Source organism: Dysidea avara, chromosome 2, assembly GCF_963678975.1.
Source record: "Dysidea avara chromosome 2, odDysAvar1.4, whole genome shotgun sequence".
Classification (NCBI taxonomy): domain Eukaryota; kingdom Metazoa; phylum Porifera; class Demospongiae; order Dictyoceratida; family Dysideidae; genus Dysidea; species Dysidea avara.
Genome location: NC_089273.1, coordinates 12,395,905 through 12,540,083, shown reverse-complemented (window position 1 = coordinate 12,540,083; position 144,179 = coordinate 12,395,905). Strand labels below are relative to the sequence as shown.

Here is a 144,179-nt window from a genome sequence, read left to right as displayed (position 1 = left end):
CTATATTATTGTCCCTATTTTATTTTAAAATTCCAATTTTTTCTTATACTTGTTTGTGAACTTTTTTTTGCAAGTTTATGATAACTAAGCACCTTGTATTTCAGTTACCAGATTATTGAAAATATGGGTACTCAGCACATATTAAATTTTCAGACTATAACTTAAATATAGTAGCTGTAGCCCTGAAATTTTCATCAATTTATAAATTGATGAAATTTCAGGGCTACAGCTGCTTAGCTATATACGTATGTTGGTGCTGACTATTGACTAGATTTAAAGTCATTAGCTACTTTGTTCAATCTGTTTAAGTTATGAATCATCAAAGTTGGCAAATTGGATGTCCCTTTTCACAATATCACATTTAGTGCCAGTGTTAATCGCAGCTGCATATATAGTAGTGTAAGCTAAACCGAGCAAGTGTTGTAGGCCGGGTTTGATATGGCGACAGCATTCTCCCGGCAATGACATTACACTGACTTTATTGATCAAAGAAAAAACTAAGCCTTGTTGATGTGCCAGGTTAGTTGGTAAAAATTTAATTAGCTCCATTGACTCGTCTAACTTATCTTAACACGTCTGATAATCACACAGTACAACACACAATTATGAATAACGTACCGTGTGGTCGTACAACCGGCACAACCTTGAGCAACCCCCTGTCACTGAGTCCCTGTATAGCACGGATCGAAATCACTTCACTCGATTTCTTTCAGCTATAGATGAGAAAGATAAAATTCACCACTTTTAAATTATAGACACTCGCACGAAGAACAATCACCACAAGTAGGGAAAGTCCACAAGCGTGACTGCGGTGGTTTTTCAGTTGTACATGCGCTAAATTAGAAAATAACTTTAATACGCGTTTATTAGTGTCCATACAATACCGTATAGACCTATATAGCCTAAACATTTCGAAGGGCAAATATTTCGAGGTTGAGCAACGTAGCTAAAAATAAAATTTTCACGGATTCGCAAACACTCCCAAAATGTATTAGATTATATGGAGGTCTAAATATTTCAAGACTAAAATTTCTGCTGAAAGGCCACTCCGGTCCACCGCCCGCATCCGTTTTTAGGGAATGTGAAACTCAGAAATAGCTAGAAAATGCCTGCATCGGATTTTTAAAACGAAGTTGCTATTGTTCCAGCAGCCGGAAACATTTTGTCAGGGCTATTGTTCCGGCAGTCCACTAGCAAAAAAATATTAGGCTGTAACAAATGAAAGTTGCTAAATCAAACTGCTCAGGGGGGCAGCCAGCCAATACAATATTTGATGATCGGGCATAACATCAAATTAACTACACATAAGGGCGGATTTAGAGGGGGGCTTGGGGGGCTGAAGCACCCCCCTCCAAAATATTACAGTGAGCAAGCTTCTAGAAGCTGTAGTACAGGTGCAGTTGCATTTTATACACATGTATGGGCAATGAAAAGATGGAAAGAGCAAGGGGAATAGCTAATCTTATCCAAGAATTACTAAGAGGGGTTCGAAATTATACTTTTTCAGTAAGTCTTACCTTAGAAGCTGCTAAAATCGAAATACTCTAATAGAACAGTCAACTACTCTAATAGAACATCCAGCATTAAAACTATAATTTTCAAGAAGTTACCAGAGCATAAGACCTATTCTTCTAGACCTGTGCACTGCTACCCTCACCATTGTACCAAACATCCTGCCATATACCAATCGCTTTAGGTAAAATATTTATACCTTTAATGTACTAAATTGTATAAACATCATTAATTGAAAATCTATTCTGAAAACAACGTTATTCTATTTCAAATAGTTTAAGCTCTGCTACAAACTTAATTCTTGGGTTGAAATTCTTCTCTTGCATGTAAAACAATAGTCTTATATAATAGTGAATTTCTTAGCATTTATAACATTCACAAGGTTGCAACATCTGAGAGCTGTTTGTTTTTGTTTCCCAGCTTTCCCTTACTTGATTAAATCCCATGCTACATCTAGCAGCTTCTCGAGTTTGCACTATCAAATCCCTTAAAGCTCTGAAATGATATTGCAGCATTTTTGTTGTCATGGTTATTGTGTGCTAAAAGGGGTTAGTTGTGGCCAAAAACTGGTTGTATTTGTTGACTAGTTGTAAAACAATTATGGTGATGGATCAATGGCGGATCCAGGATAGGGAATTTGGGGCAAATCCCCCCCCCCCCCGCTCACCTTGTGGAACTGGGCGCACCAGCTGTGCTGACTGCCCAGTAATCATAAATAAATAAAAAATAAGAGCCAGCCACACTTGTGATTAAAATACTAAACTTTATGTCAGGCCAAGATCAGGTTAACTATAAAACTCATGAAAATATGTATTTTACTAGCACTTGTTACAATTTCACCTGAAACCGAAGCAAACCAATGTCGAACTAACTGTTAAATTGTTAACCAGCACCTTCGTGCGTACTAAGCGCCTCTAAAATTAATTATAGTGTTGCTGTTGTTTAAGACGCTTGGAGCCTTTAAACAGCTTTTAGACTTCACAACCATCTTCAAAGGCTAAAATGGCAAAAATCATTAGTGAGACACTACTAAGAGGTGATTATTAGCTGCTTCAAAACTGCAGCAACTAGCAAGAGAATCTGGATCTCCCCAACCACCTACAACTTAGCCTGTTTGTGCCCCTCCCCTTGCTGGATCCTGGACCCGCCCCTGTGGATGGATCCATCATTTTAAAAGTTAGATTGAAATAGTAGGCTGCACCACAGAACAGTACCTACTGTATATTGAATCTAATCCAAAACAGCCAAGCTGTAAAAAAAGTGTGCGGCCCTCAGAAAGGCTATGGTGAAAAAAGATGTGAAATCCAAGGTGGCGGCCAAGAAATGGCTGTGATGGTAGGTTAATGGTAAAAATTTTAATAATGACAATTCAGGTAAATTTTGTGAAGCGGCACAAAAATTCACCTGAATTGTCGTTATTAAAATTTTTACCATTAACCTACCATCACAGCCATTTCTTGGCCGCCACCTTGGATTTCACATCTTTTTTCACCATAGCCTTTCTGAGGGCCGCACACTTTTTTTACAGCTTGGCTGTTTTGGATTAGATTTCATTTCTTTTTGTATTTGTATACCCCAAAGCCGGCCTATGGCCAGCTTTGGGACTTTTTTAACCTATGTTTTTTTTCTTTACTACAGGAAGAAGAAAAGATGAAGTAGATGTACTTTAAATATTTTATCAGTAAATGTACAAATTATATATATAATACATATGTGACTGGATTTGCGAAAAGGGGCCTTCCACAAACAATTTGCCAACTTTCACAATTGATAACTTCAGATTGGAAAGAGCTATTGCCTTGAAATTTGGGCAGTGGTGATTTCTTTGCAGCTGAACTCTCTACATGATGGTTTCTTTGTAGCTGAACTGTCTACAAGGTAATTTCTTCTAGTAGATCTCTCTACAGAGAGATTTGTTTGTAGTTGAACTATCTACAAGGTAACTTTTTCTAGCTGATCTCTCTACAGGGTGATTTGTTTGTAGCTGAACTATCTACAAGGTAACTTCTTCTAGCTGATCTCTCTACGGGTGACTTGTTTGCAGCTGAGTTCTTTACAGAATGGTTTCTTTGTAGCTGAACTCTCTAAAAGGTAACTTCTTCTAACTGATCTTTCTACAGGGTAATTTGTTTGTGGCTGCATTTTCTACAGGGTGATTTCTTTGCAGCTGAACTCTCTACAAAGTAATTTCTTCTAGCTGATCTCTCTACAGGGTGATTTGTTCGTAGCTGAATTCTGTACAGGTGATTTGTTTCTTTGTAGCTGAACTCTCTACAAGGTAACTTCTTCTAACTGATCTTTCTACAGGGCAATTTATTTGTGGCAGAATTTTATACAGGGTGATTTCTTTGCAGCTGAACTCTCTACATGGTGGTTTCTTTGTAGCTGAACTCTCTACAAGGTAACTTCTTCTAGCTGATCTCTCTACAGGGTGATTTTGTTTGTAGCTGAATTCTGTACAGGTGATTTGTTTGCAGCTGAGCTCTTTACAGAATGGTTTCTTTGTAGCTGGCCTCTCAACAAGGTAATTTCTTCTAGCTGATCTCTCTACAGGGAGATCTGTTTGTAGCTGAACTATCTACAAGGTAACTTCTTCTAACTGATCTTTCTACAGGGCAATTTGTTTGTGGCAGAATTTTATACAGGGTGATTTCTTTGCAGCTGAACTCTCTACATGGTGGTTTCTTTGTAGCTGAACTCTCTACAAAGTAATTTCTTCTAGCTGATCTCTCTACAGGGTGATTTGTTTGTAGCTGAACGATCTACAAGGTAACTTCTTCTAGCTGATCTCTCTACAGGGTGATTTGTTTGTAGCTGAACTCTCTGCAAGGTAACTTCTTCTAGCTGATCTCTCTACAGTGTGATTTGTTTGTAGCTGAACGATCTACAAGGTAACTTCTTCTAGCCGATCTCTCTACTGGGTGATTTGTTTGTAGCTGAATTCTGTACAGGTGATTTGTTTGCAGCTAAGCTCTTTACAGAATGGTTTCTTTGTAGCTGAACTCTCTAAAAGGTAACTTCTTCTAACTGATCTTTCTACAGGGCAATTTGTTTGTGGCTGAATTTTCTACAGGGTGATTTCTTTGCAGCTGAACTCTCTACTTGGTGGTTTCTTTGTAGCTGAACTATGTACAAGGTAATTTCTTCTAGCTGATCTCTCTACAGGGTGATTTGTTTGTAGCTGAATTCTGTACAGGTGATTTGTTTGCAGCTGAGCTCTAAACAGAATGGTTTCGTTGTAGCTGAACTCTCTACAAGGTAACTTTTCTAGCTGATGTCTCTACAAGGTGACTAGTTTGTAGCTGAACTCTCTACATGGTGGTTTCTTTGTAACTGAACTTTCTACAAGGTGACTTCTTCTAGCTGATCTTTCTACAGGGTGATTTGTTTGTAGCTGAACTCTCTACAAGGTAACTTATTCTAGCTGATCTCTCTACAGGGAGATTTGTTTGTAGCTGAACTCTCTACAGGTAATTTGTTTGAAACTGAACACTCTAAATGATGGTTTCTTTGTAGCTGAACTCTCTACAAGTTAACTTCTTCTAGCTGATTTCTCTACAGGGTGATTTGCTTGTAGCTGAACTATCTACAAGATAACTTCTTCTAGCTGATCTCTCTACAGGGAGATTTGTTTGTAGCTGAACTCTCACAGGTGATTTGTTTGAAACTGAACTCTCTAAATTATGGTTTCTTTGTAGCTGAACTCTCTCAAGGTAACTTCTTCTAGCTGATGTCTTTACAGGGTCACTAGTTTGTAGCTGAATTCTCTACATGGTGGTTTCTTTGTAACTGAACTCTCTACAAAGTAACTTTTTCTAGCTCATCTTTCTACAGGGTGATTTATTCGTAGCTGAATTCTGTACAGGTGATTTGTTTGCAGCTGAGCTCTTTAAAGAATGGTTTCTTTGTAGCTGAACTTTCTACAAAGTAACTTCTTCTAGATGATGTCTCTACAAGGGCACTAGTTTGTAGCTGAGCTCTCTACATGGTGGTTTCTTTGTAACTGAACTCTCTACAAGGTGACCTCTTCTAGCTGATCTTTCTACAGGGTGATTTGTTTGAAGCTGAACTCTCTACATGATACGAGGTAACTTCTTCTAGCTGATCTCTCTATAGGGAGATTTGTTTGTAGCTGAACTCTCTACATGATGGTTTCTTTGTAGCTGAACTCTCTACAAGGTAACTTATTCTAGCTAATCTCTCTACAGGGAGATTTGTTTGTAGCTGAACTCTCTACATGATGGTTTCTTTGTAGCTGAACTCTCTACAAGGTAACTTATTCTAGCTAATCTCTCTACAGGGAGATTTGTTTGTAGCTGAACTCTCTACATGATGGTTTCTTTGTAGCTGAACTCTCTGCAAGGTAACTTCTTCTATTGATCTCTCCACAGGGCGATTTGTTTGTAGCTGAACTCTCTACATGGTGGTTTCTTTGTAGCTGAACTCTACAAGGTGATTTTTTCTAGCTGAACTATCTCTTTCCACAGTTGCGTGAACTCCCTACAAGGTAACTTCTTCTAGCTGATCTCTCTACTGGGTGACTTGTGCGTAGCTGATCTCTATACAGGTTTCTTATTTCTAGCTGATCTCTTGAATTCTCTTCAGGGTGACTGCTCTATTAGGATGACTGCTCTATTAGAGTATCTCGATCTCGCACTTGCTGCACCAAGTTGGATTTCGTGTTATAACTTCGTGGCTTTAAGTCTGATTCTTCTACACCATTGATGAGCCTTTCTAAGATGATTACTCCATCTGTACAACGATTTTCAAAGCATTATCCCAAGCGGTTTATCTGGTAGGCGTGGCAAGCAGTCGTTTTTTATTAGCTAATCTCGATTGCGTAATTGTTACACACTGTTGGTTTTTTTGTTGTATCTTCCTGTTTTTTAGCTCGATTTCTTTCAAACCGCAAAAGGTTTGAGGTTCAATAGTTAACCTATTCACCCACCGATTTTCAGCTTCTTCCCATACGCGGTTTACCCTGTAGGCGTGACAACATATTGGTGTTATTTTTCGTGAATAATCGCTCATAACTCTTTGCCTGTTTATCGTATTCCAGCCAAAGTTGGTACAGAAATGCGCCCTTATATCCCCCTTCTGTGTGCCAAATTTCAAGGCAATCGGATATGGCGTTCGAGTTTTATAGCAGTTTTTGTAAGTGTGCGACAAGAAAAAGAAAAATAAGAAGAAGAAAAAAACGAAGAAACTGAGCCAATTTGTGAAGTCGCATATCTCGGGAACGCGAAGCGATTTCGCTCAAATTTGGAATGTGGAGTGCTGCAGTTGGGGGGCATGTCCACAGCAAAAATCGTCTTGTTTCATCAAGGAAGCACAGAGCTACGGAGGTGCGAAAATTGCGTTTTCTTTCTTCCTGTCAATATACTCACGGGTGTTACGCGCCGGCTTCTTGGGCCGCACGACACACTACCGTGTGTCTTGATCCTGTGTTTGAAATATTCTCCATGACCTTACATACATTCAATTAACTAGACTCTATACACTATTTATTCTCTTTGACAAGCCACGTACTATTATATATTTTCTAAAAATCCAATATATAGCAAGAAACAGTGTATAGTTCTGTGTTTTTTTAAAAATTTAAAATTACTTCCAACTGAACTCATTCATCTTGTACCCACCTTTGGTTTAAAATACTGTAGCTTCTAGATTCAATCTTGTGATAGCAATTTTCCAAATATCTCCAGGGAAGTATGCCACCAGAGCCCCCTAGCTGAAGAATTCTATACATTCTGAGTGCATGTGCACTCCACATACTGGTGAATCTACTTGCCCTCTAGATCTCCGCTCACGTTTACCCTCTCTATTGTTTGGACAGCTAGTGTAGTTTGAGCCACGAGACTGTAAATCATGCTATACTTCAAAATACTAAATTTGATCATGTGCAGCTGATACCCATACGTTTCCACTACTAGTTCTTTAAGATGTTAGTCTAGATCTAAGATTGAATTTTAGTTAGCGGCTGTGCCCTTTAGGTATATTGACTAACTGTAGGGGAAGAGTGGTATCACATAAACAAAGTAACATTATTTTTCACTCAGATTACTACCAAATTCAATCTCAGTAGGCCAAATTAGCAAAATTTTTCCTGTGGGGGCATACTCCCAGACCCCCCTAGATAGAGCATGCTGAGTGTGCTTCACACACTAGTTGTATCAACTTTCTTGCCACATATATAAATGTCCATGCATGTTAGCACCCCCTTCTGAAATCCTAGATCTGCCCCTGTACACATACAAGAAACACGCTCACTTTCATGTGAGCATTATCAAAGAAAAATATGAAAAGTGCATGCACGCAAGGCCTACAGCTACCTATGCTATAACAAAAACAAATGCTAAAAAAAATCTATTGTGGGTTGGAGTAGTCTATGTGGATTATCTCTGTTGTTTTAGTGGAGTTTACAACACTAGAAAACGCTATAAACTGCTACTAGATGGCACTAAAACGTGACAAACCCGGAGGAGGAACTCTTCCCAGCAAAAAGACCAAAGACAAGGAAGGTACAAGTTGTATTCTATGTATTTCATGCAGTAAAAACGCGGATGAAGGCAGTATACAGTGCGAAAGTTGTTTTAAGTGGAAGCACCGTGAATGTGCTGGAGTAACAACAGAAGAATTTGCAGTAATTACTGGTTGCTCCCCAAATATCATGTTTTTCTGTAGTTCATGTAGACCAAAGGTCACAATGGCCCTAAACTATTTCAAAGATGTCCAAGAAAAGCAAGACTTGCTAGATAAAAGAATACAAGAAATAGACAAATTAAAGAATGAAAAAGCCAGTGCTCCTCAGTCTGCCTCTCCAGTACCATCACCTACAACTAGGTTACCTTCAGTAACCAGTCTTCCAGATAAAAAGTTTAACCTAGTTGTGTATGGCATTCCTGAGTCACCTCCAAATACTGACAGGCCATCTCGCCAAAAGCACGATGTAGAACATGTACTCAGGTCCTTATCAGACATTGATGATGAAATCAAATCCTCAGCTTTCAAAGACATCTATCGTCTTGGAAAATTTAGAGACAACAAAACTAAGCCAAGACCATTACTAGTTAAATTTATCTGCTCTATTGATGTCAGCAATGTACTTAGGAATAAATCAAAGCTCAAGTCAGGAATCTTTTTGAAACCCAATCTGTCTGCTGATGAATGAGCAAAAAAGTCACTATTATTGAAGGAGCGGTGGTCTCTAATCCAAAAGGGTGTTGAACGTAAGCGAATAAAATTGCGGAACTTTAGCATTTTTGTTGATAACCAGGCCCATTGCAAAGTAGATGGATCTCAGTTGGTATTCCAATCTCCTAGCTCCAATTGACTACCATGAACTACTAACTTTTATACCCAGAATAACTCTAACTTAATTTCCTTACATAATAACCCTGATTCTTCACACAATCTCAAAATTATTAGTCTTAACGGCTGTAGTATCAGAAGTGCATCAAAAAGAGTTAAACTTTTAGTCCTTTTAAACAAACACAAAGCCGACATTGTTATAGGATGTGAGTCTCATCTAGATGAAACCTTCAACTCCCCTGAAATATTATCATCAGCCTATAACATATTCAGAAGGGACAGAACCTTAGGTGGAGGAGGAGTATTCATTGGTTTAAAGAATCATCTCACTGCCATGGTTGAGAACTTACCAATTAACAGTGATGCTGAATTTATTTGGGTGAAACTACTAACACAGGAATCACAGCCTGTCTTCATATGTTCTTTTTATAGACCACCAATCTGTGAAATGGAGCCTTTACTATCATTAAATGAATCTTTAATGGTAATAGCTGAAAAAGAAGCTAATTATCCTGTTATAATCTTAGGAGGAGATTTAATCTACCTCATATTTCATGGGACAATGGATGTGGTCAGGTTAATCCCAGCCCAGCTTATGGCCTACAAGATAATAATACCTTACTAGATATAGTCAACGATTTTCACTTGGAACAATTAGTACATGAAAATACTTGTAATAATCACACTCTGGATCTGATTTTTTGTACTAATCCAGCTAGAGTTACATCTGTTTCTGTCATACCGGGGATATCTGATCATGAAGCTGTATTTTTTTTTGTTTTGATACAAAACCCCTCTGGTACCAAAACTCCAGTCACAGTGTCTATCTATATCACCGAGGAGATTTTGACGGAATAAGAAAGCGTATATCAATTTTTCAATAGAATTTCTTATCCTCAGAGCCATGTGCTAAATCTGTTGAAACAAACTGGACAGAATTCAAGAATACCATTAAGCAACTTATGGATGAATTTATTCCTCAAAAACAAGTACAATCATCTGATCACATTCCATGGTTAAATCGTCAAATCAAGCACAAAATTAAAGAACGCAAACGGCTTTACAATATTGCTAGAAGATCACAAACTCCCAGTGCCTGGGCATCTTATCGTAAAATTAAGAATGAGATAACTAAGGAAATCAGAACAGCCCACAGTAACTATCAATGCCAGCTATTTGAGAATGACTCCAACAATATCTCTAAAAAGTTTTGGAAATATATCAAGAGCTTAAGGAAAGATCATGTAGGGGTATCCACACTATCTTCTGGTGGTAAACAAGTAACCGATAGTTTCGACAAGGCCAAACTTTTAAACAACCAGTTTCACTCAGTATTTACAAATGAAAATCTCACCGCCATCCCAACTGCAGAATCTCCATATATATCCATCTTATGCCTGAAATATCATTTTCTACTGAAGGCATTTTAAAATTACTTTGCGAACTAGACACAAATAAATCACCTGGTCCAGATGAAATTCCATCAGTGGTACTTAAACAGTGTTCTGCAGAAATCGCACCAATACTCCAAGTCATCTTTACCCAATCTATGTCAACCGGAACTGTTCCTGGTGATTGGCTTACTGCAAATGTTACACCAGATTTTCAGAAAAAACGACAGAAGCAATCCTTCTAATAACCAACCTATCTCCCTCACTTCAATTGTTTGTAAAGTTATGGAGCATGTTATTTACCACTCAGTCATAGAACATCTTCAGCAGCATCAAATATTAAATCAATATCAATATGGATTGAGGTAGGGTTATCCTGTGAGGCCCAATTAGCATCAGTAGTAGAAGACATTTCACACAATTTAGACCAACAGATACAGATTGACCTTATATTCCTTGACTTTTGTAAAGCGTTTGATACAGTTCCCCATTGCCGTTTACTACTAAAACTGTCATCTTATGGCATTCAGAATGAGACACATTCTTGGATCAAGTCTTGGTTAACACAGAATACAAAGAGTTGTTGTAAATGGATCATGTTCTACATGGTTATCAGTAAAATCAGGAGTACCTCAAGGGACGACAGTCTTGGGACCACTTTTATTTCTTGTATATATTAACGATATTGCAAAAGGTTTATCTTCAAGTTTAAGACTGTTTGCTGATGATTGTCTATTGTATCGTGTGATCTCATGTGAAGAGGACATTGCCGAACTCCAACGTGATCTTAATACCATGTTCAAATGGTCACAATTGTGGCAAGTGAAATTTAATGTTTCAAAATGTGTTACCTTGAAGTGTTACAGGATACGGAATCCAATACTAACAGAATGTTTCATCAACACCCAAAAACTACAAAGTGTCGAGCAGCATCCATATCTGGGTATAGTATTTGACCAAACAATGTCTTTTGTTCCACATATTAACAGCATCACATCTGAAGCAACCAGAACTTTGAATTTTGTTAAACGGAACTTGTGTAATTGCTCCCAGCAAACTAAATCTAGAGCCTATACTAGCCTCGTCAGATCAACACTTGAATATGCTAGTTCTGTGTGGGATCCCCACCATAACAATCATATTGCCTCCATAGAAAAAATTCAAAGGAGAGTTCTTAGATGGATATTTAATGACTATAATTTCAGTCACAGTGTTACCACCATTCTACAAAGTCTCAATTGGCCTACATTATGATATGTATAAACTCACGTAACCAGGATAGTTGCAATATAAATCGTCGTCCTTCACTGGCTGCGGTACTTGTTATTCTACCCTTAAACGCTGTTGTACCATGGCACTTTTAGCGGTACCACTAAAGGCGAGTGTAACTACCATTGTTACAGTTGTTTGTAGCTTTTTTCGTAATATAGGTGGGCACTAACTGAAATGCCGTTCAAGAGACCAATAGTACGCCAGAGAAATTGTCAGATAAGTTGGCTAAAGTAGATGTACGTGTTAAATGTAATGAAACGGTGGTTGATGATTGTATTTCCTGTGATTGGTGCTCTGAATGGGAGCATAGATCCTGTGTCTCGATTCAAGAAAGGGACTTTGAGGTATGTAATTATGAAAATGTTGCATTTTTTTTGCTATCGTTGCTTGCCAGATGTCTCAAAAACCCTCTCACTTCACAACACCTATTCCAACCTTGATGCTGAGTTCGAAAAGAGATTTCAGTATGTGGAAGATAAGTTTCACAAAGGGATCAGTCACCATCTTACTAAATGCTTTGAGGCAGCTAATTTAGCAGCGTTGAAGGACACTTGCAAAAAGCTACAAACATCATTTAAAGACTTATCAACAAAAATGAATGACCTGTCCACCTCTAGCAGTAACCTTCAGATGGAAATTGAAAGTACCTCAGTATCTTTAAACCTAGTGCTGCAGCTGCGCCCCCTCCTGGCTCTGTTTAAGTATAATTGATGAGCTTACTGACCGTGACAGAGGAAAAAAGAACATGATTGTTTATAACCTACCTGAACCTGCTCCAAACAAAAGTGATAGTGATTCATTTACTGCTATGTGTTCTTCTGTTTTCAATGGTTCATATGCTATCACAAAATCAGTACGATTGGGGAAAAAGCTGCCTAACAAACACAGGCCTCTGTTATTGAGCTTAGAACACGAAGAGGACAAACTTATATTACTTTCTCGCTCTTACCTTCTACGCCATAATGATTCCTACAAGGACGTGTTCACAACCCCGGACAGAATCAGGTTTGAGAGAGAAAAACATAAGAAACTGCTTTCTGAATTTAAACACAGACGCTGAGATTGACCTAATAATGCGTAATGGAGCTATAATCACTAAACCTGCTAGAGGTAACACAGCTGCTCACAACTCTGTACCTACTACAAACCAACATTCCTGACAACTTTCAAAATGGCCTGATTAACTGTTCCATGTCTTATACATATAATTTAAGCTATAGCAGCCAATTTGATTCTTCTCTTGGCCCCTGTACTTTTGATAACTCTGATTCCCCTGAAATTAGTTTTAAACTACCACGGCTTGCCATTGCTAATTTTTGTAGTGTTAGAAACAAACAAGCTGAATTGGAATTGTTTCTAGATAATCAAGATATTCACTTATTAATAGGAAGTGAATTGCACTTAAACGATACAATTTTTGATTCAGAAGTTTTCCCCAGAAACTATTCTGTATTCAGGAAGGATAGAAATATTCATGGAGGTGGAGTATTTATCCTAGTTGAAAAATCCATACCATCATCAATTCTAGAGATAGACTCAACTTGTGAAGTTATCTGGGTCCTTTTACATCTCCAACATTCTCATGACATCATCCTGGGAGCTTTTTATACTCCTCCAAATTCTTTATCTGTATGGGATGAGCTCTCTGAAAGCTTAACACAAGTAAGGCAAAAATTTCCAACCACAATGATCATATGGAGAAGTGATTACTCCTTAGTCTGCCAACCGACAAGATGATGCCAGAGCTGATATTAACGATCGTGGATTTGGGGCAGCGGCAAAGTGCCTTTTTGATACAAGCCTTTGTGTAGTGACCACACCATCATGCTCTATTCCATCAAGTAGAGTCCTGTCATCTTCATCACACCTAGCAATATGCAAATTAAAATTTGACACATTGTACAATACCTGTCAAAATAACATATACCGTACCTCTGTGTAGTGACCACACCATCACACTCTATTCCATCAAGTAGATGCATATTCAAGCACTGGCCTGACCATACTTCTGTAGCAGTTACATTTTACGATGCTTGGACAGTGGCACAGGTTTCAGTAAATAAAGGCATTGATTTGGTTACCTTTATTGGTGATTGTATTTCGGAGGTTCCGGATACAAGGTACAGTGTTAACTAGTAGTATTGCCCTTAATTCCTGTTACTCACAGCACTTCAAAGCTAAATCTATAAGTAGAATCTTATACTTCCGGTGGCGCTCTTTTCTGTCGCTCACACGAGCAAAAGTTGTCAAATTTGTTTCTCTTTGCCGATTGACTTTCTGGTGGATGATTCATCCCTTCGAGCTTTGTTCCAGAAGATTTCCCCGGATGATACACTACGCAGGTCTCTCCTAGAGGCGCCACAACCGGCCCCTGAAGGTGATAATGAGGAAGATGAGTCCGTGGCAGCTGGAGGTGACACTACGGCCGTCAACAGGCCCCAGCCAGATGTCGAGGATGGGTCTGAAGATACCCCATTGGTAGCCGATGTGCACCAGATGGGAAGAGATGCCTCGCTGGTGGTCGATGCGCGCCAGTCGAGAGGGATCGAGGGGTCACCAACTGCTTCGAAATCTCGTACACCTTCAGTGAAATCCTGCCTGAAATACGAAATCTTATGTTGTTATCGTGATTCTGATTCTATACTCGTTCTGGTACCGTAGCTCACACTCAACTGCTCCTGCACAAAAGTAAGAATGAAATCCTATGTTCCGCTCAGCTTCGGATTTGTATAATCAAGTTGTGGAAGCCGCACAAAACCAGAAGCTGTGGGGGAAGAAGCCGCACAAAACCAGGAAAGAATCGAATTAAGAATGATATCCGATGTTCCACTCCGTTTCGGATTTGTATTAAGCGAGTTGTGGAAGCCAAACAAAACCAGGAGAAAATCCATGCAAACTGTTCAAAACTAAGAATAAAATGCGGTGTTCGCTCCGTTTTGGATTTGTATTAAGCGAGTTGTGGAAGCCAAACGAAACCAGGAGCTGTGGGAAAGAAGCCATACAAACCAGGAGAATCCATGCAAACTGCTCCTGCACAAACGTAAGAATGAAATCCGATGTTCCGCTCCGCTTCGGATTTGTATTAAGCGAGTTGTGGAAGCCAAACAAAACCAGGAGCTGTGGGAAAGGAGCCACACAAAACCATGCAAACTGCTCCTGCACAAACGTAAGAATGAAATCCGATGTTCCGCTCCGCTTCGGATTCACTTAGCTAGCAAACTACAAACTTAGCAAAACTTCATAAACTTAGCAACACACCAACTACAAAAGTAACTTAAGCATACAGATGCTCCTGGTTTTGTGGGATCTCACACCAGATAGAGCTTTGACAGTTGCTCCTGGTTTTGAGGGGTTTCGCATGGGATTTCCCCTGAATGATTGGTCTTGTTTCCTGGGCTTCAGCTGCGAGTTGCTCCTGGTTTTGTAGGGTTTCGTTTAATAGTTATGTCTTGGCTTTACTCCTGGCTTTATATGGCTTCGAAATTCCTCTCAATTTCGTGAGGCTTTGCTCCTACATGCCTGCTGAACTCCTGTTTCTTTCTCCCACTATTTTTTGGTGATTTCAGAACTGATCACTCTACACCAACCTGTAATTTTAAAATCAGATTTTGCATCTCTTGTTCGATTTTGTGAAATCTTTTGAAACGCGTGAAATCTTGAGAATTTTGTTCAAGATTTTAAAATCCGTACCCCTTTTTCGTGAGTTGGTGACCCCTTGAGAGGGATTGGCTGGCAGGAAGCCGATGAGCTCCTCATGTCATCGTCCAATCCTCCCGGGAGCCAGGGTGACAACTCTGAGGATAATAATCGCCACCCTCCACTGTTCAACCCAGTTCTCTTCGACCCAAGCTCAGTTACTTCAGAGAGTGAGTTCATCTTTGATACGCTTGAAATAATTACTGAATATTTGTAAAAACATTTCCGGACGACTCTCACAAAGCAGGTGCGAAACCACATCCATAAAACACACCAGGTCCCACATACACCTGTTATGAAGGTGCCTAAGGTAGACCGTTTATGCTAGATCATCCGAAACAAAACTACCCAAAGTCACGTGATGCTGATCTGGGCACTATACAATCAGCACTGCTGTCCGCCACAGGCCCTCTCACGTGCCTATGGTATGACATCATCGACAGTCACCTACACACCAATGAAGAAGGGGTAGCAATGGCAGATCCAGGATGGGGAATTTGGGGCAAATGCCCCCCTCCCTTCAAGAAATTGCATACAAGATCGAGATACTCTAATAGAGCAGTCGATTACTCTAATAAAGTAGTCACAATGTTCATGAGGCAGTGTATAGCTTACCTATGAAGCTATAAATAGGATTTTATTTTACATAACAGACGTGATATATTTGATAAATAACTAGCTATTATTGTTGTGACCTTTTTTCGGTCTTCAACTGTTTTTCAGCAAGGTGCCCCCCCCTCTTTCCAAACTCTGGATCCGCCCCTGGGTAGTAAATGTGCACGATGTTCTGGATAGCGTACAGCGTACCTTAGTATTATTGGGTAACGCCAATGACCTAATATCCCGAGCACGACGTAGCAATATTCTTCATTGTGTTGATGGTTCACTAGAAAAGTACGCTAACGACTCGCGACCGAATAGCAGAGAGTTTCTTTTTGGCGAAGGTTTCTGTACACACGTCAAGAGCAAGGTGGAGTCTGATACAACCCTTGCTCAGGTAGCTTCGCTTTCGAAGCGCTATCACCCATATGGCGAGCGACCACGTGACTCCCGTCGTCCAACGCTAGGACGCAGTAAACAGTTTTTTCGAAAAGGCCGGGCTGGAGGAGTTGGGCACCGGCAGGGCCAATCGTCCAAATTCCAGCACAGACGAAGATCAAGTGCCTATCACCGCCCCCAAGCCCCACCCACATTCAACAGCTCGGCCAAATCGGGGAAACCCTAGTCAGTCTTCCTCCATCTCACCCCTTTTTTGGACCTACAGCTAGATTTCTGGGTTGTCACAGTATGCAACAAAGCCAGTGGCAGGCAGAACTTCTTTCTTCACAGAAAACTGGGCTAAGTTAACACAGGATCAATGGATCCTGTCCACTATCCAGGGATATCATCTCCCTCTAGTGCACTGACCCCACCGTTGACTATCAGATGACGACAAACCCTCCGCCTTACAAGCAGAGGTCCAGAAGTTAGTAGAAAAAGAGGCCACAGTGCAAGTACAGCCATCACAGGTCCATGTCTCAAGCCCTATGTTAGGGTCCGTAACGTGAAATTTCGACCTCCGAAAATCAACTACTAAACCACCCACAAATGCTAGCACTTAGAAAATGCCAGATTGGCGTTATTTTTCATTAACGTCTTGTCGTGCAAATCGGCGAATATGCTTACAAATTACGAGATTTTTTGCTATATCTTCAAGGAAATATCTTTTAAAGCTACAATACGCACTCTCAACCTTTCTTATTAACTGTACTCTAAACTAAAACCATCGGTGGCTGCATTGTCTGGAGCAATTTCCAGCCGCAGCATCGCGAAAATGAAATTTCGGACTCGAAAAAAGTTTCGATGCCACAGGAGCACACAGTAGCGATGCCAAAGTAACCCTCCCAGGTCAAACTGGTCTGTCATGGGTCCAACTACTACCACACCAAATATCATCGAATTCCAAAATTGTTTGTCATCTGGCTGAGCTCGACGGCTGTCAAAAATTCCGATTTATTCACTGATGGGAACTTTTACTAGTCAAATGTGCTAGTTTACTTCTCAAAAGCTTGCTAGACCCATAGCCAGTAGCTTTCATTCATAGGGTTGGTCTGGCAGCTCTTCTAGCGACCTAAAATTCCACCAAATGCCGATATCCACGAATTTTTGCCGATATTGACCAATTTACAACCCGATAAAGAAATCTTACACAGCAAACGTGATGCTTTACCTCTCTAAAGTCATGCTGCATCATTGTTTAGTTATATTCGTCCATAGGGTGGCACTGGCGGCTCTCTTATCGAGGTCAAAATCCATCGAAATGCCCATCTCACCATTTGTCATCAGTTTTCGGAAGTTTTACATGTCAAACATGCTGGTTTAACTCTACATCCTTGCTGGACCATTCAATCACCTTCGTCTGTGTAGGCAGCTTTCTTCAGTCTCTTGAAAATGTCAGAGCACGCCAATTGGGCCGAGCCGAATTGGGCGCAACCATCAATACCAGTTAATGCTTATTTTGTTTCATTGGTTCCACGCAAGAATGACAGGAAATCCAGCAGAAATGTAATAGAGCGAAAAGGGAGTTAGTCTAGCTCTAAATATTGTACTCTACATATTTATACAAATGATTACCGAAATGCAAATGCCAGTTATCAAAAACCACAATCGAAATTTCCATTCGTGTAGAGTTCCGAAGGTGGATATTTAGAACTAGACTAACTCCAGTTGGGTTATGTAAAATTTCTGTTGGATTTTCGTGGAAAGAATGAAACAAAATAAGCAGTAAGTGGTGTTGATGGTTGCACCCAATTGGCGTGCTCTGACATTTTCAAGAGACTGAAGAGATACAAGTTTCTTTTCAAGAAACTGTTCTGAGATACCTGAATCACAGAACAGTTCCAGTACTAAGTTTTTTGTAACTTAGTACTGGAACTGTTCTGTGATTCAGGTATCTCACAAATGGTATCCTTTCCCACTAGGGGAAATAACACTCTGGATATTTTTGCTACAAACAGGCCAAATCTTATAAATAAATGTATCCCCATCCCAGCAATCAGTGATCACGATGCAGTTTATGTTGAATCATTCATTACGGCAAAGTGCAGGTTTCCAGCTAAAAGAAAACTTTATCAGTGGGCAAAAGCTGACTTCCAACTATTGTCACAAGTTATTACAGAATTTACTTCAAGTTTCACTAGCTCTAATACAACCACTTCATGTGTACAGAAGATGTGGAATGACTTCAAAGCAATGTGTATGGATTGTATGGAGCTTGTGCCTTACACATATCCTAGTTCTAGATTCAACCAACCATGGGTCACCACCAGAACCAAACGTATCTGTAGGAAAAAGAAAAGGTTATATAATAAAGCCCATTCTGCTGGGTTAGCAAGTGATTGGTCCAACTACAAAAACATAAAAAAAAGTTATCTCAGCATAAGTTATCTCAGCATGAATGCCGCAGAGCATACTACATGTGTCAAGAATATCTGACCCTAGAGTGAACAACAAAAAGTTTTGGTCTTTCATTAAAAATTGTCGTAACGATACTACTGGAATCACAACCCTGACAGTTGAAAGGAACACAATCACAGATGATACAGATAAGGCTAATGCTCTTAATGATCAATTCAAGTCTGTGTTTACAATAGAAGATACTTCAGTAACACCAGAAGTACCAGGCCCACCTTTTCCAGATATGGACTGTGTTGAAGTTAATGTTGAAGGCGTGACACAATTACAGTCTAACTTGGATGCTCAAAAAGCTGGTGGCCCTGACAATATTCCAACCAAATTTTTGAAAGAATTCTCTTCAGAACTAGCACCTTGCCTTACAATATTATTCCAAGGATCCTTAGAACAAGGAATTATCCCTGATGATTGGAGGAAAGCTTTTGTGGTACCTGTTTTTAAGAGAGGGGATCGCTGTTTACCAGCAAATTATAGACCAATTTCGCTTACCAGTGTTGTGTGCAAAACCCTAGAACATATAATATCTTCAAATATCTACTCTCATTTAAATAAACACAATGTTCTTGCTGACCAATTGCAACAACATGGCTTTAGATCCAGAAGATCTTGTGAAACCCAGTTAATTGAAACAATTGATGACTTTGCCACTACTCTCAACTTATCAGGACAAATTGATGCAATTTTCTTAGATATGTCCAAAGCCTTTGATACCGTACCTATAAACAGACTCTGCAGCAAACTTAGTCACTATGGTATTTGTGGAAATATATTAAGATGGATTAAAAGCTTCCTGACAAACAGATCCCAACAAGTTGTTGTGAATGGTGAATATAGCCAACTGTGTAAAGTAACTTCAGGAGTGCCACAGGGGTCAGTGTAGGGACCACTCTTGTTTCTATGTTACATTAACGATATTGCACACAATATTTCATCAAAAATTTGGTTGTATGCAGATGATACTTCACTCTACAGAAGTATTCATTCTGAACAAGATGTGGTAGCCCTTCAGAATGATTTGGATACTTTATCACAATGGGCTGATGTTTGGCAGATGTCATTTAATCCTTCAAAGACTGAATTTTTGAGAATTACCAATAAAATGAATTATGTTCAATCATCCTATTACCTATCTAATACCTTAATACCATCAGTAAGTCATACAAAGCATCTGGGTGTCATTATCGACAAAAATCTTAAATGGACACAACATGTTAACATGATCACTGCAAAAGCAAACTCAGTAAGAAGTCTTTTACAACGGAATCTAGCAAAGTGTCCTGCAACAGTTAAATGCTACTGCTATAATACATTTGTTCGCCCCATTCTAGAATATGCCAGTACAGTGTGGTCCCCGTACCATGAACATAACATCTATAAATTAGAAATGGTACAGAAAAGAGCAGCAAGGTTTGTGATGAATAGCTATAATAGAACAGCTAGTGTGACAGAAATGTTGAACAGTTTACAATGGTACACATTGGAGAAACGAAGAAATAATTTGAGAGCCTCAATAATGTATAAAATAATTAATGACATGGTAGATATTAATGTGTACCAACAGTTTAGACCAAGCAACACCACAACTAGAGGTCACCATCAAAGATTTCTGCAGTTGCCAATAAGGGTAGATGCTTATATGAACTCCTTCTTTCCTTTTACAATAAAATTATGGAACCAACTAGATGATCATATTATCCAAGCTCCATCTCTTGATTTATTTAACAATTACCGTAAGAGACGAAAGTTTGGAGGGACTAAAGTTTGGCGAATTTGGCGAATTCGTAAAATTCGCCAAACTTTAATTCGCCAATTTTAGCCAAGTGCCAGCTGCGGGTGTGAACACGTGTTAGCCGGCTAGTTGAGGTGTCAGCGATGTCTATTCTGAATTACTTTAAGCTTAAAGAGAAGCTCAAAACTATTGATGATCAATTACCTCGTCCAGATGGACCCTTGAATAAGGAAGTTGGGATTCCTCGGTTAACTATTGTTTCTGCCAATGTCGCGGTTCGTTCAGCGATCGCCTCTCAAGGCAGTTCAAGAGGGCCGTATCTCCATTTAACTCCAGCCCAGAAGTTCCAAATTGGAAAGAGAGCTAGTGAGCATGGAACTACTAACGCACTGCATTATTACAAGGCGACTTTTTCAGACCTACCCGAGTTAAAGGAAACCTCGGTAAGGAGGTTTAAAGATGCCTATAGAGAAAACCTGAAAAAACGGGTGCGATGTGATAATGCTGATGAACTAAAGGAGCTACCTAATAAAAAAATGGGAAGACCACTGCTGGTTGGTGAAGACATCGATCAACAAGTGAAAGAATATTTGAAGTTCTTGCGAAAGAAGGGGTCGGTAGTTAACACTGTTGTTGCAATAGCTGCAGCAGAAGGAGTCATAAAAAGTATAGATGCAAACTTGTTGGCATATGATGAAAATGGGATTCGTGTCAATGAAACAGGTATTGAGCTAACCAAATCATGGGCAAAGAGCTTGCTACATCGTATGGGGATGGTGAAAAGAAGAGTCAGTAGCAAGGCCAAAGTTGACGTTGAGAATTTTGATCGCATAAAAGAAGGATTCCTGTTGGATATACAAAATGTTGTGTCCATGGATGAAATTCCTCCTGCCCTAGTGATTAATTGGGACCAAACAGCAATTCAATATGTGCCCACTTCATCATGGACCATGGAGGAGGAGGGAGCTAGAAGAGTCGAGATAGCAGGGAAAGATGATAAGAGGCAAATTACCGCTGTTTTAGCTGGCACTATGAGTGGCGAGTTCCTACCTCCTCAGTTAGTTTATGAGGGCAAAACACGTCGCTGTATCCCAAAAGTAAGCTTTCCAAGTGGTTGGGATGTTACTTACACTGATAACCATTGGTGTAACGAGTCTACAATGAAGGATTACATACATAAGATAATCTTACCATATGTGCAGAAAAAAAGACAAGAGCTGAAGCTATCCTGTGACTATCCTGCTCTAGTTCTATTTGACAATTTTAAAGGCCAGTGTACAACCAACATTCTTACCACCTTAGATAACAACAACATCAACGTTCTTTTGATCCCTGCTAATTGTACTGATCGTCTGCAGCCCCTTGATATAAGTATCAACAAGCCTGTCAAAGAATTTTTACGAGGTAGATTTCAAGAATGGTACTCGAAGCAGGTGTGTAACCAGTTGAAAGGAGAGGAAGAAAGAAGTCCTATTGATTTACGTCTGAGTATACTAAAGCCATTGGGAGCAACATGGATGATAGCTGCGCATGAATACATCGCTAGAAAACCAGACATTGTCAGTAATGGCTTCAAATTTATGAAGGACATTTTAGATGTATGTTAGTAACAAAACTATAATCCCACTTTCATGAGCTATTAATCTGTTTGTTAAATTAGTGTAATATATTATCAACAATGGTGATTACAAATAAAGTTAAAAGTATATGAAATACATTGTTCAGTTATTTGCATGGGAACAAAGAAAAGTGCTCATTTTTAAAGCAGGTTACAAGGTGTGATCTCATCACATCTTGCTTCAGATTTTGCCTGCTTGGGTTATGGCCCATTGCTAGAGCTACACCAAAGGCTACAGCATAAACACCGCAATCTTTAGTACCTTCCTGTTTCCTGCATTGCATCATCTTCACTGTTGGCACCTCACCATTGTATGTAAAGCATTTCTCAACAGTGATCAGGGAATTCTTATCAAGATAGCGGAACATGGAATCGTAGACTTTAACAGTATCACAATTTGAGTTTATAGTGGTTGCCACTATCCAATGCCTGCGACTTGGACAATAGATGATCTGTATCCTGTTTGATAGCGTAGTGGTGGTAAGATTATAAGGCCTATCTTTATCTTGTAACAAAGTGGAACAAAGCCCATTGATATGACCAAACTGCTGCTTTAGAAGTTGCTGCGCAAAATTTATTTCACGATCACTCAATTCTTCTCCCATCAATAGTCGCTCCTCATCAAAGCGGGCTTGTTTTTTTGGAGGAGAGCAGACAACTTCTTCTGGAACAATAACCTCTTCAACATGAGAATCTTGACATATTCTATTAGACATTGCTGAAGTATTAGATGTATCTTCAGGCTCAATTTTGATTAAGGTAGTTTTCTCTCCAGAGCTTGTCGGTTCATTGGTGTCTACAATCTCATCTATTCTTGTCTCTATTGCTTCGACCACATCTGTTGATGGGCTTTCATCATGGCATGTTCTCGACAAAGAGTCAATAATGCGCTTATGCAGTTGATCACACTTTTTGGCATCATTAACACTGAAAGTATACCAACATGGCACCTCCAATCCTCCTTGAGGTAAATCCGATGAGTAACGCTTCGTTCCAGTAACAACACATTTTATGTTCCCACCACCCCTTATGAACGACGAAGACAATGGAGATATTCTTCTTGGTACATGGCCGACAATCTTCCTCTCTCCTGTTATAAGCTTCTTGACAGCCACTGCTGACGGATCGTGCGTATTTCCAATCTCTCTTTCGCAGGGTAATTCTTCTCCAATGATAGGGTTTGGCCATATTTCTTTATACACGTGGTAACCATGCACCTTTGAATCAACAACAAAGTAGTAGCGTATAGCCATTTCACGAGACAAGTCACTTCTACCGCACGTGTTACCACGTTACCCGCTAGACATAGCGTATACTATATTTTCCAAGGTAAGGTGAGTATACGATATATGTGTTGGCGCGCGCCGCTATAGAGATGAATTCGCCAAACTTTCTTTCGCCAAAATGTTTAAGGGCCTGATTCGCCAAACTTTAGTCCCTCCAAACTTTCGTCTCTTACGGTATATAAACTTGTAAATAAGTAGCTAACTACATATATATGTACGAATATACTCGTGATTGAGTTTGTATATTAACAGACATATATATAAGAAAGGTGCCTACACAGACGAAGGTGATTGAAACGTCCAGTAAAGATTTAGAGAGGCAAACCAGCATGTTTGACTTGTAAAACTTCCTAAAACTGATGACAAATGGTGAGATGGGAATTTCGATGGATTTTAGCCTGGATAAGAGAGCCGCCATTGCCACTCTATGGACGAATATAACTAAACAAGACTGCAGCATGAATTTAGCATCACGTTTGCTGTGCAAGATTTCTTTAACGGGTTACAAATTGGTCGATATCGGCTAAATTCGTCGATATCGGCTAAATTCCTGGATATAGGCATTTGGCGAATTTTGAGGTCGCTAGAAGAGCTGTCAGACCAACCCTATGAATGAAAGCTACTGTCTATGGGTCTAGCAAGCTTTTGATAAATAAACTAGCACATCTGGCTAGTAAAAGTTACCGTCAGTAAAAGTTCCCGTCAGTGAATAAAATCGGCATTTTTGACGAATTTTTGACAGCCGTCGAGCTCAGCCAGATGACAAACAATTTTGGAATTAGATGATATTTGGTGTGGTAGTAGTTGGATCCATGCCAGACCAGTTTGACCTGGGAGGGTTACTTTGGCATCGATACTGTGTGCTCCAGTGGCATCGAAACCTTTTTCGAGTCCGAAATTTCATTTTCGCGATGCTGCGGCTGGAAATTGCTCCAGACAATGCGGCCACTGATGGTTTTAGTTTAGAGTACGGTTAATAAGAAAGGTTGAGAGTGCGTATTGCAGCTTGAAAATACATTTCCTTAAAGATATAGCAAAAAATCTCGTAATTTGTAAGCATATTCGCCGATTTGCACGACAAGACGTTAATGAAAAATAACGCCAATCTGGAATTTCCTAAGTGGTACCAAGCCTAGCATTTGTGGGTGGTATAGTAGTTGATTCTCGGAGGTAGAAATTTCACGTTGCAGACCCTACCTATGTTCGTAGCCCCAAAAAGTGGCGGAGGCTGGATGCCGATCATAGACTTAAGGTTCTTGAACACGTACCTGGAGCCCCCACACTTCAAGATGGAAGGGTTGTACATGCTACCCTTCATCCTGAAGAAGGATTGGTTGATGGCAAAGATAGACCTCAAAGATGCCTACCTAACCATCCCAGTGGCAGCTGTGCACCACTCCCTTTTGTCTTTCCAGGTACAAGCAGGAGAGTGGATGCAATTTCAGTGCCTACCATTCGGGCTTTGCTCCGCTCCCTTTGTTTTTTCGAAGGTAACGAAGCCCCTTGTCCAGTTTCTACGCCAGCTGGGAATCTACCTAATCATCTATTTAGACGATCTGCTAATAGCATCCCCAAGCAAACCACAGTTATTAGAGGACCTGTCAACAGTTCTCTGGCTGTTCATATCTCTGGGGTTCCTGATCAACCTGCCCAAGAGCGTAATCCAACCAACCCAGAGCATCTAGTTCCTTGGGTTTGTAATAGACTCAGCTCAGATGACAGTGGCCCTCCCATCCCACAAGGTGAAGCAATCCAGAAGGAAGCATCCCAGCTTCTGACACTGGAAACAGTACAAATCAAGACATTGGCACATCTGATTGGAACACTGGTGGCCACCAAGCCAGCAATACCACTAGCCCCACTCCACTTTCGAGGTCTTCAGGATTTGAAGATTCAGACCCTGCGTTGCCACCAGGCTTCCTACAACACCTCGGTCCACCTGTCCCAGGAGGTGCAGAGAGATCTCCAGTGGTGGGCAACACAGTTGCCCACCACTGGAGATCAACACAGTGGTGGGAAACACAGTTGCCCACCACACAGTGGGCAACACAGTGTTGGGCCTGTGTTGCCCCTTGTGTTGCCCATATTGGAGATCAATGGGTGGGCAACACAGTTGCCCACCCATTGCTCCACCAATATTGTGAAGACAGAGGCCTCCATCATGATAGAAACGGATACATCGAAATCAGGTTGGGGAGCTAGATCTCAGGGAGTGAGCACCGGGGGAAAGTGGACCCCAGTGGAGGCAGAATCTCATATCAATTATCTAGAGCTAATGGCAGCTTTCCTGGCACTAGTTTTTCACCAAAGATCTGAGCAATGTTGGAGTGCTGGTACAGATGGACAATCGGACAGCGATAGCCCATATGAACAAGATGGGAGGACCAACCCTGTCCCCACTGTGTCGCCTAGCTTTAGAAATCTGGGAATGGTGCCAGGTCCACAACATCACTCCACATGCAGAGTATTTACCTGGGGCGGACAATGTCAGTGCAGATTAGGAATCTCACTACTATGTGGACAGCAGCGATTGGCAGCTCTTGCCCTCTGTGTTTCAGTTGCTGAACAATCTGTTGGGTCCATTCAGCATAGACCTTTTTGCCAGCAGGACCAACACTCAGTTGCCATGATATTACAGCTGGAAACTGGACCCAGCAGCCATAGCAGTGGACGTCTTCTCGGTACAATGGACTCCAGATCAGCCATATCTTTTCCCACCATTCAATCTGATTGGTGGAGTACTGAGCAAAATCCAGCTAGAGGAAGTGACAAATGCATGCCTTGTCGCCCCAGCATGGCCAGCACAAGCCTGGTATCCCCAGCTGTTGAGTATGTTGATGAGCAACCCAATACTCCTACCATTGACTCAGGATCTCCTCATGAGTCCAACAGACCAGTGGCCTCACCCTCTTGTGATGGAGGGGTGAATGCCCTTAGCCGCATGGCTTGTCTCAGGCAGGGATTCGCCATGCAGGGATTTTCAGAAAGGGTTACCAACATGCTGCTCCAATCTTGGAGAGTCAACACTCACACATCATATAGCTCAGCCTGGAAAAAGTGGTGTTGCTGGTGTAATACAAGGCAGATTAATCCACTTTCAGCCCCTTTAGCAGACATCTTAGAATTTCTTATTGAAAATTTTGAGTTAGGGCTTCAGTATCGCACATTAAACACTCTCCGTTCAGCCATATCAATGACACATGCAAAGGTAGACAATTATCAAGTGGGAACTCATCCAGTAGTAGTTAGACTACTAAAAGGAATGTATAATGCTAGGCCACCTCTTCCTCGTTTCTCCAACTCTTGGGATGTAACACCAGTAGTAGAATCCCTGAGAAGCTCCTCCACTGAATACACCCTTCTTCAGCTAGCAAAGAAGGTTGCAACATTAATGGCTTTGAGTAATGCTGATCGTTGTTGAGACCTGGCAGCCTTAGACAGGGACTATATGAGATGGACCACTAGTAGTGTGCACTTCACAGTAGTGCAGCTTACTAAGACAAGGTCATCAGGACCACCTAGGTCAGTAGTTTACTCGGCCTTACCTGATGATCAAGATAACTGCCCAGTTGCTAACCTTCGTCAGTATATAGAGAGGACTACCTCTTTTGTCGCTGCTATGGTTCCAAAGCCAGTCTTTATCACCTCCAAGAAACCGTTTCGAAGGGCTCGTCCTGCTACTTTGGGACATTGGATTAAGGATACCCTTAAGGCAGCAGGGGTAGATACTGAAAGATACACAGTGTACTCAACAAGAAGTGCCAGTACTTCCCAAGCTAGAAGGAAGGGAGTGCTTGTTTCTGATATATATCCTGAAAGTAGCTAACTGGTCGTCGGGAAGCACCTTTGAAAGATTTTATCATAAGCCAAGTGAGCCTTCAGCATTTACAAGAGCTATCCTTCAATCAAGGCAGAATCACAGGTACATTGTGTGCTTTGAATGTACCACTAGTTAACACTACCTTGTATCCGGAACCTCTGAAATACAATTCATAGATTCCCCGAAGACAACGTCCGGAAGGGGAAGATGGATTGTATGAGGAGATGAAGGATACAAGATACAGTGGAGTCCCACCCATAGGCATTTATTTAACATGTCACCCTCCCCTCTAGTTGTGAGGAAGAAGAGGAGGCGGATCATCAGTAGAGGGAAAAGAACATGATTATATGCAAACAACATTATTAGTATGATTACTTGATTCATTATAGATACAGGTAGTTCTATGAATACAATTGATTTCATATTTTGGTCATGTATTTATATACGTGTGCATCTTCATGTATGATGTATGATAGAGTTGACATGAACACAGCAGCAAGGCAAACCTTGCTGCCTGAGTGAATATGTCCTTTGATCAACAGTGCTACTTGTTCGCTACAGCAAAGAGCGCCACCGGAAGTATAAAATTCTATTTATAGATTTAGCTTTGAAGTGAGGGCAATACCACTAGTTAACACTGTACCTAGCATCCTTCACCTCCTCATACAATCCATCCTCCCCTTACGGACGTTGTCCTCGGCGAATCTGTGAATTGTTTGGATATGGTCATAAAAAGTAAATTTGTTGTCGATGGTAATCCCTAGATATTTGGCAGATGTAACGTCCTTAATGGGAGAGTTTTCAATATAATACATGTGCAAGATAGGATTGTGTTGGTTTGTTACTCTCAGGAACTCACATTTTAGGATATTGAATGTCATCTTCCATCTATTGGCCCATTGAACAAGTAGGTCTAAGTCCTGTTGTAAGCAGTCAGCAATTGATGTTATTTGAGAATACAACAATATGTCATCTGCATACAGTTTGATCTTATTGTGGATGGAAAGAGGTAGGTCATTAATATAAATCAAAAACAGTAGAGGTGCAAGAACCATGCCTTGAGGTACACTAGAAAGGACCTGGGTGGTATCACTTTTGTGGTTATCCAGAATAATGTATTGTGATCTGTGGGTCAGAAATGATTTTAGCCAAGATAGTAGTGACCCATGTACTCTGTAATGTGATAACTTGTGATACAGGAGCGAGTGAGAAACTTTATCAAAAGCCTTACTGAAATCTTATAGAAGGATGTTGCATTGTCCCCTTTGATTCAAACATTTGGCAAAATCATTCACTGTGGAAATCAATTGAGTTTCACAACTTCTTCTCTTATGAAATCCATGCTGTTCATCACAAAGTGTTTGGTGGTGTTCTCTAAGTGTTGGGATATGGCAGAATAAACAATGTGTTCTAGAATTTTGAACAAATACAAGTAGGGATATTGATCTGTAATTGCGTGGCTCAGTTTTACTTCCTTTTTTATATATCAGAATGACTGCAGCAGTTTGCCAAATGTTTGGCGAGTGACCTTGATCTAACAATGCTTGGAAAACAATTATTAAAACAGGAGCAATCTCATTAGCAACTTCCTTGAGGAAATGAACAGGTAAATTGTCTATTCCACTAGCTTTGTGTGGTTGGATGTTAGTTAATAATTGGGCCACTCCTTCAACATGGACTGTTAAGGGTGATATGCTAGGCAAAGAGGTGTCATGTACTTCAGGTAAGATGGAAGTGTTGTTGCATGTGAAAACAGATGAAAAGTAATCAGCCAACACATTAGCTTTGTCCTTAGAATCAGTAAACTTAGTTCCTTGGTGGATAATAGGACCAATTTCAGTATTGTCTTGTTTTCTACTTTTGATGAATGATGATAATCTTTTGGTAACTTTGTTGCTACTAGGGTCTATCAGGGAAGGGATGTATTTATTGAACGCTTGATGACATTCTCTTTGGCATAGTCTTTTAAGGTCATGATATTTGGACCAGTCTAAAGGGGAGTCAGAAGTACGTGCACGATCGTAGGCATGTTGTTTCTTCCTACTTAAGCGTTTGACATTGTTGTTTATCCAGGACTGCTTAGGTTGTGTGTAAGTGGACTTAGTGGGAACCATGCATGGCCAGACCAGCATTGCATATCACAAGAAAATTATTCCATAGGACATCTACAGGTGTAGAGGACAAGTAGGTGGTGATGAACTCATCAAAGAAAGATTGTATTTCTTGTCTTATATGATCAAAATTAGTTTGAGACCATAGATAAATAGATCTTTTTATGGGAGGTCCTAATGGAGGACATAAGATGTCACAAGGATGGCTTCGTGGTCACTAATATTATCAATTATGTTACAAGATTCAACTATAATGATTCACAAAGGTCTGTCAGTAATAAAAACATCTATTATTTCTGAGCCTTTGGTTGGTTGCACTGTTTCACCGGATATTTTGCCAGTAGTGGAGGCTACTGAGAAGTTACGTGCATTAAAAAGAACTTGGACAAAGAAAACCTAAAAAAGCGAAAAAAAAGTTGCTTCAGCTGTGGCTCATACTAGGGATGCGGCGATCATGCCGGCATAATTTCAGGCATAATAGGTATGTGTGGGAATCAGAAATTATGCTAGCATTTTGAGGTGATTATAAAGCTTTAACAGTAGGGAAATCTGCAGATTGTACAATTCCGTTAAAAAAAGATCGAGATACTCTAATAGGGCAGTCAGAAACTCTAATAGAACAGTCACCCAAGATTATTTACTCTAATAAAGCAGTCACGTTGAAATGAAATACTCTAATACAGCTATATAGCAGTTAAGACCATTTGAAGCTTAAACATCAATGAAAATGGTCTGATACAGCAATAAACTGGCATTATTAACCAATTATGGTGGCATAATTAATTTTTGGGAATAATGGGCAATTCTCAAAAGCATAATAGGTGATTTTTTTAGCACTGCTCAAAAGCATAATGCTCAATTTTAGGAGCATAATAGCCTCACGTCTAGCTCGAACCCTGGAATCCGTACTCATGGTCCATACTTGTAACCATTGTAACACTGGTGCTGTAGATACCTATCTGCATTAGAGTCTGCCATATAAATGTCCAACTAAAGTGAAGGACCCTAACCCTCACAGTGCAAAAAGTGGGATATAAGATGGTATTTCCAGTGGCTTATTGAATACAAATAAGCCTTAATATAAATCCTGTATTATACTAATTTTATACTTTAGTATAATCCATACTATACTATTGCATATATGGTTTCAGTTTACTTATCACATTACCTGAAATAGCTTATATCTAATATAATGTCCACACTATACCATCGCATATATGGTTTTAGTATATTTAACACATTAACTGAAGTCTTACAAGAGATTGTTAGTATAATACAGGTTATACCAAGCTTTTTTGTATTCAATAAGCCACTGGAAATACCATCTTATATCCCTTTTTTTTTCACAGTGCCTAATGCTAATATCGTTTGCCCTAACGCCCCTAAGTACAAGACTCGAGGCAAACTATTGGTTGTGTGCCCTAAAGTCAAACACTTGTTGCATACTACTGTGCCGGCACAATTGCTGTCTGTACTTGTTAACCAGTACCAGCACAATATCCCCACACTATGTAATTTAAAATCTTGAAAATCATCCAAATATGCTGGCATAATGCTTGATGCTTTTGCTGGACTATTGTACAAGCCTACTCATTCAGACTGATTCAGTAATTCTGAATTGTTTGGAAGGCATAATTATGGTGTTGGGAAAACCTCAGATAAGTACATTTTTTGCTCCACTGTGGTTGGGAAAATATCTATTGCATTGCCATAGTTTTGCATGATGGCTTGGAATACTGTAGCTTTCCAGTCAGACTAAATAGTCACTAAGAATTATGCAAAGTTTGATGCTGAACCTTTACATTTTTGGACGTTGGAAAGATAAGTAGCATGGTAGAACATGTAGATGAAGCCAGCTGCAGGATGGAATTATTGTGTTGTTGAGAAAATAAATCAATGGAAATTATTTTACCAACTTCAAATGCCTCATTGCAGCATACCAAAAGAATTTCTTATTAAGCTATGTTTTGGGCTAATAGTCCAGCTTGCAACACAAAAGGCTGGCCTATGCCAGCTAAGGTGATGGAAATCAGATGAACAAAATAAAAATGGATTCCTACTGTATTACCAAGTCAAAAGTTTCAAGTGCATTCATGGAAATAGCGAAGTGCTGTTGAATGTAAAGTTAAAAGGGTGTGGCACAACATCTAGTTGCAAAAAGCCAGTTTATCATGTACTAACCATTTGTCAAAGTTGCAATTTTTGATTCTTTACTATATCTACTTAGAATAATACATTTGCAGCACGACATAATTGTTTCAAAACATGCAATGACACTGAAAATGAATTAAAATAGTACAGTCATCAGCAATTAATTGTCAGTAACTTTGGTGTTAGTATTAATTTGGATCCTATACCATTTAACAGTTACTCAAAATCCTTGATGCTTTTATCCAGCCTGTGTCCCCATGTATGTTTTGGATTTTTGTTTCCTAAAATCTGCCCCTACACAAGCAAAGTCTAGATTTTTAGCTTTAATGGTTTGTGAGATAATACTATTTTAAAATTTATTAAATTAGTATAGACATGGTTATTAATCTTATTTTGCTATAAGAGTTGAGATATGCTTTCCTAGATTAAGTGCATGCAACAGGACATCTATATGTATACTATAATTTATTCTTTTAAAATTTACATTAGTAATATTACATAGTATTATTAACAGCAATGTATGCATCAGTTACAAACCACCATTTAAAGCTAGTTTTTGCACAAGGTTAGGAATAATCTCTTGCAGTTTTATGAAATGATTATGCTTTATCAGTTGATGCTCTTCATAAAAGTTTCCAGATATAAAGTAATGATGAACAGTTTCTACATGAGGTGACCCTGTCTCTAATGATGTGTAAATTTTTTGAAGTTGTTTTGTGTATAACTTGAATAAAGGCAATGCCATTAGGGTGATTTGATTGTATTCATTTGTAAATTGTCGAAATCCACTAAATTCGCGTACAAAATATTCATGGTTTGCAGCTGGTAGTTTCCTGAAAAGGGTAATGGCTTGTTGTGCTACCCTTGCAATAGGACATTCATTGTTAAATGTATTAATTGTTTGGATTATATGGAGATAGTTCCTTTGAGGAATACACCGTTGAACATCTTTATTTAATCTTCCACATAATATGTTAATATCATTTAATATTTTGCGACAGTCACTGATCAGTAAATTAAATTCCCTGTCTAAATCTGGTAGTAATTTATCAACATTTGGTAAGGTTTTTAAAGCATATCGTATTCTTTGTAATGCTATTATGATATAATGAGGTTCAGCTATTGCATGCTTGTTAATCAAACTGAGGTAGAACGGTAGTCTAAAAAATTCTATGTCACTTATTGTATTCTTCAAATAATCTCTAGCAGATAGTGATGTGTCATTTACACCAGAGCACCTTCGCAATTGTTTGAATTCATCAATAATTGATAAATAGGTAGATGATTTACCAACTAATGACAGAATGCGAACTTCAATACTTCCCATATGTTCAATGATATAATGGCTGATGATAGCATGAACCTCTACACAATGTAATGTATTGTTATGTGGAGGTATTGTAGTATTGGTAAATTGGACTAAACCATAGGCCCATAGTATATCAATGATGTCTGTTGTTTCGTGTTTAGTAACATTCCATAGCTTGTGCAATACTGCTGTTGGTAGTGATGTGCCAATACCAGTCCATAATATTAATGTTTTTATTTTATCTGATAATGATTTTGTTAGTAACTCCAAGGTCACCTCAACACAAACCTTCACAGCGTGTTTACGGCTTCTCCCTATGTTATTCTTATCAAAAGCTGTTATTCCTTTATTGTGTAATTTAGCATTTACAGACTGAATAGCTTCATGATGACAAAGCTTATGCTGTTTCAGACTATGAGACAATTGTCCTCTTATAAGGGAGAGAAGAAGTGGCCACAGGTGGACATCTTGAGCTAGTTCATCAAGTAAGCTCATATCCTGTTGTGACAGTTGACTGATATCAATCATTCTACAGGTCAGCAGAGAACGAGCTTCACTTTGCTCCATTGGACCTACACTAACTACATGTTTGGTAGTTATGTGTTGTTCAATGTCATTCATCCTGGTAGTGAGGACTATTTTACACTTACTAAATGCCTTCACTATTGGCTCAGCATCTTCAACATGCCATACATCGTCAATAATGACAAGAAGTTTACGACAATAAAGACTTGTAAGTTGATTAATTTCCTGTTCAGCATGATTGATGTCACCTTGTTTCAAGTAATCACCAGTTAGTAAGTGATACAATTCGCTCAGTTTAATACTGGGATCAGTAGCTTGTGGTCCAAGTTCTATAAATGCAACACCATCTGTAAATTTTTCCTTTATCACAGGATGATGACATAAAGCAGTAACAAGGGATGTCTTGCCAAATCCACCAGCTCCAGTGACTGTTAAGCTTGTTCCATACCTATTAGGGTCAATGGTGGATTGACATAATTTACTGACCATTTCATTTAGTAACTGTTGTCGACACACATGGTTGGGTAGCAGTGGTGGAGGGGGTGGACAGTTTATACCTGCAGTGGAACATGATTTAATTATCAGTAACAATACATAAATGATGATCTGAGAAATGAAGGCCATAATATGGTACAGGTATGTAGGTCCATAGGTTTCACTTTGCAGCAGTATACTCATGCTAGCACCTTTCACAATCAAAAAACAAACAAAGATGGTATATCTAGCCTCATAGGCCACCTGGATGAGTAAATTCCGATGAGAGGGTCATTGTAGCAAGTGGAATAGGGCAGAAATCTCATGGCCAAAAAAAAGTTTATTGACAATGTACTATATGTTGATCGATAAAAGATTCCAGTGGTTGATGAGCAAAATGGTTGATAATTGTGTGCCCTACATACATGTAAGCTGCCTTTACCTGATACCATTCACTTGGATCCCTACTTCATTTTAAATTTATAATTGTTAATATTCTAGTTTGTTTAGTTTTTTTTTGTTAAAGTATATTAGTTGCTATAAACGTGTGACTGTTTTATTAGGGTGACTGCTGTATTGCAGTATCTTGAGTCAGCCTACAAATGTGTTTGCTTGCCTTAAAAGGGTGGTGGTCATCATGGTCTCAATTGATAGATCAAATAATGGGTTTATAGAATGAGCGTGATCTTGTGACCTATCATGAAACAGTTTAGTCTGACCTATCGTGAAATACAGGTATCTAGTAAGCCTACCTCCATACAGTAGCATAGTCTAAGCTCCATCAATAATTTTGTGGCATCTATTATGCTGCTCAAAGAAAGCGTTGATACAAAAAATGAATGCCTCGATATGGTTTTGTTGCATGAGAAAGACAGAGGAACAGTTTGATTGAAGATAAAAAGAAAGACAAGGTACAGAGGGCACACACTTGTTGGAACCCCAAAAAGCATATCCCACTTGTGAGTTTGTTATTGTGGCATAAAATTGTGGCTGCGTGCTGCTTTGTTTGGCCTCTAAGCTTGCGACCATGGTGAGTGAGGCAAAGTTTTGGTGATTTAAAAAAATTCTTTGTCTGGCTACCTGTAAGTGTTTTATGGGATGTTAGATAGACTAATATTATTCCATAGAGATGATTTTGTCATGTAAGATGTTTCTAGAGTGGTTTTCAAAAGGCAGAATTTTGGCGACATGTGTCATTTTGGGTGATTCTTACCTACTGTACTGTTTGATATGTACAAAGTTTTTGAGGGATGTAATTTTCGCAGATCTTAAGCATATTCAGGCATCATTGTGAGCATAGTAGGCTTAATTTTTGAGCACTAATCAAGGTAAAATTTGAGCATAATAGGCTGTAGCCTATCAGTGAAGAAAAATTTATTACATACCATTGTTTCGACATGACACAAACAAACAAATGCGCATAACATACTATAAGTTCTCATCAGTCTATTGCAATGAAACAAAGATTTTCAAACTCTTCTGAATAAGATAATACCTAGATTTGTACCTTTAGCCCTTTTCTTTGCAAAGAACAAACATTCAAATAATTATGATTGTTTTAATAATACTACTGTGGTCAGTAGTGGTCAGTACTAATAATTACTCAATTAAAACAATCACCACTAACACTTAACAACCACTACAGATTAACCTCTGACATACTGTATGTAGACAAGTTCAGGCTCCACATTACATTTCAGGACTCTATTGTAGCTACTAATATTCTAAATCAAGGTATACCACTGATACAAGTATTTTGTATACAATGTACCCATTTCAATTTTCAATCAATGCAATATTAGGTATTAGGCTTTTGTGATAATGTCAGGTTCTTACAAATCTAGTCACAAATGCATTGCAACACAAATGTTTTGGAAGAAGGTAAACTTTTGTGTACAGCCTTGGAACAAGGTACAGACTATTGAATAAGATTAATAAACTAACCTTTTTCCACACGTATCTGCTGACGATTTAAACCTTCAATTATCTCCAACACATTACCTGAAAATGAGAACAATATTTTTCAATAAAAACACATGATATTGTGTCATGTATATAGCCAAGAAAATCTGGCATGACAGATACATAAGTACATATATGTATTTACAGGAAACAACAAAGCATTGTTTTCATTCATTTGTAACTCAGAAGTGTCTAAATGGAAAATACAGTAACTGTCTTTTGATGGAAACCTGCAAGATGAGACACTGCCTATTCCAAATTAGGGATCATAGAGTTTTGATTGAGTTTTCTTTCCTTCAATATTAACCAGAGAATAGCCTCAGCTTCATGTCAAAATGGCTTGGTGTAGTATTAGATAAGCCCAAAAATGCATTCAGAGCAATTAACTAGTTTCTAAGGCTAATTTAAAAAATTCACACGTGAATTTTTATTAACTGATTAACGAACCAATTCCTTCAGCCAAGCACAACTCAATAATTAATAAGGCTATGGTATTGGTTTTTTCACTGTTTAGTTTTGCTTCATCCTGAGATTGCTTTTTCACCAACTGCAGTACATACAGTACATACATCACGGACTTAGCTTTGTCATTTGTGTCCCAGTTATTTTCGCTGACTACTTAAGGTGTCCATTCATGAAATGGCATGGTATGGCTTCCCTGTGGTTTTGGTGGTAGCTCCTACATTTACATATCACCTGTATTCAGTGATTGCAGATGCACTTTTTGTACTGTTGATCATTTGCATCACTGTGTAACAGGTGGAACATAGCTGAGGATGAAGCGCGATGGCCACTGCACTTTTCAGTAATTGATTGTTGGGGAGTGTTCATTTTATGGCATGCCTGGAGTTATTCTTTCTTTTTATGAGGTATCTGTTGGTTGATTAATCACAAAATTTACTATAGTCTGTTCGCGTTCACCTGAGTTCTCGTTTCTTGTTAATAACTCTTGTTACATGGGCCAGCTGCCCAAACATTTAGTAGTGCTGTGAAGCCCTTTTAACGCCGGAACTGTTAATCAAAAAAGTGCTTTGATAATGCCAAGAACCCATGAGTTATGAGGCTTTAAAAATATCCCATACATTTAGTATGGACGATTCAGGAGTGCAAACGTGTTTACAACATGAAAACATGCTTGTTCCAGTACAAAACAATTGGGAGTGAACACATATTTACCTATTTGATATTACTATATTTGGCGGGGGCTCAGGTGAACGCGTACCGACTTTATGTTATAGAACAGTAAACAAACAAATAAAAGGAAAATCAGAAAATTTAAGATTACCTACTTTTTATCTTTGATCCTTATTCCAACTTAAAAACTATAGTTTTTTCTTTTTATTTGTTTAATGAAACAAAGCCTGGGATTTGACTGTGCTATTGTTATGTAGCAATGGAACACTACATACCTCATTAGCATTGTGAGTATACGGGATCGAAATACTTTTATAGAGCAAACACCTAACTACTCTATTAGGATTATATAGCTGAAATATGATAGTTTTGCATTGCAATATATAACTAAATTCAAAATGCACTTAATATTAAGTACATGGGTCTACTTCAAAGACCTTTCCTTACTGATGTACTACTTTACCTGTGCAATAGTCATCAAGGGCAGAGGAGACACCTTTATTGGCTGGGTGTTTCTAGCTTAGTGGCCTAGCTGTACGACGAAGACCAAAACAAAAAGGTCACGACCTGCTGGCAATAGTTGTTCTCCACAAACCACAACTCCTTATTTATAACTACATACAACACAACTTGCTACACTGCTCCTCTGAAAATACTGTGACCGCTCTATTAGAGTAACTCAAATTATTGATGTTATTGAGCTATGCTCTCAATGACAGCTACTGTATAGATAATTTTAGGAGGACTAAGCCCCTCCATAATCTTTTTTACAGTGGCTACAGCCCTACTTTCCCATCCCTGCACCCCCTCCCCCCTTCTCTGCTGCTCTTGATAGTCACTATTCCAGTACACTCTCTTAGATTTAGTGCTGCCACCATATAGAAAACTCTATATCATGTATCACCAAGGTTTATGTCACGATATGAACATATATCATGATACAGAACTAACTACAACACTTGCAAGATAAACATGTACATATTCTTCATTGTAAGTTTAAATTTAAGGTGGATGTATACCACAACCAAAAGCTACTCTTGTTTATCAGTTTTAAATGCATTTTGCTACTGCTTTACAGTTGGGATGAGTGGCTGGCACTACAAAGACACTTCAAAACCTCCCTGTTTACTTTGGGGTTGGCTTGTTTACCACACTACGCCATCAACACATAACTTAATTAAATGCCAAATACCATATGTCTGGCCTCCCCCACATCATTATACTAAGCAGCACCACTATTGTGCAACCATCGATATAACTGATTGGCTATATCATATCACCACCCTGTTATATCAATACTATCGATGTATCAATATAATAATCATGGCAACACTACTTAGATTTAATCTTAAAAGTGGGGTTCATTCCCTGATACATAACTGTCTCAGTTAAAACATCCCTAGTTTGGAAAATTTCCAAAACACCGCAGCAGTATTGACAGTGTCCAATGAATGGGTTACCAAAATTTCAGCCTTTTGTGGTCCTTCCATTCGTCAGCTGGGCCTTCCCTGCCAATATACCATGGAGGAGACTTAAACATTTCAGGTTGTATGTCTCTTTTTTTGTTACAATACAAATTACTGTAACTTAAGCTACTTACCTACTATTGTTTGGCTACAATTGATTATAGCTACTACAGTATCAGATTGAAAAGGTGGTGGCACTTCAATAATATCCTGTACTCTGATCTTTATCCTCAGTCAAAACGAAAGTCAAATTTCGAGCAAGAAATTGGTATTAAGTCAAAAGACAAGCTTTGGAAAGTCAGGGCTAGGGGAAGCTAAATATTCTTGGTCAGGCACACTATCTAGGATATTTCTAAGGGGAGCACACAGAAAGGAGTAACTGTACAGTGTGCAAAGCACACTTAGCAAAATGTGAAGCATGAGCCTTCTATATAGGTGGGTCTGGGGGCATGCCCCCACCCCACCCCCCAGACATGTTTTCTTTTTTTAATAACCTCATGAGATTAAATTTGGTGACAATTTTGGCTGAAAATTGGCATACAAATTATTAGTACAGATAAAAGAAGTTTTGTTTGCCTTAAGCATGTGGCACTTGATTTATAATACTAGTACAGTAGATACCACTTAGCTGGATAAGGCCTAGTAGCTATAGGCTGTATAAAATACAAAAACTGAACCCATATGTATAGGTTAATTAACAAACTCTCAGTTTTGCTGTACACTATATGAAAATACAAACACAGCCTGCATGTTAAGTGACATATACATGTACAACAATAAAATTAATATAATTTAAATGTTTCTTTTATGTAGGTAGTATCATTGTAATGAATTCTAGATCATTATGGTACAAAGATGTATACAAAGATCACAGTTACAACTGTTGAGAGTGTAGTGAAGATGAAAGGAAAGAATACTGGATACTGATGCAAATAATATAGTAAAGTTACATGTACATAGCTATCAAATGTTTTCCAGTTCATAGCTGCCAAACACTTTTCTTCCTTCTTCATTGGCAGTCGAAAACTCACTTAGTATTGATATAACATCTATGGTATTGGTTAGAGATTTATGTATATGTACTACTGTTCAAGCACACTTGTGTCATTGAAGACCTCACCTTGTGTCATTTAACATGGCAGAGTGCTGATGCGCTTCTCTCTGAAACAGCATCGGTGGGTGGCATCAAAGCAATCAGCTTTACAAGCAAAGATACTTGTGATAACAGAGAGAGATAGCTGTGCTAGAGACAAAGATTGAAAACATTTATGAATGTCACAGAATTGTAGGTGACAACCGCTAACTGCAATTTTCATTTGTCCAAGTAGCTCAAATTGAGTTTAAAGTTTAGATTTACTAAAATCTGATGCATAAAAAGACACCAATTCATTGAGCTCCTGCAAATAGTCTTTCTTAGTTGCAGCCTTAATAATAAGCTGCTCTAATGTTGAGTATGTTTTATAATCCTTTTACTGAAAACGATTTTCAATGGTATCGATGACTACTAAATCATGCTTGTAATGCTCTTTGACATCAGGAGGGTGGTAAGGTTTAGCAGAGCCATCTTCATAACTCCTAGGATGTTTGTGAGCTTGAGGTAAGGCTGGATCTTTGACTTCCAATGAGTTTTGGGTTGGTTTTGCAAGTTCCCAAAACAACTCAAAGTCGCCATCTGCTGAATATTCTTGAAAACGTCTATGCATAGTTTGGCCACACTATATGCCTTTACTGCTGACATGGTGTAGCTTGCAAAGTTTTGCTTAAATTCAAGGTGTGCTTTAGAATTTGTTCACCTAACAAAATATAAAAACAAAAAATCAAAATAATATTTTCATTTTTGATCAAACTCTATTTATTCTTGCCTTTACTTCTGACTGTGAGCAAAATTTCTAATGCTTCATCCCAAGTTGCTTCTAAAGCAGAATAGTTGCTCTTATGGGTTATAAAGTACTCACAGTCCAACGGGTTGGAAAAAGGTTTTGTATGCTTGGGGCTTGTGGTGTGAATTCTTGATGGAGCTTGTGAAAAATGGAATCTCTCCAAATATTTCAAAAGCTTGCATATTTCAAGCACTAGCATCACACATGCATTTAATATTATATTTTTTCAAAGTGTTGGACACAGCAAGATTTAAACTATGGTCATAGCAACACAAAAAAGTGCTTGTGGCTCAACGTTTTGAATGTTAGATGCCACTCGCTTCTTGTTGGAAGCCCCATCATAACACTGGGCTCTACACATTGACATTGAAAGAGTCATGCGGTGCACAGTATCAGTGACAACATGAACAATGGTAGCAGCAGCTATATCATCAACTTTATGGAGGCCTACAAATCCTTATGTGCTTTAAACTTGTCATCGACCCATCTTACACACACAACAACAACTTGCTCTTTATATGAAGAATCTGTAACTTCATCTGCCTCCACTGCAAAATAACATGCTGCCTTTACGTATGTCCGCAGCAATTCTATGCAAGTGACTGTGAGCTTAATCAGCTCATCCTGTATGTGGTGATCTGTGTAGTACTTGTTTGTTTTATGTTTCATTATCCCCTGATCAGCATTTGCAAGCAGCAACATTCATTGGTATATGTTGGATTCTTTCTCACAGCCACCACTGCTATCTTCTGATGGAATCCAATTGCCTCTGAATGGTAGGCCTCGTCTGGCAAGAAAGATTACATATTGATGCAAGTAAGCTCTGTTGATTGTCCTTTGGTTGGTACCAGCAGCAACAAAATGCTCACCAATATCTTTGTATTTGTCCATGACTAAACCAACTGCCCACTGGCGCATCTGAATTAGAAAATAGAGAAATGAATGTAGTAATGCTCAAACTAGTGCACTATTAAACAAAGCAGTTTGTTATGATAATATACCTATGAACAACAAATCTCTTACATGGGAGCATTCGTGAAGAGGATATCCTCCATGCTCTCCAGTGGCATCCTTCCATTTAGTATAGCCGTGGGTGAGAAACACATCTAATGTTTTTCTGGTAAGTGAGCAATTCCTGACTCTTTCTTATTGCACTGTTCCAATACAGACAAAGCAATACGCTTTATCCTATGTCTCATTGTACGTGATCCATGCCACTTATCAAACTACAAAGATTGAAGGAACTATAAGTCGGCTTTTTGTCCCCAAACCTTTGCTTTGGAAATGTAAAAGTTTTCGGGTGATTACTCAACACTGGAAAAGGGAAGTCTTCATTACGATCAACTTCCATGGGCACCTGTTCCTAACTGCAGCCTTCCACATGCATGCCAAAACCTTAATTCTATTTGATTGTGGGTTTGCCCTTTCAAATAGAAGAGCACCACAAAATAAAAATATTTCCCTGGCTCTTGCCAGTGCTGCTGAGGCAGTTCCGCCGGCCCTGAAAATACGCATACCACAACTGATACTTTAGCATTATAACATATAGTGACCATATTCTTACAAACATATACAAGTATTTGTCCAAGAGTCAAGCACAATTTTAGTATAAGTCAAGGGTCATGCTTACGTTTTTACTTTTACCAAGGATAAAGATATGATTCAAAGGGTAGATTGGAGTGCTACCACTTAGATTTAGCTAAAACCAGCCATCTACTAGACTGACCACATTTTAAGAAACTATTTCAGTTACACCCATGTAATCTGGTACAGCACTTATTGGCAGTCGTGTGTACTGTTGAGAAGACTTACATAGCATTGATCCAGGTTGCATTTAGAGTTTGAACTGTTAGTGTGGGATGTACCATATGTGTACTTACCCAGTTCACAGAATAGAAACTTTGTGAACAAGCTAAGCTTTGATCTCAAGTAGTGGTTAGTGTATTATACAAAGATAGTATTGTACACTATAGAAAACCAATTGAACTATAGCTACAGTATTATCATGGAGAGCTTTATTGGCCTAAAACATTGTTGCAGCCGATTTGTTGTGCAGTATACCAGTGTTAGTTTCAAGCTAACCTGCATATTATGATTTAAATTTAGCAGTGATACAGTAGTTATCCATACATACGTAAGTAGATACTGTTGCATACTTCTTCAGTAGAGCATTGCATTAGGCTTGAGTCAATTATGCTTTGAAAACAGCTTATTATGCTATTGAAATATTCAGTATTATGCTAAAAATTATTATTTTAAATTAAGATTACGCTATAGTGTTGTCTGTTTTATTAGAGTATATCAGCCTAACCTGACTGCTGTATTAGAGTAAGTTACCTCTCGATTAGAGTATTTCAGTCTAATTTCCATGAAATGCGAATAATCAGCAAAGGAACAATAAGAATAATAAATGATTGTAGATTTTCTTGATATGAAATGCAGTATTATATTTTAATTAAAAACCTCTTTTACTGTATGGTATCAAATACAGTACACACACAAGTATACACAAGATGGCTGCATACAAAAATACATACATAATGGTCAAGTGTTAGTAAGATGTTACTGAAGGAGTTGGTGAAGGGCAGACCATCTCTCAGTAACACCTCTTTCCCTCAAAGTCAATGGAACGGTGGCCCAAATAGAAGGAATCATGCCCAGAAAACTGCTAATAAATAAGTCCAATGAATTATATTTGACGAGTCGCTGCACTAGAAACTATCATCGACAACATGGTGGAAGGAGTAATCATGGGTAATGGAAGTAATGATAGGACAAAATTTCTGAAGAGGTCCCTGACATAGTAAATCTAACAATTTACACAACAGGCCAATAGAGCTGGCATTATGATGAGAAACCAGAGATGAAAAGTGGTACCACACAACCTCTCAGCCATCCTCTGAATTGAATCCAATTTATGTAGATGAGTGGCAGAAGCTCCCATAAAAACAATGTTACTGTACTCACATACTGGCTGAACAAAAGATTTAAAAGCAAAGTAAGACCCTTCTGAACACCCAATCTTTGGCGAGAATGCGCAGACAACTGATCTATCACACAGTTCCAAGTAAGTTTACGGTAAAAATAAATCTCCTGGGTTTTAATAGATCCACTTCCACGATAGAAAGGGCATCCATGAACAGTGGTGGGTGCAAATCAACATTAAGTGACACACAAATTGAATGACACTGATCCAGCTCAAAATTAATATTCCACTGCCATCCCCATGAATAAATTCTTCCCAAATCAGCACTCAATTCATCAGCTGCAGCAATCCTATCATCCTTTAAAGGTATCACTTTTATAAGAGTTTAATCATCAGCATATGAAAACAAATCACAATAAAGAACTTGATCTTAAAGGTAATGTATATACAAATTAAACAATATAGTGGACCAAATGCAACCCTGAGGAATGCCTGCTGTGACTGATCTCCGGGATGAGGTGTCACCATGCGCAACAACAAAGTCCTGTCACATAGATATGAGCACATTAAAGAGTAAGTGTTACTCCACATCCCCACACTCCAGAAATGTTGTAGCAGTCCACTGCACCACACACTATCAAAGGCACGACAGATGTCTAGAGAAACAATTCTACATTCCATTTGATGTTCTAAAGTATGAATAGCAGTAAATACTAAAGCAGTACCACAATCTTGAGCCCCAGTTCCTTTAATAAACCTAAATTGGGTAGGTGAAATATAAGGGGAAATTTGTCGATAGTGTTGTGAGTAAATGACACGTTCAAACAACATAGCCAATGTAGGAAGTACAGCTATTTGACGATAGAAACCATGGGCCAGTAGCAGAATCTTTGCGTTTATAAACAGGAGTGACATGAGACACTTTCCTTTACAGTAGAAACTCCCCAGATTTACACACATGATGAAACAGCATACAAACTGGGTGAAAAGTTCAACACAACAGTACTTTAATGTGTAAGAACTATCACCATCTGGGCCAACAGCCTTCATCACATCAAGAGAACGCATCATACTACAAACTCTAAAGAACTTTACTCCCAGGTTTTTTGTAGATGACATCAGACTCCAGGTGGACAGTAGACAAACTAAGTAGAATCAAAATCAGGAGACAGTGATAATTTATTAGTAAAATAAGAAGCAAGACTGTCAACATCAGAGTTTTAGATAATCACTGATGTTCTTGGTGACATTCCATCACAAACGATCTGGAGGTTCTGACTGCAGCTTGGCACGAAATGATCTTTGATAAGCACAAAAAGCTATAGGCTGAGTCTTTTTAGTAGCAAATACAAAATCACTGTAGGATGGCCAGTTGTGATTATGCCAAGTTTGTAGTATTGAAAATTGTCTTATTATACTGACATAATACTTGATGCTTTTGCTAGCTTGCAGTATTGAAAATCGTCTTATTATACTGACATATTGCTTGATGCTTTTGCTAGCCTATTATGCTTGTCAAAACTATGCTAGCATAATTCGCGCAACCACATTGTATCACAGGTTAATAAGTATACCATGACAATGTGTTTGTGAAAGTGTGGCAGTGGTTTCCTGTTGCAAGGTGTGAGTTTTGGTGTACTCACACATGTCATTTGTATTTACCCACTCATAAAATGCCATGCATGTGTGAAGTTGTAAGTGGATGGTACTGTATTGATTTGTACAGTGACTAAACCCAAAACAAAACTACTAAATTATTTTGTATTCTCAGTCATAACTTTCATTTGCATTGGTCTACAGTTGAAATCTAGCTTAACACACACACACACACACACACACACACACACACACACACACACACACCATAAATTAACTAATCAACTAGTATAGCTTTGTACTGTGCCAGTATGAAGGATTTACGACAACAAGCTTGTTTATTCCCTAACACATTGCAAATATGTAAATGCAAAATCTTGGGGCTATGAAACAAAGATAAGTATTTGAACTCTCTACAAGCAGACAAATATGATAGTGCATAGATTTTTTAACAGATCTGAGACTTACATATGTACAGTATGTACTTCACTTATGAATGGTTTGACTAAAATATGCATACTTTTCCTTTGAATCATGCATGAAGTCATTTTGAAGTTTGTGTATTTAAATAGTAGCAGCATTACTGAGATGGCCACACATAGACACAATATTCAACATACGTAGTGGTGGTGGGAATACAAGGAATTTTTCGTAATAAATAACCCATTGCATTTATTTAAACAAGTAACAGTTTAACAATATGTGACTGGGCCTGAGAAAATAGGGCATGTCGGCATATAAAATTTTCCTACTTTTTCAAACTTATGGTGCCCATACCTTTATGCGCCATTGCATTATTATAGCTTTGACATTTTAAGCAGGTATTAAGCAATTAATTAGCTTTACAATAAAAGTCACAGAATGCAAATGCTTTATTCCAATACTGAGATATAACCTGTTATGTGAAGGGGTGTAGTTTGTGCCCACATACCCTATTTTCGTAGGCCCAGTCACATAATTATGTTGTAACATTATACAACTTCATATAAGTACATATGGTATATCATCACACCCACCTTCTTGTACTTGTTGTGGTCTGACTATTGGGGTTGATTCTGCAGAACAGAGAATCTCGAAAAATTCTGTGGTAGGAGAAATGAATCTGTCAAATCTATTGTTCTCTTTAAACTAATGCAATTAAAAATTAATAATCAATCATTACATTACAAAAATGAAACAGGGTTCCAGTAATAATAGTGAAAACAAAAGATATGAATGGTGGTAGCTATTACAAACAGCTATATGTGCTCAACAGCATAATACACTTTTAAAGGCATAATAGACCTTATCCGTAGTGACGTCACAATGTAAAAATGGCAGTGATAGTGTGGGCAGGGTTGTATTGGAAGAGACGGCATTTTGTTATGATAATGTTACATAGTAGGAAGGAGCAAGGTAAGGCTTGCATTACATATAACAAAAATCCACATCGTTTATCCGTATCAAAACTTAGGTCTGGTTTCGTCTGGTGGGATTATTTCACATCGCTGCATTGCACTAACTAGCCTCTTACCTTCATTATCCAATGTTCCCCTGTTGTTAAAGCCGCAAACAAGGCTAATGTTTTTTAGTTACTATGAATAAAAATGTTACAAAGTCCTCACACTAACACAGCCATTTTGTCAATTATAACGTCACTGCAGATAAGGTCCATTGGCTCAAATCTAGTAAAAAAAAGAAACGAAACACAAGTGAGGACAAAGGTAAATACATGATGCATGCATTACATGTACTGTGGTATATCAAAAGGCACATGTCTATGTCTATAGCTGTGAGCCTGTAGCATTAGCAATTATCTAGTTATGCTTGTCTGAGTAAGTAAGTAATTAGACAAGCAAGCAAGCAAAGCAAGTGCAAACAGATTAGTGAGTACACTGTATGTAGGTGGTCAGTCAACAGAAAGTTCAACTACATAAAACTTTGAAAAGGTTTTGTAGCAGCTTAATGGAAAAGGTTTTGTAGCAGCTTAATGAAGCATTTTGGGTTGCATTAAGGAACTTTGGGGCTTTGGTTATACTGCACATAACCAATACTGGCCAAGGTATTGTGATGCTGGTTTCTGGTTATTATCATTTCCATAATTGCGAGAGGTTGATGTTTAAGTACAGGTTGAATGCACAGAAAATCACAGATCCTGGTTGTTGTGGCTCCTTTGGCACATGCCTAGACTGCATGTTGCAGGGGATCAAGTCACCGCTGGGTCTGGGATTTTTTCTGCATTCTTCAATGTTTCAGTTACATGTTTCTAACTCCCTGTATTCACAGGCTTTAGCCTTCTCACAGGTCTCTAGTGAGATAGCATTGACATTCACAGACAGATAATCCCTCCGTACTGTAGTTTTTGTACACACTTCATTCATTTTATATATCTCTATTTAAATACAAGCAATACATACCATTTCTTAAACCTTCAATGGTATTCCTTGCCGAAACATCATCACACAACTTCTCCATTATATCACAGATAGTAAATATGCCTTGATCCCCACAGATTGAAACAATAAGATTCTCTATAATGATTTCATTAAATATTTGAATTGATGGAAATGATCCCAGCTTATCAACAGACAATCCAGGAAACTTCAGTTGCTTTATTTTATTAAGAGTTTTCACAGAATCTTGTGGTAGACAACGCCACAATCTTGTATAGTTCTTCTTGAGTACTGGTATAACTATCAATAAAGGTTAGAACACCATTTTAAAATTTGAAATATATACATACATTTAAACATACAGTATCATTAATATAGATAATAGATGCCCTTTAAACCATCTAAAATTAGACTTCAACAAGCTTGATACTGAAATTGGAGTACGTAGCTTAAAATGTAGTCTCTAAATCCTACAGTGCCATACTCATGTGCTATAGAATAGAGACCATGTTGTGAGGTAATACAAAATACAGCAATTACATATGTACCTGCTGTATGGTTAACCTTTAAACCCACATAGTCCAGAAAACTGGATTTGATAAAAACGAATTGAAAACGCACAATACTTTTGCCAAATGGCAGTTACAAACAAACATATCTCATGAAGCATTCATCAGGTTGCTTCGAAAAACAGATTTTATTAATTGGCAAAAATAAGCTATCTGCCTGTACAGTATATAAACTTTCAATATACAAACAAAGAACTCACCTACTACGACACGCTGAATCATTTTGCGTCCTTCCACATTCGTATCATCATTGTGCTCGTTCAACAGTGACGTTATCACGTGATATCTATATATCAACTGAATTGCCATCATGTGAGGAGTAACATGACACCAAGCAAAAGTTGATACAACAACGTACGGCCGAGTTAAGGTCTTTTGTACATTGTTATGTGAAGAAGGAAGATAGAGGGACAGTTCTTTTACTCTTTCAAAGTGAAGTGAGTATCTCTGGGTTGGATGGATGCAACAAAGAATGGGACCATTCAAACCAAAATTTAATGGTTAGTAGGATGGTGTTTGGTGTTTTTAGATAACTTTAACAGTTTTTGTGTTATGGAGTTTAGCTTTACTAGGCATGCATGCAATTCAGTTTACTGGATTGTGCTTTTTCAGTGCATGTGTTTTATAAAACAGCTGTGGGCTTAAGGGTTAATTGTTCACAATGCATGGGCATTTAAATGAATTGCAACCACCAACTTGAATCACAGGGAGGTGTAGTGGGTCGTTATAATCAATACCAAATTTTTCTAGTGTTGCACCGATATGAGATTTTGCTGATATTCCGATAACCGATATTGGTTAATTTTCAAGCCAATAAACGTAGCTGATCCGATATAACACAGCATGTCCATTTTGTGGCAAATTTTACTAGAAATTTGATTTTAAAGGACCAATGTAACTTGTTTATAGTGGTAGAATTGCTACAACAACAGCTGACAGTACACTGAAGCAGTAATAACAACATTGTAATAGAGGAAATACAAGTCATTGCATTTGTAAAAATCATTTGGTGCACACGAGTATGTATTTCTAAATAAATGTATATATCTGTATCTGCTGCATTTTTCATCTTGGTGCCAATCCGATACCGATATGCAAAAAACACAGCCGATATATGGTTTTTCCGATAACCGATCCGATTATTGGTGCGACACTACATTTTTCAATTACAAGCAGCTGTCTAATGAGTTAAACGTAGTCAGATTTCAAAATACAGGACGCGTTATTTAGTACCCCCCAGACCTTCTAGTAGCACACTCTTAGTAACTCATGTGCCTTTTTGGCTGTACTAACACAAATCAATGATTTTCTTAATCTCCATAAACTGGCATTCATTGGAGCTTGTTATGGTGTGTATATATACCAAAGCAACAACGTGTATAAATGTGTAGCACATGCATTTTGACGTACCAAAAGTTTTGCAAAATTTTGGAGTCTGTGAAATGTTTACGGCAAATTGGTTCTACATACATAGATGTATATTAAAAATGGCAAAGCGACTAACATTAATTCGAAGCAATCAGACATTTAGTTTAATCAGCATGTACTCATGTATTTAAATGGCAATTCATGCATGGCATCAGTAAAGCGGTTCCTACTGAGTCCTAGTTCCTACCCCTATATTTCCCATTTGAGATTACTCTTCCAAGTTTCAACAAACTTAGAACAGAAATGAACCCTTCAAATTCACCTACACTTGACAAAATACCTTCATAACAAATTAATGGTGGTAGATTTACCTTCAAAAAGGGCACTAGATTTACATAAACATTTTTGTCTTGATATTTCTGTGTCTTTACATCAGGGAATTCTCTTACTTGCATGTATAGCAAATATTATGATAAAATGTGACCGGGCCTGCAAAAATAGGGCATGTGGGCACATGATTTTTGCCTACTTTTTCAAACTTCCATCACACATAAGTTTTTATACCATGCTGCTGTTGCAATGCAATTTTCAGGTAATAATAAGCATTTAATTGGCTTTATAATGCAAGTTACAGAATGCAAATATTTTGGTCCAATACTGATATTGTAACCTGTAGTGTGACAGGGTGTAGTTTGTGCCCACATGCCTTGTTTTTGCAGGCTCGGTCACAATATGCTATTAAAACAAAAAAAAAACAGTGACTGTAGCAGTCTCACTGAAATATATTCCATAGCATCAAGGATAATGACATCACTGGAATTTCGTTGGATTATTACACCTGATACTTGTTGGGAAGAAAACATAAAATAGGTGGGCTTTACATTTTTAATCCTTAAAGGTGCATAAACCACATGGATTGTAGCCATGTAAGCCACTATAGTAGCTTTTGATATTCATCGATCAATAATTCATGTTCGATAGATCACACAGACTTGCAATTTGGATTTTCGGACTGTTAACATCACTAAAACTTAAACAGTGCACAATTTTCACCAATTGCAATGTTTCTTCATCAAATTACGACAATTTAAACATAGGGGATTAAGTCATGTAATGTTTTAAGGAAGAAAGTATCCTTAAGGTTGGTAAATTCTGTAAATGATTGTAAATTGATCTACAAGTTGTGATTCAAGCAATGTTCAACATGGTGAGTTTTTGCTTAGTGGGTAATGAGCTGCCTAACCTTAGGAATTGGTCTTGACTCTTGTTCAAGAGCAATTCTTGTATTATAGAGAGGGATTCTGTGGATAGCCTTATTATTTGTAATTACCAGACCTGACTCTGACAAACTTTTACAACAAACACAAAGACTTTTTCTAAATAAAACTCCCAACATACAACCATATTTTACCTTTTGAAGAAGGGTCCAACTGAATTCTAGCAAATGTGTCGTCATATATTGGACTGTTCACTTCTTTTGAAGAGTCTTCCAGTTGCATTCTAGCGAAGGTCTCATCATGTGTTGTACTGCTCACACCTAAAACAATTGTAGAAGCAGTGCAATGAGTGACATGTGATTCACTTACCAGGTAATGTTAAATGATGTTGTTGAACACTTGATAATGACTGAATATCAGCAGTGGATGTTGTATTAGTTATACTTTGTTGAGCATCTGATGGAAATATTAGAAAACAATGACAGCATTTAGCTATTGTAATCGGGTACATAACACATTTAACAGACGTAACAGCGGTACTATAGTACCAGGAACAGAAGTTACTATGAAAGAAGTAATAAAAACTACTACGTATACTAGGAATGCACCTACAGGTACATGTGCAAGTATTTTATAACATTCATAGGATATGTATTTTAGTAATTCTACAAAATTACACCCACCAGATCTTAATTCACTGATTACCACCATCAACTGATGTGATGTAGTAATAGCATCCAGTTGATCACACAGATCAAGTAATTCTTCTCTACAGCTCATTCTCTCAATCAAACAATCCAATATTATCTTATTAGCAGTAATGCAGTTACTACTATTCAATATCATACAAATCTGATCATCACTGATATGATTTATGAGCATATTAGCAGTCTGTTGATAGTTATCAGGCATCCATTGTAGTATAGCGTGGTAGTGTTTCTTGAGTGAAGTAAAATCTAGAAAATAAAATAATGTCATTTCAATACGTGACCGAATTTTGGAAAACCGTCGATATACGCACAATAGTACTTTTGTTATAAAACGCATTTAAAAACTATGGGTAAAAAATGCAAGCTCCAGAAAAAACAATTACAAAAGTTTTTATCGCCTCACTGGTGGGCAAATTAAGCCTCCAATGTATAAATCCTGGACATCATTGTGTTCGCCTGTTCATAGGGTGTACAAAAATCTTTGTTTCATCTCCATACACAAGAGGATTTCAAAGTTACAGATGTTTGTTTATGTTGTGGTGACGGAAGAATTTACTAACGATCATTTTTCAGTGAATTTGCCTTCCTTCTCGAACACAGAAGCATGCCTGGGGAAAAAACTATGCCTTGGTGGATGCACAAATGCATGGTGAACATAATGAGTGATGATTCAATTCTGTACGCTGTTGTATCAGTAAGTTATGATGGTTTATGTAAGTGCCTGTAGATTTTTTTCTTGATAGCGTCTGTGCATATCAATTTATTTGCTCGTCCGGTAGTCTAGTGCTGTATTTCCAATGCTGCTTAACTTAGGAAGCTGAAACTTAGCTAGTCCATTCCTCTGTCCCTGTAGAAGACATAGAACAAATAAAATCCATTTTGAAAATTATGCGGATATTGACGGTTTTCTAAAATTAGGTCACATATTTAATGCAACTTTGGTGCATGTGTTTTATGACATACATACTTATGTACAGTATGTAGGATAAAGAATAACAAAATCATATGTACCTTTATTAACAGCAATATTTCTTGGTGGTTGTACTTCTTCCACTACCACTATTTGCAAACAAATTTACGTTTAAATATCACAATGTATTTGCTAATATTGCATATTTTATATAGCACAAATACAAAATCTGTTTACATGATCATTAACTTTGTATGGACAAGTTATTTTAAATGCTGTAACAATTATGCATCAATTGAAGCTTTACTCCATGCTAAAGTACAGACCTTCAGTACTTGTGCTGTAATATCTTAACAAATAAATAAAAACACAACATGTTTGCATGCAAATGTGAAATTGGCTAATATACAACCACAGAGAAAGCAAGGTGTCTGCTGCTTGTGATCCATATAAGCTTTCTTGTACCTGCACAATAACTCCACATCGGTTCCAGAAAAAGTTTCCTTGAGATAATTGATTTCATTATATAAAGACACAATATCTGACCGGATTTGACAAATCAGGTTTCCACACACATACAGGTTTGTGACTTGAAAGGACTATAACACAATGTACGTATAAGTAAACTATCATTTTCAAATTTTGACCTGTTGCATAATGCAATGAAAGAACTATATGAAACAAATAGCATACTGAGTGGTCAAGTTACAAGTGGTTAAAGTCAAAGAACTAAATGGGTGTGGAAGCCTGGTTTTGTCAAATCCAGTCACATACTTTTGAACCTAGGCATTTGTCACGCCAACATAAAAATAATAGTAAGAAAAGTTCCACGGGTGACAGCAAAGATTAAAACTGTGTTTATGTGTATTCTTACATGCCTTTAACTCACAAGATGGTGGTATAGAGGAAATCTGGGAACTATTTAGACAAAATCAGTAAGTAATTATGTTTATGCTGTTTATCTAAATGTAATGGTGGATCCAGCATTGTAAAATTTGAGGAACTGCTCCTTCTAAATTTAAAAGTCCAGGTCTTTTAAGCACTATAACGTTTGTGTGAAAAAATTCTACAGAGAAATTCTTTATACTGGTTGAACACAGGCATCATCCTCATAGCCTACTCCAATTTAACCAGATAACTATGAAAACACTCTATAAACAATTCAGACTCTCTAATAGAGCAGTCAATAACTCTAATGGTGCATTCAATACTATCAATCACACCATGAGAGTCAGTTAGTGGTAAACGATATAGAATCAATTACCATTGTCATGACCTATCATAAGTAATCATTTATTGACTGACATCTATTATCGGCCAACACAACATCTAGTATCGTTCTTTAGAATCCAGATTCAAACATGGAACTTTGTATAACTAAGATGCATTGTGTAGCTTTGCTTTGCTGCCCTGCTAGTTTAAATCACCTAGTATTGTGCTGACCTTTGTAACATCTTTGATGAAACAAATAGACTGTAATGTGTTTGAAATATAACTAATTAAAGTTTTGATTTGAGTATATTTGAAAAATACACTTGAGAAATTTTGGTGTGATTGTAACTAGTACTGGTATATTGTTTTGTAGTACCAGCAAAATCTTGTATTGAATTCTGCATGGATGCCAGATGAAGTATGTATAGTATATCAAACTGGGTGATATTGATACTCACATGCTGAATGAATAATGATGTTGACTGACAAAAATTAATGCTTTACACTGCTCTCTTTGTCACAATGGTGCTGAGTAACATTTAGGCTTGCACCAATTATGCCGGGATAATTTCGAGCATAATGGGCTAGCAAAAGCATCAAGCATTATGTCAACATAATAGGACAATTTTCAAGAATTTTGATTAAAATATGTAATGAGCGTGCCAATAATACTGCACAACATAAACATACCGCAATTTATTACTGCATTTCATATCAAAGAACCTTTCAATGTTATTATTTTTACTATTTCTTGACTGATTATTCACACTTGATGAAAATTAGATCGAGATACCCTATTAAAGCAGTCACTTACTCTAATACAGTTGTCAGTGAAATGCAGATATACGCTAATAAAACAGTTGATTTTGAGAGCATAATTTTGAGCACACAGCTGGAGTTTTGAGCACTGCTTAAAAGCATAATAGGGGCTCAAGCCTAGTAACATTATGGCTACAGGTTGGCACACAATCAGGCTGATAGTTCAATGCTTATGCAACACAGTCCATTTCCAGTATGACCAGTCTCACTAGAGCAATAATGACATTGGAATATATACATATCTCATTTTTGAATACAATAATGACACTACAACTAGAAAACATTTCTCCCACATCTCCTGGATCTGCAAAAAATTTTTGTTAATGTGAACAATATTTTATTGTATATGTAGTCAGTACTAAGTAATACTCTTTCAACATAAGGTTTTTTGGTGCACAAGTCAGACATAAAAACAAAAAAACACACACATTTCTCAGAAAACAATTTCAGGAAACCAGTCACTAGTCTCGCTAATAGTATTTGCACAATTAAATTTTAACTCATGATAATATCCTATCTAATCCAAAACAGCCAAGCTTTAAAAAAAGAGTGCGGCCCTCAAAAAGGCTATGGTGAAAAAAAATGTGAAATCCAAGGTGGCGGCCAAGAAATGGCTGTGATGGTAGGTTAATGGTAAAAAATTTAATAACAACAATTCAGGTGAATTTTGTGCCAAGACCAAGCAGCACAAAAATGCACCTGAATTGTCGTTATGAAAATTTTTACCATTAGCCTACCATCACAGCCATTTCTTGGCCGCCAACTTGGATTTCACACTTTCACACCTTTTTTCACCATAGCCTTTTTGAGGGCCGCACTTTTTTTTTACAGCTTGGCTGGTTTGGATTAGATTTCACTTCTTTTTGTATACCCTGGGGCCGGCTTTGGGACGTTTTTAACCTATCTTTTTTTCTTTATCACAGGAAGAAGAAAAGTTGAAGCAGATTTTAAATATTTCTGATTTTATCAGTAAATGTACAAATTATAATATAATACATATATTTATTACATAACTCTCCATGGTGGTTTCTTTGTAACTGAACACTCTACAAGGTGACTTCTTCTAGCTACAGGGTGAATTGTTTGTAGCTGAACGATCTACAAGGTAACTTCTTTTAGCTGATCTCTCTACAGGGTGTTTGTTTGTAGCTGAACTATCTACAAGATAACTTCTTTTAGCTGATCTCTCTACAGGCTGATTTGTTTGTAGCTGAACTATCTACAAGGTAACTTCTTCTAGCTGAACCTCTACAGGTGATTTGTTTGTAGCTGAACTCTCTACATGATGGTTTCTTTGTAGCTGAACTTTCTACAAGGTTAATTCTTCTAGCTGATCTTTCTACAGGGTGATTTGTTTGTAGCTGAACTCTCTACAGGTGATTTGTTTGCAGCTGAACTCTCTACATGATGGTTTCTTTGTAGCTGAACTCTCTATAAGGTAACTTCTTCTAGCTGATCTCTCTACAGTGCGATTTGTTCGTAGCTGAACTCTCTACATGATGGTTTCTTTGTAGCTGAACTCTCTACAAGGTAACTTCTTCTAGCTGATCTCTCTACAGGGCGATTTGTTTGTAGCTGAACTCTCTACATGGTGGTTTCTTTGTAGCTGAACTGTACAAGGTGATTCTTCTAGCTGAACTATCTCTGTCTGCAGTTGAACTCCCTACAAGGTAACTCCTTCTAGCTGATCTTTCTACAGGGTGGATTGTTTGTAGCTGAACTCTATACAGGTTACTTGTTTCTAGCTGATCTCTTGAATTCTCTTCCGGTGACTGCTCTATTAGGATGACTGCTCTATTAGAGTATCTCGATCTCGCACTTGCTACACCAAGTTGGATTTCGTGCTATAACTCCGTGGCTTTAAGTCTGACTCTTCTACACCATTGAAGAGCCTTTCTAAGATGATTACTCCATCTGTACAGTCATTTTCAAAGCATTACTCCAAGCGGTTTATCTGGTAGGCGTGACAAGTAGTCGTTTTTGATTAGTTAATCTCGATTGCATAATTGTTACACACTGTTGGTTTTTTCATTGTATCTTCCTGGTTTTTAGCTCGATTTCTTTCAAACCACAAAAGGTTTGAGGTTCAATAGTTAACCTATTCACCCACCGATTTTCAGCTTCTTCCCATAAGCGGCTGTAGGCGTGACAACATATTGATTCATTTTTTGTGAATAATCGCTCATAACTCTTTGGCTGTTTATCTTATTCCAGCCAAAGTTGGTACCGAGATGCGCCTTTATACCCCCTTCTGTGTGCTAAATTTCAAGGCAATCGGATATGGCGTTCGCGTTTTATAGCAGTTTTTGTAAGTGTACGAAAAGAGGAAGAAAAATAAGAAGAAAAAATGAAGAAACTAAGCCAATTTTTGAAGTCGCATATCTCGGGAACGCTTGAAGCGATTTTGCTCAATGTTGGAATGTGAAGTGCTAAAGTTGGAGGGCGCGCCCACAGCAAAAATCGTCTTGTTTCATCAAGGCAGCACAGAGTTATGGAGGTGCGAAATTGCATTTTCTTTTTTCTTGTCAATATACTCACGGGTGTTGCGTGCTGGCTTCTTGGGCTGCACGACACACTACCGTGTGTCTTGATACATATACAGCATCTATAATCAGTTCACACCCACCTGAGCCCTCTTCTTTATTTGTGACCGGGCCTGCGAAAATAGGGCATGTGGGCCAGCATTGAAACCGGGTCGGGTCATCCGGGTCAACCGGGTCACATTTTCTCCAGGTCATCCGGGTCTGACCCAGTTTACAAATTATTCGGCTCTGACCTGGATTGGATCACGTGAGAAACGAAATTGTTGGTTTGACGACGTGGAAATTATAAACGCTATCGCGAAGCTCTTTCGGGAGCCACGCCCACTTATCGTGTTACAAACATACGCTCAGCCATGCCCATTTATTAGTAAGTGCAGTATGTAGCATGAAACTGAGGGTATTTGTGGTGAGGGTATTTATTGTTAGTAGGTGATGACCTTTTTTTTTTGGTCTTCAACCTACAGCTAGGCTGAAGTTGCAATTCTAAAAGTCTGGATCCGCCCCTGTTTACTCAACACGAATCGAACGCTCAAAACGTAGTCTCGCTCGTTCGAGACTAGCCGAAACATAGTGGCTCTTATCGCATGCCTCGGCTTTAATTAATCCGGGTCACATCCGGGTCAAATCCGGGTCAGTGGGTCATCCGGGTTAGCAGTAGTGACCCGGTTTCAACGCTGATGTAGGCACAAACTACATCCCATCACATAACATGTCATATCTCAGTATTGGGATAGCATATTATCATTCTGTAACTTGTATTGTAAAGCCAACTGAATGTTTAACATGTGCTAAAAAATTCATAGCCACAGAGTCACGGAATGCAAAGTTATGACACATCAACGTTTGAAAATGTAGACAATTTTCGTGTGCCCACATGCCCTATTTTTACAGGCCCAGTCACATTTCAGCTTTTGTTATATGAGCCAGCCACACAAACATTTAGCAATGCTGTGAAGCCCTTTATACACCAGAACTGTTTATCAAAAAAATACTTTGATATGGGAAAGAACAAGTGAGTTACGAAGGTTTAAAATATCCTACACTTAGTATAGATACAGTAATTCAGGTGTGCAAACATGTTAACTGAAAACTTCCCTGTTCTGGTACAAAACCATTCGAAGTGAACACATGTTCACAACTGAAGTGGAAAAAGGTATGCTCTTGCATGGCTCTGATAGATAGACACTGTGGTTTAGTTTATGTAATTTACTTAACTATGTGTTAATTAGAATGAGCCAACAAGATTTCTATGTTATTTAGAGACCTGAGGATGATGTGGGCAAGGCTACCCGTAAACTTAATTACCAAAGACATAGGCTGAGGTAATTAATTGTGGAGAGCCAAGCCCACGTTTGAGGGGTGTCTAAATAGCCGATGCTGACCCGCTTTAAGGGATTTAGATTTTAGCTGAATGAAGTAGGTAAAGAAAGAGTGAGAAGTGGCAAACTGTGATTGCTAGCATTGGGATTTATCCTTAAGTCGAGTTGATCATGTCAGTGCTACTGCACCGATGTGACATTCATAACATGATGTGAGATTATGTGACAATACTGCCAGTATCAAGTAGTTACCATGCTGGGCTAGAAAGACACTTGGCTATTAAGAAGAAAAGTGTGGGTGTTAGCATTGAGCTTTATCCTTTGTGCTTGTCAGCGCCTACAGTGGCCTTTGTGTATTGGACAGACACCAAACTATGAAGAACCAAAGAAGTACAAGTGGTTCCTAACCAACTTTCTAGATCAGAAATGTAGAAACCTTTTACAGTGGAACCTCTCTTATCCGGGCAGTCTGGTACATACTACTGTCCGTATCTCAGAAATGTCTGTAACTAAGAATAACATGCTATTATGCTAAAGTGGCTAATTTAAATACAAGTAATGTTGTTATTGCTATCAGTTAGTGCTATGCAGTTTAGTGGGCAGAGGGGGAAGTCACTACAGAGCATTCATGGTCACTCCCCCGGGCTGTAAAAATGCATTATCACCTAGCAACCAAGTGGTAGTTATTAGTAGTAGAATAAACAAGCCACCAAACAGGTAAACAGCAACCTTTAGGCTCCCTCCTTGTGTTTTCATCTAAACCAAACTTCATTATGGTCAATAAACTACAAGCCACATTACCAATTTGGGCTGTCCAGACAATGGAGGTGCCCGGATAATAGAGGTCCAGATAAGGGAGGTTCACTGTACCAGGTTTCTGGGATACTAGAAACTTCATTAATGTGAAAGATAATAAGCTTTTATGTAGTGAGGTTGTGTACAACTGACCAGTGGACATTTAATCCCTAACTAATTCAGTCACGAACAAGAGCGAATTAGGTCCATTATTATTATTATTGTTATGGTCCTTTCTGAACACTAACGATGCTTGTCTTGTCCCTAACAGTAAGGACATTTTTTTTGACTTTGCCGATTTTTGTTAGATGAATTTAGTAAACAACCACCGGGGACCACAGGTACTAAATAATTAGTAACCATGCCACAGGTACTGTTTGTATACATTAATTTACCAAATGCTGTAACCTTCCCATACTTTTTCTTATTACTAAATGTCAATTAGAAAAACACAGGCCTGCTGTACAATTTGTTGGTGATTTTCAGCATCTTAACCGCTAGGACAATAGAGTTATGAGTCCGTTTGAAAAGGGCATACAGTGTACATTAAGGGAATTTTAGGAAGTTGGAGAAATTTAAAGAAATTTTATGACACTAAGTATTGATAATGCTATTTATGAAGTACAAAAGCCTGTGAATTCACTATCATAGACATGTACATACAGTATTTCAATAACATTACATGTTCATCAATAAGCAAACCTTGATTGTGTTGTGATACTGTTGGTATACTACTGACCACTGGAGTTGATACAACCCTCACTGATGAATTATTTGATGTCTGTTGGAGTGTTGTTGAATAACATGATCCAGATGATGGGGTAATACCAGTATTAGGTAGTGATGTAATAGCAGTAGTTGTAGTGGATGGTGGTAAATTGAGAGCTTCCATAAACTCTATAGTGCATACATAGGAGAAACCCATGGTTATACATAAGAATATGTACAATAATCATGTATATAGTGTCTAAACTGTTGCATTTTACAAATAATTATGTTGAAGATATGTGGAATTAAAATAATATTTAAGAATAAGTTGCTACTTCTAAAGCAGAGCCCAAGCAGTAATTACTATCATTTTTGCTAACTATAGGCAATAAATCAACATTGTATATTTTACATCCTGTATGGTAATGGTATGCTGATGTTAATTAAGTTATCTAATCAGATTTTGGTTTTTAAACATTGTGACATGTGACTGGATTTGTGAAAAAAGGTACCTTTACCACACATTTTACATACCGGCAAAGAATATGGTGCACCACTTGACTCCTTATCTGATTAACTTGCTATTAGTATCAAAATGCAGCCAGTTACAGTACTGTAGGTACACTCATGGAAAATTTCAGGCAATTATATATCATGATCAAAAAATGGGTCAAAATCTGTGTGTGAAAAAGGTACCTTTTTGCTAATCTGGTCACATGTAATATATGTGACCTACTGAGTAGCTTTTGAGTAAATTGCCAATCTTACACCTGCTTTAATGTCACTATAACTCCAATTAAAGTATTGGTTCTGTTCATGTGCAAGAGACACATCCCCTCTTTTGACTAGAAGTGATACCCAGGTTTTGTTAGCCTATAAGGCCAGTGCTGTTGTTTTTCGGTTGTTGTTGCAAAATCTGTAGCTATACAGCCTAAATGAAAAGTTGTTAACACCAAATTCAGTTCATCCATATTTAAAGTAACAGCCGATATGACATACTTTTGCAAATATTGGTATTGGTAGCGAAACGGAAATAGTTAGCCAATAAACAATCAACCAATAAAGACAGCAATAAACATGTGACAGTAAATAAGGTGGCAAACACAGTGGTCAGTGGTGAAAATGTAACTCTGTTTAGACTTGTTTGCCTGGAAAAATATGGTTGCAAGGCTATAGCAGACTGTGTATACTTATTGGCCACCTGAGCAATTAGTTGATCACCCTTCGCAAAAGGTCTGGAAACACTGTTTGAGAAGCAGGATTAGCTGTTTTACAACTGTTTGGCTTCCTTTTCCATGAAAGGGGTTAGTGGCAAAGCTGTAGCACACATTGTACATGTAGTTAGGTGAGCTACTTTCCTGAAAAAGTGAAGTATGGACAGAGAAAAATGCAATCTTCCAAAAACTGGCTGCACTGTATGTGGATGTGAACTATGTTTAAAAAAACATATACACATTGGAACTGTTTATCTAGCATTGATCACTTTAAAATTCAAAGTGAAGGTTAGAATATATATTCCATTTATATTCACAGCCTTAATTGCCGCCGTCACCTTCACCCTTGGGTTGATATAACTGTGACAGCTTGTTTGTTGTAGGGCTTTACGACATAATGCATTGTTTTTAATAATTAAAATACAGTATTATATAACATTATTTACCACTTCTTAAGCAATTAATAAATCTCCTTGAAGCATCATCACTACACAGCAAAACCATAATATCACAGAATGGAATTACGCCTTCATCTTTCAAAATTGCACCAATAATGGAAGAAAGGATTGATTTATTAATTATTTCAATAGTAGGAAGCCTCATTAACTGATGCTCATAATCAGGTGGTACTCCAGGTAGCTGTTGTTTCATTATATTAACAGTTTTCACATAGTCTTGTGGTAGACATTGATACAATCTTGTAAAATTATTCATCAGTATGGGTAAAACTGTAAAGAAACATCGATGAGCATACACTATAATTATTAACACTTGCATCAATATTGTATTTACTTGGTTAAATACCGCACCTTCAATAGTAGCAGCACTAGAGTGTTGCCACAATTAATTTTCAAATAAGAAATTCAATCTTGTTTTTGACATCAAATGATGAATAGTCACAGCATTGACTTCATTAACTAAACAAATAAGCGCCATGGCGTTTAACCATAGATACAGTATACCAACAGGGATTGGAAACGGAGACTCGCGCACAAACATATCCGTGTCTCGCATGACGTAAACTTTCATCCGTAACTCAGTAGTAATGGCGAGTGGAATTGTCCGTAGCTTTATAGGTGAGTTTTGTGATCTTCCCGGATGGAGAGTGGTAGAAAGTTTGTTGAAGCAATTTTGCACCATATACGAACGGAGACGCTTCAATGGATGCTTTTGACGAATTCAGCGAAGAGCTAGTAAGGAAATATTCGAAAATTTGAGGGAGTACTACAAGTCTACCTCCACAAAGAAAGAGAAACTCTGGTGTGAATTCCACTGTAAAAGACTCCACACGTTGCCTGATATTTGGAAGCGTTTTTGCAAGGGTTTAGAAATCCCATACAGCCAGCTGGTAGCACAGTTAATCCAAAGGCTGCAGCACATGTTGCTGTCAGACCTTTAATAATAACGACTCCGGTTTCATACAACCCACATGCACCCTTCATGCCAGCTTGTCTACACAACACACTCAACAGAGCTGGTACCAGCTATATATAACACAATTTAAAGCTATAGTGACCAACTGATAATGTGCATGCTCATTGCTATAATAGTACAACAAATACTGAATAACTAACATTAATTTTGCAACACTACACAAGATAACAAAACGTAAAGGAAGAAAAGCAAACAAACAAATATAACCAGTTACCAAGTCACATTCAGCAACAATTATATTCCAGTATATGTATGTGCAGAACAATCCAAGTGTTCAGATAGTGAACTTGAAGACATGTCGTCAATACATTAACACGGAAGTATCATTTACCAGAAGATATTGGTAGTGAATCTATTTATTTTATTTATTATTTATTTATTATTACTGAGCAGCCAGCACTGCTGATGCTCTCAGGAAAAAAAAAAATCACACATGTACATTACTACAATAATTAGAAACGTTAACTGAGAAAGAGTCAGAGTCATTTAAATCAATTACGAGTTGTGGCAACGAGTTCCAGTCTTGAGCTGTTCTGGAGAAAAACTTTTTGGTAAGCTGTAGTAGATGTTGTAGGGAGTATGAAATGGTACTGGTGATATTGCCTGGTTTCTCTGGTCATTGGGAGATAATTGGATGGAATAGATAAGGGAATTTGGTTATGAAGTACATTGTAAAATGTCTGCAGTCTGGATATCTTGCGTCGAGTTTTAAGTTCAGGCCAGGAGAGATGTTGGAGCATGGAAGTAACTGAACTGGATCTACTGTAATCTTTCAATACCCACCTTGCTGCTCTTCTTTGAATATTTTCAAGTTTATGTACATCACTGATATAAATAGGGTCCCACACTACTGAAGCATATTCCAGTTGTGGTCTTACCATTGCTAAATATGCTGCTGCTTTCACTTGTGTATAATAAATGCTTAGGTTTCTCTTAAGAAAGTTTAATGTTCTGGATGCTTTTCCTGATATTTTGGATACATGAGGTGACCAAGATAAATGTTTGTCCAAGAGTACTCTGAGGTATGTATGTCTATCAGTAATTGTTAAGGTATGGTTGTTCAGTTCATAGTTGTGAATGATAGGTGACTGAGATCTGGTGCATCTTATTACAAAACATTTGGATACATTAAACCTAAGTTGCCATATGTGTACCCATTCTGATAGTCTGTCAAGATCTTGCTGAAGGATGGAAGCATCATTCTGGGAATCAATTACTCTATAAAACAAGCAGTCATTAACAAACAGCCGTAGTGGGGATAAAATACTTCTGGTAATGTCATTAATATACAACAAGAACATCAGAGGACCAATACTGTTCCTTGTGGTACCCCTGATGTAACTGTTACTGGGGTTGAGGATTTGCCATTAAGAAGTACACATTGTGTCCGATCAGTTAACCATGTTTTGATCCAGTTATATGTATTGTTCCTAATGCCATATAGTATTGTAATTTCGTAAGTAATCGCTGGTGTGGAACTGTGTCAAAAGCTTTAGCAAATTTAAATCAAGCAATATGATGCCAACTTGTTTCTGATGGTCTTGAGCTGTGCTTCACACATTGGTGCACTGTTCTTCTTTGTCCTTATGGTAAACAACTCTCAGATTCTTCAGTGCTAACAGTGGTTATTCAACAATATTGTGTATAGGTATGGATTCCATCTTTGTACCTCCCATTTCCTGTAGGATTGGTTTCAGAACAATCTAATATTCACGTTACACTCTACTAATGTACTAGTAACTAATGACATGGTATATTGGTACACAAAGTTACTGATGTGTCCTCCAAAACAACACAAGTGTAAACTGTAAAATTATTAAAATGTCCAGTATGGTAACACGAATAGTAATTTCAATAAGCTATTTACACGGCACTGACGATGTAAACACCAGAAAACATAACACTTTTCTAACTGCTCTTACTGGTAGGCTTGCAAAATAACACAACTGCTAGAAGCACTGCTGGGTTACATTAAGCTTACCACAGAAGTGAGCGTCAATAATTGTTTCAAATCACTCGTGTACTAGAACACGTGCAGGTAATTTCGCCCTCGAGTAGAACAATAATTAGTCCAATTGTCGCAACGCTTAGGCTGTAATTCTTCTACAACGTGCACAAAAGTGGCTTCTAACGAATTCGCGCTGCACTGGTATCTATGGTGACGGTTACTCGCGCTCAAGACACGGATGGTATTTCACGTCTGTTACGTCATATTGAGAGTTTGTACAGAGATATCACGTGAGTTACTTCCGTTTCCAATCCCTGTTGGTATACTGTACCTATGGTTTAACCAAATAAACATCAAATTTTCTTATACCTGTACTATGTAATATGATAAAAATATATTTTGGAAACATGGTCAAACTAAAATCAAGATGTAATCCAAATAATGTGTGATGTAATGACAAACAGAATGAAAGTCTTAAAATGTTTTGTCTTAATTCAAATTTCATCTACAAATCAGAATGGAAAAGAACTACAGTATATCAGTTGACAAGGTTTCTATCCTTGAGGATGATGTGGGTGAGGCTACCCACAAACTTGATTACCAAGATCGCATGCTGAGTTAACTAGCAAGTCAATATTGTTTGAAAGGCTCTAAATAATATAGAAATTGATGTTGACCCATTCTAAGTGATATAGAAATTTTTGTAAATGAAGTAAGTAAGAAAGAGTGAGAGAAAGTGGAAAATTTTGCATGATAGCATTGGGGTTTATTTCTAAGTCAAGTTGATTGTGTCAGTGGTACTGCACTGGTGTGACTTTCACCCATAAAATTATATGACAATAGTGCCGGTATCAAGTAGTTACTATGCTGGGCTAGAAGGATGCTTTTCTTGTCCAGAAAGTAAGCTATTAGTAAGCAAACTGTGGGTGCTACCATCAAGATTCATCATCTGAGTATATTGTCAGCATCACACTGTGACCTTGGTGTATTGAACCGTAATGCCTACATCTGAACACTAATGATACGTGTCTTGTCCAGAAAGTGAACTAACAGTTAAGACATTAATGTTTGTTCTTTGCTTTGCCTCACCCGCAAAATAGCGAAACACCAGTTTCTTCTCCATTCAACCTGAGATGTGAAAGAGATTTTATACCAGTCAAACTGACTGATTTTTGTTCTACTATGGTCAGCCAATGGTTGCTATACTGCCAGTAAAATAAAAAAAGCATAGTATGGTCATACTGATAAGTAGGGTTCCCGTAAAGTGACATATTCCGTTATAATAGCAGCATCTTAAAATCATCATGGAAATATCATATGCAGTGAAAATCACCTTTACGGATCTTACTCCATTTAGCAGCATTAAATACAAGAAAACACTTACAGACACACTGATATTGAATGTTTTTTAATAGCCATAACTTGCCTGTCTACCTGTTTGCCTGACTAATGTCGCAAGGCTAGAGGCCTAATGAATTAGCACAGTGCCATCATTTACACCACTGCAACAAACTCACTTTTGTAATTTCAACGAATGTCTGCCTTCTGCGCTTTGCCATTCCTTTTAAATGGTTATCTTATTCTTCTTCTTCATGGAAACTACACCAAGACATTAATTTTCCCTATTGACACTTTCCTTGAAAATGCCACCAAACAAGAGATGACTGAAGGTATTACAGCATAGTTCATTAGGAAAATCCCTACATTGGCATTTTATAACAATTATTTTGTTCAATGCCAAAGTAGGGATTTTCCCACTGAGCTATGCTGTAATACCATCATTCATCTCTTGTTTCACTACTTTTATTGCTTGAATCCTTATTTCACTTTTAAATTATACTAATTTGTTTGGTTTTATGTTATAGCATACAACTATATACATGCATGACTGTTCTATTAGGGTAACTGTTGTATTAGAGTATATTGTGCTAACATTATGAATACAACTAGACCATAATAACAGGGTGTGACATTATGATCGAGTAAATAGATTGTTAAGAGGTGAGGTCTCAGGTGGTGCTTGATCGTTAATAATCAACTTAGGTCATGTTATTAGGTGTAGTCAAGCGGGTTCGGTATTGAATCTGTCATGAAGCTACTAGTATCTATTGAGTGTCCGCACTTAAAGAAGTCTAAACATGCTGCTCAAGGAAAGATTGATAAGGAAAATTAACAGCTCAAAATGGTTTCATTGTAGGACAAAGAATGAAGACAGCTTGATTAACGATAAAGGAAAGACAAGGCACAGAGGACACACTCCCTTCAGAACCCCAAAGGATCATCTCACTGGTGAGTTTCTTATTGTAAATGGTGGTCATGCACTGCTATGTTTGACATTCAGCCTTACGATTATGGTCAGGCAGGCAAGTAGTCAAACAAAAACCAAGTTTCAAAGATTTATTATTTTTAAATTTATATACGGCTGCATGTAAGTCTTGCTTTTAATGCTGCGTTTGATGTCAGATGAACTACACTCTTTCATAAAAGTGATTATCTTTATGTAAGATGTTTCTAGGATGATTTTAAAGGCAGAATTATAGGTGGTGTGTGTCATTTTTGGGGATTTATATTTGAAGAGTACTACCATACTGTTTGATAATTGCATACCTATATTACCTTACAAACACTTTGCAGAACTTATATATCGTTAACGGTATCTGTCTTTAAGGAGCCTGTTGTAAATGGTACAGTACCACTCAAACACAATGTTGCTTCACAAGAGTGCAAGTGATTTTAAAACTTGCTAATTAAAAGGTGGGGAACCCATTTTGCTTGCAAGTACTCATCCCAAACGAAACAAGACGAATGCTTGTGATTGAAATGGGTGCCATGTCCTGTAATTACCGAGTTTTTTTAATTGCTCAGACTCATGTTGAATTTTAGCAGTACTGTAGATATAGCATCCCAAAAGGCTTATTACAGTTTTTTCATAACATGCTGGCTTAGCATTTAATATTCCAGAGCTCGCTTTGATGTCTGGAGTCTGAAATTGGGAAACAGATATATTATCACAAAGTGATTAGTGACTATCTATGAAATTAACAAACCACATGTATCACTTTGTCTAAATCAGTAAAAGAAATTAAAATATCCTTAATGTATGTACAGTTTAAACCACCTAGTACACTACATATATAGAAACCAGGACAGAGATGTCACCAAATGTCTTCATTACATTACAAATGATGTCTTCATTACAAATGTAATCTATGTTAATTGTATCTTTGCCCATTTCACACAGGCTGCATGGTGGCTAGTAGAAGGTTTGATAGTGGTGGCAACGTGCAGTACACTCAGTTTCTGTTGATACATTCTAAGACCTCCAATTTAGCTATAGATTCCAGTGATATCAAAGTAATAGTATTACTTTACCTTTTGAAGATGAATCCAATTTGATAGGAGTGGAATCATCATAAAATTGATTATACATGCCTAAAGTGATTTAACATACTAACAATGTAAAATGTACATATGATTCACTTTGCTGAGCACTTGATAACTGAACATTGGTAGTGGATGTTGGAGAGTGGATACTTTGTTGAACAGCTACTTGGACATCTAAATGAAAACAATTACTTTAGAAACACATTTTCATAGCATGCAACCGTACATACACCTAGCCTACAGTACATGCACAAATGATTTTAATCAACTTGAACATGAAATTTGTGGTCACATTTGTGAACACAATCTAATCATAACACTTCATTTATCGTACACATGTTTCTCTGTTGGATATGAATTATATCAGCAAATCTAAATGTATTTTACATGATATTTTTGAGCATTGATTCTGATTCGTATTGGGCACATGATGAATATCACACAAGTGGTTGACAGGCTTCAATATGACTTTATCTATGATTTATGTGACTGTTCAGTTTCATTGGCCATGTACATGGAACAAATATGCAGTGAATTTAAGGCAAACATATTTATGAGTTTTGTGCAATAAAAATTGAAGCACTGGAGTATAAGATGGTCTTTAGTAGATAAATTTGTCCTGGTCTGGGAAAACTGGTCTTATTCCCCGTGACAGCAGATTTGATTCTTTTACCAAGAACACAAAGCTACATGAAATAATTATCAAATAAAGTAAGCTGGACTTGAGTGGTCTGCTTTTGCTATGGCTGCACAGTGACAATCTGTACGAGCAGCCTGGGGCCATAATGGAGCTCTGGTCAGCCTGTGGATGGCTGTATGTAGTCACAGTGTATAGCTCCGAGTTTTGAGTGATGTAAATGTACTATCATTTTAGTCAGTTTTGAGACCTGGATGGCCCTAATTCATCCCTATTCCTTCCTCTTCAAAATTTTAAAACAGTCTCTTGCCTGTCTCCAGCCCCGCTTCCCAACCTTTTGAAGCTCACCTGGTACAGTCAACATCAAGTTAAACACTATCTAAAATGGCAATACTTAAATGTTTGCTACTTCTACTGTGGATGCTCTTGAAGGAAGTGGTATAAAATGTGTGAAAATTTGACACATGTATGTAGTTTCAAACATTGGTGAGCTACAACACACTGAATACTTAAAACCTGTATTTCTTGATACTTTTAAATATGTGATAAGACCAGTTTCCCAGACTGGGTCACAAATGCAGAGCATATGCATATGAATTTGTGTTACAAACATACTAAAACCTCTTTATTATCTGATGAAATATGATAAATATGTGACATTGGTGCAATAATCCTCACTGATTAGCACATTAATTTTTAATTTGTACTTCTTACAATAAGTGAAATCTTACACCAGTCCACAGATTCTGTAATGTCTTTGATTACGAGTGAATCGTGTTTAGTGTATTCTGCAAGACAGTACATATGTAGTAGTGTGCACCCTATTTGGAGATCATATTGAGACTAGAACGATGTGTGAAGAGGGAATTCTTATATGATGATATGAATGATAATAACAATTGGCCACCATAAAGATGGTTAGAGATGAGTATCACAGTCATGATTCAATGCTTCTTCCTCCTATAATCTAAAAGTAACTGATTAAATTTCCAACCTTCTCTGGTATAAACGTACGTAGGTACCTTTATCTTAGCAGGGTCTACACTCTAATTTACTAGACACTTAATGCACTAGTGAGATTGTGAGAAAGGCTAAACACATGTACTATGCTTATACTCCATCGTATAACCTTGCATAGGAGGATAAAAGTTAGAAACGATTCTATAAAGGCCATGCAGAATGCAACTGTTCTATATTGGGAAGTCATAATAGAACACTTTGATCGACCCACAGTTTTATATGAGGTACAGTATATGGCTATAATTATTTGGTTTGACCTCTACAGCATGTATAATAGATCAGCTGTGAGATCCTTCACATCTTTGTGGCACATTCATTACAGGGCATGGCTTATAGTAAAGCTGATGCCACATGTACAGTGTGAAGATGTATGGGAGGGCATCCAACTATATCTAAAAGCAAGATTTAGGGCATTTCAAAAGGCAGTATTCTGCATGGAAAGCTGTATTCTTGCACATGAATTGCAGTAAGCCAGCTAGATACATCTATTAAACTAACAGCATTTTGAAAATTAAGAGTGAGCTTAGACAGTATTTCCTTTAAGATGGTAGACAAATTACAGTTTTTGATTGTAGGAGCACTGACTACATCAAATATCCTCAGTGTAGTTGAAATTGTGCAACAGGGTGGGTGATCATAATGGTGCTGTGACATATTGGGAAACAGAAATCTCAACTGTTGGTAGAGAATAGAGCATCACCATCAATAAAGATGCATGCTGGGTGCTCATAGGTACTACTAGAATGCTAGAAGATGAGCAAAGTTTCTCCAACCATGAGTATCAATGCCAAAAGATTAAGAAGCACCTGAAGTTTGCAGTGCAGCAGCTCTTATGACAGAATCATCCAACATCTATAATATAACAGAGTGAACTGGAGTTTTAGTATTATGAGGCAATAAAACTTCTGAAAGCAGTGGAGGAACAGCAGCTGGATGTTATGACTTAAGAACATAAACTAAACTACATGCAAGTTTGGTGTAAATGTGACTGGTCCTGTGAAAATAGGGCATGTGGGCACACGATTTTTGTCTACTTTTTCAAACTTCCATCACTCATAACATTTTATACCATTACGCTTTTGCAGTGCAATTTTGAGCTGTTGGTTAGCATGTACTTGGCTTTATGATGCAAGTTACAGAATGCAGATATTCTGTTCCAGCACTGAGATACAACCTGTTGTGTGATGGGGTATAGTTTGTGCCCACATTCCCGGTTTTTGCAGGCCCAGTCACAAATGGAGAATGCCTCCTGTCCCTGCAGGATCAGACAATAAACGTGACTGCATTTGACAAAAGCAGGCTTCCACACACATCCAGATTTGTAACTTTAAAGGACCATAACTCAATGCAGGAGTATGTTTCAAAGAAAGTTTGTACCTGTTATTGTATAATGCAATGAAAGCATTGTGTGAAAATTGTAGGTCAATAGTATACTGAGTTGACAAGTTACAAGTAATTTTCAGTCAAAAATTGGAAGTGTGTGGAAGCCTAGTTTTGTCTAATATATGCAGCATAATAGCACATTTCCAAATTCTGCATTGTTCTAGGTTACTTAGAGCCAAATGTATGTATGCTCTGGCAAAGCTTCACCCTTGTATGCCAATAACTTTTGTTTAAGGCTTCGCAGCACTTGCATAAAACGTCTGAGCCTATTTAAAGATGTTACACGAAGTGTGTTTAAAAAGGTGGAGAAAAGAGAAAAAGGAGGAACAGCAATACAAAGTAGCAACAACAGGATGACTGATTTTCCAGAGAAAATAAAATACAGGCACTTACAAAAGCAGTTGTAAGACTTGTAACTTACAATTGCAATGTTTTAGGTATAGAATGTAGTTGCAACTTGCACCATTGTGTTTACCATGAATAGAGTAATTTATTGCTGGATAAGTTTATCCTCTTGTACAATCTTTTTTTCACTATGCACAGAGATGAAATCAGTGAAAGCTAATAACGTACAATCATTTTGACGTGATAGTGTACACAAATCCCCATAACCATTGGTCTACTGCAATGAAACAAAGATTTACAAACTTCTGCAAATCAAGACACACGGTAGTGTGTCGTGCGGCCCAAGAAGCCGGCGCGTAACACCCGTGAGTACATTGACAGGAAGAAAGAAAACGCAATTTTCGCACCTCCGTAGCTCTGTGCTTCCTTGATGAAACAAGACGATTTTTGCTGTGAACATTCCCTCCAACTGCAGCACTCCACATTCCAAATTTGAGCAAAATCGCCTCGCGCGTTCCCGAGATATGCGACTTCAAAAATTGGCTCAGTTTCTTCGTTTTTTTTTTCCTCTTCTTATTTTTCTTTTTCTTGTCGCACACTTACAAAAACTGCTATAAAACTCGAACGCCATATCCGACTGCCTTGAAATTTGGCACACAGAAGGGGGATATAAAGGCGCATCTCGGTACCAACTTTGGCTGGAATATTGTAATTGTAATTGTAATTGTAATATTTAAACAGGGATTCCACTCAGTGAAAAACACTGATTTTCAGTGGAGCCCTGCGAAACAAGCATACATACATACATACACAAATACATATATACATACATACATACATACATACATAAACATACAACACAAAAGGGTATACAAAGAACAGTACACAAAACTACACAGATACAATCAACTAAATTTATCATGATATAACCGTACAAATTTAGATAAGTTGGTTGCTTCAGTAACAGTTGATGGTAAACTGTTCCATATCATAGCTCCCCTGTAATAAAAACTTCTTTTCCCATAATTGTTCTTTACTCTAGGAACAAAGAGTCTATTAATGTTTCGACCAATATGACCTGTGATATCTCTGGAATAGTGAAATATATTGTGGAGATACGAAGGTAGCTTCTGGTGAATAGATTTAAAGATCTGTATAGCTGTATGAAACTTACGACGTTCCACCAAAGTAAAGGAAAACTTGCTCTGGTACAATGCTGGCAATTTTTTCATAAACTTAGAGTGAGTTCTTTCAATCAGTGCAGTAAACTTAGCGGTGGTGGGGCACCACACAACATCACAGTAATCAAACAATGGTAGGACAAAAGCTGAATAAAGCAAACATAGCACTGCAGGTGTCAAAGTTCCATACCGAAAGATTGATGAGAGTCTTGATCTAGCTCTAGAGGCTATATTAGTGATATGTAAGGACCACGATAATGTGGGATCAATTATAACACCCAAATATCGAACAGAGTCAACTTGGCTTAAAGCCATACCCCCAATTGAGACATTAAAACTTTTGCCCGAAATTCTTTGCCGACTTCCAATGAGCATGGCAGTTGACTTCACAACATTAAGACATAAATGAGAACTACTGATCCACCGAGCTACCTTGTCCAAATCAGATTGAACTTGTGCTTCCACAACACCCAAGTCTGAATGGCTATAATGTAACTCAGCATCATCAGCGTACAGGTCCATAGTAGAGTAATCAACGACAGATGGCAAATCATTGATGTATAAAGCAAAAAGCAATGGACCTAAAACAGATCCTTGGGGCACACCAATTGTAACAGTGCCCCAGTCTGATGTGTTACCATTAAACACCAGACATTGTTGTCGATTTAACAGATAGTCACATAACAGGGCATAAGACGCTCCGTGAAAACCATAACACTGCAACTTAGAGCACAGAATCGCATGATCAACAGTATCAAAGGCCTTAGCCAGATCCAAAAACACAGCTCCAGTGTATTCACCTCTATCAATAGCCCTAATCCTTTTATCTGTTACATACAGCAGCACATCATGAGTGGAATAACCAGAACGAAATCCTGACTGATGAGGTGTCAGTAGATTGTACTTGTTCAGATGTGAAACCATTTGATCATACAGGATACGCTCAAGTATCTTAGATAAAGTAGGCAACACAGAAATTGGACGAAAGTGAGACATACTAGTACAGTGCTTCACCTTAGGCACTGGGGTCACAATAGCCTGCTTCCACTGATTGGGAACAGTGGAGCTTTCAATACATCGATTAATCAACACAGTAATCACCCTCACCATAAAAGGAGAAGCTTTAACAAACCGAGCAGAGACCCCATCAGCTCCAGTAGCTTTATGAACATTTAGGTTAGTAACAACAGATGACACCGTCCCAACATCAACACAAGAGAACCGCATCTGAGGCACAGACTTATTCTCCAGAAATTTTTCTAGAAACTCACAAGCTGGCACACTACCAGTCACGTTAGCAATTGTTTTGTGTGGAATTGAAAGAAAGTACTCATTGAACACATCTGCAGAAACAGAAAGTTGTATACCATTTGAAGGCTTGCAGCTCCTTGACAATGATCGAAAATGTCTCCAAAACTTGGTAGGAGTACTCTTAAGTGAAGATGATAGATTTTCAAAATATTTAGCCTTGGCAGACCGCAGCATGGAATTCACCCTATTACGAAGAGATTTATATGATGACCAGTCCGACAGAGAGCCAGATTTCAAGGCTTTTCTATGAGCAATATCACGCAGACGACGCGCCTTAGTAAGAGAAGCATTCGATAGCCAAGGGCAATCCCGCTGACGAACTCTCAAATTCTTAAGAGGTACCAGTTTATATAGCAACCCATTAATAATTAAATTGAAACATTCCAAACAGTCAGAGAGATTGTCAAACTTCGATAAGACATCATCCCAGATATCATCACACATAAAAATTTCATCTAACTTATCTTTATCAAGCTTTTGATAGTTTCTAACAGAAATAATCCGGTGAGATGGAGAGTCAGCACGAAACCCCCTGGAATAAAAGTGACTAACAATCAAACAATGATCGCTGCCACTAAAAGGATATACCCTTGTAGCATCAAAACAATGTACATCAGTAGTGAGAAGAACATCAATCTGTGAAGAACTGTTAATGGTAACTCTAGTTGGCACACACACAAGATCAGTAAGTTGTAGCTGTTTCATGATGGACAAGAACAATTTAGTCAGTGAACAAGACGACTTCAAGAGATCAACATTAACATCACCAAGTACTGACAGCCGAGGACAATGCATTTGAGTTGCCTCACACTCAGATAAAAACTTATCGAAAAAAGCATGTTGGGATGGAGGACGATATACACAACAGATCAGCATGTTCCTTTTAGTTCCAGGGAAAAGTTCCAACCAAACCGACTCAATTTGACCATCAGATAATTCATCTCTCACAACAAATTTAACTCTAGGTGAAAGAAGAAAAGCGACTCCTCCACCATGACGATTCCTGTCTCTACGAACAATACTAATACCTGAAGAGTAAGGAAAGATCTCACAATCACCAATACAAGAGTCCAGCCATGTTTCAGTCATGGCAAATATATCAATATGATTTTGAGTTAAAAGATCAAACACTTCATCAGCGACTGACAACAAACTGCGGCAATTCAAATTGGCTATTCTCAGCCCAGCAGGCGAAGATAAGGGTAACTCAACAAAGCTGCTGTTGTCAGCAATTTCAGATACATCACTAGTAAAAGAAGAGCTCAGCACCGAACAGTCATGAAACGGTAAAGCATCAGCAATACACTTTGGACAAGTCCAATTAAAAGTCTTAGTATTCTGTAAAACTTTATAAGATCGAGCATCCACGCCACAACAAACACAATGGCACCAGTAGGCACAAACATCACACTGTAAAGCCCGCTGGTTAACACGAACAGGCTTGTAACATACCGAGCATGAATAACGCACAGGTCCAGGATTTAACTCCACATCATATGACAACAATATCACAAGACAAAACGTCCATAAAACAGGCCAGAGTCCTTTGAAAAAGTAGTTCAACGAAGAGGCAATGAACCTCGCAACCATCTTGGATCACGTGAATACGATAAACAGGCAAAGAGTTATGAGCGATTATTCACGAAAAATAACACCAATATGTTGTCACGCCTACAGGGTAAACCGCGTATGGGAAGAAGCTGAAAATCGGTGGGTGAATAGGTTAACTATTGAACCTCAAACCTTTTGTGGTTTGAAAGAAATCGAGCTAAAAACCAGGAAGATACAACAAAAAAAACCAACAGTGTGTAACAATTACGCAATCGAGATCAGCTAATAAAAAACGACTGCTTGCCACGCCTACCAGATAAACCACTTAGGGTAATGCTTTGAAAATCGTTGTACAGATGGAGTAATCATCTTAGAAAGGCTCAGCAATGGTGTAGAAGAATCAGACTTAAAGCCACGGAGTTATAACACGAAATCCAACTTGGTGCGGCAAGTGCGAGATCGAGATACTCTAATAGAGCAGTCACCCTGAAGAGAATTCAAGAGCTCAGCTAGAAATAAGAAACCTGTATAGAGATCAGCTACACACAAGTCACCCTGTAGAGAGATCAGCTAGAAGAAGTTACCTTGTAGGGAGTTCATGCAACTATGGAAAGAGATAGTTCAGCTAGAAAAAATCACCTTGTAGAGTTCAGCTACAAAGAAACCACCATGTAGAGAGTTCAGCTACAAACAAATCGCCCTGTGGAGAGATCAATAGAAGAAGTTAACTTGCAAAGAGTTCAGCTACAAAGAAACCATCATGTAGAGAGTTCAGCTACAAACAAATCTCCCTGTAGAGAGATTAGCTAGAAGAAGTTACCTTGTAGAGAGTTCAGCTACAAAGAAACCATCATGTAGAGAGTTCAGCTACAAACAAATCTCCCTGTAGAGAGATCAGCTAGAAGAAGTTATCTTGTAGAGAGTTCGGCTTCAAACAAATCACACTGTAGAAAGATCAGCTAGAAGAGGTCACCTTGTAGAGAGTTCAGTTACAAAAAAACCAACATGTAGAGAGCTCAGCTACAAACTAGTGACCTTGTAGAGACATCAGCTAGAAGAAGGTACCTTGTAGAGAGTTCAGCTACAAAGAAACCATTCTTTAAAGAGCTCAGCTGCAAACAAATCACCTGTAAAGAATTCAGCTACAAATAAATCACCCTGTAGAAAGATGAGCTAGAAAAAGTTACCTTGTAGAGAGTTCAGTTACAAAGAAACCACCATGTAGAGAATTCAGCTACAAACTAGTGACCCTGTAAAGACATCAGCTAGAAGAAGTTACCTTGAGAGAGTTCAGCTACAAAGAAAACATTATTTAAAGAGCTCAGCTGCAAACAAATCACCTATACAGAATTCAGCTACAAACAAATCACCATGTAGAGAGATCAGCTAGAAGAAGTTAACTTGTAGAGAGTTCAGCTACAAAGAAACCATCATTTAGAGAGTTCAGCTTCAAACAAATCACCTGTAGAGAGTTCAGCTACAAACAAATCTCCCTGTAGAGAGATCAGCTAGAAGAAGTTACCTTGTAGATCGTTCAGCTACAAACAAATCACCCTGTAGAGAGATCAGCTAGAAGAAGTTACCTTGTAGAGAGTTCAGCTACAAAGAAACCACCATGTAGAGAGTTCAGCTGCAAAGAAATCACCCTGTAGAAAATACAGCCACAAACAAATTTCCCTGTAGAAAGATCAGTTAGAAGAAGTTACCTTTTAGAGAGTTCAGCTACAAAGAAACCATTCTGTAAAGAGCTCAGCTGCAAACAAATCAGCTGTACAGAATTCAGCTACAAACAAATCACCCTGTAGAGAGATCAGCTAGAAGAAATTACTTTGTAGAGAGTTCAGCTACAAAGAAACCACCATGTAGAGAGTTCAGCTGCAAACAAATCACCCTGTAGAAAATACAGCCACAAACAAATTGCCCTGTAGAAAGATCAGTTAGAAGAAGTTGCCTTTTAGAGAGTTCAGCTACAAAGAAACCACCCTGTAGAGAGATCAGCTAGAAGAAGTTACCTTGTAGATCGTTCAGCTACAAACAAATCACCCTGTAGAGAAATCAGCTAGAAGAAGTTACCTTGTAGAGAGTTCAGCTACAAAGAAGCCACCATGTAGAGAGTTCAGCTGCAAAGAAATCACACTGTAGAAAATTCTGCCAGAAACAAATTGCCCTGTAGAAAGATCAGTTAGAAGAAGTTACCTTTTAGAGAGTTCAGCTACAAAGAAACCATTCTGTAAAGAGCTCAACTGCAAACAAATCACCTGTACAGAATTCATCTACAAACAAATCACCCTGTAGAGAGATCAGCTAGAAGAAGTTAACTTTTAGAGAGTTCAGCTACAAAGAAACCATCATTTAGAAAGTTCAGCTTCAAACAAATCACCTGTAGAGAGTTCAGTTACAAACAAATCTCCCTGTAGAGAGATCAGCTAGAAGAAGTTACCTTGTAGAGAGTGAAGCTACAAACAAATCACCCTATTGAAAGATCAGCTAGAAGAAGTCAACTTGTAGAAAGTGCAGTTACAAAGAAACCACCATGTGGAGAGTTCAGCTACAAACTAGCCACCTTGTAGAGACATCAGCTAGAAAAGTTACCTTGTAGAGAGTTCAGCTACAAAGAAACCATTCTGTAAAGAGCTCAGCTGCAAACAAATCACCTGTACAGAATTCAGCTACAAACAAATCACCCTGTAGAGAGATCAGCTAGAAGATATTACCTTGTAGATAGTTCAGCTACAAACAAATCACCCTGTAGAAAGATTAGTTAGAAGAAGTTACCTTTTAGAGAGTTCAGCTACAAAGAAACCATTTTGTAAAGAGCTCAACTGCAAACAAATCACCTGTACAGAATTCAGCTACGAACAAATCACCCTGTAGAGAGATCAGCTAGAAGAAGTTACCTTGTAGATAGTTCAGCTACAAACAAATCTCCCTGTAGAGAGATCAGCTAGAAGAAATTATCTTGTAGAGAGTTCAGCCACAAAGAAACCATTCTGTAAAGAGCTCAGCTGCAAACAAATCACCTGTACAGAATTCAGCTACAAACAAATCACCCTGTAGAGAGATCAGCTAGAAGATATTACCTTGTAGATAGTTCAGCTACAAACAAATCACCCTGTAGAAAGATTAGTTAGAAGAAGTTACTTTGTAGAGAGTTCAGCTACAAAGAAACCATTTTGTAAAGACCTCAGCTGCAAACAAATCACCTGTACAGAATTCAGCTACGAACAAATCAACCTGTAGAGAGATCAGCTAGAAGAAGTTACCTTGTAGATAGTTCAGCTACAAACAAATCTCCCTGTAGAGAGATCAGCTAGAAGAAATTACCTTGTAGAGAGTTCAGCTACAAAGAAACCATTCTGTAAAGAGCTCAGCTGCAAACAAATCATCTGTACAGAATTCAGCTACAAACAAATCACCCTGTAGAGAGATCAGCTAGAAGATATTACCTTGTAGATAGTTCAGCTACAAACAAATCACCCTGTAGAAAGATCAGTTAGAAGAAGTTACCTTTTAGAGAGTTCAGCTACTAAGAAACCGTTTTGTAAAGAGCTCAGCTGCAAACAAATCACCTGTACAGAATTCAACTACGAACAAATCACCCTGTAGAGAGATCAGCTAGAAGAGGTCACCTTGGAGAGAGTTCAGCTACAAAGAAATCACCACCTAAAGAGTTCAGCTACAAACAAATCTCCCTGTAGAGAGATCAGCTAGAAGAAATTGCCTTGTAGAGAGTTCAGCTACAAAGAAACCATCATGTGGAGAGTTCAGCTGCAAAGAAATCACCACTGCCCAAATTTCAAGGCAATAGCTCTTTCCAATCTGAAGTTATCAATTGTCAAAGTTGGCAAATTGGATGTGTGTGGAAGGCCCCTTTTTGCAAATCCGGTCACATATGTATTATATATATATAATTTGTACATTTACTGATAAAATATTTAAAGTATATCTACTTCATCTTTACTTCATCTTTACTTCTTCCTGTAGTAAAGAAAAAAAACATAGGTTAAAAAAGTCCCAAAGCTGGCCATAGGCCGGCTTTGGGGTATACAAATACAAAAAGAAATGAAATCTAATCCAAAACAGCCAAGCTGTAAAAAAAGTGTGCGGCCCTCAGAAAGGCTATGGTGAAAAAAGATGTGAAATCCAAGGTGGCAGCCAAGAAATGGCTGTGATGGTAGATTAATGGTAAAAATTTTAATAACGACAATTCAGGTGAATTTTTGTGCCGCTTCACAAAATTTACCTGAATTGTCATTATTAAACTTTTTACCATTAACCTACCTACCATCACAGCCATTTCTTGGCCGCCACCTTGGATTTCACATCTTTTTTCACCATACCCTTTCTGAGGGCCGCACACTTTTTTTACAGCTTGGCTGTTTTGGATTAGATATTATTATGAACTCTTGGTAGCACCAATAGTAGTCTCATGCAATTTAATAAAATTTGATAAAAGACTTATACAACAGCGAATTGATGATTTTAAGTTTCTAGAAGCAAATTTACTAATGTAGTGCTTAAATTCACAAGGCATGAAAATCTTTCCACCAAATGTGGGCATGACAACAAGTCGATCTTTTTTTATACAAATAATCAGTCATAACTCCAAAAGTAGTCGGGTTTGCATCTAGAATTCAATATTGGACCTCCTCCCCCATGTGTGCCTATTTGTGTGCCTATTTGTGCCTACTTGATCAGATAAATGTGTTTGAATTCATAGCAATTCTGAAAAGATGAAGAAGAATAAAACCCATAAAAACTTTGGTCGTGAATGGCTAGTATTATTCCTTAAAATTTGCTATGTGGATAACTTTAATAAACAGGCAAGTACACCATAGCATTCATTCCTTTTGGATAAGGGATCATGGGAGCTACAAATGTACATTTAATATTATTTCCTTTCTTCCAGTTAATGTACACATTGTGTGGCATACTGGCTATCTTGGCCACATAACATGCTATCATGCGTCTGGGTGTATGAAAAACAGAATACACACACTGTGTTCCTTACCCATTGTTAACTCATTAATAATTGTAACTAATAAACTTGTTTCAGGTAGTAGTGAAGTGATCTTTTCCATCTGAATACAAAATTCAAAAACATTATCGGAACATTTCACATTCTTCATCAGACAATTCAGTATAGTTTTATTAGCAATAGTGTAGTTGGGACTAGTGAGCACACCACAAATCTGATCATCAGTTAAATTATCCTGTACAACTTGTAGTGTTTTCTCATAGTCACTAGGTAGTGATTGAACTATATCATCATACTTTGACCTCACCAGTTGAAGAACTGAAATTGGAAATATTTAATACCATTTACAGAGAATTTGTTGTGGGACAACAGACAACACAACCAATAGCAGAATGTTAATTCCATGCAACAGTATACTAACTGGCATATGCTTTTTGCTTACAATGTGAAGTATAATCAGTTACAGGTGATGTAGACTCAGTCACACTCAAAGTCACATCAGCTGATACTGGAGTAGAAGTAGTGTGGAAATGATGACCATCACTAGTTACTGCATTGTTACTACTTGTTGTGTCTGTACTTGTGGTAGCTGTGGATGGAATACATTGATACACACATATGGAAAAAAGACAAATGAGTACAGTCTGTAGATATTCATCTTAGAAATGGATCCTTACTGAAACAGATACATGGCTTGGAAAGAGTGGGTGCACCACAATTGTAACTGAATCTGAGAAAACTAGTCTTATCACCCATAACAGCATGCAGGTTTGATTTGTCATCACGAACACAAAGCTACATGAATAAATTAATTTCACGGTCAAAATCAGCCAGGCTTGAGTGATCTGCTTTCGCTGATGCTTTACTGAAGCCTAGTGGCAAGCCGTATGTGCAGATGACTGTATGTGGCATAAATTTCCTTTCATTTTAGCTACTTTTACAACATGAATGGTAGGCTTAATTCATCCCTGCACATTAGTCTTTAATTTTCTCTTGCCTTCCCTCTCCTTCACCTCATCCATCAACCCTATTGGAGCTCGCCTTATACAGTAAATCTCAAGTTAAAACTATACATACTAGTTAAAAAATTAGCTACTTTTAGAGTGAATGCTCTGGAAGGTAAGGAATTGGTATAAAGCATGCGAAAGTTGGTCCATGTACGGTAGCTTCAACCATTGTTGAGATTCTGTATGTTAAATATATAGGCATTAAGACTAGTTTCCAAGAGACAGTCACAGTTATGTTTTCTGAGTAGTCTTCAGAGTTGTATAGAATATTTGACAGTGTAGGTGATTCTATTACATTGTAAATTTGGAAATATGAATATCATACAAAATTGCTGCAGGAGTCATACAAAATGACTAATTTGTACCGTATAGTAAAAATCTTTGGTGGTAAAAAGGAGTGACGAAACCCCTCTGTTGAAAAAATTGGCGGAAAAAACCTTGGCGAGTGAAATAATAATATTCACCAAACTTTTTACTGTACAGTACGTAAGGATCTCGGTAAGGATAAAACGACAAGGTAAACTCATCGGTTAAGTAGAGTAGTAAGTCTATAGGTAGCTAGCATTGTTGTTGTAGCAGTACTTTTGTAACTACTGATCTAGCGACGTGCTGGCAAAGGCCAGCGTGCTTCTCTATCTCCTGCGATGCCGAGAGTGACCGTATTTGCTTCTCAGTGAACTCCAGTAGCAGATATATCAAAGTATTTGGCCAAATCCATCACGAGACGACGAACTAACTGATGTGCAAACGGGAAGCCATGCTATCCCAAGGAGTGCTTACAACTGTGGGACACATTCCTAGGAAGATCAAGATCTCCAAAGTAAGGGCTCGATCTTTATTGCATGGTTGTACGAGCTGACCTTCATCTCGAGTTCTAGTTACTCAATGTGAGTCTTAATTTGCTCATGTGATCATATAAAATGATTTGCGAAAAAACTTTGGCAGATTGAATGCTACTCACCAAATTCGTCAAAGTTTTCACCGCCAAAGTTTTTTACTATACGGTATGTCTCCTGTGTCAATTTTATATGACATTGGTATTTCTGAAATTACAGTGTAGTAGTCTACAATATGACTCTACAGTGTGTTAAGTTGTGAAGGAACAGTTAATGAATGCCTTGTACTGTATAAAAACTAATATTTACAGTATCATGTCATGGGCAGACTTTGCCTCCTAGTAAACACTTATAGGATATGCACGGCATGACTGTTTTATTAGACTATTAATTTTGGATGTTTCATTAGACCTTGTAAGAAATTTTCTTTCATCTGAAGCTATGTATAGGCAGAGTGGACACATTGTCTCCATCCATAACTCATTGCTTTGATTGAATATTATTAAGTTCAAGTATGAAAATGGCTCTGATATGTGCTCTACGGTAAAAAGTGGGAGGAAGGGTGCATTTGCTCACTGTGCATATCCGTACTCACTTTTGCATTGGTTATCAGAATCTTTCTTTTCTAGAAAAGTGTTTAGATAAGTGAAATTGCCTCGACAATTTGCTTAGACCATTGAAACCCACTGAGATTTTACAATAGCTATGTTCATGTTACTCTAACTGAATATAAAATTAATATGCTGCACTATATACATGTAGGATGCATGCTGGTGATGAAATCTAAACCAAAACAGCCAAGCTGTAAAAAAAGAGTGCGGCCCCCAAAAAGGCCAGGGTGAAAAAAGATGTGAAATCCAAGGTGGCGGCCAGGAAATGGCTGTGATGGTAGGTTAATGGCAAAAATTTTAATTACGACAATTCAGGTGAATTTGCGTTCCCTCCTCCACTTCACATCTTTTTTTCATACTGGCCTTTTTGAGGGCCACACTCTTTTTTTTACAGCTTGGCTGTTTTGGTTTAGATATCACTTCTTTTTGTATTCAAAGCCACAAAGCCGGCCATAAACTGGCTTTGGTGCTTCCTTTTAACTTTTTTTTTCTGCAGGAATTGTGGAACAAAAGAAGAAATTTTGTGTACAGCTTTTTGTCTGATTAAAAATATTTCTATATTTAACAATACATGATAATCACATACTGTAGGTAATAAGGTGACTTCTTATACATAACTGAACTGTAGCTGAAACTCTCATTGTTTGTAGCTGAACTCTTTTCAGAGTGACTTGTTACTAGTTGAATTCTCTACACGGTGAATTGTTTCCAACACATATTTATACAGGGTGATTTGTTTGTAGCTGATCCCTATAGGGTAACTTGTATCTAGGTGATATCTCTACAGTTTATAGTTGAATTCTCTGCAGGGTGATTTGTTTGCCGCTGAACTCTCTACATGGTGGTTTCTTTGTAGCTGAACTCTCTACAAGGTGACTTCTTCTAGTTGAACTCTCTACAGGGTGATCTTTTCGTAGCTGAGCTCTCTACAGGGTGACTTGTTTGTAGCTGAATTATCTATAAGATTAACTGTTTGTAGCTGAACTCCCTACAGAATAACTTGCAATGCAATATAATTCTATAATGGATTAAATTATAAACGTAGCTGAATGCTCTATTAGGGTGACTGTTCTATTAGAGTATATCGATCTCGCATTTGCTACACGTAGTTGGCTTTCGAATCATAACTCAGTGGTTTGTAATCCGATTCTTCTGTACTACTGCAACGATTTTCTATGATGATTATTTCAGCTACACACCGATTTTCAGTTCATTACTCTAAGCAGTTTGCCTGGTAGGAGTGAAAACTAAAGGTTGGTGGGATGGCTGACCAAGCAATTGTTTTTTTAGCTTCCCTCCTTTCAGAGAAGAGGAATGAACATTATACTGTTGTTATGGGCTGGATCAGATGTTGCCTGTCATTTTCTCTTTTACGGTCAGCCATCCGATGTCTACGTGGTTCTCGCTCTTCTTCCAGTAGATTTTCTCATGAGAACCCATTAGCTGCAGTTGCCTTGGTAGAAGCAGAGACCGGGCTTTCCCCATTACATGACTAATTATTATGTCATTATTTGTATGCAGATCAATAGCAATGTATCTCTGTAAAATGTTATTAATTTTATGTTTATCAAAAAAGGGTTTATTTATTCATAAAAATTGATCACGTAATTGTGACACAAGTTGGGTTTTGTGTCATATCTTGATGGCCTTTACCTCGATTCTTTTCAAACCACAAAAAGGCACTCCTACGATGACTACTCCATTTACACAGCAATTTTCAGCTCATTCCTTCAAGGGGTTCACCCTGTAGGCGTGACAGACCTTCGACCTTTTTTTAAGCGAATAATCGGCCATAACTCAGCGAATGTTTATCGGATTCCTACCAAAGTTGGTACTGAGATCCGCCTTACTGGGCACTTGAAGTGTGCCAAAATTTCAGCCCAATTGGAGCACGTATTCGTGTTTTATGGCGGATTTTGCAAAGTGTGCAAAAAGAAGTAGAAGAAAAAAAACCGAAATTTGGCTGCTCGTATCTCGGAAATGGCCAAAATGATTTTCTTCAAATTTGGAATGTAGACTCCCTTACCGCGTGGGCACTTGTGCAGCAAATTTGGTTTCAATCAGATAAGGGATCACGGAGCTACAAAGGTGTGAAAATCACATTTATTTTCTTCCTGTTAATATACTCACGGTATGGCATGCTGGCTTCTCGGGCCACACGACACACTACTGTATGTCTTGATACTTTAATCAAGCAGTCGTGCTCATATTTCATATTTCTGCATATGTATCTACAGTTGAGATAACTGCACTTCAACTTGAATAGCATTATTAATAGGATTTTCTGTGCTATCATAATATACTGTAGTTACAACATGACTAATGTGTGATGAATCAAAGCAAAGCTGCCAAATCTATTTAGCTATTTTATAATTGTTCGCTATTGGCTGCATGGTAAATTCACCACAATTTATCCACCATTTGTCTCGCATGCTGATCTCCTAACATTGAAAGCTCCACCATGAATTTGAAGTTCCTTCTTGTCTATGTACACTTTTGAGTACTAAATCAATGTTTTTATTAACACAGTCAAAAGTACATACTTGTCCATACATAGATGTCAAATAACACAAGAAATTATACATATACATACGTAGTTACAATCACAGGATAATATAAAATATCCATTTTTGAGGATATGCATGTGACAAAAGCTTTCTGAAAATTCATATATGTACATAATATGGTAAGACATACTTGTAGTAGTTACAGATTGAGAACATGTTAGTAGTTGAGTAGTTGTACTAGTAACCACATAATTGTTAGTATTAGACTGAGTTACAACCATACTGGAGCTGGTTGATATAACCTGTGGTGTGCTGGTTAGACTAAGTGACCTCACAACTAAACCAACTGATGATCCTTGAAAAGATGAATTGAAAGGTAATGTTGAAATTCCAGAAGTTGAACTAGGGAGAGCTAGATGCATAAAATTCCCATTATGACTTTGAAACAAGAATAAATGAGAATACACAGTACATGATGTTTGCAAACTTGTATTTACATATATGTACATTAATTTCTGATTAAAGAGGCATTCCACACACAAGGAACAGCATTGAGATATATGTATTTAACCATAAACTTATGGTTTAATATCTGCTACAATTCAACATTGGTTGACAGTATGTGTACAGAATATTATAGAGTAATTCTAGCCATCCAATAACAGCTACAAGATGCTCTGCCATTTTGGATATCCTTTTTGTGAGGGTAGATTATGTATTAGGCACTCACATAGAAGTGGTTTATGACACGAAGTGTGAAGACAAACAGGAGTACACCAAAATGAAAGAGTAAGTCTTAGAATTTGTTTTGTCGCAAGATAACAAAAAACCTCTGTATAACAACAAGGCTGGTACTTCTGTCAATAGTGTTTAATGACAAAACAGCTTGTAAACTCAATTACAGTACCTTGCATTAAAAAGTCTGTAATCTCATCACCCTATATTCCCAAATGTTCATGTACTTTTTTAGTACACGATACAATTGTGAATAGTTTCATGCAAAGGTGAGGCAAACGGTCTACATAGGTATGCGAGTAGTATTTGAATGTTAAAACTGAACCCCTACAAGTTTGTGTAGGCAAATGGTATGTAAGAAAATCTTGCAACTCTACAAGTTCACGAAGGTAGCCATACATATTTGCAAAGGTACTGTAGACCTGTAAACTCATGAAAAATGTTATAGCTATGTAAACTTTGCCCAACCTTCATGATTATGGTTTCAGGAAGGTATAGTGAATCCTCATGACAAATTCGCAAACTTTTTTATGCAAAGTGCTGTATCTGAACTTTTACATACCCAATACATGTACCCTAGGACTTGTCGATTTATAAATTTAAAACACAGCTGCAATGTTACCATCTGCCAATCTGTAATTATAATACTTGTGACTGGATCTGGGAAAACTGGTCTTATTACCTATGACAGCATAATTGAATTACACCAAGAACACAAAGCTACATCAATAAACTATCAAACTTTATAATCAAAAATAGCTAGACTTGAGTGTTCTGCCTTGCTGGCTGCTTTTTCCAAACACAGTGACAAACGTAATGGTCTTAGGACTTATTGAAGCTCTGGCCAGCCATGATGGCTGGCCAGGCTGACGATGGCTGTATGTGGCTAAACAACAACCTGTGCCATAAATATCCTTCGTTTTAGTCAGTTTTGATATCTGAATGTTTGCCTAATTCATTGCTACTCTAAATTTCATTTTGTAAAAAAAGGAACTTTTTGCCCTTTCCTCCACTCCCTGCCCACCACCCTTTTGGAGTTTTCCTGATACAATCAACAATGAGTTAAAAATTATCTAAAATTCTGGAAACTTTTTAGCTGTTGGCTACTTGTAGGAATTAGTGAAAAATTGGTGTACAATACATACTTTAGCTTCAACAACAACACACTAAAACACTTAATACCAGAATTTCTCGATACATTTATAAAAAGTAATAAGATCAGTTTTCCCAAACTAGTTCACATTTTAGGCACTTATATCAGTGGTTGTACTTGTAAGTATATTTGAAAATGTTGCATATTAGCTTAACATGGACGCTCTGGACTTATGCTTATGCTACAACTAGTACATGTCACTAAAACACACTGTTAAATCCATACCCATGTAAAATAGAATAGCATAAATGCATACTGTACAGTATATACATGCGTACCATATCTACCTTGTTGTATAGCACTAGCTGATTTATCAGATACAACCAAATCCTCACGCAATCCTACTAGACTATCACTACTTCCATTAAAACATAATTTTACTACAAGAAAAGTGACAATCTTCTCATTGACCAGTTGGGCTTCACATGATGATGATATCATAGTTCTCAGTTGTTGGTGATCATCATTTGATAATTGGGGTAACTTCTTCAACTTAACTAGTGTAGACTGGTAATCATCAGGTAAACAATTACAAAAGTGTTCATCCAGTATCATCCAGTCTACATAGTATTTAATTGACAATTCACAAACATGAACATAATGTGACCAGATTTGCAAAAATCCAACATAATAGTGCAAGCCTAAATTTTCAGCATAAGCCACTGATTGCAATGGGTAAAATATTTGTGTAATCGTAAATTTTTTAAATGCTTTGTTCCTTGTGAAGAAAGGGTCCAATGATAAAAAAATTATATCATCTTATTCGCCTCCTCAAGAGGAGTTTGAAATTCTGTTTCAGTGCAGCAGATTAAAGGATACGTGAGTTATGGGCATTTGTTTACATCATGTCAAAACGATCATATGCAATCAATCTTTTCCTTCACTGATTTCGTCTCTGTATGTAGTGAAGAAAGGTGATATAAGGGAAACTTACCCAGTAATGGATCACCCTATTCATGGCGAGCATAATGGTGAAAGTCTGCATCTACTGCATTATGTTTGTACGTAAGTTACAGCCATTTTTGTAATCGCCTGTACTTTATTTTCCCTGTACAATTTGATTTTCTGTTGTTGGTACTTTGTACGGGTGTAATCCCAACACTTGTTGGCATACAAGGCTAAAACTTGGCCAGAGCACACACTTGGCTAAGTAGATTATAAATGTTCAATAACAAAGAATTTAAAAAATGCATCACTATGTGGATTTTCACAGATCCAGTCACACATCAAAGCCACTTGTGGAAGTGGAAAAATCCATACATTGGCGTGTTATACATATTTACATATATAACAATTACTTTGTTCAATACCAAAGTAGAGATTTTCCCTAAGGGAGAGCTATGTTTTATACTATCATTCATCTCTTGTTTCAAATCTTTCTATCAACTGAATCCCTATATTTTTAAAATACACTACGTATATTTGTTTAGTTTTTGTTGCAGAATAATTGTATGTATACATAACTGTGATATACAGATCGTGTGACTGAATCCTAAACATAGCTGTGGACCTATATATATGTGATATTATCAAGTAGTGTGGTGTTTTTATGTCTCCTTTTCACTGTGCTGTTAGTAAGAAACGCAGTCAATATGATTGATCGCAATGAGTATGCACTGCTAGATCATTAAGTGATGTGTCATGGTGCTTGATCACTGCTAATCATAAAGGGGCATACTAATCTAATCGTGAAACTACAGGTATGGTATCTACTAGCTAATAATACATACCTCTTAGGCTCTTACGTACACGAGTGCTTTAAACGGTATTGTGACATCTATAACACAGAAAGTACTGTTGATAATGGTTCCATTATTGAAGATGACAACCAGAGATTACAGGAAAGGCAAGGCACAGAGGGCAAACACTCATGGGAACTCCACGACCACATTTCTAGATACGGATAGTGCATGTTTGTATTCATGGCTTCATGCACATGCTCTACAAGTGTACAATATTATTACCTGATGGATTCATGAGACATGACAGATCCGCACTTGATCTGATTCTAGTAGTTCTCATCATGTTCACTGGATGACCTGTGGAATATGTAATGTTAAATGATGAGTTTGCAAGGTGGAACTATGTATGCATACATACTGTATTCTATACAAGTTTAAGGAAAAATAGAAATTTTAAGTTCTATTAGGGATCTTAGAAAAAGGAGGGAAACAAGAGAGGTCACTTACACCTGCAGATATACTGTGAACATTTAATCCCTAATCCAGTTATACCAAGACCAAGACTGAATTAGGGATTAAACGTTCACTAGCATATCTGCAGGTGTAGGCGACCTCCCTTGTTTCCCTACTTTTTAAAACCAGGCTTGCACCCACAGCCAGCCAAAGGTCGACTGTGGGCACATGCCTGGTTTACTGAAATTGTTTTCGTAAAAGTGTGTGTGTGTATGTGTGTGTGTATTGTATGTGTGTGTGTGTGTGTGTGTTTGTGTGTGTGTGTGTGTGTATGTGTGTGTGTGTGTATGTGTGTGTATCTCTATCTATGTTTGTCCGTACGCACCCACGTGAGCAAAATTTTTAAATGGTAAAAGCAGCTTTTACATAAGAAATGAAAGCAAAATGAAGGTTGTACTAAACTTCTACACAGGTAAACTTTGCTCTGAGGTGGCTTCTTTTCGGGGTCTGAAATATGGGTGTGGCGAGTCTCCTCAGATTTTGTGATTACCTTCCCTTTGGGTTTTACAGGCATTTAACAATTGAGAAACAACAGTGCTATCCTTGTAGACTAACAGGAATAGCCTATCCTTTCGAGTTTGGGAAAGGGGCATATTCCCTACATATGTATGCAAATGAAAATGAAGAGCAGCTCTGAGGCTTTGTCAAGGGAATGTGTGGGAAAAAAATACAATAGTCAAACGATAAAACAGTTTAGAAGATCTCCTGTGCGTAATATGCTGTTAAAAGCGGTTTGTTTAACAAGCGCTACCTTAGCAGTGCATAGCAATATAATTGAAGAATTACAAAAATTTCATGAATTAAAAAATCCAAGAATTCTACTAAATTATTAAATGCTATCCCACTAGGGACATGTGAGAAGGCTAAAACCTGTGAATACAGAGAATCTAAAACATGTAGCTAAAATGTTGAAGAACGCAGGAAAAATCCCAGACCCAGTGGTGACTTGATCCCATGCAACATGCAGTCTAGGCATGTGCCAGAGGAGACAAAGCAGTCTGGATCTGTGATCTTCTCTGCATTCAACCTCTACTTAATCATTGACTTCTTGCCATCAAGGGTTTTTTTATTAAATGCTATCCCACTTAGGACCCGTGAGAAGGCTAAAGCCTGTCAATACAGGGAGTCTGAAACATGTAACTGAAACGTTGAAGAATGCAGAAAAAAATCCCAGACCCAGCAATTACTTTAGTAATATTGCACAACCAAAAACCTATTGGTTAATTCCAGATGAGTTAGCTAGCTGCATGGCACTTGGTTTTCAGAAGTACTGTAGCACAAAACTAACTTGTTTTCTATGATCACTAATCGAACTTAAAATGTCTAATCTTTACTTAAACTTGATTGGTTACTTTTTTGTAACATTATTATGACTGGTGAACCCACGCATGCTACATAAAAAAAAAGGATGGCGCCAGACCAGAATTAATGTTTTCGTCTGAATGCATGCCCCAGCTATCAAAAACTACTTCAAAAGTGCAGTGGCCATTACGCTTTGCTTTCAGCTATGTTTAGCCTGTTACACAGCATTACAAATGAAGAACAGTGTTAGAATTGCTTCTGCTATCAATCCAGTCACCACGGAAAATACGAACAATTGTTTACAAATGTACTGCAGGGAAGCCACACATCACACTACCATGAATCGGCACCTAGGGCTGTCAGCAAAAAGAAATGAGACACAAAGGAGGACAAAGGTAAGTCCATAATGGATGCAAAGTATGTACTGTGGTATCCCACAAGGCACGTCTCGGGATGAAGTGACATAGAACAGTTAAAAAATCAAGCCCATAGTGTTAGCTGTTATCGAGTTACGCTTGCCTGAAGGCATCAGGCATTCAGTTTGTCAGAAGAAAATTCTATTGAATATATTTTATAAAAAAAATAAATAAAAAAAGTGTAACATTTTATTGGAAGCCTTTAGGATTGTATTGAGGGAACTTTTGGGCTTGGTTATACCTAACCAATACCACCAAGGTGCCAGGATGTTGTTGTGAAGCTGGTTTTTGGGTGAATATTTTGGCTAGGAAAACCCAAATCTCCATGATCCCTAATATACAGTATGGCATAGTACGGTTGGAACGCAAGTTAAAATTTACCCTCCAAAGCTTCTTGCAAGAAAGTCACCAAAGCTTCGAAACTTTGTTGATTATGTCATGTTAGTAATTAATGATCATAATTGATAGGTGTATACCCATATGGTCTCACACTTTGTTGCAGCTGTAGCACTACTACAGGCTCTAGTACAACTGTTTAGACTACAAATATGCCATGATCTTATCGGTGATACATGCATGCAAGGAGCACATGACTTTTTGAATGAATATACGTACGTAAATGGCAGTATCCACAGTTACAGAGCTTTAGAGGAGTAAATCCACTTTCAAAGGTTACAAAACCTACAAAAGTTTCAAAGCTTTTGAAACTTTGTTTCAGCCCTAACTGCTAGTAAAATTACTAAGTAAGAAATCATTGTTGTATACAGGTTTGTACATACATACATTAATATACTGAAAACTACATAGAGAACGTGCATACAAATGTGAATTGTCTAGTAAACTAAAGTTCAATCAAAATGGACATTTATCACTTACATTTTTTAGTTGTTGTAGTAGTAGTACTACTAGTTACAAGTCTACATTTTCTTCTACCAATAACCTGATGGTGACTACTAATGGAGTAGTTGTTTGCTCTGTCATCTGATGGTCTATCATCAACACATCGGATAATGATATTGTCTACTGCATAATTGTCTAACTGGTTAATACTACTTGTTGTGATCAGCCTTGATGGGCTAGTCTTGTGGGTGTGGTCTGCAAGTGAATAATTAACATTTTACATTTTATGGCATGTATTATATCATGTAAACAAAAGACTATTCCTACAAATCGTCATACAGGACTTTAACAACTGCTATGTAAATACTTACATACTCTAGATATTTTAGTGCAAAGGAATTTTGAAATTCAATATTTTATCCCCTTAATTATTAAGTCTTGTAACTGTACTGATTGCAAATGCACTTATCCATTATATAATTTTCCTTGTCTATAATGGTTGGCCAGAATGTGAATGAAAATATTACTAAATGGTCACTGTGCTTTGCTGTAATTGATAGTCGTTTAAACGACAAATAAGTGCTAGGATTTTTAAATTAGCTAAAGAGTATGGATTACGGAAATAGAATGTACAGCTGTTACTGTAGAAGATCACCTACTGTACACCTGAAGCTATATTAGCGGATATTTAAATCATCCTCACTTATTGCTATAAAATGACTGAAGTATACATACATCTTGTACCAGAAGGTGTAGGAAATCTCCCTAGAATATTTTATTCACTCCAATTGACTTTCCCTGTATATATAAACTAATAAAGCAACAACACAACTCCTGACTCTAGTATAATATGCAGTTTACTAGTACTGTGTAGTGTGAGTCATGGAGGGTTACATTTTTAAAAGTATCACCTAAAACTAACCTAACCTTCATGACAGCCAGGTAGTATTGGTTAGGTATATATAATCAAGCAAAAAGCGTCTTCTAAACAACCCTTAAGTAGTTTTGGATTCAACTATAGTTGGCTTTTATCACTGTTCTACGATGCTTATGTAGGTTCAAGGGATGCTACTTTTGCTCATAGCAGCTGTTGTAATGCATTTACCATTTGTATCAAATTTCTTTCTCCATTACCGTGTGTGTAGATGTTGATTTGTGGGTAGCACATCATGGCTTCTTGCTAACTTACAGGCCTATAAGTATGATTGTTGTTATGGTATCATACAAGGAGAATTAAGAAGTTTAAAATCGAGTAGTAAACTTAAGTAGTAGTAAGTAGTTAGCTAACTTGTAGCAACACTTGCAGCTACATAATGATTATATTAGTGCACATTATTTTTTTATTTTACTTATGTGCGTAGCTTGTTAATAGTAGAAGCAAATGTCTACTAGCATACATATATGTGGCTACTTGCAAGTGTAGGCAAGCCATCTTGTTACTTTACTTTTTATTATTATGATTTCTATTAAAATTTTACTTACATTTGTTTCCCTGATTTTATAATTATGTAATGACTGGTGAATTTTCACATACCACATCAAAGGAAAATATGGCACCAGGCGTATCAAAGAAACTTTTGAGTCTGAATGTGCACCCCAATTATTAGTACTGAAAGGTTTTGCCTGTCACGTGGAGTTGCAAACATAGACCAGCACAAAAAGTGTCTCTGTCAATATTCAGTCAATAAAGAAATTTACTGATGATTCTTATTTAGGCTATGTCACATATAGTATACGTATTTTGACGTGTGGTTGTTAGTACAGTAGTTTAAATCCAATAGATACACCTTCAAGCAAGACACAAGTGTGTAAACTGATTAGATACTGGTGACATTTTTTTGTCACTTGTGTTATGTGTTTTGTCTAATTTCAGTAACAGCATTCTTTAGAAATAATCACTAGTGTATATAAATCAAATCCAAAACAACAAAGTATGAAAAGGTATGGCCTACCGAAAAAACAGGCTAGTACAAAAAAGATGTGATATCAAAGGTGGCAGCCAAGAAATAGTATAAATATCATTGCGGTCATTTCTTGGCCACTGCATTTGATATCACATTATTTCATACTAGCTATTTTTGGAAGGCCGCACTCCTTTTTGGAACTAGCAGTTTTGGATTAGATATAATTTCATTTTGTGTTTCTATATTCTGATGTTTGTCCACCATTTTTATTTTTCAGGTAAAACAAGAACTGGCATTTAAAGGACTTTTGTGCTATTTCATTTATTACTTACTGAACATCACATAATATCAAGACACACGGTAGTGTGTCGTGCAGCCCAAGAAGCCGGAGCGTAACACCCGTAGTATATTGACAGGAAGAAAGAAAACTCACTTTTCGCACCTCCGTAGCTCTGTGCTGCCTTGATGAAACAAGACGATTTTTGCTGTGAACACTCCCTCCACCTTCAGGACTCCACATTCCAAATTAGAGCAAAATCGCCTCGCGCGTTCCCGAGATATGCGACTTCAAAAATTGGCTTAGTTTCTTCATTTTTTTTTCTTCTTATTTTTCTTCCTCTTTTCGCACACTTACAAAAACTGCTATAAAACGCGAACGCCATATCCGATTGCCTTGAAATTTAGCACATAGAAGGGGGGTATATAGGCGCATCTCTGTACCAACATTGGCTAGGATACGATAAACAGGAAAAGAGTTATGATCGATTATTCACGAAAAATAACACCAATATGTTGTCACGCCTACAGGGTAAACCGCGTATGGGAAGAAGCTGAAAATCGGTGGGTAATTAGGTTAACTATTGAACCTCAAACCTTTTGTGGTTTGAAAGAAATCGAGTTAACAACCAGGAAGATATAATGAAAAAACCAACAGTGTGTAACAATTACGCAATAGAGATTAGCTAATAAAAAACGACTACTTGCCACGCCTACCAGATAAACCGCTAAGGGGAATGCTTTGAAAATCGCTGTATAGATGGAGTAATCATCTTAGAAAGGCTCTTCAATGGTGTAGAAGAATCAGACTTAAAGCCACGGAGTTATAACACGAAATCCAACTTGGTGCAGCAAGTGCGAGATCGAGATACTCTAATAGAGCAGTCATCCTAATAGAGCAGTCACCCTGAACAGAATTCAAGAGATCAGTTAGAAATAAGTAACCTGTATAGAGATCAGCTACAAACAAGTCACTCTGTAGAGAGATCAGCTACAAACAATTCACCCTGTAGAAAGATCAGCTAGAAGAAGTCACCTTGCAGAGAGTTCAGTTACAAAGAAACCATCATGTAGAAAGTTCAGCTACAAACTAGTGACCTTGTAGAGACATCAGCTAAAAGAAGTTACCTTATAGAGAGTTCAGCTACAGAGAAACTATCATGTAGAGAGTTCAGCTGCAAACAAATCACATGTAGAGAGTTCAGCTACAAGCAAATCTCCCTGTAGAGAGATCAGCTAGACGAAGTTTCCTTGTAGAGAGTTCAGCTACAAACAAATCACCGTATAGAAAGATTAGCTAGAAGAAATTACCTTGTAGCGAGTTCAACTACAAAGAAACCATCATGTAGAGAGTCCAGCTGCAAACAAAACACCTGTAGAGAATTCAGCTAAAAGTAAATTTCCCTGTAGAGAGATCAGCTAGAAGAAGTTTCCTTGTAGAGAGTTCAGCTACAAACAAATCACCCTGTAGAAAGATCAGCTAGAAGAAGTCACCTTGTAGAGAGTTCAGTTACAAAGAAACCGTCATGTTGAGAGTTCAGCTGCAAACAAATCTCCCTGTAGAAAGATCAGCTAGAAGAAGTCACCTTGTAGAGAGTTCAGTTACAAAGAAACCATCATGTTGAGAGTTCAACTGCAAACAAATCTCCCTGTAGAAAGATCAGCTAGAAGAAGTCACCTTGTAGAGAGTTCAGCTACAAAGAACCATCATGTAGAGAGTTCAACTGCAAACAAATCACCTGTAGAGAGTTCAGCTACAAACAAATCTCCCTGTAGAGAGATCAACTAGAAGGAGTCACCTTGTAGAGAGTTCAGTTACAAAGAAATCATAATGTAGAGGTAGAGAGTTCAGCTACAAACTAGTGACCTTGTAGAGACATCAGCTAAAAGAAATTACCTTGTAGAGAGTTCAGCTACAAAGAACCATCATGTAGAGAGTTCAGATGCAAGCAAATCACCTGTAGAGAGTTCAGCTACAAACAAATCTCCCTGTAGAGAGATAAGCTAGAAGAAGTTTCCTTGTAGAGAATTCAGCTACAAACAAATCACCCTGTAGAAAGATCAGCTAGAAGAAGTCACCTTGTAGAGAGTTCAGTTACAAAGAAACCATCATGTTGAGAGTTCAACTGCAAACAAATCTCCCTGTAGAAAGATCAGCTAGAAGAAGTCACCTTGTAGAGAGTTCAGCTACAAAGAACCATCATGTAGAGAGTTCAGCCGCAAACAAATCACCTGTAGAAAGTTCAGCTACAAACAAATCTCCCTGTAGAGAGATCAGCTAGAAGGAGTCACCTTGTAGAGAGTTCAGTTACAAAGAAATCATAATGTAGAGAGTTCAGCTACAAACAAATCACACTGTAGAAAGACCAGCTAGAAGGAGTCACCTTGTAGAGAGTTCAGTTACAAAGAAATCATAATGTAGAGAGTTCAGCTACAAACAAATCTCCCTGTAGAGAGATCAGCTAGAAGAAGTTTCTTTGTAGAGAATTCAGCTACAAACAAATCACCCTGTAGAAAGATCAGCTAGAAGAAGTCACCTTGTAGAGAGTTCAGTTACAAAGAAACCATCATGTTGAGAGTTCATCTACAAACAAATCTCCCTGTAGAAAGATCAGCTAGAAGGAGTCACCTTGTAGAGAGTTCAGTTACAAAGAAATCATAATGTAGAGAGTTCAGCTACAAACAAATCTCCCTGTAGAGAGATCAGCTAGAAGAAGTTTCCTTGTAGAGAATTCAGCTAAAAACAAATCACCCTGTAGAAAGATCAGCTAGAAGAAGTCACCTTGTAGAGAGTTCAGTTACAAAGAAACCATCATGTTGAGAGTTCATCTACAAACAAATCTCCCTGTAGAAAGATCAGCTAGAAGAAGTCACCTTGTAGAGAGTTCAGCTACAAAGAACCATCATGTAAAGAGTTCAGCTGCAAACAAATCACCTGTAGAGAGTTCAGCTACAAACAAATCTCCGTGTAGAAAGATCAGCTAGAAGAAGTTACCTTGTAGAGAGTTCAGCTTCAAAGAAATCACCCTGTAGATAATTCAGCCACAAACAAATTGCCCTGTAGAAAGATTAGTTAGGAGAAGTTACCTTGTAGAGAGTTCAGCTACAAAGAAACCATTCTGTAAAGAGCTCAGCTGCAAACAAATCACCTGCACAGAATTCAGCTACAAACAAACCACCCTGTAGAGAGATCAGCTAGAAGAAGTTACCTTGTAGATAGTTCAGCTACAAACAAATCACCCTGTAGAGAGATCAGCTAGAAGAAGTTACCTTGTAGATTATTCAGCTACTAACAATTCACCCTGTAGAGAGGGCATCAAGAAGAAGTCACCTTGTAGAGTGTTCAGTTACAAAGAAACCACCATGGAGAGTTCTGTAATAAATATATGTATTATATATATATAATTTGTACATTTACTGATAAAATCAGAAATATTTAAAGTACATCTGCTTCATGTTTTCTTCTTCCTGTGGTTAAGAATAAAAAAAGACAGGTCCCGAAGCCGGCCGGTGGTATACAAATACAAAAAGAAATGAAATCTAATCCAAAACAGCCAAGCTGTAAAAAAACAGTGCGGCCCTCAAAAAGGCTATGGTGAAAAAAGATGTGAAATCCAAGGGGAGGCCAAGAAATGGCTGTGATGGTAGGTTAATGGTAAAAATTTTAATAACAGCAATTTAGGTGATTTTTTTGCCAAGACCAAGCGGCACAAAAATTCACCTGAATTGTCGTTATTAATATTTTTACCATTAACCTACCATCACAGCCATTTCTTGGCCGCCACCTTGGATTTCACATCTTTTTTCACCATAGCCTTTTTGAGGGCCACACTGTTTTTTTACAGCTTGGCTGTTTTGGATTAGATGTGACTGTCTCTGGGAAAACTGGTCTTATTGCCCCTTTAAAAGTATCAAGAAACGTCGGTTTAAATATTCAGAGTGTTGTAGCTGGCCAGTGGTGGTAGCTATGCATACCAAATTTTCACACGTTTCACAACAATTTCTTACCTTCCAGATCATCCACTGATGAAGTAGCCAACAGCCAATTTTTCTGCCATTTTGGATAGTTTTTAAACTGAGGTTGTCTGTATCAGGCAAGTTCCAAAATGTTGGGAGACGGGGGCCTGGAAGGTGGGCAAGATGGTGTTCAAAAATTGAAAAGGAACGTGTTGGGATGAATTAGGCCACATTATCGGCCATTCAGGGCTCAGAACTGGCTAAACTGAAAGGAAATTTACGGCACAGGTCATTGTCGAACACCACGGAGCTGTACAGCCACACATAGTCATCTTCTGGTTGGCCAGGGCTCCATCAAGACTCCAGACTACTCATATGGATTGCCACTGTGCTGTAAAAAGGCAGCCAGCAAAAGCAGACCATTTTACTCTGGTCGACTGTGACAGTGAAATTTGATAGTACATTCATTAAGCTTTGTGTTTGGGTAAAAAAAAATCAAACTTCCTGTCTTGGGTGATAAGAACCATCTTCGCAGATCCAGTCACATATATGACTGTTCTATAAGGGATTTTTAATGTACTCTATATGCTGTACATGCATGCATGGTTGATGTTCACATTATAACTCATTGATTTCCATTACATTACTGAAGGTAGATACCTTTATAGTTACCTGACAAGTAAAAAATTCAATTAGTTTGCATATATGGTTTACCAGTACATTCAGTAGGCATGACCACAATTTACACTGTTCAATTAGAGTATATCGATCTTATGTTTATTACGTACATAATATGTTTATAACCTATTTTATTGACTATTTTTTGTAGTACTATAATAGAACATACATTTTCTTGAGCAATTCTAATACAATGCACATAAGTTAATATTCTACAGTTTCCATGGATGGATCTGTGTAATTACATTGTATTAAATTAGAATCTCTATTTACAAGGTAGAAATTCAGTAAGTTGAGCAACTGACAATACTGGCAGAGTGGTAAATAGTTAAGCCGTGTAGGTGTGGAGCTTATTTGTTCGACTGCCAAGCATTCGTTTTTATATCCTTTTTTACCTCTCCATAACTGTTCTATTAGAGTATCTCAATCTCACTTGTCACATATGTTTGGCTTTTGCTTTTAGTCTCCTTATCTAATACTCTAAATATTTTCAAATCTGCACTATGATGGCTAGCCTATCGGCATACTAATTTTTAACTTGTTTCTATAGTAGTTTACCCTGCAGGAATAACAAACACACACACTCGTAATTTTTTGAAAATCTCTTGTGATTAGTGCCACTGTTACTAATCTGTACCCAAATTTGAAGATACATGCACTGTCATTATGCTCTGTATATCCCCAAATTTGAAGAGAATCTAATACGGCTTGCAAGAGCTATAATTATGGCAATTTAGTAAGTGGTGTGAAACGATGGAAGATGAAAAAAAGTATAAAGAAAATTAGAAAAAATTTAAGGAGAGTATCTCAATGATAGCTTAGTTTAAATCTTGTATGAAAGATGTCCCACCCTGAGGGATCTTTAAAACTATTGGCTTTTTCTGTTTAGCCATTATGAAGTACAAATGCATGAAAATTATGTTTTCTTGGTTGCTGTAAAACACACACTCATCTGTAGCATACCTAGACGGCTTTCCTTAGCTGCATGACACACTGCCATATTTCTTGATGTTGTTACAGATAATTGATTATAAAGATAATTGTATTCAACTAGGAAGCCTATCAATTATTACTTGAGCACTGATTAGATCAGAAAGCTACAGTACCACTGACCCAGAAACCAGAGTAGCACAAGACATAGTCTAACGTGCATACAGGGGCAATTTTAGGGCGGTTTCTGCGGTCTGAAATAGTGCATGCCCCCTACGATTCGTCTGGGCAATAAAAATTAGAGAGTTATACATACTTAATTATATTATGGCTTTTCTATTGGCAAAATGTCATACCTTTTCCTCTGAAATTACCTTGACAGTGTTTGTGACCTTTTTTTTTGGTCTTCAACTTGCAGCTAGGCTGGAGTAGCAATTCCAGAGAACCAGAAAGCCCCTCTGAAAATTTTTGATCCGCCCCTGACTTACGTATACAATTATTTAGAGACTACTAAATTGACACAATAATAACTGAGAGGTAGCATTTCTCCTTTTAAAAAAAATAGTCTTGACACTTGATTCGACATGTGCAATAACCTATATCATCATACCTGTCCACAGTTTATCAGGAAGATCAGTCATTACAGATATCATGTTAAACAAGTAACAGAATCGTTTGTATTCTCTTGTAGTGCCTAACTGAACTAGTAAAAGATTGATAATCCTCTGACATCTGATTCTTGAGCTTTCTCCATTGACAATAAAACTCTCCACATCACTAGGAATTTCTAAATGCTGTTTTAGAGTTTTAATGGTCAGTTTACAGTTAGGTATTAAACTCTGATACAACAAGTTGTAGGATCTGGTCAGAAATGAAAACTCTGTTAAAGATAATAATACTATATAATAGGTCAATTATAACTGTTATCATACCAGGTTTTCTCATAATCACATCAATCACTTGTGGTCCATACAAACAGTCTGGATTGCTGGCAGCTGTAATAGAATAATAAAACAATAATCATTCACATTACAATCTAAATTATATTTCACATGCTGAATAATTATCACACTGTTTTTCAAACAAGATGCATGCAACATGACTATCACTTGAAGAAAGAGGCCCACTTTAAAAATGATCACAAATACAGTGATAGATTAAAGGGAGCTGATAAATTAAGCTATTATTATGTGAAATTTGGGGTCTTTATTGGGTATGATATTAGTGGTTCAAATAATTAGTGGAATAGTTTTGGTAACGTTTTATTTCACACATGAATGGCAAAAGGCAGAACTCCCTTAAAAGTTAATTGCCCAATCAAAGAAGAGGGCATTGCCGGTACTGCCATGGTGCATGTTTAGTGGTAAGGTAAAATTTATAGACAGTTTTAATAGATACAAGTACACAAAAAAATTGAATTTTTAACTAGAGTAGGGACCATAGCACATCGAAAAAAGTACTGAAACAAGTCAGGAGTAATCCATGATATTAACTCACAGTAAAACAATACGAAGTGTTATATCCACAAGTAGTGATGCACAGTATCAGTATCGGCCCTATTTTGGCAGTATCGGACTTGTATCGGTAAAGCTATAAATGCCCGATACCAACTGATACTTTAAATGACGTCATTTAATTACTTACATATCAAGATGGTGGCGTACATAGTGCATTGAACGGAGTTGAGCAAAAGCTGATATAAGTCATGAATTCCGTAAAAGAATCCAGCTACTAGCAATATTAGCACAGTGGAAACTGAAGTAAGCCACGAAATAAGATTCATTGAAGCCATAAACTATTATCTTTGCATAATTGATAGCCACAAAACCAGCAAAGTGCAGTTGATGGGATTAGCAAGTGAGTTTAGAAAGCTAAACCACTAGCTGTTTCTTGTGAGAAATGCCTTTGGGGCAAAGTATTGGTATCGGATCGGTATCGACCATTTCTGGCCTCAAATGTATCGGTATCGGATCGGTAGTGAAAAAGTGGTATCGGTACATCACTATCCACAAGTTAAAGGAGAGAGAGTGGATTAGAGATTAAATGTTCACTAGTGTATCTGCAGGTGTAGGCGATCTCCCTTGTTTCCTTACTTTTTTTCTATGATCCCTAATCGAACTTAAATTTCAAATTTTTCCTTTAACTTGTTTGCTTCCTTTTTTTGTAACATTATTATGACCGGTGAAGCCACGCATACCGCATCAAAAGAAAGGATGGCACCTTAATTAATGTTTTCATCTGAGCATGAGCACCAGCTATCAAAACTGTTTCAAAAGTGCAGAGTCCATTATGCTTCACTTTTAGCTGTGTTCGGCCCAATTCACAGCGCTACAGACGAAAAACAGTAGAAGAAGTGCCTCTGCAACAATTCAGTAACCTCAAAAATATGACAATTCGCGAGCCCCTAACTATCAATTATTGCCTCAAAAGTACAGCAGCCACTACTCTTCGCTTTCAGCTATGTTCAACCTGTTACACAGCGTTACAAGCAAAGAACAGCGTTAGAATCGTCTCTGCAATCAGTCTGTTCACCATGGAAAATACGGACGATCCCCCTTTACAAAGGTACTGTAGGGAAGCCATGAATGGCAGGCAGGCAGGCAGGCAAACGTACTGTAAGGCAGGCAGGCAAACGTACTGTAAGGCAGGCAGGCAAACGTACTGTAAGGCAGGCAGGCAGGCAGCCAGGCAGCCAGGCAGCCAGGCAGGCAGGCAGGCAGGCAGGCAGGCAGGCAGGCAGGCAGGCAGGCAGGCAGGCAGGCAGGCAGGCAGGCAGGCAGGCAGGCAGGCAGGCAGGCAGGCAGGCAGGCAGGCAGGCAGGCAGGCAGGCAGGCAGGCAGGCAGGCAGGCAGGCAGGCAGGCAGGCAGGCAGGCAGGCAGGCAGGCAGGCAGGCAGGCAGGCAGGCAGGCAGGCAGGCAGGCAGGCAGGCAGGCAGGCAGGCAGGCAGGCAGGCAGGCAGGCAGGCAGGCAGGCAGGCAGGCAGGCAGGCAGGCAGGCAGGCAGGCAGGCAGGCAGGCAGGCAGTAAGTCAGTAGAAAATTCTATTGAATATATATTTTTATTATTTTGTAACTATTTATTGCAAGCCTTTAGGATCATACCGAAGGCACTTTTGGGCTTGGTTATACCTAACCAATACTGCCAAGGTGCCAGGATGGATTTGTAAAGCTGGTTTTTTGGTGAATTCTTTGGCTAGGAAAACCCAATTCTTCATGATCCCTAATATACAGTACTATCGTACTGTGTGATACTGTGCTCAAGATACCATAACGGAAATGCACAGTAGGGATATATATAAATCTTCTTATTGTTTTACTGTGATTTAATATCATGGACTACTCCAACTTGTTTCAGTACTTTTTATTGATGTACTATGGTCCCTACTCTAGTTGAAAATTCTAATCCTTTGCATACTTGTTTGTTAACTATTTTTTGTAAATAATTATTATGACATGCATGCCGCATCTTAAAAGATGCTGCAGCATCCCAGCTATATCAATTATCATCTGAAAAGTGAAGTATCCATTATGCTTCGTTGTCAGCTGTGTTCAACCTGTTACACAGCAATACGAATCAAGAGCTGTTCGAAAAGCACATCTGCAATCCACGCATATACTGAAAGAAATGGTGTCGCGTGCCCCAGCTATATCAATTGTGACCGGATTTACGAAAAGGTACCTTTTTTACACACAAAATTTGACCCATTTTTGAACTTTGAAGTTTCATAACTTTTATATTGTTGCGTATAATTGTCTGAAATTGTCCATGTGTGCAGCTAAAGTATATGGCTACATTTTGATACCAAGAGCAAGTTAATCAGTATAAGGAGTCAGGTGTTACATCATTTTGTTTGCTGGCATGTAAAATGTGTGGAAAAGGTACCTTTTCACTAATCTGGTCACAATTATCATCTGAAAAGTGAAGTATCCATTACGCTTCATTGTCAGCTACGTTCAACTCGTTACATAGCAGCACAAATCAAGAACTGTTTGAAAAGCACCTCTGCAATCAAATTAGCTACTATGAAAACTACAGACAATTTCCATTACGAAGGGAAGCCATCACGTTCTACCACCAAATCACTTTACGCTATCAGCAAAAATGAATGGGACAAAAAGGTGGACACTGGTAAGTTCATGAAGAACACATTGTATGTACTGCGGTATGCCAAAAGGCACCTCTTGGGCTGAAGCAAGTCAAACAGTGAAAAAATCAAGCCCGTAGCCTTAGCCGTTACTGAGTTACACTTGTCTGAAAGCATCAGTCGAGTCAGTAGAAAATTCCATTAAATAATTTTTTTTAAAATTCTGTACCAACTTTTTGAAGGCAATTCTGCTCCATCTGACTTAATCAATAGTGCTTCATCCTCGTCTGGGAAAATTGAGGCTGGTTTTTGGGTGATGTTACTTCATAGGCCACGCCTACTCCTTTGTGGTCCCTACTATACAGTACGATATGATATGTATATTTTATTTCACAAATCCAGGTATCTTTGCTATTTTAGAGATCTGAGGAAAGCCACAATATTCATGAGGGCTGCCACACAAGCCTTAGTCTAACTGGATAATTGCCCAATACAGGTATCTTCGCTATTTTAGAGACCTGGGGAATGGCAAAGAACTAGATTTTAGCAATAACTTATTTAGACTATAGCCTAAATACAGTTAGTAGTAATGAGTTATGGAATGCTATTACTTAAGAGTAATAATGTATTGCACGACAAAATAATGAGTAATAGCTATATTATAATGGATGTTACATCCAGAAATTGAAACACATTAATGTGCATTGTATTTAGTATGCGATTGGTTGCATTTAGGCCCTAACAGCACTGAACATAATTATGTTTTAAGGCTAAACTACACCAGAGAAATGCATATCTTACTTGTGTCACTTATATTTGTAGAGTAATGTTCAATAATTATGTCACCTGTTCCTTTTTTTTATGAGTAATATGCAGCTGCAACATGTTACTTTGCATAGAAGTATTATGTAGCTTTTTTTTTTTTTTTACATTTAAGAAACCTTGTTATTAATTCAAGCACACAGTGACAATATACAAGTACATCATAATAGTTCTCTGAATATCTTTCAAAACTGTCCTCCATCCCACACAATCGCCCTGCAATAAAAGATCAGCCGGAACTAAGTCCCACAAAGGCACAACTGTGGCCTGCCAACTATGGCGGAAACGATCCAGAGTTCGAAAATTACATATGTTCATGAAACGGAGATGGCTAGCTGGGTCAAAAGAATGTAATCTGTTAGATAGTCGGGTTGGTGATTTCTTAAATGTTAGACAAAAACTTTGTAAATTGCCTCGTCCCTCACCATCTAAAAGGCGACAGGTAAAGCCCAAGATGGAGGCATTGCGTCGGTCAGTCAAAGAGGGAAATAAGAAATCACACATATGTTCAATGCGAGACTGAAAGCTGTCCAAACGATTTAAGTGAGACAGAGCTGCAAATACAACCATACTCCAACATAGGGCGAATCCAGGATTTGTAAAGTAAAGAAATATCTTGGTGGTCAAATAATGAGCGACAACGATATAACTGTCCCAGACGTTGTCTTCCACGTTTTAAAACATTGTCTATATGCTTCTGCCAAGTAAACGAAGAATCGAATGTAAATCCTAGGACCTTGACAGAAGTCGTTTCCGGAATTTGTATGTCATTTAGAAATAAAGGGGGGTGTTCTGACATTCCTGACTTCAGGGAGATAATTAATGAAGAAGTCTTTGCTGGAGCAAATATAATGTTCCATGGTTTGCCATATTCATATAGAGCGGTTAGATCAGCATTTAGATGGTTAGCTGCAACAACACGATCATTCTTTGCAGGGATAGTCATTAAAAGGGTATGGTCGTCTGCATATCCCACTACCAGACTGTGTTTTATGACACTTGGGAGCAGGCGAACATATAAATTAAATAATAATGGTGACCAAATTGCACCTTGCAGGACGCCTGCAGAAGTACGGCAGAGATCAGATGAGTCAGATGAGGTAACAACTCTGATATATCTATCGGATAAATAAGACTGAAACATACGGAACATCCGACCATGGCAGCCTATGCTCCTGAGAGAGCTAATGAGTTACATTTTTAGAGTAATGACCCCAACTCTGACAACAACATTCCTTTCAGTAAACAAACTCTGTAGATTGTATATGAGACAATTACCATAGGGCAAATTATTTTTGAGGATATAAAATTTCGCGGATTCTCAAATTTATTTCATGGAAAAAATTTTGAGGTTATGGGCCACAGCAAAATTTAAAAATTGTTTGATCAACATACATAACACATACCAAATACTTTCTCGAGATGTGTGATTAATGTTAGTAGCTAGACTAGCTACTGTACTTGTCGGTGATCCGAGGGCACCACATTTACAAGTTGCTAACTGAAATTACTATTATTTTATTATTATTTTTACGTCTATAGTAGTTTCAATTAGTTATGCCTACATATGAACCCCCCTATAAGCAGTAACATCATTAACGGAGTCCATAGCATATGTGACCGTGGGATTTGCGGAAAGGTAGCTACATTTTTCACACACAAACTTAGACCCATTTTTAAACTTTACAACTTATAGCATACCATTTCCTGAAATTTTTCAAGAGTGTAGCTACAGTATCTGGTTACATTTTGATGCAAACAAAAGAAGTCAACAGCTATGACATTTTGTTTGCTGGTATGTAAAATCCGGTCACATATAGCTAATGCAGTGATCAGAAAGTGATTTTAAAACTGGCTAATTTTATTAAATCTTTAATTAATGGACGTGGAATCATCCAGTTTCATTTGGTAAGATGAAATGGATGTCCCACCCTTTAGCTAATTATCAAAACAATTATACGAGACAATCGACATTGCATTTGAACAGTACTACCTTAGGTGATGGAAAAAGAGTCTTGACCTTTTATTGGAAGCTATTCCATAAAGCCAACACCTACACAACAAACATTACGGCTCTGCAGCAGAACAAATATTTTGTTTCGTGGTTTACAAATCATCCGCAAAATCCTCGAAATTCTCATCCTCAAAAATAATTTGTTCTATGGTAGCTACACACCAAAGCTAGTGCATAATCATGGTCACTTTTTCCGTGTTATTCTATTCTGAATTTCTTTGAAGCATTTCAAATTTTTAAGGAGGTTTACTCAATTCATGTTATGCTTTCGCTATTCCCAAAAAAATCTTTTGATTATTCTCAAAAGTTATTCCCAACTTTTCTTACCCATCTTTTTAACCTTTTATAGTCACAAAATTTTCAACAGTTAAAATTCTGTGCTATTAGGTAGAAATCTAATTTTTAGTTTGCAAGACCTGTAACAAAAGAATTATTTTCCACTCACTGTTCTTTAGATTAGTAGGTAACTGCTGCACTGTGATATTAACTTTTGGCTGCTTCAAAATCCCAAAATAATTCTATTTCATTGAAATACTGCATTGTGTCAAGTTATGCCCCAGGAGTTTAATTTATCTATTGAACAAGACTAGCAAACTATACAAGACTGGCATTAATCAAGACGCACGATAGTGTGTCGTATGGCCCAAGAAGCCGGCACGCCACACCGTAGGTCAAGACACACGATAGTGTATCGTGCGTCCAAGAAGCCGGCGCACCACACCGTGTGTATATTGACAGGAAGAAAGAAAACGTCATTTTAACACTTTTGTATCTCGGTGATCCTTAATCCGATTGGAACCAAATTGGCTACAGATTTGCCCGCCAGCCTGGAAAGTCTACATGCCAAACGTGAAGGAAATCGCTCTAGCCATTTCCGAGATACAAGCTACCAAAGTTTCGATTTTTTCCTTCTTTGTGTTTTCGCATACTCGCAACAATTGCTATAAAACGCGTGCTCCTATCGTCTTGAAATTTAGTACACAGAATGGGAGTCCAAAGGCGAATCCTAGAATCAGATTTGGTGCAAATCCAATGGATGGTTCGAGAGGTATGACCGATTATTCATTTAAAACAAGACCGATTTATTGTCACGCCTACAGGGTAAACCGCTTCATGGAATGAGTTGACAATTGCAATGTAGTTGGAGTAACCATCGTAGGAGTGCCTTTTGGTGGTTAAAAGGAATCCAGATAAAGACCATGGAGATATGACACAAAACCCGACCTGTGTCACAATTACGCGATTGATTTTTATGAATAAAAAAGTATTAGTTTTTACGCTTACTAGACAAGCCACTTAGAGCAATGAGCTGAAAATCTGTGTATAGCTGGAATAATCTTCATAGAAATTCCCCCTTGCAGTAGTACAGAAGAATCGGATTACAAACCACTGAGTTATGATTCCAAAGCCAACTCCGTGTGGCAAATGCGAGATCGAGATACTCTAATAGAACAGTCACCCTAATAGAGCATTCAGCTAATTAATTCACTCCATTATAAAATTCTATTACATTACAAGTTATTCTGTAGGGAATTCAGCTGCAAAAGGTTAATCTTATAGACAGTTCAGCAAGGAGCAAGTCACCCTATAGAGAGTTCAGCTACAAATATATTGCTGTAGTGATTCAGAACATTACAAGTCACACTGAAGAGAGTTCAGCTACAAAAATATTTACTCTGTAGAAGTTCTGCTACAAACAAGTCTTCATTCAGAGAGTTTAACAGCCAAAATCCACCTTGTAAAGACTTCAGCTAGACTAACAAGTTACTCTGTAGAGAGATCAGCTAGAAATAAGAGATAGCTCAGCTAGAAAATATCACCTTGTAGAGAGTTCAGATACAAACAAATCACCCTGCAGAGAGCTTGGCTACAAAAAATCACCCTGTAGAGTATTCAGCTACAAACAAATCACCTTGTAGAGTGTACAACTAGACACGAGTCACCCAGTAGAGAGATCAACTACAAGAAGTTACACCGTAGAGAGGTCAGCTAGAAGAAATTACCTTGCAGAGAGTTCAAAAACTATCCTGTAGAGAGTTCAGCTACAAACAAGTCACCCTGTAGAGATATCAGCTAGATACAAGTTATCTTATAGGGATCAACTAAAAACAAATCACCATGTAGAAATATGTGTTGGAAACAAATCACCATGTAGAGAGTTCAGCTAGAAACAAGTCACTCTGAAAAGAGTCCAGCTACAAACAATGGGAGTTTCAGCTACAGTTCAGTTATGTATAAGAAATCACCTTATTACCTACAGTATGATTATCTTTCGTTGTTAAATATATAAATATTTTTAATCAGACAAAAGAACTGTACACAACATTTCTTCCTTTGTTCCACAATTCCTGCAGAAAAGAAAAAAACAAGTTATAAGGAAGCCCTAAAGCTGGCCATAGAAAGCTGGCCATAGGCCAACTTTGGGATATACAAATACAAAAGGAAGTGAAATCTAATCCAAAACAGCCAATCTGTAAAAAAAGAGTGCGGCCCTCAAAAAGGCTATAATGAAAAAAGATGTGAAATCCAAGGTGGCGGCCAAGAAATGGCTGTGATGGTAGGTTAATAGCAAAAAATTTAATTACGACAATTCAGGTGAATTTGGTGCCAAATCCTAGTGAAGGAGGCAATGCAAATTCACCTGAGTTGTTGTAATTAAAATTTTTGCTATTAACCTACCATCACAGCCATTTCTTGGCCGCCACCTTTGATTTCACATCTTTTTTCACTATAGCCTTTTTGAGGGCCACACTCTTTTTTTTACAGCTTGGCTGTTTTGGATTAGATATACTGTACATGACCAGCATTCATAACTAACTTTACACCTTAGTTTTATACTCTCCTTGATATTTTTCTCAGTACATTTAAGTTTAAATGTTCTTCACTTCATTGTTTATAAAACTGCACTGCACTACAATTTTAGAAATTACAACTGCACTCTTGAGACCTGGCATTATTTAAAACCTGCTATTTATTTCTTTTGAAATCTATATATACCCCCAGCAATTGCAACTCAGGAATTAAATGGGACTGGTTGTATTTATGGTATAATACCATACCTGTTTCACTGCCCGTACAAAAGTCTCAATAGTAGCAGTGAAATTTATCCCGTATTTCACTGACAGCAGTGAAAAGTTGTAATTGCAATTTCATTGGCTAGAATTTATGTTAACAATGTAGCGCCAATTAGTGTCGACGCGTGTTTAGTACATAGTGACAAATTGCGTACATAGCAAAGCTAATGCAGCATATGCAGCGAGTATGGTATTAACTGGGAATAGCATGGGTAGCAGTGAAATTTGGGATAAATACCACTCTTGTTGTATTGGAAATGGTAAATTTTACTCGGCTTCGCCTCGTGAAATTTATCCCCATTTCCAATACAACACTCGTGATATTTATCCCAAATTTCACTGCTACCCATGCTATTACTAGTACATATAATATGCTGAAAAGTATTATTCAGACATAATTCTCAGAGCCTTACTAGTTAAATGAGTTGATGGATGACCTGTACCAGTACTTGTGTAAGGATGGTAATCCATCACAATGGTGTCTTCCTCATCACCCATGTGGACACTAGAGTATCCTGTGATTGTACAACAATGAGATAAACATTACGTGCATAGTCTAAAAAGTGAGAGTACATAGCCTTAACACAGGTTCATAATTATGATTATTAAATTTTACACAATTTCAAAGTTATAACTCAAACATGTAATACTTTCACACTTCAGATCATTAAAGGAGCCGCCTGGGTTACATTTACCATGTAGCCCAGTTGATGACTAGTCTGGGCTACTTCTGAATGTAGTCTGGGCTACAACTGGACAGCAATAACATACACATTGAGGCCAAAATCGATTGTGGGGATCAATTAATGCCTATGTGATTAGTATACACATTTTGGAATTGACCATGAAAACCACTCAGATTTAAAGAATTTTGTTATTCTTGCTATCCTACAAGTTGATTATAATTGGGCTAAGGTGAGAACTAGTGCTTTAGCAAGTGTTTTTTCATGTTTTCAAATATGGACAACAATTACATTACTGATAACATGAAATTACCACTGTATGCAAAATAACCACTATACAAGCAAGTTTACCTATCCAGGCCTATAGTAAATTCTGTATATAATATGCCAAAAACGATTTAACAACACATTAAACTTGCATAAGTGAAATTCTCTGTGATATGATTTGTCCATTCATCATAGCCAAACATAGCCAGAACATACATCAAGCTGCTGACCCATAATTGAATCTTTCAGGCATGTATACATAATTTATACAGTGGTTGCACTCGTATTGGCTTGGGTGATTGATGACACAGCACGGGCTATTAGTCTGATACGGTTAGGAAATGTTACATACCAGCCGGCTGCAACAGGAGTTTAACTAATACGCATGCCTGACAGCCCGAGGGCCATAGAGCCCCCATGTCAGTGTTACAACTCTATTACATACTAGTAATAATCCATGTACATAGCTGGTACAATACATCCCATACAGAACATTATATTACACATCACTTATGATCACACTAAGGATAAATAGTTGTGTTGTGGCTACACTACTATACCTTGCTATACTAATATTTTCTTATCTTATAAAAACATTTGCTTGTATTGGGGTGTGCTTAATAAAATATTGAACTTGATACTGGAATTCCCAATACTTTGGTACCAACTGCTGTACATACTTTTAAGGGAAAAAAATGGAAAATTTGATTTGTAGCGATTATTCAGTTTTTCAACAAAACTGATTGCTGAACTAGCATTGCCCATGTATTTTCACCATTTAAAAACATGGAAGAATTACTACGTTGTATGCTTCATTTTCAACAATAGTCTTACAGTGATTGTTTACTGTATGGTTCAGTAATCCATTAGCAAGCTTGACAAATGCTAGTTTGTATTGGTATCAAAATACTGAAAACTCCGGTTATTAAGCACACATGTACATTGCATTTTAAGTGCACGTGTTATACTTGTGCTAGATACCTGCTTGTTAAGCATCACATGGTCAAAATGTTGTGGAAAGCTTGTGCTATTTATGCAGAACAAAAGCAGAAGTATCACATATGTTCAGTGGCTCTGCAGCACATGTCTACCAAATACTAGATCCTGGAATAATGATAGCTGCACCCAACTCCTTTAAGTTGCTGTATCTAGATCTCAAACTATGAACTGAATACTGGTAGCCAATTGAAAATTGCTTGGAAAATGGTAGGCATGCATAATGCTCTCTTAACAGGAACTCATTGCTGTCACTTATAACTATGGCACATGCACTTATAACAAGCATAAAAAATAATTCTTTTGAATTTGTAAGTGTCTTAACGCATGTATCTAATAAACAGAGTCTATGATATATAGCTCAATACCATAACAAAAGTACTTGGAATTGTATATGAAGAACAACTTTCTAGGTTATCCACTCCTACACAATGATCACATGTTTTCTGCATGTTTTGTTCACATGTTTATCACATGTTTACCTTATGTTCACAAGGTGGTTATGATTTGAATAAAGGGAATATTTTTGGGAAGTACCCATACATTCTGTGGCCAGTATTAGATTACAACACAGAAACAGGGACTTTTTTGTGTTGTTTGTGACAGTTAACATAATGAAAGTATATTATATGTATTTCACATAATTATGTGACTCAATAAAGCTGAAATCTAATCACATACAAACAACACATTTACATACAGTACATATAACACTATCACATAGCACATTATGTGTATGATCTTACCAGGAAATTCCTCACAAGTAACACTCCAGTAACTGCTACTAAAGGGGTATCAGGGTATCAGTGTTGTTCGATGACTAACCAACTAGTGTAGTGTGACCCTACAACTACCTTTATCTAAAACAGTCTGCTGAAACAAATCAGTTTTTCAAGAAGATTATCTTCCTCAGTCAACTAAAATTAGTCCAAAATAATAAACTAGACACTTGTATAATCAGTTGTCCTTGATCACTGCACTGCACTGATTTATTAGAATATAATATAGCAAGTATGTAGTTCTAGCTGGTAGTGTATGCACAAAACACTACCAACTAAAATATCTACTGGTTAAGGTAACAATTGTAAACTTTCTCTGCTCCAAACTGTTATGTGTGAATTAGGTTGAGTTATCAGGTAGAGATGTAAAACCTACTTGGATTCTTCAATCTGATCTGAATAAAGGTACTCAAGTAAACTCCAACTGTCAATATCCACTGCAAAATGTCACTACTGCAATCACGCTTACACTTGGTAACTTGCTGGTAGTGATAGTTCTTGGTTGATAATGGTTACCAGAAGCACTCAGTAACAAAAAAAAAACAGCAATAATGGAGAATTTTATCAAAGAAACACAGGTTACGCTATAGGAAGAGAAATTCTGCCAATAAAGTAGCTAGCTCTAAAGATTAAAATCTTATGACCACTACAATGTATATTGCACACAGTCACAGATCTAAAGTGTGTAAGAGACCAGCAAGTTGTTACAGGGGTTTGGTAGTAGTTCTAATCACTTGTTAATGTCACTGGCTAGTCAGGTTCAGTGAATTGACTAGTTCACCAAAGTAGTCACACAAGTGGTCTTCTAACTAACACACCTCACTGTTCACTTGGTTGGTATAATCCTGGTACCTTCCACCAACAGTTAGCTATCAGTACAAACAGTTACAAATTCAGATATATATATACTAGTGATTTGTATCTTTGATTATAATTATATTCATCACAATACATTGTTCTTCCACACTAACAATTCAAATTTATTGCAATCATTAGTATTAACAGATTATAATTTTTGTCTTCAATTACTATCGTGAATAATTAGTCAAAGTAAGATGCTCCAAACTAGCATCTTTGAAGTGTAAATGTCTGAGGAGATGTCAGAATGACGCAATGAAAACCAAGAAGGTTTTTATTACATCATTCTAACACTGAGTCTGAGGCATTAATACTTTGAAGTGCTGGTTGGAGTGTCTTACTGTTTAAGAAAATGGAATGAAAATCACTTGTAGTTAGTTCTGCTGTGCTTCAGAGCGCACTTTCTGGATTTACTTTTGATCCATTTGTGGTGTAGAGTGCTAAATTTGAAATACAGGATGGGTACTACAGTTATTGAAGAAGCTAAGAACTTGATAGTTTGTTAGTAGCTAGAAGCATCACAACAATTTGAAGTGTCTCAGCAGCAGTTTGTGGTATCTCGATTGATTGATTAATTGATTGATTCAATCAATCAATCGAGACACCACAAACTGCCCCCATGACTTGGTGAATGCATAACTAGTGCAGAACTACAAAAATTTGTTAGCTTGTTATTATAGAGCATCACAACGGTTAGAAGCATCTCAGCAGTAGCTAGAAATTTTTATTTATTTTTTTTATTTATTTTTTTATTTATTTATTTTTTTCCCGGGGTAACCAGCACCCCTTGCCACCACCCCTAGCACCAGATGTTGAAGTGCTAGACAAAAAATTGGACTGAGATTAAAGGGAGCAATTTAAATAATTAGGGGGAAGGCACCCGACCCTCTGATAGTACAAGGTCAAGTGCCCTATGGCTGATGGGACAACCACTGTGGGAGCGCGCCCCCCTAAGGCACGCAATCGCTGAGCGGAGCAACGAGAAGCTGATGCGACAACGTAGCCAAGACATCACGTTGCTGTAGGGAACTTCTCTCTTCAGGGACAGTAAGTAGGCTAGACGTTTGTAAAAGATGCTGGTACATCCACTGATTCCACCAAACGTTGAAAAGACTAATGGGGTAAATGAACCCATCTCAACCTCCCTAATCCTCTGCTCATATTTCCTACGTTTCTCCTTTTCAAATCTCCGATACAATGAAGCCACTGGTGTAGCACGGTATGACGAAGCAGTTGGATTAAACACCTTAACATCAAAGAAAGCCCGTTGGTGGTGGAAATTTGTGCCATCTCCGTGACTTTGATTAGTGCAGAGCTTGTAGTTAAGTTTGGTAGCTATTAATTTTGTTATTTTGTTTGTTTACAAGTCTGTACATATCGAGGTGCATATCTATTCCTTTTCACGGTTTATGAGTTAGCTAGCTACAGCCCGAAATTCACGAAGTTACCTTAATTTACACAAATCTGTAAACCATACAGCACATAAATAACGTACCGTGTACAGTACAAGGAATTAGTCTTTGAGCAACGCCCCTCAATGATATGGCTTCTCGAACGATATAGCAAGAGTCGAAACCACTTCAAAAGTCAAACGATTTCTTCCTGCTAGAGTCTAGCTATCTGCCAGCCACGAAGAGAAGATAAATCTCGTCACTTATTAAACCAAACACTTGCACGAACCACCACAAAAATTGCGCACAAAATAGGGAAAGTCCGCAAGTGGCTTTTGTACATGCGCAAAATTAGAAAATAACTTTTTATAGGCGTTTATAGTGTCCAATATTAAAAAGCGGGTTCAAATCAATATTCTTTTACAACGTTTTCTAGAACAATTAAGAAATATTTAGTGACAATCCATCTAGCTATCCATGTTTTTGCTGGCCTTCAGGTTTGCGAGCTAGTGAAGCACCTCAAGCCACTATTCCATCTACCTTACTTACCACACCTTACAGGCCAGATATCGTTGTATATAACTCAGGCAAATCCTCTGTTGCTTTACGTGAACTAACCTGCCCTGTAGACCCAGAACACAACATTCAATCTGCTAGGTCTAGAAAGTAAAATAAGGCTGAATATCATCAACTGCCTGCAGAATTTGATCACTTACAGATCTTCCATTCAGAATATCAAGAACTTTATTTGACTTTGTACAACTTTCTGTAACCACCAAATCTTCCATCCAACAGATCCTCGACAATGCTGCTCATCAATATAATTATGTCATGTTCACAAAAGATTTTCTTAGCCAGGAATTGTAGTGATTGGTCAACCAAGCACTTAACTTAATTTTGTCTTGTAATTGAGCTAGTGAAGCACCTCAAGCCACTATTCCATCTACCTTACTTACCACACCTTACAGGCCAGATATCGTTGTATATAACTCAGGCAAACCCTCTGTTGCTTTACTTGAACTAACCTGCCCTCTACACTCAGAACACAACATTCAATCTGCTAGGTCTAGAAAACAAAACAAGGTTGAGTATCATCAACTGCTTGTAGAATTTGATCACTTACAGATCCCAAACTATTATGAAACCATTGAAATTAGTGTGCTAGGTCACTACCTACCTTCTTCCATTCAGAACATCAAGACCTTTATTGACTTTGTACAACTTTGTGTAACAACCATATCTTCCATCCGAAAGATCCTCGACAATGCTGCTTGTCATTGTATGACATGTTCGCAAAAGATTTTCTTGGCCAAGAATTGTAGTGATTGGTCAACCAAACACTTACTTTAATTTTTGTCTTGTAATTATTGTTGTTGCTGTTGTTGTTAGTCTTTTTTAATTTGCATCTACACACTCCTTGCCGAGCCCACAAGATCTTATTTTACTTGATCTGATTGTGGTCACACAAGAGTCAAGACCGAGGACTGACAATGTATTGTATGTATCATCTTATTACTAATGATGGTTCTCTCTCAAGATTGGAACAATTTACCATGAATGAATCAAGAGACAGACGAATTTACTTACTTAATTATTGTAATTATTAGTTTAATAGAATGTATAGTCTACATGTGTTTGTTCCTTTTGGGGTTTTTCACCCCCTGGGAAACCGGCTGAGTTGACTGTCCAGTATCTAATTTTAAATCACCTGAGACCTTGATCTCTTACATAGACCTGGGCCAGCTTTTAATACTATCGTTATTTCGCTGATTTTGCAGTTTTGGGGGTTACCACTAAAAATTGTAGTCTGGATGAAATGTTGTGGATGGTACTATCTTGTTTCACAGTCTGGGGTCAAATAGTAAGATGGAATAGTGATGGATAATTGTCGATGGAGTGCCCTGTATAATTGTTGAGTCCTGCGACATGTCAAGGGGAGAGAGAGGGTTTCACAGATAGCAGCCAATCTGCAAAATTCCCACCTCGGAAAGAAACTTTGGTGCTATACGATAAGCTAGAGTAGCTAACTAGAAGCTTGCACACCTCTAAAAGATTACCTCTATACGAAGACCACTTCTTTTCAGAGACCACGTGTGTCTAATGTACATACATAACATGATTAATAACAGCCCTATTATTAGGTATTGGAGCCCAATTTTAAAATTTTGGATAAATGGACTTTGTATAAGAATATTGATTGCTAATCTGAGAAATATATAGTAAATAAGGAAAAGATTAAATTAACAACTTATAAAGGTAAACAACTAAAGTGGATGCATCACAATGATGCAACAATACCTAAGGTGGAGTTGTAGTTACAATTATGGCATTGTTATGCTGACTTTGAAGTGGTTTATACTTTTAAGTTGGTGACACAATCATCAGAAAACTGTCGTGTAGCCAAAAATTGCTAACCCAAGCAAAGTAACTATACACCATGAAGTAAGCATCAGTGAATATCTTCCATCCGTCCGCAGGTTTTTAAGTTTTAAAGTATTCTGCATACATTACAAGGACTAAAAAGATTAAAAAATGACACAATACTTATTTATTATAATAATATAAAAAATTATTAGATGTAACAAGCACGATAATCAAAGCTATATACATACGATTTCCATGATGATCAACGTGTGGATAAACCCCAAAGTAATTTTCATGCCCATTGGAGCTCAGATCGCAGAGCAATCCCGAGTTAAACATGTGCTGTTATTTTGTGCCAGGGTTCTATTGGGGAATATATGATTTTTTTTTTATTTAAAAGTCTCGGATACTGGAATACCTACTATTATAGTGGCTAGGTCTCAAACATATCCAAGGCATAGCTAGCTACTTCGTGACTTTATTAACGTGAGTTATGGCCATGCACTTTGTGTAATTATAGTGATGGTGTCAATTATGGTTTTACTAATGAACAGACATATTGTTCTGCATTGTTTCAAAGTTTATATCAATAAATGTGTAACAAGTCCAATGACTGCAACTTCTAAACTGAGGCTAGTAGAATAAATCATGAACTTGGCCAGAACTTCTTATGGAAGAAAAGTTACTATTGAATCTACTTTTCATTAAAGTATACCACCAAAATAATAGTCTTCGTTTGTACTACTAAGCACTTCCCAACCTTCACTTTGTATTTTTTTAAACCACCTCTAACATCCATTACTATAATAGTCATACTAATTTCACCAGGACCAGGTAGGACATCCCATGTGATTGTGTAATAATATTAATACTGAGCAAGTAACTGAATGTATTTCACGTGAGCTTAACAGAGCCTGTACAAAAGTAGAGGGAGGGCTTGATACAGGTTTTAGTTCAATTTAATTTGCTGTTTGCAATTAGTCAGACAGCTTTTTCTTTTGTGTGAGCCGGGTTGGAAAAAAGTGGTCCACACAAAAGAAGAAAAAAAAGTCTGGCTATGTGAGATTAGTTTGCAATGGTGTAATTCATGATTGGAAAATCAGTGCTATTATGGAGTTATTAAACTTGTCATGATGGCAATGTGTGGCAGTCACAAATTTCAAGTCAACAGTAATAGTAGTTACAAACAATCGTTGTTCTATGATATTATTGCTTTCAACAGGTAGTAAAAAACTATGTTGATAAAAAGCATTTTTGTTGTGCTTTGTAGTGCAAACGGTCATGTCTTATCTCCTGTCCAAAGCTCTAAAGCATAACTTATATTTTCACACAGTTTCCGATAAGGCTCGTAAATTTTCATGGCAATTCACAGAACCCATAGCTATATGTGCATGCTCTGAATTTTTCAAAAAACCTTTATGTCCTTAGTCACTTACTGTATTAAAGCTAGATAAGTGAACACTTAAAACTCACTGCAAAAGCAATTAAAACAAAATGTGCCTCACCTCATAGATATTGGTTTTGAAATCTATGCAATATAAAATAAACTGGTGCAGCTACGTAGTCAGGGGCCAAAAAAGAGGGCTATATAGTCTTGGCCAAAAGGCTAGTTGTACGTAATTGACTTTTGTCTAGTATAATAATGGTGGAGCTATAGTTGTAAAAGTCAGTCTGAAATAGTAGCCTGTAGCTGCACTACAGAATCCCTTTTACAGTATACCATATCACTATAATATATGACTATAATACTTCAAGATCTGATCTTGTTTCTTTTGTGGTCCATTTTTTTGATTAAATTGTCTTCCAATGCAATCTAATCATAGTCACTTTTCATTTCCAGTCCACTATATATTAAGGTTATTAATGTGACAGGGTCAGTGGAGAAGGCCAAAGAGTGAGGGGGCCAGGCCAGCTGTAAGTTGAAGACCAAAAAAAAAAAAAAAAAAAAGGTCACAACCTGCTGACAATAGCTGCTCTCCACCAATTATGTCTCCTTATTGATAACTACACATACGTAACTAAGTAATTGCTACACTGCTTCTCTGAATACTGTGACTGCTCTATTGGAGTATCTAGATCCTGACTGTTCTATTAGAGTATCTCGATCTTTTCTTGCAAAGTGTCCCAAAAAAGTGGGGGGAGGGGGGGATGGTAATGTGATATATGCATATTACATAGTTGCTTCTGTTTGCCTAACAATCCCAATAGTTTTCACATACTTTATTTGGTTTAAATTTGCTCCTGCTTGTTGCCATTTTGCCAAAACGCTTTCCTGCACCCAGACCCCTAAGTTGGAAAATTCTGGTCATGTTGCTTCACATGCTGGTAAGAGCTCCCTTCAGCCCGCACCTCCACTGACATTTTACCACACCTGCTCTGTCTTGATGTAGACAGTCTGTTGTTTAAGCTTGAACTGTTGTAGACATGAAAATTTGTTTTTAGGACACTGCAGTTAATACAGTTGTTATCTATAAGTAGCAATGTCACTCAAAAGTAACTAGGCTACACCACCTAAAATGTCCTGCTTACATTAATGTGTTTTTTGTTTCTTTTATGCAACCATTACAGTAACTTTGCAGAGTCAGTAAATAATGTGACGGTTTGTTGAGTATAGTACATAGAAATCAATTCAGTGAATCTTAAATCTGCCAGTGCATGTGGTCAGCCACAAAATAATGTTGTTAGTAATGGTACCCTTCCTCTTATCCTATCAATTAAGAGATAAAAATGCATTACTGTGACTGAAAAAATTAATCACCCATTTTGCAGAATTTAGATACTCTTAAGATTCTGCTTAATAAATGAATTTCATCATAGCACATCACTCATCACATTTCATATCTAATCAAAAACAGCCAAGCTGTAAAAAAAGGTGCGGCCCCCAAAAAGGCCATGGTGAAAAAAGATGTGAAATCCAAGATGGCGGCCAAGAAATGGCTGTGATGGTAGGTTAATGGTTACATTTTAATAACAACAATTCAGGTGAATTTGGTGCCAAGACCAAGCGGCACAAAATTCACCTGAATTGTCGTTATTAAAATGTAACCATTAACCTACCATCACAGCCATTTCTTGGCCGCCATCTTGGATTTCACATCTTTTTTCACCATGGCCTTTTTGGGGGCCGCACCTTTTTTTACAGCTTGGCTGTTTTTGATTAGATATCACTTCTTTTTGTATTTGTATACTGCAAAGCCGGCCTATGGCTGGCTTTGGGGCTTTTTTAACCCAGGTGTTTTTTCTTTACTACAGTAAGAAGAAAAGAACTTAAAGAAGAATTTTAGTACTTCAATTATTTTTGATTTTATTAGTAATTATACAAATTATGTACATATATTTATTACATGCCCATTATGCCCCACAGGATATTTTTTTGCAGCTGATCTCTCTACTGGGTGACTTGAAATGTAGCTGAACTATATACAGGATGGTTTCTTTGTAGCTGAACTCTCTACAAGGTAACCTCTTCTAGCTGGTCTCTCTACAGGGTATTTTGTTTCTAGCTGAACTCTCTACAGGTGATTTGTTTGCAGCTAAACTCTCTACATGGTGGTGTCTGTGTAGCCGAACTCTCTAAATGATAGTTTCTTTGTAGCTGAACTCTCTATAAGGTGACTTCGTCTAGCTGAACTCTCTACAGGGTGATTTTTTTGTAGCTAAACTCTCTGCAGGGTGATTTGTTTGCAGCTGAACTGTCTACATGATGGTTTCTTTGTAGCTGAACTCTCTACAAGGTGACTTCGTCCAGCTGATCTCTCTACGGGGTGATTTGTTTCTAGCTGAACTCTCTACAGGTGATTTGTTGGCAGCTAAACTCTCTACATGGTGGTTTCTTTGTAGCTGAACTCCCTACATGATGGTTTCTTTGTAGCTGAACTCTCTACAAGGTAACTTCTTCTCTACAGGGTGATTTGTTGTAGCTGAACTCTCTATAAGGTGACTTTGTCTAGCTGAACTCTCTACAGGGTGATTTTTTTGTAGCTGAACTGTCTGCAGGGTGATTTTTTTGCAGCTGAACTGTCTACATGATGGTTTCTTTGTAGCTGAACTCTCTACAAGGTGACTTCGTCCAGCTGATCTCTCTACGGGGTGATTTGTTTCTAGCTGAACTCTCTACAGGTGATTTGTTTGCAGCTAAACTCTCTACATGGCAGTTTCTTTGTAGCTGAACTCTCTACAGAGTGATTTGTTTGCAGCTGAACTCTCTACATGATGGTTTCTTTGTAACTGAACACTCTACAAGGTGACTTCTTCTAGCTTATCTTTCTACAGGGTGAATTGTTGTAGCTGAACTATCTACAAGGTAACTTCTTCTAGTTGATCTCTATACAGAGTGATTTGTTTGTAGTTGAATTCTGTACAGGTGGTTTCTTTGTAGCTGAACTCTGTACATGATGGTTTCTTTGTAGCTGAACTCTTTACAAGGTGACTTCTTCTAGCTGAACTCTCTACGGGGTAATTTCTTTGTAGCTGAACTCTCTATATGATGGTTTCTTTGTAACTGAACTCTTTACAAGGTAACTTCTTCTAGCTGATCTTTCTACTGGGTGATTTGTTTGCAGCTGAACTCTCTACATGGTGGTTTCTTTGTTGCTGAACTCTCTACAAGGTGAATTCTTCTACCTGATCTCTCTACAGGGTAATTTGTTTGTAACTGAACTCTGTACAAGTGCGTTTTTGTGGGTGATCTCACTGCAGGTTGATTTGTTTGTAGCTGAACTCACTAAAGGGTGATTTTGCTTGTAGCTGAACTCCTTGCATTGTATCTAGTTTCTAGCTGATCTCTCTACAGGGTGATTTGTTTGTAGCTGATCTCTCTACAAGTTGATTTGTGTGTAGCTGATCTCTCTGCAGATTGATTAATTTGCAGCTGATCTCTCTACAAGGTAATTTGTTTGTAGCTGAACTGTCTATAAAGTGATTTATTTGTAGCTGATCTCTCTGCAGGTTGATTTGTTTTAGCTGAACTCTCTACAGGGTGATTTACTTGTAGCTGAACTCCTTACATTGTGTCTAGTTTCTAGCTGATCTCTCTACAGGGTGATTTGTTTGTAGCTGATCTCTCTACAAGTTGATTTGTGTGTAGCTGATCTTTCTACAGGTTGATTTGTTTGTAGCCGATCTCTCTACAGGGTAATTTGTTTGTAGCTGAACTCTGTACAAGGTGCTTTTTTGTAGGTGATCTCACTGCAGGTTGATTTGTTTGTAGCTGAACTCATTAAAGGGTGATTTGCTTGTAGCTGAACTCCTTACATTGTGTCTAGTTTCTAGCTGATCTCTCTACAGGGTGATTTGTTTGTAGCTGAACTCTCTATAAGGTGATTTGTCTGCAGCTGAACTCTCTACATGGTGGTTTCTTTGTTGCTGAACTCTCTACAGGGTGTTTTGCTTGTAGCTGAACTCTCTACAGGGTGATTTGTTTCTAGCTTATCTCTCTACAGGTTGATTTGTGTGTAACTGATCTCTCTACAAGCTGATTTGTTTGTAGCTGAATTCTCTGCAAAGTGTTTTGTTTGTAGCTGACCTCTCTTCAGGGTGATTTGTTTCTAGCTGATCTCTCTACAGGGTGATTTTTTGTAGCTGAACTCCTTACATTGTGTGTAGTTTCTAGCTGATCTCTCTACAGGGTGATTTGTTTGTAGCTGATCTCTATACAAGTTGATTTGTGTGTACCTGATCTCTCTGCAGGGTGATTTGTACATAGCCGATCTCTCTACAAGGTAATTTGTTTGTAGCTGAACTATCTATAAGGTGATTTGTATGTAGCTAATCTCTCTGCAGATTGATTTGTTTTAGCTGAACTCTGATTTGTTTTTAGCTTATCTCTGTACAGGTTGATTTGTGTGTAACTGATCTCTCTACAAGCTGATTTGTTTGTAGCTGAACTCTCTACAGGGTGATTTGTTTCTAGCTTATATCTCTACAGGTTGATTTGTTTGTTGCTGATCGCTCTAAAGGTTGATTTGTTTGTAGCTGAACTCTCTGCAAAGTGTTTTGTTTGTAGTTGATTTCTCTACAAGGTGATTTTTTGTAGCTGACCTCTCTTGAGGGTGATTTGTTTCTAGCTGATATCTCTACAGAGTGATTTTTTGTAGCTGACCTCTCTTCAGGGTAATTTGTTTCTAGCTGATCGCTCTACAGGTTGGTTTGTTTGTAGCTGAACTCTCTACAGGGTGATTTGCTTGTAGCTGAACTCCTTACATTGTGTCTAGTTTCTAGCTGATCTCTCTACAGGGTGATTTTTTTGTAGCTGATCTCTCTACAAGTTGAATTGTGTGTAGCTGATCTCTCTGCAGGTTGATTAGTTTGTAGCCAATCTCTCTACAAGGTAATTTGTTTGTAGCTGAACTCCTTACATTGTGTGTAGTTTCTAGCTGATCTCCCTACAGGGTGATTTGTTTGTAGCTGATCTCTCTACAAGTTGATTTGTGTGTAGCTGATCTCTCTGCAGGTTGATTTGTTTGTAGCCGATCTCTCTACAGGTAATCTGTTTGTAGCTGAACTCTCTATAAGGTGATTTGTTTGTAGCTGATCTCTGCAGGTTGATTTGTTTAAGCTGAACTCTCTACAGGGTGATTGCTTGTAGCTGAACTCCTTACATTGTGTCTAGTTTCTAGCTGATGTCTCTACAGGGTGATTTGTTTCTAGCTTATCTCTCTACAGGTAGATTTGTGTTGATTTGTTCATTGCTGATCGCTCTAATGGTTGATTTGTTGCAGCTGAACACCCTGCAAAGTGTTTTGTTTGTAGCTGATCACTCTAAAGGGTAATTTGTATGTAGCTGAACTCTCTCCACAGTGACTTGTGTGTAGCTGAATTCTGTGTAACTGAATTCTCTAGAGAGTGACTTAATTGTAGCTGAATTCTCTACACAGTGCATGACTTGTTTATAGCTGAACTTTCTTCAGTGTGACTTGTAATGTTCTGAATCTCTATAGTGATATATTTGCTTAACTCTCCACATGGTGACTGTATTCTTGCTGAACTGTCTATAAGATTAACTGTTTACAGCTGAACTCCCTACAGAATAACTTGTGATGTAATAAAATTCTATAATGGAATAAATAAATTAGCCGAATGCTCTATTAGGGTGACTGTTCTATTAGAGTATCTCGATCTCGCATTTGCTACACGGTGTTGGCTTTCGAATCATAACTCAGTGGTTTGTAATCCGATTCTTCTGTACTACTGCAAGGACTTTCTATGAAGATTATTCCAGCTATACACCGATTTTCAGCTCATTGCTCTAAGCGGTTTGCCTAGTAGGCGTGAAAACTAATACTTTTTTATTCATAAAAATCGATCGCGTAATTGTGACACAGGTTGGGTTTTGTGTCATATCTCCGTGGTCTTTATCTCGATTCCTTTCAAACCACCAAAAGGCACTCCTACGATGGTTACTCCATCTACATGACAATTTCCAACTCATTCCATGAAGCGGTTTATCCTGTAGACGTGACAACAAATCGATCTTGTTTTACGCGAATAATTGGTCATAACTCCTGAACCATTCATCGGATTTGTACCAAATTGGATGCTAGGATTCACCTTTGGACTCCCTTTCTGTGTGCCAAATTTCAAGGCGATCGGAGTACGCGTTTGCTAGTTATAGCAATTTTTGCAAGTGTGCGAAAAGACGAAGAAGAAGAAGAAAAAAAACGAAGAAAAAAAACGAAACTTTGGAAGCTCGTATCTCGGAAATGGCTGGAGCGATTTCCTTCAGATTTGGTATGTAGACTCCCTTGGCTGGCGGGCAACTGTGTAGCAAATTTGGTTCCAATCAGATAAGTGATCACCGAGATACAAAGGTGTGAAAATGACGTTTTCGTTCTTCCTGTCAATATACTCACGGGTGTGGCGCGCCGGCTTCTTGGGCCGCACGACACACTACCGTGTGTCTTGATTCCTAGAGATGTGATATTATAGACACAGTTATTATACGTATTATACATATTAATAGGTCTGTGTTCTAAATATAATACTGTAAAAGTGAGTGAAGATTTCAAACATTACAGTAATATGGCTAAAATCGCTTTCCAAAACAACCAATCTGTGAAAAATGGTGCGGCCCTCCAAAAAGGCCATGGTGAAAACGTTATGAAATTAAATGTAGCAGGAAAATATGATTCACATTAACATCATTGCAGGCTGCCACCTTTGATTTAATAGCTTTACCCCTGGTCTTGCATCCTTTCTTCACAGCTTGGCTGGACATATACCACCTTCTTTTTGTAAATGAACTGAAGCCCCAAAGCCAGCCTATACATAGTTGGCTTTAAGGCTTCCTTTAGTTGCTGTAACTGCTTTTTTTTTCTTTCCTACAGGACTGCTATTTGTGTGATAATGTCTTATGTATAATGTTGTAAATAAAAACCGAATAAAATAATTTAACAATGTAGCTAATGGGTGACTTGTTACACAACTGAACCATCATGTATAGTTGAACTATCTACAGCAAGATCTAAGGATGATTTTAGAGTGGCCAAATGCTCTACAAAGTGACTTGCTTGTAGCAAAATTGACTCTCTATGTTTACATGGTAACTTGATTGAAAACGAAGAATTAGAAGAACAAATTGTGAAAATAAAATGAACTTTGAAAGTGTGTTCATCTCAGTGATGACTGGGTGGATTCGACTCAAATTTGGAATGAGAAATTCCCTACTCTGAGGAAGTACCCAGTGGTTAATTAGAGTCATGCATTATCAAGCTATGGAAATGTGAAAATAGCATTTTTTTCTTCTGTAAAACCAGCTGTAAAATACACACTTTCATGCATGCTGGAATGTCTGTCGTGCTTACATGTGTGTCTTATTACAGCATATTTTTGTAGTACAATATATAACACGCACATTTTTCTGAGCACTTCTAATGCAATGCACATAGAGTGTTCTACTGGTTGATCTACGAGATTATAAAACATTACCAGTCTAGTGTAGTTAATTAGAGCTTTCATTTATAGGGTAGAAATCATTTGAGGTGAGCAACTGACAGCAGTGGTAGAGTGGTAAAGAGTTCAGTATATAGATGTGGAGGCCCCTGGTTTGAACCTTAGAGAAACAAATTTTCTGACATGTTTTATTTACCTCCACTGTTCTGTTACAGTATCTCAATGATGCTTGTTCTCATGTTGGTTTTTACTTTATATCTCCTTAGCTATACTCTCAGTACTTTCAAACCACAAAAGGTTTGCACTACGATAGTTACTTCATGTGCAGACTGAGGTTTTTCAAGCTATTCCGTCAAGCGGATTACCCTGTAGGAATGACAAAAATCTTCAAAATTGCTCATAACTGCAAACCCCGTCCTTAATCAGATCTGTATGAAAATTGTAAGGGTATGCACATGTGTTATGGTCTTACTGCCTTCCAAAATCTAAATTTAGAAGTAAATCGACTAAACTACATGGGTTATTATAAAGAAAAAGAATTTGAAATACAGAAAATTTTGGAGGAAGTGATGGCTGGGCAGATTCAACTCAAATTTGAAAGTGCCCTACCCCCAGGGAGTTTCCACAGGACCACAGCAGACAGATAAATTTCCACTCCATCACTATCAAGCTATGGATGCATGAAAGCAGTGTTTCTTGCAATTCTTGGTCCTGTAAAATACTTACTTGTTTGTTGCAAAAATCACTCTTGAACAATGTCACATTTGACTAGCTATACAGTACATATGAACAAACTTTTAAGCTATCAGTTAGCTTACAATCAATTAAAATCATTAGTCAGTACCTTGAATAACAACAGATCATGTGAAATTATTCAACAGGTGAATAACAGTCTTAATGGTAACATAGTGAATTGTTTCACATGTGACATTATTGGCTGATTTTCCATTTTACAGTAGTCCATGTTTCAATTACCAGGGTATACAACAAACTGTACTCTAAACTAGTTAAGACTACAAAATACAAAATTTATAAAACTTTGTAAGCCTTAAGCCTTATAGCTGTAGCGACACCTATATATGCTTTACTTTAAGTGACACAATAAAAACCTCTCTGGGTAACTACGTTTCAATATATTATGCACCTGCACTATCTATGGTAGGCATCATTATTACTATATGCAACTGTGTGTTTGTACTTCTAACATTTGAGAGTAGCTATAAGATGAACAAAAACAATGATTAAGCTATGTGTATGCAACTGGGAGAATTAGTGATCAGAATATTATCATGAAAAATGATCCCGATGCTGAATATGTATCAATAAACCCTAAAATGTAAATATTTAACATTATAAATTTAAATTGAGACGGTAAGTGTATATTGTGGCTTGACATCTCCACATGCATTCTTTATGAGTATCAACCTTATTATCATAAAAGGGAGAATGCATCTTGCTGTATATTGTTCAAGTTAAACACAAAGACTTGTGAGACTTTTCAAACCTTGTGAAGTTTTCAAAGTCTATAGCCATCATTTCATGTATATGCTTTTGCTACATCTCTTCTGCATTCATAATATAACTTGTAAAACAAATTACGCTTCTATATATATTTTTATGTTTAATTAGTTACATGTTTCTGATTCCCTGTATTCACAGGCTTCAAGCCTTCTCACAAGTCCCTATTAGCATTCACAAAATATATACAAGTGTATCCTACTAACATACAAGGCCCGTAACAGAAGTTTCTTAATTGTGAAACACCAGCCTGCATAAACAGGGAATGTGGGTGCAACTACATTACATCACATAACAAGTTATACTTCAGTACCTGGAAGGAATATCATTTTCATTCTGCAACAAGCTAAGCCCACTAAACTTTCAATAAGTACTGAAAATCGCATTACCATAATAATGATATATAAAAGTTACGGGTCATGAAATTTTGAATAAGTATAGGCAAATTAATCTAATCCAAAACAGCCAAGCTGTAAAAAAAGTGTGCGGCCCTCAGAAAGGCTATGGTGAAAAAAGATGTGAAATCCAAGGTGGCGGCCAAGAATGGCTGTGATGGTAGGTTAATGGTAAAAATTTTAATAATGACAATTCAGGTAAATTTTGTGAAGCGGCACAAAAATTCACCTGAATTGTCGTTATTAAAATTTTTACCATTAACCTACCACCACAGCCATTTCTTGGCCGCCACCTTGGATTTCACATCTTTTTTCACCATAGCCTTTCTGAGGGCCGCACACTTTTTTTACAGCTTGGCTGTTTTGGATTAGATTTCATTTCTTTTTGTATTTGTATACCCCAAAGCCGGCCTATGGCCAGCTTTGGGACTTTTTTAACCTATGTTTTTTTTCTTTACTACAGGAAAAAGAAAAGATGAAGTAGATGTACTTTAAATATTTTATCAGTAAATGTACAAATTATATATACTGTATAATACATATGTGACCGGATTTGCGAAAAGGGGTCTTCCACACACATCCAATTTGCCAACTTTGACAATTGATAACTTCAGATTGGAAAGCGCTATTGCCTTGATATTTGGGCAGTGGTGAGCACCACTATAGCTGAATACATGGTGAAATTTTGCAGGTTAATATGTTACTTGAATACTGAGTTATGATCTCCAACGTTTACGAAGTTGGATGTGTGTGGAAGACCCCTTTTCGCAAATCCGGTCTCATAATTATATTGATTACAGAAATCTCCATGGTGGTTTCTTTGTAACTGAACACTCTACAAGGTCACTTCTTCTAATTGCTCTCTCTACAGGGTGAATTGTGTGTAGCTGAACGATCTACAAGGTAACTTCTTCTAGCTCTACAGGGTGATGTGTTTGTGGCTGAATTTTGTATAGGTGATTTGTTTGCAGCTGAGCTCTTTACAGAATGGTTTCTTTGTAGCTGAACTCTCTAAAAGGTAACTTCTTCTAACTGATCTTTCTACAGGACAATTTGTTTCTGGCAGAATTTTCTACAGGGTGATTTCTTTGCAGCTGAACTCTCTACATGGTGGTTTCTTTGTAGCTGAACTCTCTACAAGGTAATTTCTTCTAGCTGATCTCTCTACAGGGAGATTTGTTTGTAGCTGAACTATCTACAAGGTAACTTCTTATAGCTGATCTCTCTACAGGGTGATTTGTTCATAGTTGAATTCTGTACAGGTGATTTGTTTGCAGCTGAGCTCTTTACAAAATTGTTTCTTTGTAGCTTAACTTTCTCCAAGGTAACTTCTTCTAACTGATGTTTATACAGGGTGATTTGTTTGTAGCTGAACTATCTACAAGGTAATTTCTTCTAGCTGATCTCTCTACAGGGTGATTTGTTTGTAGCTGAATTCTGTACAAGTGATTTGTTTGCAGCTGAGCTCTTTACAGAATGGTTTGTTTGTAGCTGAACTCTCTACAGGGTGATTTGTTTGTAGCTGAAATCCCTACAAGGTAACTTCTTCTAGCTGATCTCTCTACAGGGTGATTTGTTTGTAGCTGAACTCTCTACAGGTGATTTGTTTGTAGCTGAACTCTCTACAAGGTGATACTTCTAGGTGATTTCTCTACAAGATTTCTTGTTTCTAACTGAACTCTCAACAGGGTGATCTGTTCATAGCTGAACTTTCTACTGGGTGATTTCTTTGTAGCTGAACTCTCTACAATGTGACTTCTTCTAGCTGAACTCTCTACAAGGTGACTTGTTTCTAGCTGATCTCTCTACAGGGTGACTTGTTTCTAGCTGAACTCTCTACAAGTGATTTGTTTGTAGCTGAACTCTCTACGTGGTGGTTTCGTTGTAGCTGAACTCTCTACAAGGTAACTTCTTCTAGCTGATCTTTTTACACTGCATATTTGTTTGTAGCTGAGTTCTCTACAGGGTGATTTGTTTGCAGCTGAACTCTCTACATGGGAGTTTCATTGTAGCTGAACTCTCTACAATGTGACTTCTTCTAGCTGAACTCTCTACAGGGTGATTTGTTTCTAGCTGAACTCTCTACAGGTGATTTGTTTGCAGCTGAACTCTCTACATGGTGGTTTCTTTGTAGCTGAACTCTCTCTACAAGGTAACTTCTTCTAGCCGATCTTTCTACAAGGTGATTGAGTTTTTTGCAGCTGAACTCTTTACATGGTGGTTGCTTTGTAGCTGAACTCTCTAAAAGGTGACTTTTTCTAGCTGAACTCTCTACAGGATGATTTGTTTACAGCTGAACTCTCTACGTGGTAGTTTCTTGTAGCTGAACTCTCTACAATGTGACTTCTTCTAGCTGAACTCTCTACAGGGTGACTTGTTTTTAGCTGAACTCTCTACAGGTGATTTGTTTGCAGCTGAACTCTCTACATGGTGGTTTCTTTGTAGCTGAACTCTCTACAAGGTTACTTCTTCTATCTGATCTTTCTACAGGGTGATTTGTTTGTAGCTGAATTCCCTACAGGGTGATTTATTTGCAGCTTAACTCTCTACAAGATGACTTCTTCTAGCTGAACTCTCTACAGGGTGATTTGTTTGTAGCTGAACTCTCTACAGGGTGATCTGTTTATAGCTGAACTCCCTATAAGGTAACTTCTTCTAGCTAATCTTTCTACAGGGCGATTTGTTTGTAGCTGAGTTCTCTACAGGGTGATTTGTTTGCAGCTGAACTCTACATGGTAGTTTCTTTGTAACTCTACAATGTGACTTCTTCTAGCTGAACTCTCTACAAGGTGACTTGTTTCTAGCTGATCTCTCTACAGGGTGACTTGTTTCTAGCTGAACTCTCTACAGGTGATTTGCTTGCAGCTGAACTCTCTACATGGTTTATTTCTTTGTAACTGAACTCCCTGCAAGGTGACTTCTTCTAGCTGATCTCTCTACAGGGAGATTTGTTTGTAGCTTAACTCTCTACAGGTGATTTGTTTGCAGCTGAACTCTCTACATGATGGTTTCTTTGTAGCTGAACTCTCTACAAGGTAATTTCTTCTAGCTGATCTCTCTACAGGGAGATTTGTTTGTAGCTTAACTCTCTACAGGTGATTTGTTTGCAGCTGAACTCTATACATGATGGTTTCTTTGTAGCTGAACTCTCTACAAGGTGATTTCTTCTATAGCTGATCTTTCTACAGGGTGATTTGTTTGTAGTTGAACTCTCTACATGATAGATTCTTTGTAGCTGAACTCTCTACAAGGTGATTTCTTCTATAGCTGATCTTTCTACAGGGTGATTTGTTTGTACCTGAACTATCTACATGATGGTTTCTTTGTAGCTGAACTCTCTACAAGGTAACTTCTACTAGCTGATCTCTCTGCAGGACAATTTGCTTGTACCTGAACTCTCACATGATTATTTCTTTGAAGCTGAACTCTCTACAAGGTGATTTCTTCTAGCTGATCTTTCTACAGGGTGATTTGTTTGTAGCAGAACTCTCTACAAGGAAACTTCTTCTAGCTGATCTCTCTACAGGGAGATTTGTTTGTAGCTGAACTCTCTATACATGATTTGTTTGCGGCTGAATTCTCTACATGATGGTTTCTTTGTAGCTGAACTCTCTACAAGGTAACTTCTTCTAGCTGATCTCTTTACAGGGTGAATTGTTTGTAGCTGAACGATCTACAAGGTAACTTCTTCTTACTTATCTCTCTACAGGGTGATTTGTTTGTAGCTGAACCTTCTACAAGGAAACCTCTTTTAACTGAGCTCTGTACAGGGTGAATTGTTTGTAGCTGAACTATCTACAAGGTAACTTCTTCTAGCTGATCTCTCTACAGGATGATTTGTTTGTAGCTGAACTATCTACAAGGTAACTTCTTCTAGCTGATCTCTCTACAGGGTGATTTGTTTGTAGCTGAATTCTGTATAGGTGATTTGTTTGCAGCTGAGCTCTTTAAATAATGGTTTCTTTGTAGCTGAACTCTCTACAAGGTAACTTCTTCTAGCTGATGTATCTACAGGGTCACTAGTTTGTAGCTGAATTCTCTACATGGTGGTTTCTTTGTAACTGAACTATCTACAAGGTGACATCTTCTAGCTGATCTTTCAACAGGGTGATTTGTTTGTAACTGAATTCTCTACAAGAAGACTTCTTTTAACTGATGTCTGAACAGGGTGAATTGTTTGTAACTGAACTCTCTACAGGGTGATTTGTTTGTAGCTGATCTCTATACAGGTTACTTATTTCTAACTGATCTCTTGAATTCTGTTCAGGGTGACTGCTCTATTAGGATGACTGCTCTATTAGAGTATCTCGATCTCGCACTTGCTACACCAAGTTGGATTTCGTGTTATAACTCCGTGGCTTTAAGTCTGATTCTTCTACACCATTGAAGAGCCTTTCTAAGATGATAACTCCATCTGTACAGCGATTTTCAAAGCATTACCCCAAGTGGTTTATCTGGTAGGCGTGGCAAGCATAATAATAATAATAATAATAAAATTAAAAATTAGCTAATCTCGATTGGGTAATTGTTACACACTGTTGATGTTTTCGCTGTATCTTCCTGGTTTTTAGCTCGATTTCTTTCAAACCACAAAAGGTTTGAGGTTCAATAGTTAACCTATTCACCCACCGATTTTCAGCTTCTTCCCATACGCGGTTTACCTTGTAGGCGTGACGACATATTGGTGTTATTTTTCGTGAATAATCGCTCATAACTCTTTACCTGTTTATGGTATTCCAGCCAATGTTGGTACCGAGATGCGCTTTTATACCCCCCCCCCCCCCCCCCCCCCCCTTCTGTGTACAAATTTCAAGGCAATCGGATAAGGCGTTCGCGTTTTATAGCAGTTTTTGTAAGTGTGCGAAAAGAGGAAGAAAAATAAGAAGAAAAAAACCCCAAGAAACTAAAGCCAATTTTTGAAGTCGGGAACGCGTCAAGCGATTTCGCTCAAATTTGGAATGTGGAATACTGAAGTAGGAGGGAGTGACCACAGCAAAATTTGTCTTGTTTCATCAAGGCAGCACAGAGCTACGGAGGTGCGAAAATTGTGTTTTCTTTCTTCCTGTCAATATACTCACGGGGTTGCGCGCCGGCTTCTTGGACCGCACGACACACTACCGTGTGTCTTGATGTACGATATTTTTGCAGATCCATTCAGTCAATCAACAATATGGGTGCATTTGACACCTAAAATATTGAACGTTCAAATAACAAGCTTTATAGTGTTAATCTAATTTTTGATGATTGTAAGCCATTATTAATACCTTGAATTACCAGAAAATAAAACAGTGTTCTGTTGTTACTAGCAACTCACTAAACATGAAAATTCTAATTATTTCAGGCACGCCCATATGGATGATTTTCCAAAATTCAGTCACATATATGACCAGATTTGCTAAAAGCTATTTTTGCACAAAACTCATACAACAAGTTTATGTCACCAATCTACTAGGTCTGTTTTCTGTGGCCATGTCTCTGGAGCTTTGTGAATCCAACGTATCACTCTGGTTTATAAGTAGGAGATAATAGTTTAGGTTTGCTCCATTGAATAACTAAATGTAAACTGCCATCTTTATGTAATTTACTAACTTTGGTGCAGTCACATCATTCCACAGTCCTACGATGATTTTCTGGCAATTAAACCACAAGAACAATGGAAAAAAAAGCTGGAGTTCATAATATTATGAACTCTTAAAGTTGACTTAGCCCTAAAGCAGACCCTTCAATAACTTCACTGTGTACTGGTACAGTAGCTAATACTGCCAGATAAATTCATGAATGTGCTACTACTGTATAGTAAGAAATTTTAGCAGCATATAAAACTTTGGTGAGCAGCCATTGACAAAAATCCTTTGGTGAATTGCCATGATTTGTCACATGTAAGTATTATTGGCATTAACTAACGGCAGCTAGAAAAATACTTTGGTGGGACCAAAGTAAATGACATTGTGGTTTATGCTGCCAAAGTTTTCTGGTATACAGTATAAAGTGATACACTGGGTAGCATTGGAATCTGACATGCAGGGATTTAACACATTGATATGCAATTAATTTGTGACTATAGTTAAATCAAATATAATAATGAAGGAGTGTTATTTGTGATTAGCATTATATAGAATCATCTTCAGTAAAATATTGCATGTCTGAGTGGCTGCAAGGCCACACATGGTGGGTAGCTAGTTATTCCATCTACCCCTGTGAATCATGCATCAGTCACTGTCATCACAATAGAACTATGTAATTGAGTCTACTCCAAATAGGACTTGATGAGCTTCCTTGACTCTTTAAATATCAGCCTGGTAGTGGGTCTTCTGCATTTGATTCTTTAATGTTGTGGAGAATGAGTATTTGTCATTTTCATTTTTATTCAGCCATGACTGTAGAACAGGAGACCTTTCTGACATTGTCTTGTAAGGCATGGGGAATACACAGAGGATTGCATATTGGTTGTATTATTGTCTAGTTCCATGATTACTCCAGATTCACCTCAGATTCATCTGTTGGTTGATAAGTTGGTTTCTTTTTTGTTTGTTTGTTTCACTAACAACATCATTGATTAAGTTGTGTAGTAATAAATATGTCTACACTGTATAGGAGTTAAAACCCTTAATCTTCCAGCATCTATTTTCCCATACAATACATATTTTGCATCTAATTGAAATGTGGCTGGATGGAAAGTGTTTTGTCTAAACCACCATTTTATCAGTTCAGTAACTTCTTAGAAATATAAATTTCCATATAATGGTTACATTTTAATAACGACAATTTAAGTGAATTTTGTGCCACTTGGTCTTGGCACCAAATTCACCTGAATTGTCGTTATTAAAATTTAACTATTAACCTACCATCACAGCCATTTCTTGGCCGCCACCTTGGATTTAACATCTTTTTTCACCATGGCCTTTTTGGGGCCACACCTTTTTTTACAGCTTGGCTGTTTTTTAATAGAATATCTTGTTCTGCTCCAATTTTTTTTCTGCTTGTAGCTGAACACTGTGGCTATCCAATAAAACACCAAAAATTGACACTACCATACCTCTGGTAAAAATTATTGAAAACATTGTTTACATTTAAACCTATCACAATATTAAAGTGAATTATTCTATGATCACACTAACGTTCTCATTTGGTTGCTGGACAGTAGAGAACTAGTCCTGAAAATTTCACCATGATTGCATAATGCATGTAGGAGATATGAGGAGTAGTGTAGAATGATTGTACAATACTTGGGGGATTAAGGGTTAAAGTATATCTGCCATAATGCCTGTGAATAAAAGTAAATGCATCGTAGACACTCTCGCAATAAAATTAGTTGCATCGATCACTTAACATCAATTGCATCTAACACTCTAACCCTTAAAGAGGTCATGGTGGCACATCTCTACTGATATATCATTAAATGCAAAAATAAATCACAGACTTAAGGCTTTATAGTTAACAGTTGTTCAAAGAATTGGTGTTAATTATATCTAATCCAAAACAGCCAAGCTGTAAAAAGGTGTGCGGCCCTCAGAAAGGCTATGGTGAAAAAAGATGTGAAATCCAAGGTGGCGGCCAAGAAATGGCTGTGATGGTAGGTTAATGGTAAAAATTTTAATAATGACAATTCAGGTAAATTTTGTGAAGCGGCACAAAAATTCACCTGAATTGTCGTTATTAAAATTTTTACCATTAACCTACCATCACAGCCATTTCTTGGCCGCCACCTTGGATTTCACATCTTTTTTCACCATAGCCTTTCTGAGGGCCGCACACTTTTTTTACAGCTTGGCTGTTTTGGATTAGATTTCATTTCTTTTTGTATTTGTATACCCCAAAGTCGGCCTATGGCCAGCTTTGGGATTTTTTAAACCTATGTTTTATTTCTTTACTACAGGAAGAAGAAAAGATGAAGTAGATATACTTTAAATATCTTATCAGTAAATGTACAAATTATATATATAATACATATGTGACCGGATTTGCAAAAAGGGGTCTTCCATGCACACATATCCAATTTGCCAACTTTGACAATTGATAACTTCAGATTGGAAAGAGCTATTGCCTTGAAATTTGGGCAGTGGTGATTTCTTTGCAGCTGAACTCTCTACAAGATGGTTTCTTTGTAGCTGAACTCTCTACAAGGTAATTTCTTCTAGCTGATCTCTCTACAGGGAGATTTTTTTGTAGCTGAACTATCTACAAGGTAACTTCTTCTAGCTGATCTCTCTACAGGGTGATTTGTTCATAGCTGAATTCTGTACAGGTGATTTGTTTGCAGCTGAGCTCTTTACAAAATGGTTTCTTTGTAGCTGAACTCTCTACAAAGTAACTTCTTCTAACTGATCTTTCTACAGGGTGATTTGTTTGTAGCTGAACTATCTACAAGGTAATTTCTTCTAGCTGATCTCTCTACACTAGGGTGATTTGTTTGTAGCTGAATTCTGTATAGGTGATTTGTTTGCAGCTGAGCTCTTTAAATAATGGTTTCTTTGTAGCTGAACTCTCTCAAGGTAACTTCTTCTAGCTGATGTCTTTACTGGGTCACTAGTTTGTAGCTGAATTCTCTACATGGTGGTTTCTTTGTAACTGAACTCTCTACAAGGTAACGTTTTCTAGCTCATCTTTCTACAGGGTGATTTATTTGTAGCTGAATTCTGTACAGGTGGTTTGTTTGCAGCTGAGCTCTTTAAAGAATGGTTTCTTTGTAGCTGAACTCTCTACAAGGTAACTTCTTCTAGCTGATGTCTCTACAAGGTCACTAGTTTGTAGCTGAGCTCTCTACATGGTGGTTTTTTTGTAACTGAACTCTCTACAAGGTGACCTCTTCTAGCTGATTTTTCTACAGTGTGATTTGTTTGAAGCTGAACTCTCTACAAGGTAACTTCTTCTAGCTGATGTCTCTACAAGGTCACTAGTTTGTAGCTGAGCTCTCTACATGGTGGTTTTTTTGTAACTGAACTCTCTACAAGGTGACCTCTTCTAGCTGATTTTTCTACAGTGTGATTTGTTTGAAGCTGAACTCTCTACAAGGTAACTTCTTCTAGCTGATCTCTCTACAGGGAGATTTGTTTGTAGCTGAACTCTCTACATGATGGTTTCTTTGTAGCTGAACTCTCTATAAGGTAACTTCTTCTAGCTAATCTCTCTACAGGGAGATTTGTTTGTAGCTGAACTCTCTACATGATGGTTTCTTTGTAGCTGAACTCTCTGCAAGGTAACTTCTTCTATTGATCTCTCCTCAGGACGATTTGTTTGTAGCTGAACTCTCTACATGGTGGTTTCTTTGTAGCTGAACTCTACAAGGTGATTTTTTCTAGCTGAACTATCTCTTTCCATAGTTGCATGAACTCCCTACAAGGTAACTTCTTCTAGCTGATCTCTATACAGGTTTCTTATTTCTAGCTGATCTCTTGAATTCTCTTCAGGGTGACTGCTCTATAAGGATGACTACTCTATTAGGATGACTGCTCTATTAGAGTATCTCGATCTCGCACTTGCTGCACCAAGTTGGATTTCGTGTTATAACTCCGTGGCTTTAAGTCTGATTCTTCTACACCATTGATGAGCCTTTCTAAGATGATTACTCCATCTGTACAACGATTTTCAAAGCATTACCCCAAGCGGTTTATCTGGTAGGCGTGGCAAGCAGTCGTTTTTTTATTAGCTGATCTCGATTGTGTAATTGTTACACACTGTTGGTTTTTTCGTTGTATCTTCCTGGTTTTTAGCTCGATTTCTTTCAAACCACAAAAGGTTTGAGGTTCAATAGTTAACCTATTCACCCACCAATTTTCAGCTTCTTCCCATACGCGGTTTACCCTGTAGGCGTGACAACATATTGGTGTTATTTTTCGTGAATAATCGCTCATAACTCTTTGCCTGTTTATCGTATTCCAGCCAATGTTGGTACCGAGATGCGCCATTATATCCCCCTTCTGTGTGCCAAATTTCAAGGCAATCGGATATGGCGTTCGAGTTTTATAGCAGTTTTTGTAAGTGTGCGACAAGAAAAAGAAAAAGAAGAAAAAAAACGAAGAAACTCAGCCAAATTTTGAAGTCGCATATCTCGGGAACGCGCTAAGCGATTGTGCTCAAATTTGGAATGTGGAGTGCTGCAGTTGGAGGGCATGTCCACAGCAAAAATCGTCTTGTTTCATCAAGGAAGCACAGAGCTACGGAGGTGCGAAAATTGCGTTTTCTTTCTTCCTGTCATTATACTCACGGGTGTTACGCGCCGGCTTCTTGGGCCGCACGACACACTACCGTGTGTCTTGATAAAGAAAGCATTTTTAACAGTGTGGTGGTTTCTTTGTATATGAACTATCTACAAGGTGACTTCTTCTAGCTGATCTTTCTACAGGGTGATTTGTTTGTAGCTGAACTCTCTACAAGGTAACTTCTTCCAGCTGATGTCTCTACAAGGTCACTAATTTGTAGCTGAATTCTCTACATGGTGGTTTCTTTGTAACTGAACTCCCTACAAGGTAACTTCTTCTAGCTGATCTCTCTACAGAACGATTTGTTTGTAGCTGAACTCTCACATGATTGTTTCTTTGTAGCTGAACTCTCTACAAGGTGATTTCTTCCAGCTGATCTTTCTACAGGGTGATTTGTTTGTAGCTGAACTCTCTACAAGGTAACTTCTTCTAGCTAATCTCTCTACTAGGCGATTTGTTTGTAGCTGAACCCTCTACATGGTGGTTTCTTTGTAGCTGACCTCTACAAGGTGATTTCTTCTAGCTGAACTATCTCTTTCCGTAGTTGAACTCCCTATACAAGGTAACTTCTTCTAGCTGATCTCTCTACATGGTGAATATAACAGAGTCAATAGATAAAGTAAATATCTTAAATGAACATTTTAAATCTACATTTACCACAGAACAATTTGATAACTTTCCTTCTTCTAAGTCCAATTCTCCGTATCCATCTATGCCACATTTTGAGATTACCACACAAGGAGTTTACAATATACTAAATGAAGGTAATTCAAACAAATCTCCAGGTCCTGACAAGTTACACCCTTATGCCCTAAGAGCCACAGCAGCAGAGATATCACCTATGCTTACCCACATCTTCCAACAGTCTCTCAGCTACAGTAGATTACCAACTCAATGGAAGCATGCATATGTCACACCAGTTTATAAAAAAAGGAGACAAATCAGATCCCAAAAACTACCGTCCAATATCACTAACTTCAGTAATCTGCAAAACCATGGAGCACATCATTGTCAGCCAATTAATGAAACATCTAGAGTCAACCAACATCCTAACAGAAAATCAATTCGGCTTCAGAGAACATCACTCCTGTGAATCACAACTGCTTGTGACTGTCAATGATATAGCCAAAGCAATAAACAATAAACTACAGGTAGATTTGGCAGTACTAGACTTCTCCAAGGTCTTTGACAAGGTTGCACATGCTCGACTTCTAAACAAACTGGAGTATTATGGAGTGAGAGGAAGTTTGCTGGAATGGTTTGAATCATTTCTACACAACAGAACACAGAAAGTAGTAATAGAAGGCCGTCATTCCATATCTTGTGACATAACATCTGGTGTCCCCCAAGGCTCAGTTCTTGGACCTGCCCTTTTCCTAATGCATATCAATGACATAACTACAAACATACATAGTGAGTTGCGACTGTTTGCAGATGACATTTTAATTTATAGGCCTATACACTCACCAAGTGATCAGAAGATTCTGCAGGATGACTTAACTACTCTTATAAAATGGGCAAATGAATGGCAGATGGACATTAATGTATCTAAATGCAACATCTTACAAGTTACCACACACCATACCACCAAAACATTTACATATCAAATGAATGGAGTGCCCTTGAAATCAGCAGAAAAGATTAAATATCTTGGAGTTTACTTGAACAATAAACTTTCATGGCACGATCACATTGACTACATATGCAACAAAGAAAATCGATTACTTGGTTTCCTAAAGCGAAATTTACATTCCTGTCATAAACACTTCAAAGAATATGCCTACAAACAATTTCTGCTACCATCTATCGAATATTGTTGTGTCATCTGGGACCCACACTACCAAAATGACATTTCTAAACTTGAACATCGAGCTGCTCGTTTCGTCTTAAATAAGCCTTGGAACAGACACCACCGTGACAGTATCACAGACATGTTAAATGCATTAAATTGGCCATCTTTACAAGAACGCAGAAAGCAAGCACGCCTCATCCTATTGTACAAGATAGTTAATAATTTATTATTGGTCCCAAATCGCTGTCTGCCATCATTAAATCAAACTGCTACCAGAGCCCATCATGATCAGAAATTTAATCATATAGAATCTTCAGTAAACACGTATCTCTATTCATTCCTACCCAGAACTATTCCCCATTGGAACGATCTATGTATCCCAAATCTATCTACCATTGATCTTGAAACATTTAAACAATCAACTACTCCTACTTTATAACTGTAACTTAGCACTTATTGTATTTATTGTAACTTAGCACTCACTGTAATTTAGTACTCATTGTAATTCTAGCACTTATTGTAACTTACCACTTACTGTAATTTAGCACTAGTTGTAACCTAACACCTATTGTAACTTAGCACTTATTGTAACTTAGTACTAATCATTATTTTAACTTAAATTATAGGCACTTATGCTATTGTAACTTAAACTAGGCACTTTTGTGTACGTACCTTGTACATTAGCGTAAAAACCCTGTTGGGTGTTTGCTAATCAATAAATAAATAAAAATAAATAAATAAATAAATTGTTTGTAGCTGAACTCTCTACAGGGTGATTTGTTTGTAGCTGATCTCTATACAGGTTACTTGTTTCTAACTAATCTCTTGAATTCTCTTTAGGGTGACTGCTCTATTAGGATGACTGCTCTATTAGAGTATCTCGATCTCGCACTTGCTACACCAAGTTGGATTTCATGTTATAACTCCGTGGCTTTAAGTCTGATTCTTCTACACCATTGAAGAGCTTTTCTAAGATGATTACTCCATCTGTACAGCGAATTTCAAAGCATTACCCCAAGCGGTTTATCTGGTAGGCGTGGCAAGTAGTCGCTTTTTATTAGCTAATCTCGGTTGCGTAATTGTTACATACCTGTACTGTTGTTTTTTTCGTTGTATTTTCCTGGTTTTTAGCTCGGTTTCTTTCAAACCACAAAAGGATTGAGGTTCAATAGTTAACCTATTCACCCACCGCTTTTCAGCTCCTTCCCATACGCGGTTTACCCTGTAGGCGTGACGATATATTGGTGTTATTTTTCGTGAATAATCGCTCATAACTCTTTGCCTGTTTATGGTGTTCCAGCCAATGTTGGTACCGAGATGCGCTTTTATACCACCCCCCCCCCCTTCTGTGTACCAAATTTCAAGGCAATCGGATATAGCGTTCGCGTTTTATAGCAGTTTTTGTAAGTGTGCGAAAAGAGGAAGAAAAATAAGAAGAAAAAAACCCGGCCCAAGAAACTAAAGCCAATTTTTGAAGTCGGGAACGCGTGAAGCGATTTCGCTCAAATTTGGAATGTGGAATACTGAAGTAGGAGGGAGTGTCCACAGCAAAACTCGTCTTGTTTCATCAAGGCAGCACAGAGCTACGGAGGTGCAAAAATTGTGTTTTCTTTCTTCCTGTCAATATACTCACGGGTGTTGCGCGCCTGCTTCTTGGGCCGCACGATACACTACCGTGTGTCTTGATATGATAGATAAAGTATCGATTATCAAATAGCTGAGAAGATAGTCAAGATACACTGTACTTATGTAGTTCTGTGGACAATTTATGGTTTAAGCAGTTTGTTTGAGTTAGCTATGCTTTCTTGTTATCAGTTAGCAAAGATTGTGAAGTGCAAAGTGCATGAAAATAGAGTATCTAAAATAATTGTAAAACTAATCTTTTAGAGATTTGCTGACTAGTTTCCAACTCCAAAGTTTATGTTTAGTCACTCTCAAGAACAAGGCACGTACCGTGAAGCAAGGCAATGACCATGGCCAGAAGCAAACAGGTAAACTAATAAAACTATTATCCAACATGTAATATGACTGCATCATGCAACTATCCAAACACCACCATAAAAGTGAATTCTTGTATTCAATGAGTCAATGTCAGGCCAAATCCCTAAAACTATTGAGCAACATGGAGTTATCATTGATCACCAACTCTAAGGAAACTACACGTTGACTATGAATATGTCAAAGCAATGAAATTAATTGAAGCAACTTACAGACTTGCTCAAAATTATTGAGGTATACAAGCAGATTGTGTTACAGTACTACATTATGCTTCATCTATTTGGGATCCTTAAATTAACAAACGCTAACATAGAAGAGCTCAAACCAACCATGGAGAAAGGGCTCATTGTTCTTAAGTGGCCAACCTTGCAGCTTCATAGAGAGAGCACTCATTTAATTTACTCATCAATTCTAACAAATGTAACAGTATTATCTTCCAACTCCATCACCAATTAGCTAGCTACTACCACAGATTGCCATTAGCTAGGACTGAATTGTTCATGCCAATTTATTAGATAGTTTTATTAAAATTTATTGTATAAATATGTAATTGTATGACCCAGGTGGGCTCTGCTAATCAAATAGCACTAATTATGTTTTTTTTTTTAAATATTGTAACCGTAATGTCCATACCTGCTGGGAGGTCGATATAATCATACACTACGGTAGTAGTGTATAGTAGGGACCACAAAGGAGTAGGCGTGGCCCACGAAATAATATCACCCAAAAAACAGCCTCAATTTCCCCTAACGACGATCAGGCAATATTTGAAATTTACACATTACATGGAGTTGAAGCATGGATGCTATTCGTGGGCTCTGCATGGAGGGGCTTGTCCACTATAATCTTATATATTTTTATTATTATTATTATTGTTACTGAGCAGACAGCACAGCTGATATGCTCAGGAAAAGAAAAGCAATCATAAAATGAATTTAGCTACGTAGTTACAAAGATTACAGTTATTGAGTTCTATACAATGTTTGCAGTTCCGCTGAAAAAGAGTCAATATTGTTGCTCTCAATGATGGAAGATGGTAATTTGTTCCAATCCTTAATTGATCTGGAGAAAAAGCTCTGTTGGTATGAATAGGTGGATGAGTTTGGTAGAATAAAACGATGTGGGTGATATAGTCTGGTGGATCTTGTCATTGAAATAAAATGAGGAGGAATTGACAGTAAATAATCTTGATGTATAATTTTAAAAAGTGCTTGTAATCTGGATATTTTACGTCTCAGCTGAAGGCTTGGCCAAGAAAGATGCTGTAACATAGCTGTGACTGAGCTGATTCGATTGAAATCATTTAGGACCCATCTAGCTGCCCTACGCTGTACTTTCTCTAGCTGTTGAATATTGTTATGGTGGTATGGGTCCCAGATGACTGCAGCGTATTCCATTGACTTTAATAAAAGCTCAGTTTAGACAATCTACATGTAAATTAAGTAGCTTTTAAAAGAAAATGTAATTGTGAGTGTTCTATTAGACTGATTGTTCTATTAGAGTGATTGACTGTTCTATTAGAGTATCTCGATCTTGCATTGAATTCAATATGAGGGGTCCGTAATGCAGTACTTAGATTTGAGATTTGAGAAATCTTAAGAAAGATTCAAGATTTTGGAAAAGATTTTAAGATTTCAGTTAAGATTTGAAATACTTTTAAATACTATGTTGTAGTGCTGTGGAGCCGTGTTCTGTGCCTGGTATGAGTCGAGGTACGAGTCTACTGAAGAGGCTACTCTTTAGCTATTGCAATACTGCATACTACCAGCAATAGAGCTTAGTATATGTGGCTAATTTGCCTAGTTAAATTGGCGGCTTTGCCCGCTGACACGTAGCAAGTTAGCCTATAGCTAATGGAACTGTTCCCAATGCATCTATACAGTTACCTCACATAGTAAGTAATCATGACTAAGAGCTAGCTCTCCTTGTAGTGATCTCAGTAGTGTTGAGAAAATGCCTAGATCTTGAGTTGTACATACTTCATTTGTACTGAGCAACCAAGATAGTGACATAGCAAACTACTTCAGTGCTGGTCACCGTAGCTAAAGCATTCAATCAAATCAAATAGCCCTGCTTGCGCACATAAGCTCAGTAAATCTCACACTAGAGTTGGCAAAGCTTAAGGTGCACATGTATAGCTATATTATAATACTGTATGCATCAAATAATATGTCTAAAATCATCATGTTTTGCCATGTCCATGCAAGTTGTGTACATTTTAGCTATATCATTATTTAGACATCTCTTGCAACTGTGACAGTTTGACTGCATAATTGTCTCGATAATTGTGTACAGGAACTTCAGCATATCAATGGTGTAGTTGACTTCAGCAAATGTGGAATAATATGATATCAAAGATACAACACAATTAGATTTTACACATAGATTCCACACTTATATATAATATAACTTATAGTGCAACTGTCTTTGAGACTGTCTACCTGAGTTAGCAAAGTGATATGGACATTGACCCATTGAGATATAAATTATTAGCTAGCATGCTTGTTAAAGTTTGTGCGTGTATTATAAATTGTATGTATATACATACATACATAAACTCAGCTAAGCGAAGGTATCAGATGCGTTCATGCATTTCCAGGTATCAGATGGTATCAGATGCGTTCATGCGTTCAGCGTAAGTATATCAACTTCCAATCTGGTAGTGGATGGTTCCTGAGGTTGCTGCTCCATCTCCTGCTATCTTTCACTAAACAATAATAGATGAGATAGTAATCTAATCTGCTCGAATCTGTTCAGCTAAGAGTGTGATATCATTTGGACACATTACTTGCTGGCATGGTAGAGTTAAGCTTACACATTACATAGTGCATGTTGCTACATAGCTAATTATAATTGGACTAAGCTTTCATACCTGAGCTTAATGTTGTGGGATGCTGGCACAAGATACCAGTGCAGGAATATTCAAAAGCATGCAAATTCTTTGTAACCAAAACCTTTAGATTTCAGAGACTCCAGCCAGCCGTGTTGTGACTTGATCCACAGCCACATACAATCAGGAGATGTGCCTATGGTTATGGAGCCATAGCAGGGATTATTAGTCTTCTCTGTATTCTTCTTGCCAGCATGTCTCTGACTCCCTATACTGACAAAGGCTTTCAGTAGCCTTCACAGCTGAGGTCCCATATGAGTGGGATAACA

At 37.7% G+C, this 144,179-nt stretch overlaps 2 protein-coding genes across 13 annotated transcripts in view; both read right to left on the bottom strand.

Moving 5' to 3' along the window:
• Positions 1-817, bottom strand: part of LOC136246621 (uncharacterized) — a 63,175-nt gene extending 62,358 nt beyond the window's left edge. For all 7 annotated transcript variants that reach the window (XM_066038145.1, XM_066038147.1, XM_066038149.1 and 4 more), the window contains exon 1: positions 619-817. The gene's annotated coding sequence lies outside the window, so the exon portion shown is untranslated. The remainder of the gene's footprint in view (positions 1-618) is intronic.
• A 30,967-nt stretch (positions 818-31,784) lies between these two features.
• Positions 31,785-114,188, bottom strand: LOC136246619 (uncharacterized). Of its 6 annotated transcripts, none has more exons than XR_010696684.1 (24): positions 113,970-114,188; positions 111,584-112,485; positions 109,305-109,406; positions 99,830-99,892; positions 99,508-99,777; positions 91,189-91,407; positions 88,364-88,438; positions 86,687-86,959; positions 84,702-84,923; positions 79,993-80,139; positions 79,584-79,868; positions 67,241-67,318; positions 67,133-67,192; positions 60,825-61,106; positions 59,159-59,353; positions 51,870-51,917; positions 50,832-51,104; positions 50,518-50,604; positions 50,343-50,468; positions 47,019-47,294; positions 45,639-45,704; positions 41,124-43,715; positions 39,341-41,018; positions 38,939-39,269 (listed from the first exon to the last, which is right to left on the bottom strand). XR_010696684.1 is itself a non-coding variant. In XM_066038143.1 (23 exons), the coding sequence occupies exons 3-23, from the start codon at positions 109,387-109,389 to the stop codon at positions 31,880-31,882; spliced, it is 5,049 nt and encodes a 1,682-aa protein (XP_065894215.1). In that variant the 5' UTR covers positions 109,390-109,406; positions 111,584-112,485; positions 113,970-114,188; the 3' UTR covers positions 31,785-31,879. The 6 variants fall into 6 exon arrangements, 1 of the variants encoding a protein (XP_065894215.1); XR_010696682.1 differs by having other exon boundaries at positions 38,939-40,013; positions 40,083-41,018; XR_010696683.1 differs by having other exon boundaries at positions 38,939-41,018; positions 41,124-41,326; positions 41,372-43,715.
• Positions 114,189-144,179: the final 29,991 nt, after the last annotated feature.

Coding starts and splice junctions, on each gene's coding strand:
- LOC136246619 (XM_066038143.1), bottom strand. CDS start 109,389: ATGGGTGATGAGGAAGACACCATTGTGATGGATTACCATCCTTACACA. Junction 47,295..50,342: donor GTTGGACCCTTCTTCAAAAG/GTAAAATATGGT, acceptor CTTTATTGATAG/TTATACCAGTACTCAAGAAG. Junction 35,660..45,638: donor ACCACAACAAGTACAAGAAG/GTGGGTGTGATG, acceptor TCTCATTTTCAG/GTAATGTGTTGGAGATAATT.